The following is a 111,312-nucleotide window of genomic DNA, read 5'->3' as shown; positions in this document are numbered from 1 at the left end:
GAAAAATCGTCAACAGACGTAAACAATAAATTATTAGATCGTTATCTACCTCTACTTGCGTGCAATTACAAGATCCTATCTTTGTACATAAAATTTAACCAATCTATATTAGGTAACAAATTATCCAATTCTGTAATGTGTTATGCCAATTTATCATTTCTAAGTCGTAAACGTTTCAGATTAGCGAGTATGAAATATTTATTTAGTATGTGCTTTATTATCCCCTTAATTGCCTAAATTGTTAATCCAATGTTCATGTAGGTATTCAAGAAAAAATAACTATTAGCGACTTGGCTGATCAATTCCTAGTTGTCGCCAATGAGAATTTAAGAGTTACCCAACATATGGCAAATCTTAAAAAGATTTCATGGGAACGACGAAATCTAGGCGGAGTGGCTTATTCTATTGGATTATTTCTATTTAATAAGAAATATTTTGACGTAGCTGAAACCGTTTTGCGTCTCACATTTACTACATTAATACAATTGCGCAATAATGAAAGTGATAGTCAGGAAACAGATACGAATAGTATGGTAAGTAAGCCAGTCTACTCTTTAGATTATGCATTCTTTTCCTATGCAGTTGTTAAAATACGCTCCTACACCTTACAGGATAGATTGACTAGTTTTCATAGCGTAGTAAAACTATATTGCTATCAACATAAATTGATATTGGTCACTCATGGAACATTGATTTGTCTTATTTAGGCAATTTTGTTAAAAGTAGCAGTTTTACGTATAGACTGCCTGAATTATTACAAAAATTACGACGAGGCATTCAAAATGCTAAAAGATTTTATTAGTAGTTTAATGACAACTTCTAAGCCATTACCCCAGCATATAATGCAAAAGATAGCAGATACTTGGGTTAAAGTTAAAGTAAATGCGATAGAAGAATTAACGGATGACCATGCCATTCAACTTTTGAGAAATAGGTAACTATGACTCACTCTATATGGTACAATAGTTTAAGCAGTTATCAGGTAGATATTCTGTCGCGCAAAAGAGTTCTAATTACATGTTGATGAATTTCTAGATTTTTGGAATCAAATTTGGAAAATATGAATCATGATCAACGTCTATCACTATTAGAAGAGGAATTTAATTCGTATAAAACTAACAAGTTCGTAAATTTTAATGTTTATTAATCTGATATTTATATTGGGTGCTTATTCTTAATATACAAATGAGCTAGCTTTATATCAGATGATTAACGTTTTGTCACTATACTATGTGGATGAACAACAGATCGGACACCATAAATGAACAAATTGCTATTATTAACGAGTTGTCAAAAAGATATGACAGCAGAAATATGTTGCAGCATAAGTGCTGGATATTAATAGAATTAATGCAATTAAATCGATTATCACAGGATATGCAACGGTAAGCCACATGCGTTTGTTCTACCTTTATTGTGATATTTATGGAACAAGTTGTAATAATATATTCATTCTTTGTTATCTAAGTGAATTACCTAGGGATACATGTAAAGAAATTATAAATACGTTAACACTAGTAGAGAAGGATGAAATAAATTTTCCTTGCGCCAAAGATCTTTTAGCTACAGCACATTTATGGCTTGGCATTTGTATTATGGAAGAGCTTATGTCTAATGTAGGCTTATTTTCATTAAATTGATTAACATTATCTCATAATTTGTAAAATCTGATTACTAGTAAAAATGTTATTGTAGCAACAGGATATCAGAAAAGATGCTGAATTACCATTAAGAAATTTTATTTTGGCTATGAACATTTGGAGCTCTATCACAAATGATGGAAAATTAGATTCTAAAAGAATCTGGAGAGTTGACATCACATGCTCTAATCTAGGGTTACTAAGCGATTTTTTCGCATTACATGATGAGGTATGACTTTTATGTATGAGATAGTGAATATACGGTACTATATTATTGTCAATAAAACTAAAACTAATCCGCTTTCTTTCAATGCAGAGTTGTTATCGAATTAAAGCTTTAACGTTGAGGTTAATACTTGGTGAAGCTATAACAGAAGATAGCATAGGCAAGAAATCGTACAATGTAATAAAGCAACAGACCGTTATGAAGTATTGTGAGCTATGTTATATTCTTTGCCAGCTGAAGTTGGTATCGTACGCAACAGCATTAGTAAACAGAGGTAGACAAATTCTTAATCAGCTATCGAAGGAAAATCCATCGCAAATTGATATGATAGATGTTTACCTTCAAGTGACCACTGCCTTAGTTGAAGTTTTAAAGGGAAATGTATGTTAAATGTTATTATTAGATATGTGCGATAGTAATAAATACATTACAGCCAGATTGTGTTGTTTCTTTCGTAGATAAAGGAATCGATGCAAAATATCGGAAATATCCTCCTGACTGTCCATTTTACTAAAACTATACTGTCAGTTAAAGTAAAATCGTATATTCATGCAGTGGTGTCTACAATCTGCTTGGTGTCAGGCGAAGATTGGAGTTCTTATGAACATAATTTACTTGTTGATGCTGCAATGGAGAATCTTCACTTATGTCGTATATTGTTAAAGAATCGTTTTGCAAATATTACGCTACCTGGTAAGGTTAAATGTATGCCTAAATAAATTGCGTTCAGATGGAAATTTAAAAAATGAGTATTTTTTATGAATATTGTAACATATTTCAATAGCAAATGATAAAAATAATGGTGTTATTCGCACAACACCCGAGAACTCGGAGTGGAACATCTTGTACTATTTCCTGGAGGCTTTACAACAAATCAGTGAAATCTTAAGTCTACATGGAACTGTCTCTGAAAGTAAAAGATATTTAATGGAAGGCCATCATGTGGCTAATATGTTACACTTGTCGAAGAGGTAGCAATTTGCTTCTAGTGATGACTATATTTAGAAGTTTTTTCTTTATATTATTTATATTAATAAAAAGGATTTACGGATAGTTGAATTAATTATTTACTGATAATGAGCAATCACTTTATATGATTTGCTTAGGATTGTTTACTTCAACATTCGATTGAGCGAGCTGGAGTTACTCAGAGGAAAGCAAGATTCAAGCGATGATTTCATGATGCAAGCTGGAAACGCGATAAAATTCGAAGTAGAAGCCGTTATTGATCTATGTGATGATACACGAGCTAATTCTATCTCACATAAGATATGTAACGTCAATCATTTATTTAGTAGTAACTCAAAAAATAGAAATATAGCGTTAATGTCCTTGAGTAAATATCTACATGGATGTGATAAAAATAGCTTTCCTATGCATACCATTCGAGACTTACATATGATACTGGATGTGTTCTATGTTAAAGCCAAAACGTATTCTACTATTGGCAACAATGTTGAATGTTTAAATATTCTGGATAACATGTTACGTTTATTCAATGCTATGGAAGATGGTGCAGTAGAATCGATGCGTCAAATACAAACTGACTTAAATCTTGTGTTAAGGAGGAATTCTGGTGAATTAAGCGAACATCTTGATATAGATTTACTGTGGGACAATCGCTATCTTCCTATAATAGAGTTAGTAAATAAGGTCATTTGTCTTCACTCTGAAGTAAACATGCGGGAAGGAGAGCTGAATCAAGCGAATGACGTACTTCAAAGAATTATTTCTCCTGAAAAATGTTCTCCATCTTTGCAATGTTGGCATTTGTATGTTAAAGCTCTGATCAAATTTAATTTATCCGTTATTGACGGAGGCAGTAAAGTACCAGTCATATTGAATGATTCGTGGGATTTACGTCAACAAATTTTTACTAAAACTGAGTCCGGTATGAAAATTCAATAACTGTTAAAGATTATGCTGTAATGAACGCTAATATTGCATTTTGAGTGCCTCTCCCTTATTCGAAAACCAATTTTCTTTTATTTTTAGGAACTACATCTGGAGATAGCAGTAGTGCCTCTCACATCCTCAGAGTTTCACAGAGCTTAAATACGAAAAGAGGACGAAAACCAAAGAATAAGAACGGAAAGCTTGCGGTTGATGATAGTGAGACTTCGAAGAAACGGATAAGCAAACCACGGAATGGCGTAGCATCTTCGGCAAAAGCAAAAGCTATAATTACCAAAAATCAGCAAGTGCAGTGTTTCGATAAAAGTTGGAATACTAGGGATATTGAACTAATCACATCTTTAAATAAGGCTTTAAAGCTATCATTTATCGCCAATGATTCGACAGCCTTAAAAAGACTTTGCCTTATGTTAACTACAATTATTGGGTTCCATTCTACGAGTATGGCAGCTCATTTCTTGCATTTATCATTATCGATATCATTGAGATATCAAGCCTTAGCTAGCTTGGGGAAGAAAATAAGGTACGATGAATTATCAGTAACTCCTAGTAAATATATTAATAACGTGAATCTTACCTGAAGTAAACAAAATAAACAGTACTAAATGCTGATGTCTTGTCTACAATACATATTTATCTTCCTTATATTCCCTTTAGGAATCATTGCCATGAATCTAATGCTATTGCTTCAGTACTTAAGGTAGTCTCTACATTTTTTTTTGAAGGCTTGTCCAAATAATAGCTAATAATAAAAAATATATTCTATTCTATTAATAGTCTTTTCGTGGAGACAATAAACCAATGGAAAGCTTAATTTGCCAGCTATCCTCGTTGGATCTCGATCTAGAACCAAAAGGAAGCGAAGAAGAGAGTGGTCTTAATTCACAAAATGAACAAAGTGAAGCTGCAACAACTCGGCTGCAGTATTTTCTTGAAAAAAGAAAGCTACTGTCATTCAAGGAACAATATTTATTTGGAAATGACTTGGAGAAAAATTTTCAAGAGCATTCAGTTGATACATTACCAGATGGTAATTTAAGCTAGCTAATATACGCGTATATTTGTATATCATATGTTTACAAGTTTTTGATAAATTTGAGTATCTTAAGGGAAAAATACCTATAATTATGTTCATTGTAGGAATAGTTGTATGTACTCTATCATTGGTAAGCACGAGCAACTATTTACTTTACGACGAAATGGATATGAAGTCAAACAATTTCAACTATCTGCTAATATCACGCCTTCAAAATAAGACGAAGCCGATACTTTATAGGATCCCCTTACATATTGATGATATTGTATGATTATTTTACTTAACGCTTCCAATTGTCTTCAAAGTAAATATTTAGAGTATTTTATTTCTACTTTCTATATCGAATCTTTCGATCATTTTAGGGTTCTATAGTTTCGTATCTCACAATTCTAAAGGATTATGATAATATACTGGACGAAAATTCCGCGAGCATGAAAGACTGCAACAAGAAGAGTTGGTGGAATAAACGCTATAAACTAGATGAAAAAATGAAGGTAAACATTTCATCTTCTGGTAAATTTGACTACTAATTTCTTACTATCTTGACATCACTTTACTCTTACTCACAGAAATTTGCTGAAAGTATTGAGAAAAAATTGTTAGGCTGTCTAAAAGGTATGGTACTCGGAATATGCAAAGATGCCACAATGCAGTATCGGCTGCAAACTCTATCTGATCAAGTAAAGTCGAAAGTTGTGACAAAATTAAAACGGGAGTTAGATGAAGGTTTACTTAAGGTAAGTTCACTTAGATCCATTCCGTATGTTGGATCTCACATTTTTTTAAATATATATAGCGAGTAACTGGTGCTATTATTATGGACTTTAGGTGCTACTAAATTCAATTGAATACTTGGATGATGAGGAACTTGTTGAAGCTATTTCGTTAGTGCTAGGTTTATCAAGAGATGACGATGCCATACGCTCGGTATAAATCTGTAATGTTATTGTGTGAATTTGAATATTTAATTTAAAATTATGAATGTATGTTTGTGTTCAAATAAGCTGATCTGGATACAAGAACTACTGAATAAAAATATTTTTAATTTTATTGAGTACTATCTACTAGTAGATGTTTATTATCTTTGGTTTATATTGGCAGGCCGTGAAAGAAATATCTGCTATGGCGAGTAAGATAGGATTCATTTCTCCGGGGTAAATTTTAGAGAAAGTAATTCATATACGATATCAGTTTTGAATTTAATTTGAAAGCGGTATCATTTATTTCGAATTGCACGATGTTATAGGAGTCGTACCAGTGAGCGGTATCCAGTTATATTAATTCTGGATAAGGTAGTGAACTTATACCGATATATTTGTTAACTAATAAGGCTACTTTAATATATTAAACTACTTAAATTTTATAACTTTTAGCATCTGCAACATCTGCCATGGGAAAATATCAGCATTTTGCGACCTCATCCTGTATCAAGGATGCCATCCTTACCCTTCGTTCTTTCACACTTTTCTGATGTGCGAACATTTCTGATTTTATTTTAATAACACACACACACACACAAATTAATTAATTATGTTCGTTTTTCCTATCACTTTTACGTATGTCTCGATACCTAGTTGTCCAGAGTTGATTATCGGGTAAATTTAAAGAACACCTTTTATATACTAAATCCAAGAAATGATTTACCATCTACAGAAAAAGCATTTGGACCATTTTTTAACTCGTAAGTATTTTATAAATTTCTTGGTAGTTGTTTTTCTTAAGACTGTGACTAAAATATACGATGTTTCCTAGGAATAAGTGGAAAGGAATTATTGCCAGAATTCCTAACGAAGAAGAATTTGGAGCTGCGCTAACAGACAATGATTTTTTCATGTAATTATAAAGACTTAAGCTCAGCTTTTAATCGAAATAATGATAGTTAATACTGTACATTTGATGATTTCATTTACAGATACTGCGGTCACGGTTCCGGTGCAGATTATTTGAAGGGCGATTGTATTCAAAAGCTAAATTGCAAGGCAACCACACTACTAATGGGGTGTAGTAGTGGGAAGCTTAAGGTTTGCATGCGTACTGTTTGATAGTGCGAGCTAGTATCTATTATTCTTTAGCGCCGTAAAGTAACGCGAAATATAACATTTATCTTGATTTATTAACTATTCAGGTTTCAGGTTTACTAGAGGCAAATGGCATGGCAATGACTTACTTGTTAGCTGGATGGTAACTTATTAAATTGTTTATTTACATTTCTAATCACATATACATTCAATTTATGTTGCTGTCTATATTTTTATTTAGTCCATGTATTGTTGCTAACATGTGGGATGTTACGGATAAAGATATCGATCGATTTACTATGCACCTTATTCAATCTTGGATGAACGATTCCGGTAATGGATCCTTGCTAGAACATATTCATGCTGCAAGAAATGTTTGTAAATTAAAATACTTGGTCGGCGCTTCCCCAGTAGTATATGGGATACCTATATGCCATGATTAAGAATGACAGTCATATCACAGAGATGTACTATTGCAGATTTTAACCGAAGGCTTAACGGTCGATATATATGTTGCTTTGCTATTAACGAATCTTTTATTAGAATTTATGTACGTTGCCAGTGATGTTCTTTTGACTGCTAAAGTCGTTGCTGTATGATTAATAACTAACACGTATTTCGTTTAGTGACAAAAAATAAACTAATTAGCATTTATTAGCTTTAAATTGATGTTTACTTGATAGATTGTCATTCCCAATCAATAATTATTACTATCTGTAAAAATTTTGAGGAAAAAGTTGTGGCAAATCGCTACATTTAATTAATGTAATATATCGTTGATGTTTTGGGGTATGAAAATCATCAATACCTTTGCTGTCATGTATTATTGATGCACAGAGATTAATCATTGTATTAACTGTATATGAATTATAAACATAATAGGAAAATTTGCATTGCAATTCAATCCGATTTAGCGTGCCCATTTATTTATTGAAAGCGTTGTTGCTTTTATGATGAAATAAAAATAAAATTAAAAATAGTTTTTAACAGTTGGATTTAAATTATAAAGTGTTGTCAATAATCTAATTTTGCTGCGCTTTATTAACGATGATTCCTTAGGTTTGATATCGTATTGTGATCGGAGACATATTTATTAAAATTATCCGTGTTAATATGATAAGCACTGACTACTTCTGTATCAGGAGCATGATAATTTGTGAATTGATTTTCACGGAACCACGGCTAAATTCATGTATTTAATTTACAGCATGGCAATAAACTACAATTCTTTCATAAATTGAAGAGTAATTCACAGGTGGTGACATGATATAATCCATTGTAATTTACTGTAGTGGACACGAAAGTTCCAGTATATAAATTATTTGTTATATTTTCGTAATAACTACAAATTATATAATTAAATATCAGCCAAGTTGCGTCCTCGAAGACCTTATGAAGATGTAAGTTGTAGATATATTGTACGTATGCTAGTAATTATAATTATGCGCAGCCTTAATAAATTATAATTTATGACTGATGCAAAGTTGGTACGCCGATTATTGTACGTATTCATGGTAAGTTATTTAAGCGTCAATAACAAGTGTTACGTCATTTATCTGCAATTCTTAGGGATACGCGTATTATCCATATTTATTCGCGTTATAAACTAATTTTCGTATATTACTATGTATACTTACACATATTTTTGAAGAAATTTAACTTAAAATCTTTCATAGCTTATATTTGATTATTTTATCAATTTAACGTTACCCTTATTATTTAAACTAACAGCATGTCTGAGAATAAGTTGACAATATGTATACAGCTGTTATAGCCATTGACGTAATATAGCGGGTAAAACTTTCGACTTGATAATATTAAGGAGTTCACTATAATATTGAAGTCTGTTAGCTAGTATTCTTAAATTTATACGTCGTCGGTAAACTGAGACTCGATGCCTACAATAGAATTATACCTAGATGTATACAATATTGTGACGCATACTACCGTCGATTTAGCTGTAGTCACTATCAGTGCCACATTTTGATGTACTTCATGGCTAAATGTTCCGTAGGCTCACGGAAGATAAAAACTTCCCTGGAGTACAAGATGTTATATAGTATAGTATAACATGTATAGTATAGTATATACACGTGTACATAGTATAGTAATGTATAGTCATAGTAACTGCTGTATACTAGCAGTAAGTACTATACAGTACAGTACAGTACAACTACGCAGTAGGTACTGTAGATGACAACGCTTTACACTGTAAATTACTACAATCAGACTTGCAAGCGCTACAGTATTAAGCTTGTCTTCATAGAAACAAGTAAAACAACTGTACTGTACGGTGTTAAGGTTACTATGGTGATATGGCAGCGGCAGCTTCCTAACAAATCTGTAAAATATACAGAGACTACCAAGATATCAAAGAGACAGAGAGAGAAATAATACTTGGTAGAATCGAGAAACAACGAAATCTAAAATTAGAGGAGGCACACATCAGTATAGTATATAGCTGCAATGGCCGACGATCCAAATTATTACTTGGAACGTATCCTTCTGTGCGTTTAGTTTTAAGCTCCAGCAAAATTTAAATCGTATAGTTTAGTATCCCATTATAATTCACTAGTTATCATTTAGAATTGGTCAATGATTGACATTCATTGCTTTGACAATCTGCAGCACTAGCTATATGCTTTGTGAAATATTGTTGCTAAAACTTGATCGTGGATTCGTCTGTACTCATAAATTCGTATTGATAAATGTGATAATAATTGATTTTACGAGAAAGCTCTATCATAGCTAGTGAACCTACATAAAGCTTTCTGTAATCTACTATTCCTTTCGGATGAATACACATATACTTTGACTTAACATCAAATTCTAAACAGAATTATCCATCGAAGACGATAGTGAAGACGGTTTCCAGTATGAAGAGGTATAATACTATGATGATTTTATTGCAATGGATAGCGTCGAAAATTTGAAATTGGATAGAGGCAATGATGCATGTATTCTTCACTACCTAAAATATCATTTAATAGGTACCTTATGATGAAGTCGATTCGATATCAGGTCAGTCTAAATGGCATCTATTTTAATGTTGTCTAATCACAGTATGGGTAAAAATTTTATGGCCTTGAGTGGATACTGTACACTAGTTTATTAATGCCTACCAATATCTATACTATCGTAGATGGCGAAGAAAACTTAGATAAAGCTGTTAAAAATTTACAAGAAAAGAAAGAAGACTCTAAAGCAGCGGTAAGCATAGTCATAAAGACTGTTTTTAAAATAGGATGGCTAAGATGTTTATATTTTCATGTTAGTAAATACCCCCACTTTTTTAACTTAATAATTAATTATAGCAAACGGTTGTGCCGGTACCCGTAGCCAAACTTCAAAAGGTAACTCACGACCTAATCCTATGTTATAATCTTCAACAAATTGATATTCGTTAACCTATAATCTAAAGTTTACAGAACTTTTTCAATTGCAATTATTTTTGTTTAAAAGCGTCCAGAATTAATTGATGACTTCGTCCGAAATTTCTTCGTGAAGATGGGATTAACACGTACTCTAGATTGCTTTCAAACCGAATGGTAAACTTTTTACTGAAATGTGTAGCAATAGTCGACAATAACTAAATTTAATCAACCTTACTACCAAAACTCTACACTGTTTAGGTATGAATTGATGCAAAAAGGACAGTTAAACCCAGAAGATGTTAGCGTGGTGCCCGATATTTACACAAAGTACTAGAAATTTGCAATCTTCAATTCCAGTATCTCTATTTAGGAATAGCTTTTTCGTTATAACTTAAACAAAGCGAAGTTCAAGATGAGGAATTTCACACGATTACAACATATTAATTGAATGTATTAAATTTATTTTAGAAATGATCTATTGGATCAAGATATCAAAGTTCTTCATGGCGAGGTGGAGAAATTCAAGACAGCTGCACAGTAAGCAAATTATTTTAATGCAAATTACCTCAGCCCTTCGGATAAATTGTATTTTCAATTAGCGAAAATAGTTTTCTATATGATTGGATTAATCAAGATATGTTTTAATGATTAATATCACTGGAATAAAGGTTCTAAGTACTACTAATGTATATCAGTGATATATATATATATATGATTAGTATAACTGCACCGAGTATTATACATGAAAAGTAGTTAGATTGATGCCATACTAGCAGATATAGCCCAACAATAAGACTTAAAATTCGTTTAACACATTAATGAAAGACTTTACTATTCTTTCTTGAAATTATAACGTGACATTCAAATTAGTTACACTTAGTAACATGCCGCTAAATTCACTTGCTTTCAGAAATGCAAAACAAACTTACATTAGATTACGCAAAGAGAGGGACTATCATCGTATGCATCATCAAAGAGTTGCTCAAGAAAAGAATAAATTAATATCCGATCTTAAAAAGTGAGCTTTTCAAATTGTTTGAAATAAATTCATACGCAATGAACTGTTTAAGCCACGTCTAATTCATTGCTGCGAACTTATTTTAAATTAGATTAAAAAAGCATTATGCACAATATGAACCAACACTGACTCAATTACGACAGAAATACGAGGTAATAAGGCTATTTTTAGAACAGATTCTCAATTTACTCCTGAACGCAAATGAATTGTATCTGTTATTTGAAAGCTTATTTAAAGCACTAAATTTCATGTTATCCATTAATAGACGGCAATGAGAGAAAAAATGTTAACACGGTTGGAACGTGATCGAGTGGTTAATCAGGTAGTTTATTTTATAGTATTTTTCATCAGGCATATTCTTATAACAAAATCTTGTCAGTTAATGAGATAGAGTAGGCCAATCTCAACAACTTAATCGTAAAATTATACTTTGCAGCTGGTTAGGTTGCAAAATACCCTTAAGAATGCTGATCAAGGAGGAGAAATAACATGTAATGAAATTGAATAGATATATCTAGATGTAGATACTCAATAATAGTATATACTTATATATATAGTTGTATAAATAGTCAAATTATAATCGAATGACAGTAAAGTTTCTTTTACAGCTATAATTAATGCTGTTTTAATCGAGCCAAATCTCATTATTTTAGCTCTACAACAACAAATGGCTACTATTCCGCCTTTAACCGCTACTTCTGCTGCTACTGATCTACCTGGTAAGGCTTATCCACTTTCTTCTCAGAAATCGTTGGCTTCCCATGCTACAGGAGAAAATCGTAGTAATGAAGCAGTCGTCCAGCGATCGCCAGTAGAAGACAAATTATCACCAAAACAGCAGGTTCAAGACTGTCCTACTTAGTCAATACTGTTTTTTCTGAGGATGTGATCATCGTCCTACTCACCGTCTGTTTCATATGTAGGATTCAGAATTTCCTCCCGATACTGGCATTAATCCCTACTTGACCATGCAAAAATCGCCATGTATCCATTTAACAAGAGCTGGCGGATTACGATTAAGTAATACTATCGAAGCTCATGATATGGCCGTCAGTGGGATTGCTATCCATCCACGTAAGAAGATTGTGGCAACTGTTAGTGATGATAATAAATGGAAAATGTGGGCAATACCAAGGTAGGCCAGCGATCTTTCGGTCTATTGTGATTGCGAATTTTTTTTAAGATTGTTTGTATATTACCTTAAATTGTTGACAAAAAATTTCAGTTTAAAATCATGGCATGAATGATGATATTCCTTATTTGATAACGCTATGAATATTATTACCCTAGTTCAATTATGGATACTTAACACCTTTAAAGTCAAGACTTAAATACTGATATTTCTTATGAGATAACGCTATGAATACTATACCAGTTCAATAGCGGATGCTTAATACCTTTAAAATCATGATATGAATACTGATATTTCTTATGTGATAACGCTATGAATAGTATGCCAGTTTAATAGGTGGATACTTAACACTTTAAAATCAAGACATAAATATTGATATTTGATAACACCATGAATATTATATCAGTTCAATAGTGGATAATTTACACCTTTGAAATCATGACAAAAGCTACAGATATTTCTTATTTGATAATGCTATAAATATTCTACAAGTACAATATTGAATGCTTATGAATTTTTCATAATTGATAGCGGAGAGGCCGTTATGACTGGTGAAGGTCATACTGATTGGATATCTGATTGTTGCTTCCATCCTGATGGAACTAAATTAGCAACAGCATCAGGAGATACTACGGTTAAAATATGGGATTTTTCTAAAGCTAAATGTACGCAAACATTTAGTGATCATTCTCATGCTGTTTGGGGAGTTTCTTGGCATACTTGTGGCGATTTTATTGCATCGTGTTCTTTAGATCATACAGCTAAAATTTGGGATTTAAATAGGTAATACTTTTGCTATAGCATTTTCTCTGATACGTGTGCCTAAGTTTATAAAGAGTTCTAGAAATAAGCTATGTCTTCATCTGACTATGATCTTATGCCACTATTTTTTTACTCTCGATAGTATCCGTTGCCGCACTACATTGAGAGGTCATACTGACTCAGTCAATAGTGTTTCTTTTTTGCCGTTTTCAAATACATTGGTATCAAGTTCGGCGGATAAGACTGTATCATTATGGGATGCTAGAACTGTAAGTTAAGATCTGTAATTCATCACAATAGTTAATAATTGGTAGATCACTTATGATACTTGAAGTTAGAAGTAATAGATCGGAGCGGTATATATATATATTCTTGTACGTTTTATCATTTATTTATCATGGTCATTTATTCGATCCAAGGGGCTATGTGTACAAACATTCTACGGCCATATGCATTCATGTAATGATGCAGTTTTCAACCTAAAGGTAAGATGTTTAAAAATTACTGAGGGCGTATCGAGTAATTACTGTAAACATCGATGTAAACTAGTAGATATTAAAGGGTAGAAATAGACGGCTGAGATTTAATGTGATAAGGTGCTGTTATTTTTGATATTATAAGGGCGATACCATTGCGTCGTGTGATGCATACGGAATCGTAAAGTTCTGGAATATAGCAACATCATCAATGCAGTTATCTGTTGATGTTGGTCCTCATTCTGCTAACAAGATTGCGTTTGACCCAACAGGTAAGATTATTTCTGTATAGGCATAAGAACGATGGAGTAGATGTACTATTTACGAAAGAGTATTTAATCATCCTTAGTGGCTGTATTAATAGATCATACTCTTATGACAGCAGTATCAAGGTCTTACTTTAATATTAGTTAATAAAACTACGAGAATGAAATTAATGTGGTGTAATTTTGAGTTTATGTTGCTTGTTTCATACAAGTAATTTGTATTTAAGTGTTATATAAATGAGTTTATCTTTTAGTTGTACCTTACTCTCGTTTCATCTTAAAGGCTATATTAGAACATCATATTCTTATGGCGGAAGTATCAAAGTCTAACTGTAATATTTGGTTTATGAAACACTAGAATAGAATTAATATGGCGTAATTTTCAGTTTATGATGCCTATTTTATACAAATTTTTTGCGTGTAAATGTTATATAAATGAGTTTGTCTTATAATGACATTTTACTCTCATTTTATTCTTCTCCTATCGATACATCAGTAACAAATTCGTTTGACATCATTGCCAATACAGCCAATTGATTTTCCATTCCATTTACTGATCATCATTTTATAATGACCAAATATAAACTATAATCCTATGAGAATATGCTTGCCACAATCATCAAATTCCTGTATTTTCTCTTTTAAGGTGTCTTACTCGCAGTAGCCTCCAATGATGGTAGTATTAAGATGGTTGAAGTAAATACTGGAAAGGTATGCAATCATGACATGTACAGTACATCAAGATTAAGCAGTGTTGATAAACTGAGCATTTTGAATGTTTTCTTATGATTCTTTGCATCATTGGTTAGGTTACGACATTAAATGGCCATGAAGATGCTGTGCAAACGGTTGCTTTCGATCAAAGTGGTGAATATTTGTTATCGGGAGGATCCGATGCTACTATCCGTATTTGGTCATAACCATAAATCCATATTACTATAGGATGGATCAGTGTGGATCAAAGGCATAATAATGAATTATTTTTACAATTTTGGATATAATGCTAAGCAGTGTAAATATCGATACTGGAGGTGTATAGAGAGGATAGATTAATACACAGGACGGGACTAGTCTGATTATTTCTCATTGCATGGATCTTTCTAACCTCCAATAGTAGCAAATTTTTTGTAAAAATTGTGCTATTGCTTATTCCTTAATATCAATAATCCATAGTGGTAGATTATGGTAGTGAATCTCACTTAATATAATGACTAATATTCGGATGGATGTCGTTGTAGACATACTGAAAATTGCCTATGTGCATATAGCATGTAAAACATTGATATTCAAATTTGGCTCTAATTTGGATATGAAGACTGCAAAATAATAAACGTCAAGGGTATTACAAGTAGAATTGACTGTAATTTATTTGGACATGAAAACTCACCCTTTAAAGTTGATTTTAAAAGGGGTGTAAGATTGATTAACGTATTCATTTGGTCTATTGACTGATATTGTGTCGCAGCAGTGCACAGGATGCGATTGATTAGTTTAGAGATGTGGTAATAGCTATTAGATAAGGGATAAATTATTCCCTTGCAGATCGAGTTTGGCTAATTAAGTCTGTATCATATTATCTGTTATGGATTTTAAAGTTGGCTCCCTTCCAGCTAGTCATAATCTATTGCCCTGTCTCTTCAAACACATTCGTAATATAGAGAGCAAATCGTATTGCTTATTGTTTGCATTAACTTCTTTACCTTCATCCTAATTTTAATTTTCCGAAAGGGTCAATATCTAGCATTAATTTACATCATTAGTCTAGAATAGAGCACAAACTATCTCATATTCAATGATTGTAAGCTTACAGTCTAAATAAATGTATTTCTTGAATTGGCCATTTCAGTTGTTAGTAAGGCATTGGGAATTGTTTACATTAACTTCTTTAATTTAGTCATTTATTTTAATTTTCGGAAAGGAAGGATATCGAGAGGTAGCTAGCATTAATTTACATTGTTAGTCTAAAACAGAGCATAGACTACCTTATACTCATTGATTGCAAGCTTAAGGCCTAAACAGCAGGCATTTCTTGTATTGAGCATTTTATTTGTTCGCAAGCCTTAAATTTTGCTTGTCTCTATTGCTACCGAACAGGTTTTCAAGTACTGATTGAATGTTAATGTAAATACATTAACTTCTTTACCATCATCCTTATTTCAATTTTCAGAGAGGAAAGATGTCTGGAGGTAGCTAGCATTTATTGACATTGTTAGTCTAGAATATGTAGAGTACAAGTTATCTCACACTCACTGATTGTAAGCTTAAATAAATGTACCTCTTGCATTAGATATTTCTAATCATTCGCAAGTCTTAGGTTGTGATTGTTTATATTGCTACCGAACTCTTTTCTAGTACTAGTTACATTAATTCCTTTACTATTTTTTTAATTTTCAGTGAGAATGCTTCGAGATAGCAAGCATTCCTTTGTAATGTTTATCTAAAATAGAGCACTATTTTTATGTTCATCAATATACTGTACATATTCCTTGCATTGAGCATTTTTAATTATTTGCAACGATTGAATTTTGCTTAGTGCTTGTCTCTGGTTTTACGATCCATCGCCGGGAACCAGCCATCCCCAGGAAGCAGCCATTCCCAGGGAATGACTGGATTGGCCATAACACCGTATGTCTTTAATAGCTATTGAGCATTTTAATTATTCCTTGCATTGAGCATTTTCAATTGTTTGCAGCGATTGAATTTTGCTTAGTGCTTGTCTCTGGTTTTATGGTCCATCACCGGGAACCAGCCATTCCCGGGGAATGACTGGATTGGCCGTAACACCGTATGTCTTTAATAGCTAATTTCAATTAGCTATTAAAGATGCAATTAGCGCTTAACTTTCATTAAGTTTAATAAAGAATGTCAACAATAAACAATTTTGTTGCTTTTGTCTACCATAGCGGCTGCTTCTGATCTCAATAGTTGGCTCTCATAATGGCTATTAATGCGCTTCTCCATTTGTTTAAACAACCTGATAGTCTATTAATCGCCGGTCGAAATGGATAGATTATTGTCAATTACGCTAGTGTATAAATAAATATTCCACATATTTGTCATTTTTAACTTAGAGTAGCAGCGCTGGATCGGCCAACAGAATTAACGCGTACAAACTATTCATTGGATGATCATTCTGCTACTAAAATAAATGGAGTAGCGTTGCCATTTTAGCATAGCTCCAAACACCAATAGTAGAACTAATTAGTATCCTATTTGCGGCTATCGAAAGTAATCCAACAGGAAGTATTAAGCATGAGGTAGGAGTGATGTAAATCATTAATTGATGTTCTGTTTTGCTTTCTTTCTTAATTAAAGATGCAATTTTGAGTAATATTCTCGTGTAAACTACTGACTGAGATTGAATCACAGGATCTCTATGCCTTAATAGAGTGTCAAGAATTGTTATTTACTCGTATTGAGCGGTCATAATTGATGCATAGTACACCCAATCGATATCATGCCCATGGAACTCTTCTCTTAACGGAGAGATCCATAAGTCTTTCTACGTAGAATGGACAGGTTTAATCATTCATGCGAGGCTATGGGTTAAAACAAAGTACATTGCTCATTTTTGATGATCTTGGCTTCCAATCTTCTATTTTAGGATTGAACTTTTTAACGGCTATAGGAGTAAAGTTGTGGTAAAATGAAAGAGTCTGCATAGCATTGAGCCACAATTGGTTTTCCTAGACCGTAGAAATATTACTTGATTACTTTAAGAAATTCTCACTTGTCCCAGTCTCTTTATAACAACTGTAATAGAATATCTGGGATACTTTAAAAGAGATTCTCAGTCGTTACAAGCTTGCCTAAGGCCCACTGAGCGAAGGGGCAATAAACGAATGGTAACGGAATTACTTTAAGAATAGTAATAAGAAAGCTTGCATACGGTAAGAGGTCCTTCATGCTTACAGTCTCGCTTTAAGGACAATCATAAGAGACTTACTTGGCTACATTTCTCTATAGACAGGTTTTTTTATACTTTTAGCAGTGATCACAGACTCCGCTACATGACAGTAGTAATCTACACAGTACAATTTTCAGTAGTCGTAGACTCATTTTATAGATATCATCACAGGCCTTTAACGAGATTAAAGAGCTTAGTTTTTAAGGTATTATCTTGATCTTATCCAACTCTTTATACGGCTTCTAGCTATCGATTAGAGCTAATCTATCCAAGAGTACAGTATAGACCCGTATAAATTAGAATAGCAAAGAGTACTGCCATGTTACTTTATACACTAATGCTATACTTCCGTTCTACCTATGAAACTTGCATAAAACTCTTTCTGTCTCCGCATGCAAGGCTAGAAGTAAACCTTAGCCAGTATCAGTCCCATTTTCATATGGAGGATATCGTGTACAAGAATGGAAGAAAGTCTTCAAATACTGTAGCCGGCAATTATATCATCCACTAATTACCGTAATTAATATGGAATATTAGCCAATAGACTGCTATGAATCATAAAATTGTTTTAATGCACTTGCAGCGCTTCTCGAAAGGGTCTAATGCTTTCTCTACACTTAGAATCATAATCTTAGTCGGAAGCTCTTACTAACTGACCATAAGAGACTAGAAGAAAACCTTTTCGTTGATAAAACCCATTAGACAGCCATGTAGCGTAAAATACTTTATGTATGCTTACACTTTCGCTTACGATCTTAACGTTAATCCCTTTGGAACTGCACACCATAGATGATTAGAAGAAAATCTTGTGCTATGCACCTCATACAGTTATTTTACACTTTGATCCATAATATTGGCGCAAAACCCTTTCCAACTAATACGACTAGGAGAAAATCTTCTAGTCGCTTATGCTACTCCTTATTCTAGTCCTACTTTCATTTACAGCATATAAACGACCAGGAGAAAGATCTTCCTATGGCCTATGATATCAGTCATTGATCGACGACATGACAGTACGACTGGACTGCAATACATCGTGAAATACTTCCAATATTGAATGCTATCGTTATCATCTAATATAGGCTACTATTCTACACTTATACCCATGATACTAGTGTAAAGCTCTTTCTAAGTGACGATGGAAGACTAGAAGAAAACCTTCTAGTCGCTGGTAGTATAGTTTATTAGCGACTATTAGCTCTATTTTGATATACAATCTGTAAAAGACTAGAAAAAATTTTAGATGGCTGATAATATCATTTGCTAATCAGCAGTAATAATATACCAATAGTTACCTATATAGACACAAGTAGCACAAGGTTAATATAGAGAGACGATAAAAGACTAGAAGAAATTATTCTAGTTGTCCACGCAATAATTTATTCAAGAATACTAGTCCTATTTCATATGCTGGTAGAGTCTATAATAGCCTAGGAGAAAATCTTCAAGTGGCCGCTAATATCATTCATTAACCTTAATCAACAAATTAGCACTACTTGGCGACTCTGGTGTGTAAAACACTCCCCGCAGTCAATTCTAATTATTAATCCAAGAGGACTAAACAGAATTACGATATCCCTGTCTAAATGGATTGCATCCACGATGTGGAGGTATAACTAGAGGCAAGAAAAAGAAACTTTTTCTATTAGCAGTCTATAATAGGACTCTAGAACGAGCAGAAACAACTTTACTTGCTTGATAGAGATCATTCATTACCTCACTTTTACCGTAAAACTCTTTCCAACTGATGATGACAACTACGATAATTCAATTAAGCATACTACTTCTATTTTATTATACCGGTACAGTCTATAATTAATATAATTATTTCCTAGAGTAGGAGAACTCTTCGAGTAGCCACCAATATCATTTCTTAATCAATAAACCAGCACTGTTATGTATGAGTACAGATCGAATAGCTCTAAGACTAAATGGATTGCATCCGCTATGTCAAGGTAGAACTAGGGACAAGAAAGTCTTCGATTAACAGTCCATACAGTAATAGGGCTATAGTCATGATCAAATAGGACTATGCAGAATTTCGATGTCTATGACTAAATAGATTGTATTCACTCCATCACGGTATAACTAGAGACAAGAAAAAGAAAGCCTTCTACGAGTAGTCTATAACAGGACTCTAGAATAAGTATAAGCAGCTTTATTTGCTAGATAGAAATCATTCATCACCCTGTTGATGCCGTACTATTATTATCGTATACTAATAGCCATGATGTTAACGTAAAACTCTGTCCAACTATATTCTAGACTAATATCATTCGTTGATCAACAAATCAGTACTACTAGAAGACTATAACGCGTTAAATGCTTCCTACAGCCAAATAGTGATGACTACATTAACGATCAAAGTGGACTAGACACAATTTCGATGTCCAAGACGAAATGGATTGCATCCATTACGTCGATGTATTACTCGAGACAAGGAAAAGAAAATATTTAATTAGCAGCCTATAACTGGACTACAGTAACGATCAAAGAAGACCAGACACAATTTGCATATCCTTAACTCAATAGATTGCATTCTCGACATAGTAGAGGTATAACTAGAGACAAGAAAAAGAAACTTTATCTATTAGTAGTCTATAATAGGACTCTAGGACGAGCATAAACAACTTTACTTGCTTGATCGAGATCATTCATTACCTTGCTTATAACGTATTATTATTATTCTATGCTTGTGAACATAAAAACTCTTTCCAACTGACGATAAAAACTAATTCATTCATGCATACTAGTCCTATTTTCGTATAGCGAGCCAGTCTATCATAGACTAGGAGAAAATCTTCAAGTGGCCGCTAATGCCATTCATTAATCAACAGCTTGATAGTGCTAGGCAATGTCCTTAAACCACTTGCTGCCATCCAATTGATGTGACTACGCTAATGATTAACGAGGACTATAGACAATTTTAATATCCACGTCAAGGTATAACTAGAGACAAGAAAAAGAAAATCTTCTACTACTAGCTTATAACAGGACTCGAGTACGAGAACTTTACTTGCTTGATAGAGAATATTTAGACCTAACAGCTGGAATCTCCTTGGCAACCATGACGACATCATGCGGAAAAAGACAAGACATTGTATAAACAAATGATCCAATCATGACAAGGCAAGCCTTGATCAACAAGCTATCATTTAGTTTCTTCAGCAATACTTTGATCAGTATTACTTGATTGCCAAGGTTTAAGACCCTACTGCTAAGTACCAACGTTAATCAGACTAAACTCTACTCTTCCAACCAATCTCTCTAATATTAGCACCCTTTTCAATTACGTCAAACGCCATTTCTACTGCAATTCGACAATCAATCTTCCATCATTTCACAGACTGAAATGATTACAAGTGGATAATTGTCGTTAGGGGGGTAAAATACTATTCATTAAGGTAATAGCAAGAGAGTCGAATAAGGTAAGTCGATCGATGGTGGATAACGAGTTGATTAATCTTATTATACTTGTTGATGGATAGAGAATCAACAAGAGGAAAAGAATTGATCCAGTAAGACGATGATCATCTTATTTGATTCTTCCAATTTCTTTTAAGTCATGTATTGATGATGGAATACATCATCATCTAGATAATAATACTATTAGAGTGATACTACCTATTGCTTGTTTAATGACTTTTATGGTAATTAAACAAACTTTAATCAAGGTGATTACTAGTGTGACTAAATGATCGAGAAATAGTCAACATCAAGTGTGCTTATAGTGGATAGAAGTTAATGATAATAATAATGATGAAATCAATCATCGCTTCATTCCTACCCAATAGGATAAAGTCATATACATCACACAACTGTAATTCTTTTAGATAGTCCCATATGATAGTCTAATTTTTTATAATTTTTACCATCATAGCCATGAGCGATTCAAAACTTTCTCTAGCATTTAATTCGATATACTATCGATGTTAAGATACTATAAAATAAAAGAAACGATTAATGAATATCAAGTATTTCAATAATATTTTTTAACGTACTCAACTTATAATTATGGTGTAGGATAGATATTCTAATAAGGATATAAAACAGCAATAACATAGGTGGTAATCATGAATTTTTCAATCACTGTTTTAGTTTTAATCATCCAGCCGAAATGAAGCGATTAGACAGAATAGAACCGTCACCAGGCCCATCTCATGGCCGACAAAGGAGTTCTAGCAGTCGACGAAGAACTTCATCGACAAGTACATTAAATTTTATTGATACTATGGCCGGAAAACAAATTGCCAATGTAAGATTAATCATAATCAATTTCAAATTATTGCATCCAAATTCAATTCTGTAGTTGTTAATCACACTGCATGTTTCCATCCAATGTTGCGAGTATACTATTCCATCGATATGAGTATAACACATGAAAGGGTTTCGATTAACCTTACACGCCGCAATATCAATAGTAATGGATTTCCTTTTCTCTTTCAACATAAGTCTTCTTTTTAGAAGATATCCTAGTAGAGATTATCCATTCTTGGACATTAAATAGATCAAAATAACGCCTTTAGATCACCAAAATAGCTTTCAATGTAAACTTTACTTTAGACTCTATGCAGACTAGATTATAACCTTGCACTACAAGAATTCCTTATAGATGTAGTTCAAATCATCTTATATTGACGAGATCCGTAACATGCATTCTACGCCATTACACCAATATACGAGTAGAGGGTGTATTTTGGAGATTTACACCGTCCTAAAATCGATCTTTTAGACAACCATATGGCCATATTTTCTATCCCATCAAGTATTGCATCCTGTATATTTCCCCGACCATAGATGAATCTTCATAGGATAGCATATTAAAAGTAGACTGATGCAAATAGTACAGGGTACATTCTTAGGGCTATGTATAATATTCTTATAGCAGAATAAAGCATGAGTAGTCAAGATTCATTTTAAATAACACGATTCTTTAACACTCAACAACAAATATTTTACATTCTTTCAACACCATCTAGGCGAAAGTAAAGCATTTTATTGTCCGAAATTTTCGAAAGAAAGAATGTAATAAATTTATTAAGGGTAAAAACTGGAAAAATGATCCATCTGAGTAAGTTCGCTCTATTTATCGAGTATTTTGAACAACATTGTTACTCTTACGTACGATAGACACCAACTTATTTTCCATCACTTTTCTAACATAGTATTAAACGCTGCTCCTGTGGAAGAGTTGAATCGTGGCATGGAACAGAACATATGCAGGAAAGTGTTCTATCCGAAGAAAGATGGAATTCAAAATTTCATACAGTGCCAAAACCAACCGATGCTTATGGCGAAATTGATTTCTTTGCCAATAGTCAACAGCGAATGGAACGTGCAAAAGTAATCTACAATAATACTATCCCTCTTTTCGATTCCTTGATTATTTTGATGTATAAATTGGGCTAATGAATACCTCAATGAACTATTTCATAAAAATTTGACTAAGTCTATGCTTGTATGTATACATACAGTTTATTAGAGTTAAAGATGATACCGATCCGACCATGATACTAAGACTATTGCAAGATTACTGGGGTTTACGCAAACCAAATCTTGTCATTTCTGTTACTGGTGGAGCGCAGAAATTTAAATTAGTGCCCAAAATAAGGGAAGTTTTCCGACGGGGTTTAATGAAAGCCGCTCAATCTACTGGCGCTTATATTATTTCTGGTGGTAGCCATTCTGGTGTTATGAAATATGTTGGCCAAGCCGTGCGTGATAGCTCACTTATTCGGTCTGGCGAAGGAGGAGAAAATTTAGTTGCTATAGGCATTGCAACTTGGGGAACTGTATTAGGAAAGCATGAGCTTGTTGATGCAGAGGTTGGTCTTCTTCTATAATAGATTGTTTGCTGTATTTTACTTTTTTCTTGCATTTATGCTGAGTGGAGAAGAGTTGCTTAATTCACCATTGCAGTGCGGCATTTCGTATACAAGCGCTACTGTAGATACATGTTTTGTAGATGGAAGGCGAGATTCTATCATGATCCATTTCATCCAGTTTATATATAGAAATAATGAGATTTTCATGTACGATAGCAAGGAATAGAAAGATCTATGCTAATAATTTTAAGGTAAAAGAATAAGAGAATGAGAAATTTTGACGTAGGTAGCAAAGAATAGAAAGAACAATGTTGATGACCTTAATTTTAATGTAGAAGAAATAGAAAATGATATGCGTATTACTTTATATAGATCGTTAAAATACCACGGTATTGGATTAGTGTTAAAGCCTTTCATTTTAAACGTAGTAGAGAATGATGCCTTCTTGTATAGATATAAAATAGAGAAAGATTAAACTTAATTTTAAAATAAAAGAATTATAGAATAACCTTAGCCTATGCTACACAAGCCGTGGAAAATACTTGAAATCCATGTTAAAAATCTTTTAATTTAGAAGGATAGTAACGAGAGTGAGATTTTCCTACATGCCAGTGGATAGTAAAGTAAAGAAAGATCAATGTTTATCATTCTAATTCTAAAGGAAAAGAAATAGGGAATAACGTTAACTTATATACTGTGAAACTAGTATAAAATATGGATTGAAACATCAATGTTAATACTTTTAACTAGAAAGAAAAAAGGAAATTAAGACGAGATTATCCCTTACTTCTGTAAATATTTAAATATAAATGGGATTCCTGTTGATAAATTTAATTATAAAATGGATGCTAGGGATCATTTCCAGTCCGCTATCGATCTCAATTTCGTAGTGGAGAAATTGGAGCACCGCTGGATCCAAATCATACCCATTTCATCTTAGTCGATGACGGCACCGTAGGTCGATTTGGTGCTGAAATTGGGCTCCGCTCCAAGCTTGAACAAACCATTTCTGAGCAGAAAATGCACACCTATAAATGTAATTATTTGAAATTCATCACTTTTTCTATATAGCCATCTATTGCCATACCTAACAATAAACTAAATTATCCAACTAAATTATTGATAAGATAGATTAATAACTTGACCCATCTCTATTTCAATCTGCTAGTTGTTGGCAATCACGGATTCAGAATACCAGTCGTCTGTGTAGTTTTGGAAGGTGGACCAAATACTATGGCGACAGTCCATGCTGCTATCGAGCAGAATACACCTGGTGTTGTGGTTGCAGGCAGTGGTCGAGCTGCCAACATCTTAGCTTATGCCTATAATCATACCTATGCTGTGGTAGAAAAGAATATTAACAACGAAGAGTAAGTTACTGCCACTTACTGAAGCATAGGCTTTCTTACTAATCGTATATTACCAAAATGAATATCTGTCGGCTACAATCTTAAGTAGATCATTTTTATAGTCGCTTTTGCTATATTTTCAATTCCTTCTCCAATGTTACATGACAAGATATAGTTTTTGAGCATCTCTTCTCGAATCCAATCCTATTGATTAACTTTGATTCTCATCGCTAGGATTATAAATCTTATCTTCTCTGTCTACGTTAATATTCATTTTTTAGGGTTGAAAATCACTATTTAATACCGGAATTTGAAGATGAAGTGGTAGAGAAAATATATCAGGAGTTTAATTGGACTCAAGAAAAAAATGAAGTTGCTTGTATGAATTGTCTACGACAAGTTAAGCAATGCCTACAAAAAAAATCCATGGTATATACATATATACTCGTTCATATACATATACTACAATTATTCATTGACTTAGCCTAACTTCAAAAGTTTATAAAGGGCCAGATAAATCAAATTCATCGTAATCTTACGTATTTTATCATCATTGATAGTTGACTATTTATCACGCGGAAGATGGAGATCTTGATGCAGCAATCTTGGAAGCTCTAATGAAAGGTATAATTAATGCAATACCACTATATCGAATAGTGGCATGTTGTCTGTCTGCAATAAGTATATCTCCAATGTCGTCAAATGTTGGCATTCAAGGCTGTCAAAAAATTTTATACTAATTCAGACATCTAACTTGTTCTCAAACAGCTAATCCATCCTCCCAAAAGACTCAGTTAAATTTAGCTTTAACATGGAATAAAATAGATATTGCTAGAGATAGAATATTCTGTGGTAAAAAATGGAAGGTATGGTTTATTACTAAATGTACAGTAAAATTACAGGATAGCGCTGTTATTTCAATTTCATGCTCTATATCTGATGTACTACGAAATGGTTGACTATATAATCATCGATCAACTTTGATTAATTAATACAGAAGCAATAATTTCTTTCATAGTCTAAAGATTTAGAAACTGCCATGATGACCGCTTTAGTCGATAATCGCGTTGATTTTGTAAAGCTATTCATTGGACATGGCTTGGACTTGAACGAATTCTTGACAAAGAAGCGACTTGAAGAATTGTATCAATCGGTAAGCCATTTTCACATAACACGCATAATTGTCTTCTCAAGCAATTTTAACCATCTTGTGATAGTTTTATATGAAAATTTACTCATATACTGTAATAATTTGATGATCATCTAATAAATAAACTTATCCTTTAGTTTCCGAAATTCTCCTTATTTAATCAGCTTCTCAACGAGTATAGACGCAATCATAAGGTGAGTTACGAGGTTAAGATACATTATGTTTGTATACAATATCACATGTGTTAGTCTCATGAATTTTTTTGCTACTTCTTGCAATAGTTCAGTCATAATAGAATTACTACTTTCTACTTGAATATAACGGAGTATACTGTACCTATTCCAATGGATACAAACGTGAATGCACGTAATAGTTTATTAATCTGTATACTGGATACTGAATGTCTTTAGAATGATCAGCAAATCTGCTTGTATGCTGTGGGTAAAGTAATTGGTAATCTTATTGGTGGAGGATTCACAAATCCTTACGTATTTTATGAAGAAGAATATAATGAGCAAACAGTAACTGGAAAAGATGAAGCAGATTGCGATGTCCAAGTCTATGACTCTGATAGCTCGGACGAAGATGATGACAAAAGGGCAAACAGAGAATTTGAAGATCCATACCAACATATTTTTATATGGGCAGTATTAAGAAATCGACCTGAAATGGCATTCTATCTATGGCAAAAGCTTCATAACCCTATTGCTGCAGCTCTTGTTGCCTATACATTATTCGATAGAATGGCTGCTTCAGCTGAAAATGTTTCATCCAGCGACGTAGCAGCAGATTTATCACAAACTGCAAAGTGAGTATTAATAGTCCATTAAAATATAATTTTTTAATTGTAATCCGACTTGCATTCATATTGACATTTTGTATATATTATATAGCGAGTTTGAAGAATTATCTATTGGTGTTATGAATGAATGTTATAATACCAACGAAGAAAACGCAATGTTATTATTAACAAAGATTTTACCAAGATGGGGCGATACAACTTGTTTAGCTCTAGCCGATAATGCACACAGTGAGATTTTTATTGCTCATCGCTGTTGTCAAGCTCTACTCAATAACTTATGGAATGGTGATATAGAAGGAGATACGGCATCGTGGATAGTAAGAATCGAAATAGATTAGGACCAATTTTTAGCTGTAGTATAGAAACACTTTTATGATTTATAATCCAAACTGAGCAGTTATATCAATGATTTATTATTTCAATTTTTAAGGTGCTATTTTTATTCAAATGTATACCTTTTTTTCTTGCATTCTAGGTAACAATTACTACTTGCTTACCAGTGATTCTTTTATCAACTAATTATGTTCGATTTCGGTCCAATATCGATCATAAACCGAAAAGTATACGACTAGCCGCAAAACCAAACCCGAATGAAGCTCAGAATCCTACCGATGTAGAATTAGTTGCAGCTGAATTAGCAGATCAAGAGATTAGCGACAGCGCAGAACAACAGGCTCAAGCTGTGATTGTTACTCGAGGCTCAAGTTCAAAGGGCCAATTATGCAATTTTAAACGCATTCCGGCATTCTACAAGTCACCAAGAACTAAATTTACAATAAATTCTGTAAGTTATACCATTGTTAGTAATTTTCTAAATGGTATTCGCTTAAACACCCTTATTCAGAATAAGAAATGATACTGTTTATATTGTATATATATACTATGTTCGTTTTATAACCGAAAGAGGATAAGTTAGCAAGTCTAAGCATTCAAAAGCTATAGCAGCATTAACAAATGCCTTGACTAGATTAATATTGAGCTATTTGGTGATATAGAAGATGTGCATGAAAGACTTCATATCTCAATTGTACAGTTTATATCTGATTATTAACAAAAACAGAATTAACACTTTAATTCTTGGTCAATTCTTTGCATAGATTTCCTTCTTTTCCTTCATCATTCTCTATGCATACATGATTTTATCCGACTTTCGTTCACCTTATCCTGGTGCTGCTGAATATATTTTAATTGTATGGACTTTTAGTCTATTTGTGGAAGAACTAAGACAGGTTAGCAAATTATTTCAATTATTTACATTCAATTAATATGCTTTTCCATCGTATGTTAATGAAGAAGAAGTTTCTTGCAGTATTGAATAGAATTATTAAAAGCAGAATTTATATTTTATCATTTTCTCCGTAAATAATGGAAAATTTAGTCATCGATTTTAAACTTTATTATTTCACGTAGCTCATCCGATCAGAAGCTGAAACATTTTCTAAAAAGTTAGCAAGTTACTTATCGGATTTATGGAATATTGCCGATGTGGTAGCTTTGGCTTTCGTTATTACGGCTATAGTTTTGCGCTTCTTCGAGCAAACTCGAGAAACTGGGCGAATAATTTACTGTCTTGGCTTTATAATTTACTGTTTACGTGTGCTACAAATCTATTCCGTTAGTATCCATTTTGGGCCTTTATTAGTGATGATTAAGAAAATGGTAAGATTTTCTATTTATTAAAATGCGTTATCTCATTGGTAAATGTTACCGCGTTTAAAAGAAAAATTGATTAGCTATAGTATTAACACTTGTAATAATAGGCAATGACTTAAATGGTATTAATGCAGCTAATTTTATCCCATTTGATCAATTTCAACTAGTTAAGCGATTTGGTCTTCTTCGTGGTTATTTTGGGCGTCTTTTTGGTAGCATATGGTGTATCAAGTCACGCTATACTTCATCCTAATTATCCTTTTAATGCTACTATAATTCAGAAAATATTCTATATACCCTATTTTAATATCTATGGTGAACTATTCTTGGCTGAAATTCAAGGTAAGGCAAGAGAAAATCTCTCACTATGAATTATAAAACTATTCTATAGATTGATTGTGTATAGCTGAGTTCATTAATCCATGTCGCCTTATGCAGCATCTAGTATATGCATCGCCAGCATATTTGCTTACAAAGCGCAGTAAATGATGTACTTGGGTGAAAAAATTAGATATACTGTATTTAGTCTGAGATTAATTAAGTGTAGAAATGTCCAATTTTTGTAGGAATTTTTACTCTAATATATCATAAAGCAAAAAAATTTCCAGTTGGCGTGAGAATCTAAGTTAAACGGTAGGAACTACAACGCCTTAGAGGCATTTCAATATCTAGGACATTCAGCAAAGAATTTAATGCTATCTATTTTAGCATCTGCAGCCTAACAGCCGCATAGTTACGACGTAGGATTGTGCTAGCTCGAGAGTCTAGTTTGTACAGCCCAATTAATTCTGCATTACGGTTAAATTTATACTGCAACTTGCTTTTCGGTATCAAATATGAATTGAAGATTTGTAATTAATCGAGCGAAAAGTATGAACTAATGCTAAATTTCATCAGGCTATACAATATACAGTACAATATATAATATATACCGTATAAATATGTGTAATATAAAAATTAGGATTTTGTGTATAGAGTTTGTAGCTGTCTAGAGGATACAAAGCTTACAATTACGCAGCAGTTAAGGCGTAGGATTATGTCAGCTTAATTAACATTGCGGCAAATATATCTGCAACGCACTATTCGATAGCAAAAATGATATTTTTAATCAGTCAAGCGTAAAGTGAGAACTACTTCTATATTTTATCAGGCTATGCAATATACGTGTACAATATATAATTATTAGTGTAAAAATATTATATAGGAAAATTAATTTACTTTTAAGTCAAGAGTTTGCTGCCATCTAGCAGATACAAATCTCACAACTATGCCCTAGTTACAACGTAAGATCATGCTAGCGTGAAATTCTAGTTTCTATAGCCTAGTGAATGTTATGCCAAATATGAATTTTATATTTTTATAACTTACTAATAATTATATAATTAATTAAACGTAAAATGAGAACTATTACTGTATTAGTATCTCAAACTTGATGTAGCGTTCTATGACAAATAGAAAAGTGGTGATATTATAATTTAAAGCCATCTTGAATTCTGCTAATGGTATAAAAATAGTCCAATATTAGTCGTGGGGGAAAAGCTACTTTCCTGAATCATATAATGGCCATAAATCTTCTATGAGATATATTTCTTTCATGATAGTGAACTGTATTACTATGAAATAACTCATTACTAATAGATGTCGGTCTTCCCTGTTGTAACTTTGTATTTATTCTATTTCTAGGTCAAAACTGCCCACCAGGACAAAATTATACTACTGATCCAACGAACTGTGTGGCAAATAACTGGCTTGTACCTGTCTTGTTCTCTTTATATCTCTTAATTACCAACATTTTGCTGATTAATTTACTTATTGCTATGTTCAAGTAAGTTGAGGAAGTTGAAATACATAACGTTAAATTAAATTTCAATTCGATGCTATTAGTAAGGCTATCAAAATCTTATAGTCTAAACGGATTAACTACTGGGTACTGAGGATGTTTGTTAATCTCTTCATTTTTATTTTAAATATGGTGATAAAAACGTAATAACTAGTAACTGAATAATTGATATGAAATGAAGTTGATGTTGGCGAATTAGTTACATCCTAATGTAATCGAGATACTATGAAGGAAAAATTCTTTCTAACTTATGTACCTGTCACAAAACAGCTCTGCAACAAGATAACGCAATATACGATCAATAAGTCAATTCCTTGAACTACGTATCAAGGAACGATATCTGCACTATCACAAACACTTTTGCTCTACTAGCAGACTACACAAAGACTTAAACGCCTCGTATTTTACGTTAAACACTAAGTTGGAGAATTCTCTTTATTTCACGATATACTGCATTTATATACTATTCCTCAATAGTTCATGAGTCATAGTTAATACAATTAACATTGGAATCATTTACTGAATTAGATATTAATTTTAGCTACTGCTTCCTTAATGCAGACAACAGTATTTACGAATATAGACATGTAATGACTAATACAGAATAGTCAGATTACGATATGTCCTATCACGGAACATTTCCATGATAATTTACGATCTACCATAAGTAAATTACAATCACAATGATTCGAACTGTAAGTAGATGATTTGCATTCCCTATTATAACTATTAATTTCAGTATGTGTATAAGTGTCACTGTCATAAAAAGTCAGTGCTATATTAAAACACAGTATATCCAAATTAGAAGTTAACTAAATAAGGATAGTCTAACAGAATTATCCTAACATAGATATTTCTACTGTAATACAGTATTTAACACTGTAACAGTACCAAATAGAGACTACAATTACAGCATATGCAGTAGAATACCATGAATAGGATGACAAGCAATTTAAAATCTCACTTCAGACCAATTATATCAGTCCAGGCTTATTTTATTCCTATATGAATTTAATAACGGGACGACAAGCAATTTTGAATTCTGACTTGAGCCCAATCCAATTGCTATATATTCTTTTATTCCTCTATTTATTTAGCAATACATTTTCATTGGTACAAGAACGCTCAGATTTAGTGTGGAAATTTCAGCGATACGATTTAATCCGTGAATATCTAGAACGCCCAGCTTTACCACCTCCATTCATTTTAATCAGTCATCTAAATCTAGTTATTAAATCATTACGAAAGAATTGTAAAAGCCATCGATATCCTGTGGAGAAAAACTCTCTAAGTAAGCTAATTCTTCATCTATTGGAATCGTTTTCACTTTTCTTTAGTTGGATAGTTGAGCTATCCTTGTCACTACTGGATACTTGCCTTGAATTTACGATTGTAACTATTTTCGTCGACAAATGAAGAATGTAACGCCATAACAGTTCTCCATCTATTTTACTTTATGTCGCTTTCCATTATAGAAGTCAAAATGACTAGTCGTAGATTAGATCAGCAACTAGAATTATGGGAATTTGAGGCTGCAGATGCGTATTGGTTGCAAGCTGAAAGTAAAAAGTCCGATAGTATAGAATCTCGTGTTCGTAATTCAGGAGAAAGGTAAAGAGAGTAAAACTAGAGATATTGACCACGGCTACGATTGTTTGCTAGATCAATATCGTTTCTATTTCATGCAAGTCAGGCTTGGAAGTCTTCAACTATTTTGAACCAATGTTGTTTTAATTATTTATTGTAGATTGGAACACATGGCAGCCATTATAGCTGCAAAAGGTGTTGGTAGTAAAGATAGTCGATTACGTCCTGTAACAGCAATGCCCGATGAAAATTCCTCTATGGAACGAATTGAGCGTCGCTTAGCTGATCTAGATGAAAGGACAATGGAGATGTTTGATGCCATTTTGGAGCATTTAGATGCTAAAGAAGGCCTATCTAGGTTAATTTTGGTTTGCATTTTTATCTATTTTATACTTTTCTTGCTATTCATACACGATTGTATTCTTCAATATATTATAGTGAATGACAGTATCGTTAAACCCAATTTTCTCGTTTGTTCTACTTGATATGTTAAATAATTATACACTTTTCAGTATAGTAAGAAAAAGGGCCACTAAATCCATTTTAGGTTTACTTTACTCTACTGTTCATAGATTATTTGCTTTCAGTATAGTAAAATAGAAGAAAGCGCTGTTAAATCCATTTACATTTGTTTTAATTTTGACATTTCCATCAATTATTTTACTATTTCATGTATGAGAGCGAGAGAAAGTGTTGCTTCAAGCCTATTTTATAATTGTTCAACTACTACGTTGATCGATTATTTTACTTTTTAATATATTAGAGTGAAGGAAAGCTCACCAAAGGCTACTTTACAGTTATCCTACTACAGTATTGATAGATTGTTTCACTTTCCTATATAGTAGAATAAAAGAAAGCGTCGTCAAACCTGTTTTATAGTTGTTCTACCACGGTATTTGCAGATTATTTTTTTCTATAGTGGAGTGTGAGTAAGTGTCATTAAACCTATTTTACAGTTACTCAACTATTACGTTGATCCATTATTTACATTTTAATATATTAGAGTGAAAGAAAGCCTCATCAAATCTATTTTAAATATTAATATATTAGAGTATTTAAGCGCTAAACCCATTTTATATTTGTTCTACTCTGATATTTATACAGTACCGGTGCTCTATTTCACTTTTCAATATTCGCACATTATGCCAGTAGTGAAAAGTTATAGCTAAACTCATTTTTATAGTTGCTCTATTCTGACGCTTGTACGTTATTTTTATTTTTAAATTTATTGTAGCGACAGAAAGCGTCGTTTAAGCCAATTTCGATCACTGCCTATCCCACCACCAAGTGTAACAACGTTGAAATTGACTGATTCTGTCCCCATTGAAAATGAAGTTGGACGCTATGGCCATTCGGTACATAAAAAAGCGAGGAAATCGCCCTATCCAGGGACAGCTATTCAACGATTTCCTGTTCCTGATAATGCCGTTAATTGGGAGGTAAGAGCAATATTATACCAATGATTCTACGTACAACAAAATTGAGATCAAATGATTTCTTATTTCACTTTATTCAGCAACAAATTGAAATTATTTTTTCTTATTCACAGATTCCATTTCCCGACTATGAACCTGTGGTTCATACGGATGATGTTGTATTAGCTGGCCCAATATGGGCTGATCCAGATATTTTAACATTGTAAGATGAGCAATCAACGATAGCATGTTTCATCAGCCAGTTATAATATTATAATTACTGCATAATTTTGTATTAGCCTTATTCTGATCAATTCGTTATGTCATTTTATAGGGGACCACATCATCCCGACAGCATTAAAATTTTGTATAATTGCCTTGATCCGGCTTATAATGTCAATCGGGTTAGCTACGAAGGAGATTATATGGTTGTCGATGGATTTCCATTGTAAGTTTTACTACTAGAATAGGATCAATAAGACACCCTGATTTAGGCATATCATATTGTTATTTTCCAAATAAGTTTGAAAAGTAAAATTTGGACTGTATTATGATAGGACAAGTCGTTGATTTTATTTTAGCGACATAGTATTCTCGTGTATCTCTTGCTGTCGCTTATTATACAGCTGCAGTCTATTATCTGTCATATCATATCATTGTAGTCTATTTACTGAACTACTCATTAATCAGATATAGAGTAGTGGACTCTATACTGTTATCATAGGAAAATGTTGATATGGATTTATTTACTGAAACTACTCTTCAGCCATGCATAGAGTAAAGGATTTTTTATACGGTACTTTTAGCCAAGCAAAACGTTGAAATTGATCGATTAGGGAAACTGCTATTCAATCATGTATAGAGTAGTGAATTTTATACTAATAGTCAAGAAAAATGTTGAAATCGATTTATTTACTCAAACTACCTTTCAGTTATGTATCGTATAGTAGATTTTATACTATTAGCCAAGGAAAATGTTGAAATCGATCTATTTATTAAAATGACCTTTCAGTCATACCAAGAGTAGAGGATATATACTATTAGTCAAAGAAATTGTGGAATCTATGTTTGACTAGTATACATTTCGTTGATGCGTGGCAATAATGAGTTTAACGGGTTAAACGTTTAAATTGCAATGATAGAAATCCTGAAGGCCGTACTGGTGTAAAGGGAAGAGGTCTTCTCGGTCGATGGGGACCTAATCATGCTGCAGATCCTATTGTAACACGATGGAAGCGTAATGTTCGAGGAATTGTGATAGAAAATGATAAGAAAGTTTTGGAATTTGTAGCTATCCAACGGCGTGATAACCACCAATGGGCTATACCAGGGGTAAGAGAGTATCGATAATTATTGCCTCTGCGTTGTAAGCAAGTTTTGATTTTGTAGCTATCGCCATGACTGATGGATTACATCATTTTTAGGGAATGGTTGAACCTGGTGAGACTATAAGTCAAACATTGAAAGCTGAATTTAGTGAAGAAGCCTTAGGAAAGTTGGAAAAAACTCCTGAAGAGAGTGAACAAATTAAAAAGCATATGGATCAAATATTTCAAGATGGACATGTGGTGAGTAACAATCTAGACATAAATGGGTTATAGCACTATAATTTGTTTGTGACAAAGAAGAAGTGGATAACATTTTTCCAATTTAAAATTTTATTAGGTCTATAAAGGTTACGTTGATGATCCTCGTAATACAGATCATGCTTGGATGGAAACGATTGCTGTAAACTTTCATGATAACGATGGTAGCGTATTTAATAATTTTGAACTGCAGGTTAGTGAGTGATTCACTTAGTATGAATGGATTGATTGTATTTTTGCTCATTTCAGCTCTTGATAACGATTAACCTCTCTAACGATGAATTAATTTTATATGTGTTACTTAGGCGGGTGATGATGCTTGTGCAGTAAGATGGCAACGGGTTAGTTCCAAAGTCCCGCTATTTGCTAGTCATTCGAACATATTAAAACAAGTTGCCAAGCTTCACGAAGCAGATTTTTAAAAGATTTTAAAATCTTCTGGATGATTTCAATTAATTTTTATATAAGCCATTTTTCATCTTGCAATGTTCGAAACATGTGGAAATGCTATTTCAATATTAAATCATTGTATTAGATAAGGTATGACTAACGACAGTGGCATTATTCGTAGGCGATCAATTTATTAATGAATATTTGTTGCTGTTATCATGATGGTAATCTTCACTTCTTGGATAATAATTGAATTCGTTGTAAAGCTAATATTAGTCCAAGTCAAAAGGGTTGGCATTAAAAGAAAGTGTCTTTATCATACAGTATTCTATATAATGGATAATGTGTGGCACTATGTACAGTATAGTTAGTAACAGATATTCGACTTTCACGACAGCATCATATGATGTGGATCCATTCTGATATTGAGAATTTGCTAAGTTTGACTATTTATGAGCTTGTCATGGTGCTTTTATTTAATATATTTTGTAATTTAACTCTGTTGTAAGTTAGTAACGATATTGCTGCGATAAACATCTACTACTTCTTGCTCTCTCAAATTATTGTACTCTTCTATTACGCTAAAGGCCTTGATACGTTGCTATACTGTTCTATTCAGTTAGTACGTTTGAGCTGCATAATCTTACATATCAACGATTTCATTTTTTTCACTATTATTCAAAAATTCAATAAATAGATCCTCAATTGGTTATTAGATTGTCAAGCTGATTATTTCATTTTCAGAGACTCAATTTAATTCAATTCTTACAAGATCGTAGAGCTGTACATTGAAAGATAACTCAATTTTTGTTTTTATGACAGTACGATAAATGATACGAACAAAGAATAAGTGAAAATATTTATATAATAATAGGATAACATCAAGCAGAAAAAAAATTACAGTAAATTGTCCTGCTCCAAAATGCAGTAACAATATCTTACAAAGATTGTAAAATAATTCAATTTCTAAGTGCAGAACTTTGAAATAGTAAAATGTTGCATGGTCAATAACTATCAACGATATCGTATGATAACATTGCAAGAATAGGTATCACATTCATGCGGGTATTCATTTTTTCTCCTTTTGTGAGGCAATCAATCCGTATAGCTTGGTGTTCTCTTGCCGTAGCGATGCTATTTCCTTTTGCATTTGTTCAACATCATCATTTCCGATCTTTGTTTCGTTGGAGTGGTGATGATGGTTACTATCTCTGTTGGTAGCATCTTGATCAGCTTCTTCAAGTTGCTGTATTTTCTTATCTAATTGATAACAATATCTGACCAGCTCACCCTTACTCATTCGATCATATTTGTCGAATCGAATTTCTTCCAAATGGGCGGTAAATTCGTCTTCACCACTATAGTTACCATTTTCTGATTTATCTTCCATTCGTTGTATTTCATCTAATAAATCGTCACTATTGTCATTGACACTTCGAGCTCGTGCTTTTTCGTAGTCATCCATAATAAATTGGGTTGTGTTGAAGGGTGTTACTGGCAAGCCCGATTGAATGCGTTGATTATATAATTGTGTAGCTTCTTCAGCGGCCATTTCTTCTAATTCAGCCTTTTCTTGACAAGATAAGTTTTGATAGTTTGAAAATTTCTTTTTATTATTTTTGCCACGTTTCTTTTTTCCACGTCGTGTTTTTTTCCAACCACCAATTTCATCTTTTGAGTTATTATTCTGTTGATTGGTAACACCATCAATAGGTATTTTCTTAATGACGCAAGATGCATACTTTAGTTTCTTTCCTTCACGATTTTTTCTGCGATTTTTTCTGTGGGATGGTTTGGTCATAGGACGTTTGACACCATGTTGGGGGGCCTTGTCACTTTGGTTATTTTCCTCCATTTTTGACTGTCAATATAGCGTCTTTGCCTTTCTTCAATCCAGTGTTACGGTGATAATAATATCAATGCTTCAATTCAGTGTGGATAGGAATAACTCTAGTAGGACTAATAAAATGGATAATTGCGATGGTTACTAAAAGCGCTCAGTTGTATTATCATAAACATTGACGAAAATACATCCCAACCTATAGTACAGTACTGTATAGAGTAAAATTGAAAAGATCGATATGACGGCTACATTATTTTTTCATAGTAACTGTCGCTGCTTGTTGTTGTGGACTGTCTAACCAGTGTAGAGAAGTATTGAGATGCCGAGTAGGCTTAACACGTGATAATCACCATCAAGACTTGTTGAGTGGATCAGATATTATATGACTGATAGTAAGAATAGTCCTCAACTTAGATAGTGAAACTGCTCTTCTATCACTGTGATTGATTTAGCTAAGTGCATCACTCCATCATTGTACCTACGCTTAGTAGAGATATCATGTAAATTGTTGTTCTAATGTTCAATCGTACTATCGTATCCTATTTGTGAAGTAAGCAAAGCATCAAAATAATGTAACGCTATACGCAATGACAACAACTGCATGTTTACAGTATACTGTACAATGGTAGCAAAAATTACTCATGGCAAGGTATCGATTGTTGTGGTCTAGGAGTAGAATTTAAAACGGCAAGATACTGATATTGAAACCTTAGCTAATTTAGTAACAGTAGGATAGTTGTAAACACTGAAAGGCTAAACAATCAGTTTCCATTGGCCTATCGATTGTACATTGTGTCATCGGATTGTTAACATCACCAATATAGTACGAATGTTATTTCATCGCTATCCTAAGCAAGTGGATAAACAAGTGCAACAGTATCATTCATTACGGTAGAACTACGTCAAAGTTAAGTCAATTTTAATATCTCTAGATAATGAATGACTGATGTTGCTACCCTATTCGGAGGAACAGCTTGAGAAACAATACTGCCTGAGGGAGGGAGGGAGGGGAGGGGGAAAAAAAACACGCGTCAATTATAATTCAACGAGAATACGAGCTGCTAAACCACTAGCAATGACAAGGAGATCAAAATTAAGTAGTGTACAAAGGATAACTTGCTGGTTTCGATAGACTGTAAACTAAAAGCAATTGATCCTTTTGACAGTCATTGGCTCCGACAGTGATGGCTTTCTATCCTTAAATCAACAACAAGCCTGACGTCCTCCTATAATGTCCTTTCTTAGCATATTATTGTTGTATCGTCTATGCGCAAAATATAAACTAATGCAAACTAGAGTTCAATCAAACAAATAACCACTAAGATAGGCTTTGGATCATTTGTAACCATCCGTAGCAGTCATTTGAGTGATTAAAGACCATATTACGGCATGATTTCAAGCCACGTTGGTCTGCCATAGTAAGCATTCAAAAAAAAGGCAATTGCAAAGAAACATCATCTAACCGATGACATCGCAAGGCGTACTACGGCATTGGTGGGCCAGTTGTATGGCTGGCCAAACCTGTATAAAGACAACTCAAGGGTAGTACAGGCTTATGATATCAAGACTAAGCCACTGACTAACAACAACACCAACAAGATGATGGTAAGAAAAAGAATAACATGATTAAGAGATTGGACTCACTTGAGGTTTGTTTTAGCCAGTGCGGCAGACATTTGCAACATTTCAACCATTCCGTTGACAGCATCGACTCGACTAAGCTTGTTTTGTGTTGCGACGGGGTTTATATAGTGCTGGATTGCGCAGGCGTATATGGCAAGGGGGTCTACAGTGCATCATGTACAATTGTACTGTACGCTATAGTACAGTACAGTACTGTACAGTACAGGACGTGGAGTCTGTCTTAAAAAACTCTACAGTGTACAGTACTGTACTGTAGCCTTTGCACTGACCTGCCGGTAAACTGGACGGATAGTGGGACGCCTTGGCTATCAAACCAGTCTCCGCCACGGTGTATCTTGGCTGGTAGTAGGGGGGCATGCCGATTTACATACAGTAGCATACAGTACAGTACAAAGACCGTGTGGTCGAGACGGGCCTAAAACAACTTCTACGCTGGACTGGATCAGTCAAGGAGTTAATGTCGGAAAGAAAATATTGAAAATGTTTGATGATTGCTTTCCCTTTTAGTTGGGCCATCTGATTGAAAGTACTACTTCCAATGGTAGGACTTGTATCTTCAAGGTCTGCACTTGGGGATGGACCGGAATATAGATAAAACTACATTGGAGATTAATTTTATTTCACCCAATGAAATTGATCTTTCATTTCTACCAAACTGCAAAGGAAATTTTTTTCCCTTGCGTTTACTGATCCGATACATTGGATATACCAATTTTTGCATGCATTTGTACAATATTGATGACAAATGCATGGTTTGAATGTGTATCGGAAGGTTGATAACGATTGATCTTTTGGAAGCGTTTTACTTTTGGTTTTGACTGTTCCAACCTATCGAAGAAAACAGATCACACTGTACAACATTCTACAAAGAATACAGTATAGAGTGGACATGGCCTACTGAGCTCAGGCTCAAGAGGCTTGTCAATCATAACAAGGCATGTTCTTCGTAGTTGTTGCTTTCTATTGGAGGTATATATCGTCAGTTTGAAGTTAGAATCGACGCAGTTCAAAGTACAGTAGAAGCATTTTTAAAAGCTGGCTACCATCTCTGACATACTGTATGTATTCATAGTGAGTGCCGTCGATATGGAACTGTAATCCGTACATGGTATACCATGGATGACGAGTCGATGCTCGCTTGTTGGCATCAAAAGGACTACAAAAGTAAGAGAGCGAACAAGAAATGGTCGTTCAGTCCGCGAATACAGTGAACGACTATTTTGCTGGTCGTTTCAACTACATGGTATGTCTGCAATGTTCCACTATACTATCGACGACGGAAGAGGCCTCAGCATGGTTTATTTGTAAGAGAACATTCTTGCAAGTAGCCAAGTCTGTGATGGATTACTGAGCAATCATGGAACAACCATTTCTCCTTCTTAGTCCAACGACTAGCAAAATGAAGGAGAGGGAATAAGAAAATGCCTTTCAGCCTAGCAAAATGTTGGCTTGATTATTTTTGCTGGTCATTTCAATTGAAGCATCGATCTGAAACGATACAGTATACTGTCGACGAGTAGCGGGTTGCTGAATTTTCACTAGAGGGTAGTCAACGGTTTGAGTGGTAGCGTCTAGTAGAATGACCCGTCGCTGGCGTCATTTTCTATTGTTGTCCTCTTATCGACTCAACACAGTTTACGTCAGTGGCAAGTTGGTCAGCCTACTGAAGATCACCGATTCTGCGTACTATGCCTCCTGCGTACAGTGTACTGTAAGTACTGTACTGTAAGTGTACAGTATTCATTCTCACCAATCTTACTGTACTGTATTGATCGATCTTCCATTGGTCAAATGCTGCAGCACTGTGCTGTAGTACTGGACTATTGGAGATCGACAATGGTCATCGTGGACAGTGGAGCAAACTGTCGCAGACATAGGGTCCAGTGAACCTTAAAATGACTATGGAAATATGGGTGGTCGGAACGAAACTGAACGACGTCTCTTTCTTTTTCAGCAGTGCATGTTCTGCCTGGACTCGAGTACAGTACAACGTACTGTACTCAGTACGGTACTTGATGTGTAGAATACTACATTGTACACTGTACACTCTGCACTGTGAGCAGTTGGAACAATAATGCAACTCTATTTTACTGTCTACTACTCAATGATATATTGGATAGTGAACATCAACTCGGCAGCTCAACTCTATAATAAATTGACCATTGTGGACAGTGTAGTAAACTGTTGCAGACATAGGGTTCAGTTAACCTTAAAATGACTATGGAAATACGGGTGGTCGGAACGAAACTGAACGACGTCTCTTTCTTTTTCAGCAGTGCATGTTCTGCCCAGACTCGAGCACAGTACAACGTACTGTACTTGATGTGCAGAATACTGTACACTGTACACTGTACTCTGCACTGTGAGCAGTTGGAACAACAATGCAACTCTATTTTACTGTCTACTACTGAATGATAGATATGTTGGATAGTGAACATCAACTCGGCAGCTCAACTCTATAATAAATTGACCATCGTGGACAGTATAGTAAACTGTTGCAGAGATAGGGTCCAATTCCAATGACTATCGAAATACGGGTGGACGGAACGAAAGGGAACGACGTTTCTTTCTTTCTTTCTTTTTCAACTGTGCATGTCCTGCCCAGACTAGAGTACAGTACAATGTACTGTACTTGATGTGCAGAATACTGTACACTGTACACTGTACTCTGCACTGTGAGCAGTTGGAACAACAATGCAACTCTATTTTACTGTCTACTACTGAATGATAGATATGTTGGATAGTGAACATCAACTCGGCAGTTCAACTCTATAATAAATTGAACATCGCGGACAGTATAGTAAACTGTTGCAGAGATAGGGTCCAGTTAATATGACTATCGAAATTCGAATGGTCAGAACGAAAGGGAACGACGTCTCTTTCTTTCTTTTTCAAGAGTTTATGTCCTGCGCAGACTACAGTACGTTGTACTTTGGGTGTACTGTCCAGTAGAATACTGTACACTGTAGAATGTACACTCTGCACTGTAAACAGTTGGAACAATGCGACTGCATTTTACTCTTCTACTCTATACTACACTACTGAATAATGCTTTGGATAGTAAACATCAACCCGGCAGCTCCATTCTACAACAAATTGACCATCATGGATAGTGCAGCAAACTGTTACAGACATAGGATCGGGTTAAAATGACGAGCAAACTATTGAGGTTCGGCCTAGCTAAACTGAACAACGTCTCTGTCTTTCTTTTCCACCAGTCGATGACCATGGGTGCCGTCCAAGCTACAGTACATTGGACTTGGCGTGTACTGTACACTGTACACTGTGCGCGGGTGGAGTACCATAGAAGAAGTGAGGCATGCTCCATCAAAGACTTCTTTGACTCTATTTCATACTACTGAATGCGACATTAGATAATGACGCCATCGCCTATCAGGGGCTCCACCAGGTACGGTGACTGGCTTACCCCAGCCACGTCGTTACACTTTATCCTACTCGAAAGGGATTTCACTCGAGTCGATACTACTGAATGAGGCATTGGATAGCCGAACGAAAGACCGAAACGCGCAGCGCCCTGCACCTGCGCACAACAGACTCATTTCCAGTCTGCTCTTGTCGGCTGAATGAGACACTCGATCGCCATAGTAATCCAGTTGATTTGCGCAGTCATTGCAATCGCTTGCCCTCCTAGGCCAAACTGCATTAGCAAGTTCAAGCCTGCTGCTGGTCTTCTTCCTCTCTAATTGATGTCTCCTGGTGTCTATTTTACTTCAATGTGCTAATTCTTTCCACTCAATCACTTGATTGGTAAGTTCATATCGTTCACTGGCTGTTTCTGTTGTTTTCTTTTCCATAAGCATAGGTTATATTACCGTCTGTCGGCTTGGATGAGCACTGGTCAATTCAATGGCATCGTCCATGGCCATCAGTTGTGTTTGCTCGACAAATCTTGGTGTTGTTTATTGGCTATCTTTAAGGGTTGTTGCTTGCTTCTATGCCATGTAGTAGCACTTTCAAGGCTACTGTCTTGATTGACTTTTCTGTTATGGATTGATGAGAAAGATTCAAGCTGTTTTTTAGTCATGGTCTTACTGTATTCGTTTTGCCCACCACGCGATTGGTGGGCAATAGTTTAGAGAGAGAGAGACAGACTCGTCAAGCGCTTGGATAACCAACGTATTGCAGTCCTCTTTTGCATCGGATAAATCATCGCTTAACTTCCAATGAAAAGGAAAAGCATCTTGTAGTCACATGGAGAAGTCTAGGTTGGAAAATACAAGTCAAAGTCCAACTTGTACAGGCTACACTTGTAAACTGACCTATTTCCATAACCCCTCAAGGGATTCATCCAAGCAACCTCGCTAAGGCGAAAAACAATTTGGCCTACTAGTCCATCATGATCCATTACTTTTCCATCCATCCCGTTCAAATGGATAGCCTAGTCGATCGCTAGCATCCGAGTCAGCTAAATGACTTGACAAACGCTTTTCAAGCGTCATGTTAGTGTAATAGTAGCCAAGAAGATTCAGGCATATCCTTTTTTACTGCCAGGCTACTCCACAAGACGTCCAATGCATTCAAACCACTAGTATAGTAGATAGTGTTGTCGCTCACTTGATCATCAACAGGACTCACTTCGACAAATAATAATACCATCAAGCTTACAATACAGTCCATTCTGTAGGATAATCACAAATTAGTCAATGACCGACAAAACATGATGGAAATGTATTCAATGGATTGGCCAATGAGTCTGTCTTGGTCTCTGTGTCTGTTTTTTTGTTCTGATTGCATCGATATCATTTCAATACTTATTATGATAAATCTGTATCATACCTCTTACACAATTAATCTTTCCTTCTACTAAGAATAACAGTCAATTATTTTCATTTTCCATTTCTATAAGCAATTACAAAAGATCTGGCAATTACCAAACTGGCCGATATTATTTTATAGGATACTCAAAAGCCAAAAATTATTCCCAATTCAACTTCTACTATCATGGATTCGCCTGATTATGAAGATAACTCACCAGAAGAAGAAAATGGTAATCACCGTCATAATTCGATCTCATTTTTCCACAACACATTTGCTGTTGAGTTGATTCTAAAGAAAATAACTTTTGTTACAGCATAACTTCATTACTTATGGAAAACTAGTTTACCATACATTGAAAAAGTCCATCAAAGATGGATTAATGATACAAGGGTGCTCTGTTTATCAATTCAGTAAACTTACGTTGCTATGTAATCATTTGGAGACATCTCTTAGCAAAATAAAATATCCATCCAAGCTAAATCGTTGGCCATTGTCAGTACTTTGAGTCATAAATCGAACTGTTATACTGTATATCCTTGAAAGTAAGCAGATGAAACTCCAAACCAAGTGATGCACTCTTCTCCATAGTCTATTCTTATTTTCTACCACGCCAAATACCGTTGACGTACCTAATGGTTGGCTACTTTAGGCTACCAAAGTAGATTATTCTTTTTTTAAAGGCAAAGAAGCAATATCAAATCTCATATTGATATTTCACTCTAAAATACCATGCCATATCTAGTACACGATACCAAATCAAGATCTACTCCGTAATAAAATAAAATATTGACCGTACAGCAATAGGCTTGTTCATACCATTATTAATAGGTTTCTAACCTCTTCTCACGATATAGGTTGTATACTTGTACGTTAATTACATCAAAAACATCGCAACGACACAAACATTTCTATCCTATACGTAGTATGATAAATTTGTATCAATTTGACATGAAGACACAATTCTACGCTTAAAATAGCGCCAAGAATGGATAGACGTATACTTGGACGCGTATTCCAAAGATGAGCCCTATTATATATAATGACGACAATTATGACTGCATAATGTGTTTTAATTCACATACCCAATATTCAACAACTCACAGCATCGTAATAGTGTAGTAGCGCAAAATATCACAAGCGGGATATTTCGACTAGTCTCAGTCTTGTAATCAGTACACAAAAACGACATACCTTTTACTAGTAATAACATTTTCATATTCTACAGCTAAAAGTGACATAAAATGATAGTATTGATAACATATCTGGCTATTTATTCTTCACCAAATAGAGGAACTTATGGCTATCGATAATCCAAAAGTACACGAGGATGACGATGACGACAGTGCCATGTATGAAGGCAAGAATATACACACATCACCGACAGATGGTAAATTATTATGTAGTTATTCGCAAAAGTTATGCAAGCAACGAAGATTGAATGGTTTCGCTTTCTGTATTCGTCATGTTTTGGAAGATAAAAGTTGCCCCTTTAAGCAATGTTCTTATATGGCTAAGTATAATGGTCAACAATGTACCAATCCTATACCCGAGAATGAAGATAGAATGTAAGTTTGGATTGACAAGTTAATAGAAATGAAATTACTTGATACACCAGTTCTAGAATATAATCAAGAATGAAAAAATGTCGACCTTTCTCCAATCATAGAGTAATGAACTATAAAATTATGATTTTATTAGCAGTGAGCAATATTGTTATACAATAAAACGACTTACAATATTATATACGATCATCTAGTTATTTATTTGCAAGCTAATATTCATGCTTTATTAAGGCTGATTATACTGCCTTAAGTTACAAGGGTTATGATTGTACGAACGCTTCTTGTAATCCTTTCGAAAAAGATTGCTTTTGTTTATACAATTTGTCGTTACTTGACAACGACTGCATGCATTTCTTTTAAAGTAGACTTCGCTAAGTGATAATATTCTGAGTTCTTTCCAACTTGATAGACTAGCATTTTTCTAATGCTAACCTCTTTCATCTTTACGTGTACAGATATTGCAATAGCCATTTACAAGTATTAGGAGTAAAGCCCAAGAAATCTAGGAAAAGAAAAGGTGATGAAGTATTATCAGAGTCAGAATCGGAATCGCTATCATCAGTGGAAATAAAGCCACAGTATAAAAACGTCAAGACGAAATTGAAAAAATCAGATGCGAAAGCAGAAAAGCATCGCAAACATCGTCGTCATCGGTCGCCGCAGCATCATCATCGTAAAAATGAAAAAGGAATAAAGCATGAAAAAGCAATAAAGCATGGGAAAGGATTAAAAGCAGAAAAGAAGAAAAAGCTGAAAGGGTTACCGAAATCTACAATTAAGGAATCAAAAAAGAAATTAAAGACGGTTAGTTAATACATGATTGTTGCTTCTATAATAAATACATCTACTACCTGTTAATTGGAATATTTTATTCCTTATTGGCCTTATAGAAATCCGAGAAAAATGTTTTGGTACGACGTCCTGTTGTACAAAATGTAAAAAAGAAGAAAGTAAAGGCGAAGAAACGAATTGCCATTAATGTCAAGTACCCTAGTGTCAAAGCAATGCGAGAAATGAGGCGAAATCAAAAGAAATTTATGCGTAATATCCTGTTATCAGGTTTGCATAATACCTACACAGTATTATAGTTTTACTCTAGGCACGGCTGTATCTGTACAGCGCTTAATAATGTTACTGGTGAAAATGTAAAGTACTGATCGACCATCAATCATTGCTTATAATTAAATGTCACTTATATGCATAAATATATATGTATACGTATTTTCAAAAATTATTAGTCGACAATGAATACTTGTCTTCCTCTGGCACTGACGAACCTGATGCTGGAGATATTGAATACAATCGTTATTGGCAAAAGTCTTGCTTAGATCCTTATTGGGATACGGATGACGCAAGGTAAAAAATAATTATTAAAATGTCTTCATATTATTTTATTTCCATAGACATTTTGTCATGAAGGTATGATTCTAGTTGCTTTAGGGTAATTGATATTTAAAATATCCTATCTTAATACTCACGTTGTAGTGCAAATGATAGCCAATTAGATTATGAAAGTATCCGTACTAGAAGAAAAACTTGTTTACGTGATAAGCTAAGGCGAGAAGTCTACCAGATCGCTCGATTCACTAGCCAAAATACTAGGCAGTCTAAAGCCTTGGATCGCTACCTAAAGTTCTTGTTGAAAACAACTAAACAAAGTCCATATTTAGCTGCCAGAATATTATGCGAAAAGGACCATGCAAAAAGGTTGGATGGTTATACTATAAAATAGGGAAATAATACCATCAACTTAGTGTACATTCATTTTTTTTATTAGGCTTACTAAGCGTCAATCAGTTATCATCACCTGTTGTTACATTGATGATGAAGAAACTAGATGTTCAAAGAATGCATTACCATATTCAAAATATTGTGATCTGCGTATCTTTTCAGCAATTGTAATAAGCGGTAGCAGTAACAATAAAATTGATTTATTAACCATTTTATCTACTATGCAATTGCAAATCGGTCTACACATAGGTTTGTTGTGTGTTGTTTGGTATTTCTCTTTAACGTTTATGTTACTACAGATATTTCATACGATAAAGAGCAGGTCCTTTTTGCCTCGTGTACTGCAAAATTCCCTGGTGGTATTTCTTGCGCCAAGACTACTCTCGATTTTTTAAATGATAAACCGTTATGTGAAGAACATTCAAAAAAGAAGGTATGACTGTAGTCTATCACAGTAATTGTAAAGTAAAATAGTAAGGTTACGGTACTTTGCATAATTAATTATAAATTATTAAGAGCTGAATAGGAAAAGTATGGAGAACTAAGTAAATGTAATTGAATCTACAACAATTTTTACGCAGATATTGAATAATGGTCCAAGATCAGCAATGAACCAAGATGCCAGAGGTATCAAACGAAAATTGAAAGTAAAAGAGCAATCGAAGAAGTCATCGAAAATGTCTAATAAACTTGCTAAAAAATCGGCTAAATTATCCTCGGAAAGAGAATCCCCCCCTTACATGCTGTCCCGACTGTCTGATAGTGGAAGTGATTTGATTTCACAGAGAACTCCTACACCTCATTCTTTTAATCGTTTATCGCCTGTTTTACCCGAATTTTTATCCAACATGAACATACCTGGAGAGTTTCATTCTCTGGATACAGATATGCTTTTCGATATAGCTAGCGATATCGCTAGTGGGAAAAATGGTGAAATAGATGATGTAACTGCTGAAGAGGTGGCTGCTGTATTAGCTGAAGTTGCTATGGAAGGTAATAATAATAATAATAGTGGAGCTCGTATCTTACCTCCTGATGTTGAAACGCCAACTGATCGTGAAGATAGTGGCAGTGAAGATGATATGACTTCTGTCGGTACATCACCTCAAATTGCAGATCCATCGCCATTGCATAATACTCAATATAATATAACGCATCCACCAAGAAATTTGTCTCCAGAAATCACGTCCAGTTCTGTAATGAAATTAGGGGCGATAGACCCGTTGATGTCTGAGACAATTCGACCTCACCATGGAATATGGTCAAATACGATCGCTAGTGCTCGTGGTAAGGATGTATCGCCCAACTTTATTCGTGGATCATCTGTATCGCCTGGAAATGTAGTCCATAGTGGATTAAATCAGACTTTTTCGTTTGAAAGCTCTGTTATACAACAGTCACCGAATTTAAATGACAATGATAATACATCAGTTTGCGATATAACACCATCTGCATTTGCTCCTCCTCATCAAATGTTTAAATCGACCAATTTTACTTCCGATAATTATTCAAAGAATACCTTAAACCCAAAGCATCGACAACATTCATATACGTCACCCAACACTAAAAATAATAGATCATAGGATATACAATTTCGTACTACACTATGCCAATCGATTAAAGGACATTGATGTAAGATAAATTGCAGATGTTACGGATATAAATTAGCACATAATGTAATATAGCATTAGTTTAATTTGGTGTAAATAAAAGGTTATAATTTGAACATCGTAATTCTGTATGCTTTCATTCGATTGCCTCCTGAAATTTTTCAAATAATAATTTAGTTACTATTATTACCACAGATTTACTTCATTAGGCGTGGCTACTACTGTTACTCAACTGTAACAATCCGAGTACTAGCTGCATTTCGATAGCGGTGTTTGATAAGTTTCATAAATTTACTATTGAATAAGTTATGATCCTGATTGGAGTTGTATAGGATACGAAGCTATTTATCCAATAACAATACTACTGTATACACACTATCAAGGTTGCATCTTGAACTATTGCACATTTACTTTAAAGATATTTTACTGTTATTATTACTAATATGTAAAACTCTGAACAAGAACTATTTTCTATAGGTGTGCAACATTGTTTTTCTCACATACATATATAATTTTTAAATGTCTTTGTAATTATGATACAATTCATGAGAGTAAACGAATATGTTAAATATCGCCAATCGTATACACCAGCTACTATAGGATATACTATATATCTTCTGACTTGTAACTTTAGGGTGTTAATTGTAAGTACCGGTAATGAAAGCGGATATCTTGATTTTAGCTTGTGAGAGCAATGATGAACATCAATTGTATTCTTGTTTCATGGAATCAAAGTACTCGAGTAATAAACCTGTTTGCTTCCTGAACTCGTTGCAGTTCTTGACTAAAAGGGCTTTCTCTTTATCGATCAGAAACAACCAAGAAAAGTAATGTTTAAAATTTATACAATTTATCTGGGAAATATTTCCAAATAGTGGCTATAGATAGTCTGTAAGATTGTAACCGTTTCGTCATATTCTTTAAATCTAACGGGCGATTTCATGCTCTAGCGAATATACAGTACATAGCTGGAAATTGGGTAAAGTCATAAAATCAATTGTTAAATTCATTCTTGTATTTATTAATGACGTAATAAGTTAATACAGAGGTTAGAAATATAAGGTATTATTGATATACAATATGGGTAAAAAAGGTGCATAATTTTTTCTAAGGATCTGGTGAAATATATTAACTCCAAGTTGTTCTTAAATACAAGAGATCAAAGTACCCAATCAAATAAATCCGATAAAAATTTCAATTTACTTCCACTAGGAGAACAATTATATCGTTATGGTACGTTCATTATAGGACTTAGCTAAATTCTATCGAGGGTTTAACAATTATCATACGAATATGTTACAGAAGCAGTAGCATTTCAATAATAGCGGCAAGAAAGTGATAATTTTAGAAATAATAAAATTTACTTTTTTTTCTGGTAAAGAACTGTACAATCAGAAAGGTTACTAGTCTTTTACTTGAGCTGGCACTAATATAAGGATATATTCGTATTAGCTGTTAAATAATGAAAAGCACAGTTTTTTATAGATAGCATTTAACCCTTTCTAGTAGGCTATTATGATTCGTTGGAACTTTCATCTTCGTTTCGAATTGTACTTTCTTCCGTTACAGCAGCTAAGGACGTAGATTCACTTGCTTTCGGCCCGACATCAGGTGGTTTTGTTTCTTTTACCTTGGGCGTACTCGTATGGATTACCTTCCTTTTCGAGGAAGGCGTTGAAAGAGTATTTTTGGTATCGCTAGCCAAGGTTGACGTAGGTACTAAGTGTTGAGAAAATATCAGTCAGAAGTAGCCGTGCTATTCGTGCATGTAACATAGTTTTATTATCGATAATGATTGCATTTGATAGCATACTATTGTACCTGATTCTGATAGTGACACATTTAAAGGAGGTGCTGACTGCCTTCTTTTTCGTGATGGGTTTAAGTATCGGCAGTAAGCACATCTAAATGCTATTACATGTCGGGATGAATTTATCAGCAAAATGGTGGTTATATTATAGACATCAAACAGATCAAACAGACATAAGTATGTATTATGTTAATTATATTATCATTACAATAAATCCCGTGTAATACTATCTACAGGTTCTACATTCATACTTGTGTATTCGAATTCTTCCTTTAGAGCCATCCCATTGTGGCCAGCACAATTGCTACAAATTAGAGCGTATCGATTGGTAGGGCCATCACCAACAAAATACTCCATAATCTAAATATATGCATTGTTGGAAATGTAAAAACACCCTTTTTTAGTCATCCATATACAGTAGATAAAAACGTATTAAACAAGAAATTACCTTATCAGTCATGCTACGATCTTTTGGTAAGATTGGATATGAGACAGGTTCTTTGTTTCCATCGGTAGCAGTTCCTATTGAAAAAGATAAGACACCGGTAAACAATACTGAAGTTAGGCAGTAATTAACGTTTAAACATACTACAATCGGCTACTTGTCAAATTATTCAGTTTATCTACCTAATATTACATACACCTTAATTACGGTGGGCTATTTATGAGATTTAATGAATTAATTCTTACCCACGTACCTGGTAATAAAAGTAAGTAATCATCGTCATCACCTTCGGCTTGTTTGACTGTCTCTTCACCCGAGTGATTTGTTTAGTTTTATTGGTTTCAGTGACTTCATTAGCTGCGTTTATGCTGCTTTCAATATTCTCAGACGTAGATGTAGTATTTTTAGAATCATTAGATTTTTTAGATTGTAAAAGTTTCGATCCTTGAGATATTTGGTCGTTTTGCTTTTGAAGTTTCAAATGTTGCTCCTTGATAATTTTTTCCTGGTACAACAGCTGCTGTTGCTGCCTAAGCGCAACATCGGCTAATACTACTGAATTATTAGCACCATCATCAGGCTTTTTCTTAGCTTTGGTTGCGGCATTCCCTCGTCGTCTAATATCTGGTGCATAAGAAATTATTGCAACAAAGTTTATCTATTGCTGACGATATAAGAGCATGAAAGTCAAAGTTAAATAAAACAATTGAATGTCTATTTAGTAGCCAGTGTAGTACCTGTATTATTAGCTTCTTGATTAAACATCTAGGAAGTAAACACAAAATTTTATTTAATTTTGAAACCGTAAGGCAATTTTTAAGCATTGCAACTTTGACTAAATATACTATGGGCATACCTGTAATTTTTTAGAGGCGGGATCGAATCGTTCTAATATTTCTTTAGCAGTTTTGTAGGTCTCCTTTTCCATTACTTCTTCTAACTACAGTGATGAATAGAGATATTGTAAGCAGTCACTCATTATGTTGTACTGTAAAAATTTAATAGGATATAGAGCATTTCGGTGAGAAATCTAACTGTAGCTTTAGTACAATAATCGAGATATGATTTGGCAAGGATTAGCTCGATAAGATTTTTAGCAAATTGCAGCATTACCACTTTCTTTTTGCTATCTTGCAATTCTCTTAGTGTAAGGTCTAGAATAGATAAATAAAGGTGTAAAATTATGCTGATGTCAACAGTAAAGTATTATTGCCTGCTACTAGAAGGTACATATAGAATAGATAAGCTTTTTAAATTATTTCATGAAAGAACTACACATTATATCGAAATGGAGAGAGTTCTATTAACTGTGACTGAGACGTATTTAGTTTAGGCGACAATTTCACTTACTTGATTTACCAATAGCTTTTTTATACCAGTATTCAAGGAATTTTTTAATGCCATAAGCCCTATACATAATGTGGATTCAAAAAAGAACACTTGCGTATAGTAGATCTTTATAACTATGATTCATAAGCACTATAGTGATCTTAATCAAGCAATTCAATTGCAAGTAACTTGCAGTAAGCCGTATCTGCAATATAATTATCTAGCTATTTTTTCGTAGGTAAGTACAACTGAATAACAGTAACTTTAAAATGGTAATCATAAGAAAAGTTAGCATGAACTAGCTACAGTATAATCAGTCTCTACATAAACGTAAAGTTTGCGGAACATTGCTTCGTTATCCAATGCTTGCCCTACTGTAGTAATGTATAAGTTGTTGTTTTGCTTACCCGAATGGAACAACGGCGAAAGGTAGAGAATAAATGATTTTATCTGGAGTTTGTTCCGGTAGATAAAGGTAGTAATATCCAATCAAGCTTGTAATATATAAAGGAAGGACTACTGCCACTAAATCGAAAGTGACATTTTTCAAGCGATGATCGTAAAGGCGTTTCGTAGATTCATTATTTTTAATTTTCTAAATAATATATGGAACAATGATAACGATAGGATTAGATTATTACAATTTGTTCATTAATTATCGATGCAATGTTGGTTATAATTAAATATTTTGGATGGGTGATAATTGTGAGTGTAGCGATTGGTGATTGATTAGGAAAATTCTGAGTAATGAACTGCATGATTGTTACCTTGCTGTTGTTACAGTTAAAGTTCAATTATAGAAAAATTGTGTATCACTATTTCAATATTTACAGATTTCGTTGATGATTCTCGTCATGTAGCGAAAGCAAGTACTATTTTCATCAAGACTCAAGTTTTGAACGATTCGTTATCATCCAATAGTAAAAAGAGAGACTTTGAGATTGCATATCCTCCAATAAGACATTGGATGATATCTCGACTTTGGTTAATAACGTAGCGTAGATCAATAGCGTAGTTTTGCGGTAGGGTAGGAAACTATAACGGACTTTGATACTACTATTGACTAGGGCATAACATTAATGTTATGAAACTGTTATTGAAAGGATATTACGATATCATGCTACGTTAACCTTGACTATATCCATAATTATCGAATGGTTAAGATCGACGGTAGTAATACGACTTACCTCCTCAATATCTTCCAGAATCTCTTTGGACGATTTGTTTTTCTGAGAGAAGCGTATCGATGAAATTACAAAGATAGAAAATAAAGACAACATTAATTATTAGATGATCCTCACATAATGAGACATGTACATAGTAGATCAGATGATACAATATTCGAGAATACTCCTATGCGTACGATAGGTCAAGACGTAAAAGTATATTATGGTTATGGTTGTGTTGTATGTTGAATTTACGAATTTTTTAACCAATTCACTGATCATTATGGTAGCTGTATTTCAATATGATCCAAGATACTAGTGGAAAAGTATTCGTCGTCTATTAAGATATGTCCATCAAGTTCATTAAAAATGAATTTGCTAGCAAATTGTATTACTGCGATTATGTTGAACAAGGGATGAAAGATTTAGCCTTTTCATTTTCAAATTGGGCCTATTTCATTCGTGGTTTCGATCCATAGGTTGTATTATTTTAGATCATGTACTCATGCAAAAGTCTTATAACTCATTTTATCGACTCAAAAATAGATTGAAGATGATTGAATTCGTTGAAGGCGAGGGAAAGATATCCATCCCGTAAAAGGTTCAATATACAGTACAACGATTCAAGCAATCATCGATGAAAGCGATACAGTTGCCATTTTATTGAACCAGAGATGGTAAAATTAAATTGAATGATGATTGAAATTGGAATTATTTCAATGACGTTTTCAATTTGTGGTTTGCACTCTTATTCCAAAACGGTTTACCTTAGCCTAGTAGAGGCATTCAATCTATTCCGAAATGGATTTAAAAGGATTGATATTATGGAATGCTCAGAATAACGATCAACGCTAAACTAACACAGTTATTGAAGCAACCATTGGTGTGGAAGGGATACGGCTGCAACGATAGCAGGTGAAATAGGATGATGACTAAAATGGTGGTCATTTTTAAAGCCTTGGTTATCATGCTCTATCAATCCATTGGAGACAGTCCATGTCGTAGGCCATTTTCTCCACTGCAGTAGGCTAGATAGAGTCGAAGACGAATGCAAGGCATTCTTCATGAATGAAGGGTCAAGCTTAGAATATCTATAGCATCCATCCAAAAGTAATCTACCCATTCAAGCGAGGTACAATCGCCATCGTGAAAACAAGTCCCAATACCAATCCAAGGTACTAAGGGTTAATTGGATATCCTTGCATCAATAGCTAGTAAGTCGTTTACCGATTTCCAGCAAGGTGCAATCGCAATGGTCTAATGAGTCAAGTGTTGACTAAAAGGGAGTCAAAGAGAATCTCGACCACAATTCTCGTCTCTTTCCATTATCATCGCAGACAAGCATATGGGTCAATTGTACTTTCTAAAGCACTCACAAGACATCTTGCTATACATACATCATCAAGGTATCAAGATTAAATGGAAAGTGGATGGAATAATAATGCTGATGGATTAATTCATTATCCAGCATGGATCATGACTGGACGCAACCGTTAATCTCAGCACGGACTTACCTTGAGTATTCCGATAAAGGAACCCATGTTGAATCGATCGAGTCCGATGGTCTTACCAGTAAAAATAGCAATCTAACACGACTACTAGTAGAAATAACAAGTCAACAACATAATCATCAAGGAAAAAGGAGGAAAATGCTGTCGAATCAGCCAGGAAAAGGCAATAATATCCACTCTTGAACAAATCGATGGCGTTAAAATGGAGGCTCAAGATTTGAATTTGCTGTCGACGTCTACGTCATACCGCGATGGTAACGTCATCTACCGTCTACAGTATTGGTCAGCACTGTAAGTACAGTGATAAGTACTGTGAATCATGACGTCATATGGTCCAGTTCAGGACCAGCAAGTCACTTAAAGGACCACACTACCGTTAAGTAGAAAAACCCAATATAGTCCAGTAGGGGGGAGTCCAAGGTCGGATAATGCTGTCCTCTACAGTATGTTAACATATAGTAAGCGTCGAGGTCTGAAACTTTTCACAATTTGTTCTTTATTACAAGTCCCTGAGATAGAGGTAGTTGTCTGACCAGGGACTTTTAATAAGTACGACTAGATCCCTCGCTCGTTATACTTCGCGTGCGATAGTATACAGTAAGCAATATACTGTTCTAATATGGCTAGACGAAATAAGAGGAAATTGTAACAAGTCCATAGTGCCTCAATCAATGATCATATTATAGACGTTGGACTAGAATCATTAAAACCAAGGTTAATTATATATATACTCGTCGTATATAATATAGTATCCATAATATATACGCGCATATAGATATATAAGTGATATACTCATATATAGATATATATTATATATTAAAAAGATTATTCACTATAGAGAAATAAAACCAACTTGCTTTAGTCCCTTTGCAGTCATACAGTATAATGAAACACTTTGGTATATATATCCTGATAAATTACTGTATATGTTAGTAAGTGCATGTAACACTTTTCAATATATATATATAGATACGAGTATATACCAAAGTATTTCATCATACTGTATAACTCTGCAAATGCAATGGGTCAATGATCATGCCCTAAATTAAACTATTTTGTCCCTAAATTTTCTGCTACATCTGCCTTTGGTGTCATTCTAAATATAAAATGGACGATTTGACGGGATTACTATGAAATGGACTACCTTATGTAATCGTTGATAAAAATAATACATTGACTTATGCATTCTTAAACAGATCTATCTGCATGAGTTACAGTAAAAGCCATTAAGCAAACTTCAGGATACTTTTAAATAATAAGCACAACCTGGCAGTGACTTGGATACAGTATATACTTTGAATTACAGTAATAGCCATTAAGCATGGCTCATGATTATTTCTAGTCATTCTAGATACAAAAGTCGACAGTTTTTATTCATCTCGGTGTCTATCCATGACCTCACCAATTGTAAAAATTCAACATTTGCGCTGGATTGAAGCCGTCCGCTATATAATGAGCATAAATTCTAGTCAACATACGTACAGTAGGAGTAGAATGACCATTACTTTAGTTATATTGGAAAAAAAGATGGAAATACAGCATTGCGTCATAAGAATTCTGTATACTAAATTACTCTAGCGAGTCTAATTCATTAAATGAGTTTTGATCTAGGCTCAGTATTAATTAATTCGGTACGTCAATGTTATAAAACTTAAAAGTTATTCTTCTCTTCACCAGAATTATCCACTTAGTAATAAAATCAGAAATAACAATCTGTTCTTCTCTTCACCAGAATTGTCTTATTGATTATGGTAATATTCATATACTGTAGACGTATGGGTGTAACGCCAAATGATTTTAACTATCCACTTCCGATAAATTAGTAATAGCGAGTTAATAGCACTAACCAAGAAAGAAAATCGAATAGATCCAGTAGTCAATAGCGTTGCCATAACAAATTACGGTAAAATCTGCATTTTGACAATCAATTAGATTTGATGATATTGTCATCCACTGAAATAGTGTACAAATTTAGTACTGTTGTCCTATTACTTAGTTCTTATGAATCCACGATAGGTCAGTTATTAAAATGCGACAAGTAGTAAACTGTTATACATCAGTGTAACATAAAAGCAGCCTCTCCCTACGTGAAAGTGTGCCGCTATTAGCGAAAGTTCTTATAAAAATTGAGCCTCTACTCTTAGCAAACGGTAATAATAACAATCATCCCCTGGTAATACGATGCCAATGCTCTTCTCTTCTCGCAATTAAACTGTATTAAAACCATCACCATGAACAAATATCCATCCGGTGCTTGATCAATTTAGCAGATAAATAATTGTTTATCAATAATTATGAAATAGAATAAAACCTCACCGGATTGGACGATATTTATAGTATATCATCTTCTAAAATACAGGATTATTTTGTTAACACAATTTTTTTAATTCTAATGATATTACTCTATCACATTTTCTTAACCGATGATCACTACACTACAATATAAGCAGAATATCGATGGAACAAATCAGTGTGCCTCTGCTTTATAAAGAACGTAATTCATAAATGAATTAAAGTGTCTACTAACGATAGTAATTTCTTTAGCATAAGGTGGCAGTATTCATCTCCGAATAAAATAATAGAAATACGTTGATTAACTTGAAGTGCAATCTATACCACGCATAATACGTCAAAATCTCCACGATAAACAAAACATCCATTCCGCTGTATGATACATCCAATAAATAAACAATCTTGATCAATAAAATTACAAGATAAATATCTAAACTGTACTAAGGCTACTCGTATTTATCTTATCTCCTAAAAGATAGAATCGAATTTTACTGATTATTCATGATGCCATCATTTTTATCGATAGCTGTAATCGCATTGCATCTTATTTTACACAAAATATTACCTGGAAATGATTAAAATAGTCCATGATTATAGATTATTTATCAGTAGAGAAATTTTAACAGTTTCATCACAAAGATGTATTAATATAAAAGAAAACAATTTATTCGATTTGATAACATGCCACCTTAAGAGAGACAATGCATCGTATTAGATAATATTATTGTATTGTCTAGATATAAAGTCTGCTAGTGTATCAACTTAATTATTGTTGCCTACTATTATCTAGTCTAGTAATCAATCTTTTGTTCAGCTAAACATTTAAAATAGTCTTATGACCGGATTTAATATTTGAACTAATTCACGTGATTATAACTAGATAAACTTGCAAAGAAAAGGAATCATCGTAATGAGAAGAAACGATCGTCATTAAATTGTTGATTCTCATGCAGGTGTGTTAAATTTATTACCATGGCTGATGAGTAAACTTAATCTTGGATTGGCTATTAACCGTTAGAATATGTATCAATTCAAGGATAAAATTGGAAGGTATCGTTTACTACGAAGATAGTTGAAAGTTATCGGATGATAAATCGACTCAACTTCAAATCGTAATAGTCAAAACATTCGTTTATCATTAATAGCAAAATCAGACACAATACATCATCCATTGCAAAACATGTTTGTAAAATTATATTGACTTTCCTCGATAGTTAATCTACTTCTTTACTTGCAATGAATAATGAAAACAAAACTATCTATCGGCTATTTTATAGTATTAACTACCAATTAACATCTCTTTTTTCTTAGAGTAGGCTAGTCTCTATCCTTCATTGATATAGTATAAACAAAATTATCTATGCTCGATAAACTCCTTGCAAATGAATGCCTTTTAGAATTTTTATTTTGTACTATTAACCCGTAATTGAAAATGATACTGTAACAACGTTACATATCTTCAATATTATTCAGTATATTTACTTTCAGTTTTATATTCTTAAAGTGTATCCAAATTTTTATACATTATCATTTCCAAACTGATTATCTATCGTTGCAGTCTTGTTTTACGATAGCATTCGCTTCTGCAGAAAGGCCTGATAACTCACGGATTATTATGGCATTTAGATCGCAAATAATGATCGGTTCTAAATCATCGTCCAAGCCTACCTTAATCAATTAGACAGTGTTATACTTTTCAACAACAGTATAATTAAAAATGGTGTAAATCCAATCACGATTGATATTAAAGTAATGGTGGAGTAATTTTATACTAGCTAAACTATAGAGGTATTAAGATTGAATATTAAGAGTTCATTTCTTCTGTATATTACCATAACCCCATGGACAAGTAGATAGAAAATGATCATTCCTACTTCAATAGACGCATATATCATTTTATCAGCTGATTTTAATTCAATAAACATACGTGTAGGGGTGCATTTAGTGAAGTTTATCAATGCCAACATCCTCAAGACAATACAAACTATGCTGCTAAAATAATCAACGCGAAATTTGCATCTCAACAAGGTTAGAAGCTATAAAAGTCTTTCTTTATTATTGTAATGATGGATTTGTTAGAATCACCACGAGAAACTTTAACAGTTTACTACGCTAATTATAAATTATGAGTTTTCCCAATGCATTAAATCAATTTTGGTGTAACTTTAAATGAAGATGCTTGTTTAATTATAGTAGTCTAGGAAGGAGTTGACGATAGGTAAGGCATTAAAATCAATTGCTAGCCGGTATAGACGTGAGCGCTTGTCTGCTATAATTTTCCCGAAAGATTTAGCAGTAGTCTATTACTTATTTCTAGATGATGTAGATCTTTAATTTACCCTGTGAAAGATTTACAGTGCATTGCTAAAACTTACTATTTGTAGAAATATTTCAATACTTTCCAAATTACTCTCGTTGCTGTTGCAGCTTTAAGAAACTAGAGATGTCGTATTTTTAATCTATTTTCTAATCTACCCCGCAAAGGAATCACTGCGTAATATTGACATTTATTATTTGTAGAAATAAATTCATACTTCAATACTTTCCAAACTACTCTTATTGTTTTTGTAGCTTAAAGAAACCGAAGATGTTGTATTCCTAATCTATTTTTTTATCTACCCTGCAAGGGAATCATAACGTAATATTGACATTTACTATTTGTAGAAATAAGCCCTATTTCAATACTTTCTAAAACACTCTTGCTGCAGTTTGCAACTTTAAGAGATACTGTGTTTCTAACCTATTTTAAATCTACTTTACGAAGAAGTTATGCTGTAGACTGATTAATTATTATAGCCAGTAATTAATTATAATTACCTTAGCATATTCATGCGCGAAAGTACAATCTGCTATCTAAGCGTATAGTATAAAATGAGTTTTTGCCTGATCATTTTAATACTCTTATTGAAGTTCGTTGCTTAAAGAAATGGTACTGATTACAATTTTGATCTGTCAATCTATCATACTTCAACGATTTAATTTCTACTTTCATACCATTAAGAGATTTATACTATCAGGTTTATTCAGATGATAATTTTATTTTTTGGATAGATATACAAAATATCCATCGGGAAGTAAGGATATGTCGAAAGTTGAATCATGCCAATATTGGTAAATTGTGCGGCTAATCATACTATATTAGAAACTGCCAGTAATATCAGAACATATGGCTCTTCTCTGCTATAGAGTTTTAAGTATTAGTGAAACTTGTATTATACTCATCTAGAGTAATATAGGTATCTTCCCCTCTATTTAATCAAGTTTTTCTGTAATTAGCAACCACAACACAGCGTCACTTTCCTTTCTAATATCTTCAGAATCGTATTAATTTTCGCTATATGAGCTACTCATTTAATATGATCAATGTAATATCTATTCTTTTTCTATATTAGTTCGCTTCTACGAACTAACCCAAGGCGATAACAGCTATTGCATGATATTTGAACTGTAAGCAAGGAATATAAATAAATTTTAAATTATTAATCGCCAAATCTATTATTTTACATTACCAGCCATGCACTGTAAATGAATATTGTTATGACTTCATTTTTAAGATAGCTAAATCCTATTACTAAACTAAACACTTCTATGTACGATCTAGAGTTACAAATGGTGAACTGTTCCAACATATTTCTAAGCGAAAAATATATACCGAGAGTGATGCTAGGTAAAACATACGATTACTTTGTGTACGATTTAAAGAATCTCTTCAAGGCTTAATTTGCTAGTTAACGATTTATCATCAATATATAATATCCAATAGCAGAATTAGGATCGATTTAGCTACGGTATTAGACACGGCTAAGTATACTAAAAGTCTAACACATATATTAAATCGAAAATTATTTACAATCCTTACAATTTGAACAAAAATTCTATAATCAATGTTGATATAATTCTGCAATAGTAGCCTAATATCATAAGATATATATAGTAACTGAATTATTTATTCCTTTCGAGCTATTTCGACGATTATATATTCAAATGGTAGCTCTATATTATCAGCATTTACTTTAGACAAATTCTGAAAGCCGTCAATCATTGCCATCAAAATAACATTATCCACCGGGATATTAAAGTAAGTTCATCATTTACAGTGCATCTTTTCGTTAAAATGGGTGTAATCTGAATTTTTAAATTAATTTAATTCTATATGTAGAATTTAAAAATAGTTCGGTTATAATTAAAAATTAAATGAGGTCCATCTGTTTATATGATTCTCCTTTTAGTGAAAGTATTGATCTTTCTACTTCTATGTTTTAAAACTTATGAAACTAATTAATAATATTTGCTTTATGTAGCCAAAGAATTTGATGATTTCCTGTAGTAATGGTGAAGAAACTGTGAAATTAATTGATTTTGGGCTTGCTATTGAAGTTCATCCAGAAATACAAGAATGGCATGGTAAATAATTAATTAATATCAGCATAAAAGATGATCGGAATTAAATACTTAAACTGCTATCGTAATCAGCGACAGTAACAATGAAAGAAGATTACTCTCTAATATGCGTAGATTTAAATATCTTTCAAGGCTGAAATGTTAATATAGAAGAGCAACTAAGTAAACTAACATTTCAGTTGTAAAGCTGTAGAATCGTTTTTCTCCACAATTTATAATTTACAAAAATAATATTTAATAAGTCCTATACTAGTAAAAGAAACTATAAGTACTTTTTCAAATAAGCCAAGGCAGGGAACTAGGTGAGTGTAATAATTATAAACTTTCGATAAAATGACCAATCTATCTTTCAATTGAAGGTTTTGCTGGTACGCTTAAATATCTATCACCAGAGATGATCCAAAATCAACCTTATGGAAAACCAATCGATTTATGGGGATGCGGTTGATACTAATTGAACTATTAACTGATAAATTATTTCTAGCATAGCGAGACTAATACTGACTGGCATTCTTATAATTATGAATAGGAGCTGTCCTGTATGCCTTATTGGTGGGTTATCCACCTTACTGGGATGATGATATAGAAGTATTATTTGAGGATATTATAAGGGGTTCAATCAGTGTAAGGCTATCAAAGATATTACAAAGTTTTAAAATAATTTATGTAAATTTTGTTTGAATCTGTATTGTTCTTAAGGTTAAAATTACCTATTTATCTTTCTTTTAACATATAAATCAGTATCGATATCACGGATGGGCTTCAATTTCCATTGAAGCAAAGGTAACCAAGTGTAATAATTAAATTAATCCTTTCATCAATATTAGTGCTATGTAATTATAGTATGGATTGGTTTAAGTTCATGGTCTCTGTACTAAAGACGTTGAAATATAATCTAGGAACTTGTCAAAAAGCTGTTAACCGTCAATATGAGAACTAGGCTGACAGCAATGCAAGCGCTACAGCATCCATTTATTTCCGTAAGTTTATGATGAATAATGCTATGAATACAAAAACAATTATCAGAACTTGTTGAATTTTTATTCTTATTTTAGTGTATATATATATATATATATATATAAGTATGATTTGTCAGCATATCTAGATTAGAAATGTAGATTAATCCTAATCAGGTGATGGATTATTTGTTATGATTATAGAATCGTATCATTTTCGAAATAGCTTGTCTGAATATTGATCAGAGTTTAAATTTTTATGGTCATTATTGCTAGGATTGGCAAAAGGTTTGCTCAAAAGATCATCAGCAATATACCGTTAATGGCTTAGCTAATTTTGAATCAAGATCACGTTTACAGGTTAGCAACTTGACTATTCTGCGTCTTAGAACAACTTTAATACTTTATTAGTCGATATATTGCTACTCAATTTGTCTGTTTCCTTACGTATGATAGGTTATGCTAGGATAACCACATGACGAATGCTTGAGGGAATATTTGGATTCACTAATGAGATACTTAAAAATGAAGGCCTAATTCTTATCCTTTAGTATCGGACAGAAATAAATAAATTCATCCCAGCATTCACTTTTACTACGAACGAAAAATAGACCAGCACCTGGCTAATCAATATGGCGAAGATTTAAAAGAATTGCTATTTTAATTAGCACCATAATCAATATTTTATTATTATCTCGATTTATAGCTCGTATATCTGATATACAGTCGCAAATTCTTTCCATTTTGTCGTAGTTCTATTAATAATATCAATATTTCATATCTCAGCCCTATTTATTTCAGTATTAATGCATACCTAAATATGTTACTTACTTCAAGTATTCATGCATACGCATATATGTATATTTATGTTATTTTAAAAATTCATAAAGGGCAGCACATATATAAACCTATATGTCATAAGTATATTGCAATTATTATTATTTATTGACTTATTTTAGTTCACTTAATGGATGTTCCAACAACTATGTGTACGTACTATCGACCAATAGATACTTGGTAATTTTTATACGTTCCGGAATGTCTTCTTTCCCTTTATTCAAGTATACTTTACTGACTAAAGTTAGAACTAAATATATGTCTAATAAGACATGTTATTGAACGCTTTCTAATGTAATTTATCTGCCTATTTAAATTGAACTGCTGTATGAAATAGTGCTGTACTATGGACAGAACACTATGCTGTATTGTGAATTACAGATATATATTTATGGTTAACTAATTCTTAACTTATTAACTATTATTCGTAAAATTTTCCATCACGAATATACTCATACAGAAAAAGTTGAATACTTTCGAATAAGTAATAATCAAATAATATAAAATAATGATTACTAGCAATATTTGAATGTTAATAAACTCATGAGTGTGTCAAAAGTTGGTAAAATAGACTCTAAGTAGATATAGGAGTACTAAAATATACTCTAGACATTAGGATTGTTTTTGAAGACTTTTTGTATTTAATGGGTTAGTCTGATTGATTATAAGCTCATATCAGATGATATTTTATTAACTTAATATTGTATGTGCTAAGAATGATAAAACTGGTTACCGTTCAAAATACAGGAATGTTCTGAATATTCAACGCATATAATATAGGATTACTTTATTATCTAAATAAAAACTTTTAACCTATCGCAAATACCACATCTTTAGAATAATAAGTTTGATTCTTAGTCCTTCATATCGAAAATGCTGTAAACGTAGATGCTCTTTTTTGTTTGCCACAAGGGAGTTATAGAATGCTATAATACAGTACTTACTTTAAAGTCAAATTTGCGAATTAAAAAACGTTATGAATTCTTATTTTAATACCATCTGGATAAACTATGGTGTTCCATCATATTCTTTTACTATAGTATTATGACAAATATAGTAGCTGAAGTTGCCAAATATAATTTTGATCTCTTCTTACTTTATAATTGCCGTAAGCCAACTAATATATAGACACTATAAGACGTTTAATAATGCTATATATTAAATATCTACAGATTACTTTTGGATCTTAAATACTTTTTGATCTTGTAATTACTAAGATTATCAAAATGGAGTAGTCGATAGTTTATCGATAATATACCCCTAAAATTTATTAACTATGACAATTATGATACACCACAGTATTGTGACTTTATCGCATTTTTATTCTTGATGAGGGCTCAAAATATGGCAATAACGATTCTGGTTAAACAGTTGATAACATTTGTACTTAATAGTTAGTAATAATTAATACTTAGTAATCTCACTTTATAATTTTAATATCATCTTTATACTGATTTATATGTGTGAGTATACTAGTATATCCATTTTAATTACTTAATATTCATATCTTAACTACCATTCCTTATTGTAGATAATAACATAGGCACAATATTTATCTTTTTTCCGAAACAATTATTGTCATTTCTACAGAATTATCTGCGCATCCATCTCGAAATATTTACCTTAACATTCTAACTATATATTTTCCTAGATATGGGATGGTATAAATGCAAAACTAATGATTTTATGACGACCATGATCACCTACCTCTATTAAATTGCGTGTATATCTACCTTAGAATATTTTTATACATTTTGACTCATTTATTATTATGATACGTAAACACAATAGACGTCGATCACTATAGATGCGAAATTAATACGTTCTAGATCGAGTTGCTTTAACTCGACGAAAGTAGCTTTTAGGTGGGTCATTTGTCCCCTTTTTTTTCCTTATATCTGTTAGAGTACCACGCTCTGATAGATGGATCAGTAGTTGTAGCAAGATGAATAGCATAAAAATGATTGTATAGAATGCACCAGCTACAAAAAATAAATTTCTTGCACCATGATAGGTTATAACAATACCACCGACAACCGAGCCAATGGAGCAACCGATACCACAGTAAACGGCTTGAAATATACCTTGTGCTGAGCTTATACTGTGTTTTTGAGCTGCTTGGCTAAAATAGGATGTAGCACTAGCGAAAAAGAGTGCTGTTATCATACCGATCAAAATACCAAGTGGTACAGCCAACCAAAGAATTTGCAGAAATGCCAGCGACATGCAAACAACAGCGGTTAAAAATATGCAAAGACCCATAACTCCAACATGAGTTAAATAATAAATTGCATTTTGAGCCAAGAAAAATGATATGGCTTCAACGATATGGATAGTAACCCCGATACAGCCAAATAATAATGTGCTTCCACCTAAACTTTGCAAATGCCAGTACATAAATGATGTTAATATACCCATTGCAGTACCTAAACACAAGCTAATGCACAACGTAGAACCATAACGAAGTGAAGTAAAGAGCTGCCATATATTTGAATATTGATTTGGAGAAGTAGATCGTTTATCCTTCAACTTTGCTAGCATTCCCATTTCATCATTGGAATCGGTGCTATAACTAAATACTGCATCATCAGAATCATCATCTAATTCACTCTCACTAAAATCTTTATTAATATTTTGTAAGCGATTTTTATATTGATGGTAATAATGTCTGATTAACTTTTTAGTTTCGATTCCGTTGCTGTCTTCATGATATATTTCATCGTCATGATCAGTATTGTCTGTAGTATTTCTATCATCACCGTGCCGATTAATTTGGCTTGAAGAAGGGTTATCTGATTCTGAAAATTGAAATCTTAGCGCAATGACAGCTGCAATGCTCATCAGTATTAAATATAAGGAAAATGCAATGTTATAATTATGGCCCATGACGTATATTTTGCCGCAAATTTCAATTGTCATGATGGAATGGACTAAAATTAAGCCCGACATTAATTCGCCAGCTCCAATACCTATAGCAGCCCAGCAACGCTGTCGACCATATTCTACTTTCTTATCCTCTAATTGATATAACGTATAGGTATCGACTAAAGTTAACGACGGAGCTGCAATCATTTCACAAATGATAATTATGACTAATATGCAAATAAAACTTTCTTGCAGATCATAATGATCATATGTAAAATATGGATTATCAACGATGATACTGCCATATCGACGAAAATAATAACCTTCATTATAGCTGCCGTTGGTGAGAGTGTATGGATTTTCAACTGTATACATTGGAGACGCTTGGAAAGCCTCCGATGTAAAGGTAGTATTGATGATGATATCTGAAGTTATATTATCAGGTGGGCAATAAAAGCTAGGAATGGGAATAAAATTAAATGCAAAGGTTAATAGTCCTCCCATACATAAAGCTGTGATTAAAATTGTTTTATGACATTGCAATCGATCAGCTATCATTGAAAATATCATGATACTAAATGCTTCCGCCAGAGGTCGACAACCCATTAAGATTCCTAAATGCTTGGCATTGATTCCCAGCTGTTTAAAGTAAATCGGTAAGAAGGGCTTTAAACCTCCAACAGCAAAGCTATAGATGAAATAGACTGCTTTGGAAAGTAATAAATATCGGTTGATTTTCCATGATGGATAAAAAGAAGACTTTAGAGTTTGTGCTTTCTTCGAGCTTTTATCGCCATCAATGCCATCTTGATATAGAGTATTGGTAATTTTCTGCCAGGTAGTCATAACTAACGATAATGGTTAATCACCTATAGCTTCCTGAATTCGAAAAAAACATAGAAAATGATATTAATTGCTTAATGTACATGATGTAGAATTTCTGCAGTCCATATCTATGCAATCGAGAACGTTCAGTGAAGGGTTTCACGTAATGAATACATCCAATGCTGGTTTACTCATGAATTGTTTTAGCTCTCAACCTTGAATACATTTATTTTCGTAATCTTTAGGGTATACTATAAGATGCAAAAAATTACTAGCAGATTTGCAGGAGATTCCTGGGAATAAACAAAAGTTAGCGATATAACTTACCGGCAACGCAGTAATTGGGCTATACTAAAAGGTATCTGCTGCAAAATGATTTTATGGCATTGACTGGATAGCACAATACTGATGATATCGCACCACTAGTATTAAAACTACAAAAGATAGGTTTGCTATCGTATATTTAATTCTATAGCGTTATGGATAGCGATGATATCAAAATGAGATTTTGGAAGGAAATAAGCTAGCAGCTGTAAGACAGTGTAATATTGTATTCTAAGTTGATGATATATTTAGTAATGTCTACCGTAGGTATTATGTTCAACATATGATAGATATTCTCGTTAGAGGCTTAAGTATTAAATATAGCTAGCTTAGTAACTGTAATCCTTTTGAAGAGGAGCGCTACAGTGCTCACACTAGAGCTTCACATGAAAGGTGTAAACTATCCTGTATTTGAGATGCTAATACTGAAGTGTGTAGTAAGTAAAGTGCTAAGACTTCAAACGGGGAAAAGTATATAAGCGAGTAGTTTAGTATAGTAAGATAGTTCTTTCTCGTTAGAGGTCCTCAGCTAATTGATGACGTTGTATCTTCGTAAAACGAGGTTTTGCTCAATAAATCTTAATTTATTCTAAATTTTTTAAGATTCTTGATCTATCAACCTCACAGCAGCATGGAGAAATTAATTAATCTGTTTGCTGTGTTTTCGACTTATTTTTAAAGCAAAGCTTTAAAATTAACTTTGACCAAGATCCTATGAATTAGCTTAAAGTAATGAAATAAGCCACGATTGTATGATTATTAACTGTGAGGAATTAAATATGCTATGACCTTACAGCAAACGAAACAAGGTTTCTAAGTCGAGAAAGTTTACGAGAGGCAATCCTTAATTTTTATAAATCGCCAAATCAGAAAAGATAATAATGGGTTTGATCCAATAACAAAGAGTCTGTGTTATCGTTGAGTAAAGAACTAGCTAAATCTTAAAAGTATAAACTCTTTCTGTTTATAAACAGTATAATTGTATAATTGTTTTATTTTTAAATAGTTTAATGGTTTAGGCTGAAAAATCAGACAGGTTATAATGAATGGCGGACAGGTATAGGAGTTAATGAACAGAAAATAAGTTGATAGCAATTATGTAATTAAGATATGAAATGTTATTCTAACAGTTAAGGAAATGAATCTAATATCATCAACGATTTTTAAGACCATCTACTGCCATGTTTAACTCAAGATCTTGCTTACAGTGATAATTTAAAAAAAGAATCAATATTATTGATACTCCTACTTAATGGAATTATACGTAGTTGCTTTCGTTAGCTAGATAGAATGTTAAGGACAATTTTGTTACTAAAAAGCAGTGAGACAGATAAATTATTTATCTAAACACCTTACAAAATCCTATATAGTTATTTTTCCCAATGGAATGGAATGTCAGCAGAAATTTTAGCTCGTAATGATACAAACAAGCTATTCTACAAAGAGTCACAAATTTGCCGGTACACCATATCTCTCGGACGTTGGAAATTTAAATAAATTTTAAATTCTAATTCATTGCGGCAACTAATTTATGCTATGAACGTTAAGGCTGTTAATTTATTGCACATACGCGTGTGTAGTAAAAACTGGTTCTTGTAGGGTTTATACATATTGCTGAGTCTTTCATTTAGCTACTAGCGAGTTCTTTAGTAAACTACGTACTTCTTCAAGAAACGTGAAATTTAAGGAAATTTCAATTAATTGCGGTAACTAAGGTATGTTGTGAGTGTGGCGGCGATTAATTTAGTGCTCATTTACATGTATAGTAAAAGCCGGCTTTTATAGGGTTTATACGTGCTGTTTAGTCTTTCATTCTAGCTAATAGCGAGTTAAGTAGCAAAGTACTTATGGCAGTTACGTTACTGAATCCAATGTAGCGATATGAAAATTACGATCTGCACCAATATGCACCGGTGCTGTAATTATACGGAAGAGATGTAGATTACAATCCATCAATCTACTATTTTTCCTCAAGTATTACTATATCATCAATCAGAACAGATTAATGAAAATACTAGACATAATATTGTCCGGCATTTAAAGTGCAGTAAAGTTAAGGAAAGGCGTTAATAACTTACTCGCAATGGCTCTGCTTCTCGACGAAAAATTCGGAATTTTTAAATATCGAAGCCAGGTACCTTCAACTGATAATTTTTAAATCAGAATTGAGTAATTCTTATTAGTTTAATTTTCCTTATCTAACATACTTGGCGTTCTTTGAGTCTATTATTTTCTGTAACTTCATTTCAACATCGCCTGTAGGCCTGATGGTGTTACCGTTATCCTAATAGGATAGTGTGATTGCAGTTAAAATATGATCTACTATAATAAAAATCTCATTAATCAAGTTTGATAATTTTACTTCTACATTATTTTATATCTAAGAAGAGATATTGTATTTAATTTGATCATAGATTATTCTTAGATAAGAGAAATTCTCATTTACTTAGCGTAGAGAGCTCGATGGACCTTTTTCATTTTCATGAATAAAGTGGGTACCAAGGAAAAGTAACGATTTTACGAATGCAATTTTAAAATGAGTTGTAATTAAATGTTATTTTGTGCTCATTAATTCATTCTACGTAATTTTTATTTACATTGTGATTGATGCTGATAAAGATTCTATTGATAACTAGTATGAACAAGGCCTCTGTTAGTTAACTCCGTAGATAAGACTGTTATGAAATTGTTATAGTAGATAAGAAATGGAATATTTTTAGATAAAGAAGCCATATAGTTTAACGTTAGAGAAGAATTTAAAAGCGTATATTGTCATGGTAGCTATGCTATTTGATCTATTTATTATTTCTATTGTCCATAAGAGAAATCAATTCATTTCATACGACAAAGAAATAGAAAAGAAATTCATAATACAAGAAGAAGATTTTCAATTCCTTAATTACGTCGTCAGCCAAGACTATTATGACTTAACAGAGAAGAAAATTGTCTATCAATAATGAGGCAGTAATGCCGGATAAAGATTAAGAATGTTAAAGTAAGGTGATTACTGGATGACTGATACTAAGGATGAGCAAATTACAAATAGGCTTTATTTTTTATTCTAATTAAGGGTTAGGAAATTAAAAGCGATGTCTAAAAACTAAAAAATATAGCTTTCGCTGAAATTTTAAAACAAGATCCTTGTCTGTTTGAGACATTAGAGTCATCTCTGTTCATGTTTAGATCCATAACAATCTATTAAAAAATAAAACTTGCACATATACTTTCGAGCCTTCATCCGATCGGGCATTGCTTCTGAAGATTTGACTATGAACTATGCACGTATTATGTATCACTACTATTTTAATGTAGCCGCTTCTTTTCTTTACTTGAATCATATCGAAGAGAGATGACAAAAGTTTCTTCTGTTCGTGTGTAAATTTATCATTAATACGGAATTATTACGTGATAATATATTATGTTATGACTAAAAATTTATCTGTCTGTTTAGACGCAATGCAAGGAATATCGTAATACAGGTAGGCATTAGCGATATCCGAAAATGAAATTAGAATCGAATATGTTTATAAAATGAATTTTGAATTATTATATTTGGATTAATTATTGTAGCCATGTAACTACAGAAACTCTTTGCAAACTTGTAGCAACTTCATTTTGTAGTCATATAGAACTAATTCTTTACAACTGAAGACCATGATTGTTTAATAAACTCAAATTAATTCTTTTAACCATTCTATAATTAGCCATTATTAGCTATTATTTCGATATGCCGTAAAAGTAAACTTTTAATTTATACTATTACGTTACTGTACATCAAAACAGAATGGTATCAGGAATGAAATACATCTCTGTCCTTGAGGTACCGATATGATAAATAAAAAACAAATAATTTTAGCCGAGAGAATGCTAACTGATTCTTATTTGTCGATGACGCAATTAGACGTATGATCTTTACTCTTGAATACTTAACAGAACCACTTTTAGGACTTTCGTTCGAAGTTACTGTGTGTATTTAAATATAGTGCAGTCCAATAGACACCTTACTAAATTTAAATACAAATATAAAACAAATAATACATTGTAGATTATCACCTGATACCGATTTTAAGTTAAGGCTAAAGAAATAGTACAAAATGTTTAAAAATAGTAAAATTAAAGTTAGGCTTGTAAGTGTGATACTGTTGGAACTCTCGAAGCATTGGTACTTGTGCATCATTCTGCTTCTTAATATCCATTCTAATAAGTTTTGTTATTATTGACATAATATAAATTGGTTCTGATAAAGTAAATTGCCTTAGCGTAGTAGTATAATATCAATTCAGGATACTTTATTCTCTTAAATATTTTAAAATATTCGTGATGGATCATGGTCATTTTTACGATGAAAGATCCGTTTATTGACAGCTGTTACCATAATTTTTATATTTATATTTATGCTTGCTTTTAGAATTAACCATTTATTGTAATGTGATATAAAACTGTACTATAATAATGAAATATTTGCTTGTGCCGTAACATAAGGTGCGTTGTAATTTATAGGTTTAAGTTAGATTTTAGCTTCAAAGTTGGGTAGGAAATAATGGATTAGTGAAGTAGCAATATTTTAGACCCAGTTTGTATGGAGGCGAATGGATGCTGTGAATTGATAGCATATATCAATGGCGAGTAGTCCTTAACATACGCTATCAGAATAGTAGAGAGCATATTGTAAAGGATTGGTTTAACTTTCTATAAATAAATTAGATAAATGAGCGATAGATACTATTAAAATTTTTAAGTTTGATTTCATTTTAGTAGAGTACGATGTAAGCGAAGAGAAATTTATAGTTTCATCTATAAGAAAACTCTTAGCCCGTTCTATCGTAATTCTATAAATCCACAATTATCATAGTTCACGTTTAAATTGATAGCTAATTAGTTTAGCACTATTTTAGCGCTAGCTTAAGCAGATGGAATGATGCTATCAGATCGTGCATCAATATTATAAAATTAACTATGTGCTTGTTCATGATCACGCGTAGAATATGGAATGCATTGATTTAATAGTTTAAAAATAGTCATATTTAAGTATGATTAATTTTGCTTCAATTGGAATTATAAAATCGTATTGATTTTTAAAGGTTGCATAAAATGTTATATGAAAGCAAATTATTAGAGACAGATTCAAATACAAATTTAATCGATCTTACTAAACAGACGGAAATTTTCTTGTATAAGGTATATGCACACCGCAAATGTTTTCAGTGAGAATCAAAGACCAATCTGTATATAAATATAAAGCAATATACCATACTTGCCAATGATTACAGTGATCATTATGTTGTACGAAGATATTATTAAGAAATTACTCTAAAGTTGGTAATATGGCACCAATAGATTCGAAATTGACATTACAAATTGACTAGATACGAGTTTATGTGTAAATCTTGTGGTAATTTAGCACTTTATCATAGGAAATTCATATATTGTAATTGATATTAATTCTTACTAAAATTAGATTAGCTTCAAGTATCGTACTAATTGAAAAAGTATGGAATGCTCTTTCAACCCTACTTAGTTAAGACGGAATTAAAATTTGGTATGAAATTAATTATCAACATCTTAAGCTATGCATGAATATATTATGCGTAAGATGAAATTGATTTTAAAACAAATATAATAACATCGAAGTATTGCTATGTTACAAGATTTTGTTTTCATGTAGAACTAAATTCGCCTGGTATTTATAATATCAAGAGTTTAACCTTCTATCGTATGGATTAGAGACCTGCCCTGTTAAATTTTATAATGAGAAAATTTTAATTATCTCCTCATGTACTTTGCAGGCGAAGTACATATCGAATACTGATCTATATGATACACCTGGTATTTGTAATATCTAGAGTTTAACCCTCTAACGAATGGATTAAGATTTAAGATTTATTCTGTTAGCTTTAGTAGTTTTTAGTTATTGAGAAAATTACTATTACAGTTATCTCCTGTATGCACTTTGTGTGCGAAATGCATCTCGAATGCTGATTCTTGTAATACATCTGGTATTTGTAATATCTAGAGTTTAATCGTCTATCGTATGGATTCGAGATCTATCCTGTTAATTTTTATTATTAAAAAATTACCATAACAATTATTTCCTGTATGTACCTCGTGCGTGAAATGCATATTGAATACTACTCCTTGTAATATAATTCATTTTTTAAAGTATGTCGCTCATTACCGTAAACTACGTGCCTTCTAAATTGCACCATCATTTAGGCTACGTTGAGAGTAGCTAATATTCTCAAGTTTTGCAATCTGTAGTGCAAGGATTGATTAGTGAGACTAGAGTATTGAGGTATACTTCTATTCATTACTAACTGTCTATATTATTTTCGAATATTGAAAGAAAATTATTTTAAATTCTTTCAGGAGTAATTTCACGTTTCGATAGCAGATTAATTTCGATTAAATCAATCCATACTTTTAAGATTAATACGCAATACGAATAGAACAGATTAAATAGAATTTATTAATGGAGATTTCATGCATTCACTTCATTTCGTAGTAGTTACTTAATTGAAGCGAAAATGTAGATACAAAGCAATGGAATCTCATAATAATCTGGCAGAACATGATTTGTTCAGTCGCAAAATAAAATATTGTGCAAGCTATCAGTAACAATTTCATTTTCAGTGTAAATTTATTTTAATACGGAATTAAAATTTCTTCAGCAATAACGTTAATGAAATACATTCAAAAATTTTATATACGCAATTTTAAAATGCAAAGCAAAATAGATAAATAGTCGCCTTTTAACCGTTAAATGGAAGTTACTTATTAAGGAAAAACTTTCATAAGTAAAAGGGATTATCGATCTGAACGATTCGATACATCTCTAATAAGTCTTTTAAAGACCAAAAACATACAGTTTGGCATCGTTATGCTAATATCTAAGTATAATTTTCTACATAGAAATTCAGTCGTTGACTTATAGGTACCAGAGCAAAATATTGGGTATAAACCCAATCACGTTTAGATAGTCTTACTCTAAACACGTAAAATTGTTTATTTCTGTTGCGTTTAGCATAGTTCTTGATTATATAATTCGGTCGATTATACTCAAGTCTCTAGTCAAATTTAAAATGAGATAAATTTTTCTCAATCCTGCATCTTTAAAATCTGAAATAAATGTTTGATAGTATACATGGCTGCCGATATCTTTAGGCTAACTTCTTGTTGATTTTAATGATTATATTTGTATCTTTATGTTTTTATAAGCAGTAAGGCTGCTCATAAATTACATATCATTGATATTTTTGCATGGATATTTAGCAAGAAATGATTTGCAACCATCTACAAGCGTTTTCCAAAAGTCAATTGGTAGGGCGTCTTTATTAAATAAGGCACCATATCAGATATGTTTTGCTTTAACATAAATAAGGATCGGAAATAAAATAATTGAGAAATGTTATATAAGTAAGCAGAGCATTAACTACTTTTGAACTAAGCAGGATATATTAATAATATACTTGTAATCTTGATAACATAATTTTGACTTTCTTGTTACTTAGGTAATTTTGGCAATCTCTTAATCTTAAATGTTGCTGTCGGGCCCAGTATAATAAACTACATAATATTTTTAATCTCTTATTTTTACTGTTCAATCTTTGGTATTTTAACCTTTTAACTGCGCTAAGGCATTATATTCCGGGAATTTTTTCGCTGGGATAGTTGCTGCTATCCATGACAGCTAATTCTCGAAAAGTTATTGGTTCATCATCTTCCAACAATTCCTCAAACTCTTCTTCTAATGATGGCAATCGTAATCTGTCATACGATACTGAATTAGCTTGTTCTTCTCTACGTATTTTCTCATCGTGCCTGCGTATAAGATATTGAATAGCCCAAAAAATAATAAATAAAATAATCGAAATTATCCCATAGACACGAAATACTAGAGCTGTATCATAGTAATGGATTAGCAGACCAGCTAGAAATGCACCACTTGCCATACCGAAGCCATGATATATGCTTTGCAATATGCCAATTGCTTTTGGAAATTGGTGCTGAGGGATTAAGTTATAGACATATGATATGCTAGCAGACCAAACGAGGGCATGTGTTAAACCTTGCAATATTTCAACTGGCAGTATTAACCATGCTTGCTTTACAAATGAGATGTAAATAAAGCGAGCAGCATTAGCTATTAATGCAATATAGATTAGACGAATTGGGCCCATAGTACAAATTAGTCGATCAGATAGAAAATAACCTATTAATTCAGAATTTTGGTTTACTAATGTTGCAATGCCGAATAATAACGGTGTACCACCATAGTCTTCTAAATACCAATATAGGAAGGTAAATAGCACCCCATAGCAACAACCAAGGAACCATAAGATGATGAAAAACGATATTATCCTCACAGTGGTTAAGAACTGGAATAATCCTGAAGGTCTAGCTTGATGCTCATATAGAAATGCCATATTTTCATCGACTAAATGTAAAGCATAGGTATCTACTGATGCATTGTTTAATTTAAATTTAAATTGGCTAGCAGTAATAGCGGCTAAAATCATCATAATCAAGAATGAGTAAAAGCAAAGTTGATAATTTCGCCCTAATGTAGATGGATTACACCACGGTAATAAGTAAAAGTTGTCTTCTAATAAAACACTAATTAATAATGTGGATAAACTCCAACCTAGATTTCCCCATAACCGCTGCAATCCAAATTTGTCGACTGACTGACCAAGGTAAGCTAATGTTGCGATATCAGATAGTGTTTGTGCTGGAGAAGCAAGAATTTGACCTATACAACATATTAACATTAAAGAGAGAAATAGTTTTGGTTGTGGCCAATAGCCAAACGATATTAAGCTAATTTGGGGTTTATCTTTTTCTTCCCTTCTATGAACATTGCTGGAATGTTGATCTGGATTAGCATGATTACTCGATGATGATGTTGATTCAATAATGGGATAATGGTCATTATTGCCGCTGACTAATTTATCATCCAGTGTAGGAATAGACTGATCATTGGTTTGATTTAGGAGAATTGTAGAATTACGATAATTTTCCATGACATTTGTTCCAACTGAAGAAAAAGTAATTGTGTTAACGCTTACAGTTGTAAGGTTGGATTTGGGTTGCAATTCGTCTGTTGTAGTACAAGAATTGCTCATTGGAAGAATAAACGATATTGAAAATGTGACAGCAGCCCATGCTAAGATAGAGACCACCAGAGCAATCTGATTAATTGGTTTTTTATGTGCAAGACGTGACCAAATTAGCGCACCAAAAGTGTCGATAAAAGGTCTAATTCCTATTAATAAGCCGCATTGCAGTGGCGATAGCCCAAGTTGTTTATAGTAGATGCCTAAAAATGGCAATACACAACCAATAGCTCCCCAGAAGAAAAAGTAATAAATTTTACTTACTAATAAATCAATGTTAATAACGTAGGCAAACCGGCAGCATCGGCCACGATGGTAAGTACCGGTAGGAATAGAGTCACGATTATTTTCATATTGATATCTTTCATCTTCTTGATGGAATGCGTTATCCATTGACTGCAAAGGAGAATAATAATAACATGTATAAATTGAAGACTTTGTTATTATTTTCAACCGATTGAATTCTATCGGTTAACCAATCACATAGCCAACCATAGAACAACAGCTACGACCAGAAAAATGAGTATAAGCGAGACTTTGGTAGTTTTGATGGTTGTCGAGAACAATTTTTAACTACTGCCAATGGATAATCGATAAAATTAAGATGGTAAGCTAAAAGTAGAATAAAACTGGCTATTTATTATCCATGATAAAAGGTGATGACAAATCTTGTATAATATCGTAATTATCTTGAAATAGAGATTAGAAAGCGAACTTTGAATGCAATGTCAAGGTGTTTGCAAGTAATGAAGAGTGGCTTCCACCAACGACGCTAATTAAAAATTTTAAATTTATTTGTAATCGTTTTATATGAACAGTGGTCTTTATGAGTGGCTATACCAATTTCTATTAGCGCAGCATAATGAGATAACTGCTGTAAGGTTGGAGCATATGGTAAATTGTAAATTTGTTAATGATTTGTCGATATTCTACCAAGGTAAATAATAACGTATTGGAAGGTGCTACCTCACTTTATGTCTTGATGATTAAGGACGATATAGTTTTAATTTGATATTAAGAAAGTCCTTACTGACAGTTACCCAGCCTAATTCTTGCTATTGGTTATTAAAATGGATTGAGTTAGGAAATGTCCATATTGATTGCCACTGGCGATCATGCTATTCCGCTTGTAACGCTGGAAAATTATCTTTTACTACTTCTCTCTTACACTGATTTTGAATTAAATTTGCGAAGCCAATCGTGAACGTAATTAACGACTCAACAGCGTTGCAATAGCTATATACACGTACAATTTACTACTTAAAATAACAAGTTAAATGAATCAAACCAATGGCATCGCTATTTTACCATCGATGTCAATACGAATCAGGTGCACTGGGTAATGCATAACAGATATTGAACTTATACGATGAAAAGTATTAGTGTTAGGAATGACAAAGAAAAATGATCGTATCGACAAGATCAGGCATAATTATAGAACTATAGACTTTATTGTTGATTCTAATACGAATTGAACATGTGAATGGGTAGTAGGTAGAACGTCTAAAACTTCTCGACGTCATAATCTATATTAAAATTTTATTTATCCAAGTCTAGAAAACTTGGTTCACAAACAGACAATACTAAGTTACAAAAACTATAATCATTTTCTTGAAGAAAGTGGGTTAGTTTCCATAGTAACTGTCATTTAATTCGTTAAGGAAATTTTGATGCGATAACGTCTATTAGAATAGAATCAAAGGCTGGTTATCCCAGGAGGGAATTTAAATTGATGTGGAAGTCTATAAATAGAATTGGCTTTATTATTATTATGATAATATGGAATGCAAAGAAATAGTCGCGGTATCAGCTCAAGAAGTTGGGGGGTAATTGCGGGTTTGATTAACTACCGTATATTAAGATTGACCGATAATTAGAATTAATCTGAGGTGTTTGACCTACTTTATGTAGAGGATTATAAAGTTTTTTAATATTATCCAAGGAATAATAATACACTGATATTGATGTGCTATGTGCCTACATTATAAATGATTTTTTTTTTTAATCTAGTCAGGGTTTCGTAGCTTAGCCTTGAACTACTAGTCTAGAAGTTATGGCTCGATCTTAGATGAAGTAGAGCGTTCGTCGACAACTTGATTGATCGTTGAGCTGCACTTTGAACATAAACAAATGTTCTTAGGAAAGACAAAACATAAACAAATGTTCTTAGGAAAGACAAATTCAACAATCCACTGTTTCTCCTACCGTAGAGACTCCGGGAGAACCTATCGCACTCACACTCAAGTAGCCCCAATCTAACTGATTTTTGGGTTAATTAAGTTACTTATCACGAACCGATAATTATAATGATTGAACTATGTTTTACATAGCGTATGGATAATTGTGTACTCATACAATACATTTACGGCAGGTTATTATCTAACTAGAAGACCAATCAGCTAAGTAGTTAGAAATTTAATCAAGCTTGCATTATAATAATTACTAGATAACAACCCGTCCAATTGAACCGAATGTGTGATTTGCTTATGTTTCCAGTTAGCTGTATTTGAACTTATAAGCTGGTTCTAATACGCTTTACTACGTAGTTTTGATATATTAGACAATAAGATTACGAACGATAATATCATGGAGTCGATAGAGGTACTTTTTATTACCTCGATGATGGAGTCTAATAAAATCCAATCTAAAAACTAGACTAAAATCTGCGACAAAATTATATCGTTGTTGAGCTACAGAACTAGAATAAGTCAATTTCTTTACTATAAATGATGACGTAGACCAGTGAATGAGCTCCCTGCTACTCATAGTAGACAACTCAATTCTATGAATTCATTATAGGCGAACCCATTCATGGTCCACGCATAATTTCTATTTATGCAAAACGTTTTAAAATTGATGTTAGCATACACGCCAAGTCATAAACATCGTCTTACATTCTAATTACTCTTCACTCTGCAACATATATAAGTAAATAAATATTCAAAATGATTGGCGGTCGTTACCAGTATCAAAGTACTACTAGGGTTAGTGTCAACTAGAGTCTACAATGGTTATTACAAGGTAATAGTAAACTCAAGTTGTTCCAGAATAAAATAGTTCAATGAATACCAAATCTATCGTGATAAATCGTAATTCGAAATATTGGATACAGGATATGTAATGCTAGTAAAAATGAAAAGCTGCAAGTTCTCAACTAAATCGTAGCAGAAGAATATTTTATTTTTTCTGATTTTAACTCATGATTAAGTATCATAAGGTAGGATATACGTAGCTAGTATTTACGAGTAGTTAGATAAAATTCTACGATGCAGCACGTAACATACGAATAATTTCATTAATACTGGTCCACATGCGGAGCGACAGCAAATATAGTCATCTAAAATTTCTCAATACGGAATTGTACTATATTTAATCGACATTATAAATAGAGTATTATTTACAGTAACCCCAAATTTTCAAACTTAATTGCCGATATATTGAGCTAACACTAATTTTTAAAACTCGCTATCATATGAGTTATCATGCATTATATACGTTATTTCATATTTAGGCTTGCAATTTATACTTCTTTTCTAGTGTGCCAGATATCATGAAAATAAAACTTTTATATTACCAACTTGTTAATATCGAAATAGCTATGTCGGGCTGCAATTGACCTATATTTAATTTGAATATCAACTAGTATAAAGGTAAAAATAGTACTTAATTAAAAATGATAAAACTTAAGATAATCAAAGCGTAGTATCCTTGGCCACTGCGGAAGCTGGAAAGCTGCCTTTCACGTGATCATTACGTCGAATACCAATCAACCATTCTTCATCCTAAAAATTGGTAAATTAAAAGTAATTCAGTAAGCCATTTTTGCCAGTGTGTTGATCAGAATGAATGATTTTATATAAGTAGCCGTATTACCTCATTATCTGTACGTTCTTTATCAAACCCAATGACGTTGATATAATCTCCTTTGACTAAGCTTAATACATCGGGATCGGTACCTATGTAATTAGATTTTGCACGAACCTGCATAACGAAGCACATATTTTTATTGCAAGGGAGGTTCGTTTTAGCGTTATAATCGATCAGAGCAAGTAAGTTTGCGTATTTATATAAACCTGATAGAGCACTTTGTCGGGCTTGTTGCTAGCTTTCTTAACTCTAGCTGATCTTGCACTAGTTGCCTTCGATTCTGGTGCAGATTTTTCTACGCTATCCTTATCATCTTCATCAGCGCCTCCAAAAGGGTTTCCAGCGCTTTTATCTTCGTTTTCGTTTTCATCGTCGCCATTGCCAAAGGGATTACCAGCACCTTCATCGCTTTCTTTTTCTTCTTCCTCTTCCTCTTCGTCGCCAAAAGGATTTCCTGGCGCTTCATCTTCGCTGTTATCATGGTCTTCATTACCAAATGGATTTCCCTTTCCTTTATCCTCATCCTCTTCTTCTTCGCCAAACGGATTACCTTTTCCTTTATCTTTATCTTCATCATCATCATCTGGATCACCAAAAGGATTAACCGGTTTTTCCTCTTTTTTTGGCTAAGATGAATGTTATATTTATTAGACGGTTGGTTACATTTTATTTCTGCAATAAAATCAATCTGTTTTGGTTCGTACTTTCGGAGCTTCTCGCTTTTTGCGTTCTCTCACTGGTGATTTTTCTGTGAAACGATAGGAAGTACAGTCTGAGTTTAGCAACCTTGAGTAGTTTTATTTATAGCTCAAACATTTGATTACAACGTAAGTAGGCTTACCAGCTGTAGAAGTATCGATTGTTAGCCTTCTGCAATTTATGATGACGAGTATTAACAAATTTAGTATTATTCATTATGTAAATTAATAGGTTGTTATCAATTGCTATAAAAAATGTCACCTTACCCTGAACTCAAGTTAGGGCTCGATCTAGATGACGCTGAGCGTCCGTCAACAACTCTATTAATTAGATCATTGAGTTGCTCTTGAACCTAACAAGTGCCATTGGAACAGGCCAGGTATTAAAATAACTCGCATTAATCAATGTATATTCCTACAGTTCAGATTTTTAAGGTTACTGAAGTCTACAATAATGCAAACATGAAGCTAGTTATGAACTAAAATCTCTACAAATAGGGCATTTTGAACTCAAAATAAGTGTTTACTTAGAAGAAAAGCAAAAGCAATTGTACAGGTTTATTAATAGTAGTTCCGTTTTGATTACACTTAATTTCAACACTGCATCTTACCTTGGTTATGTTTTTATTGAATTCTATTTGTGTTGCAAAGTAAGATTGTAATGTGGATACATAGAAGGCAACACGACTATTATCGTAAGATAAATTAAAAGTAACATTAGTGATTAAAATACAAAATTTGTAATTATAACATTCACTTTATCTCGTAAATAATAGATTTGTGAGCAATGGCAGTAATTACGAGCGTATGTTTACTTAAAATAGTGATTGTTTTATCATTGGAATCTAGTTAGGGACTTGTAAGACAAGTTTTCGTCAAAGTCTCTGATCTAGTCAATCTACGCAAAGTTAGAGTAATTTTCTTGCGTTACTTATGGATAAAGTTTGTACCTATCGTAGATAGCAGGCAATTCATTGGATAATTGAGTATTTAATTCATCGTAAATTTTCTTTGAAACCATTTCTTCTTCTTCAAGTTGTGATATTTTACGATCATCTGCTTTACCTTTCTGCTTAGCAGACTGTGGAGTAAAAAAAGTTACTGATTACATGCATTCAGCATGAGCTAAGTTCATGGTTAATAAATTGAAAGAAATTACTGATAAATTACGTAATTGGTTGATCAGCTCATGGACGTTTGGTACTTACGTCTAAATTGTGCCGACAGGCATCGTAATCAATCAATTTGCGCCCTCTTTTTGCTATTCGCGACTACATTTGTAAAATTGCATTGGATTAATTTAATTACGTTTATCATCGTGATAATGAGACAATTAGAATAAGAAAGATTATTTTGTGATAACCTTAAATTCCGGAAATTGACTCTGGTATATTGCAAACGGTGACACTACTTCTTCTGATAAACGTAGAGCTAGATTGTTCCAAAGCGTTTTAGAATCCTCAAGAGAAAATCAAATTACACAGGATTACGAATAAAGTTTACAACACTTATACCTTCAATTGAATTACATTGACCCTGTAGGTTACAATAGTGAGACATATGTAGAGGCACTTTCTACCAGTGTCATGCTGTGAACTTCCGTCGTAATTAACTAGAAGACTGTAATAGTAGTTGCTCTAAAAATGTCTGTAATAGTTGTTGCTCTAAAAATGTTTTATGTATCTTCGATCAAGGCTAATACTGCTAAGAAAGTTTTAGCAAGCGCTTTCTAGAACGTAATACTGTACTGCTATGGCTAATTGATTTGGCAAGATTGAAGAAAAGATCTACCTCAAAAACGGAAACTAGTTCACTGTAACCTCCCCATTCACCATCATAAACTTCCGAGATAGCCTCATTAAGGTTGGAGGCAGCGGTTTTCATGTCTAGATATCATATTCAAGTTGGTTATCAATAAAACGTATTGGAAGCGGAAAAAGTGCAGAGAATGAGTCAAGTATTGTGACAACAAAAAAAGTTGAGCAAGCATATTGATCATGATTGAGAATGACAACAAGAATGATTTGATTTATCGATGGTATTCAGTTCAATGAAAGTATCATTTGTTGAACCAATATCACCTTTTAAGCAGGATAGATACTGTTTAAATTCTTTATGTAGTTTATGAACTTCAGCCTAGATAAGAAAAAGTAAGATAGATGAAGGATTTAGTCATTACAGTCGTGGTAGAATGAACTATTTTATTGCTGTCTTGTCATTGCGCTAAGTCGATAACATTAGCGTAATTCTCAACATGTAGATAGCATAATGTACAGATTAGAGACCCTAGGGTCTCTCGTTTCAATCAATTGGGCAGAAAAATGGCGAAATACATCAGTAGCACAGTCACTGCATCTCTCTCTCTCTCTCTCTCTCTCTACATATACAAGGTAATGTAGCATAGAACGTCGTCTAGTAGTACAACCACAGCGATATAATATAGTACATAGTATCAATCAGAACGATTCATTTTGAGTTCAAGCTAGAGCTTACATTTGATTTGTATGCTAAAGACAGTTTGAACGCTAGATTACTATTTAAGACTTGTTGGTAGGTTAGCTACGATAGAATCTACCCAAGGGAAAAAGTGTTCTACCAATATAAGTACCTGCTGCTTGTTAAAATTATTGACATGCTCGTCAAACGATTCATCTCTGGTTTCATCGGCCTTTCCAAGCTTTTGTAAAACCTAAAATGAAAGCATTCCATTATCATTAGTAAATTGAGGCAATCCCTTGCATAGAGGACATACAGCTACTCCATTTTGTCTGCAATAATACAGCACTAAGCAGGATGGATGTTGATCATGGACATTCTGAATTAAGTTGTATTTTAATCATTGATTATCCTATCATGGTCTACGTCATTCGTCGTGTATTCATGCATGGAATCGCTTTTATCATCGCATTTTAGTTTAAAAATCCAGTTCCATACCTTTTCTTGTGCTCTTCTCGCTTTCTTGGAGAAAAAATCAGGCATTTTGTAGCAAAAGTAAAGTGGAAAGTACAACCAGAGTAGAAGAGGATAAGCTGGCAAAAGAGAGCAATTGGATTCCTGCTTCTGTGCCACCACTTACCAGGGTTGACTTGAACTCGATCCTGGTACAGCAGGCCGAGGTGGACATTTCTTCTTGCTTTTACTACTCTACTATAGACTTGTAGCATTGGACGATACACTACTCTACCGTACAATACTGGCTGCCTACTCCAAAATGAAAATGGACCGGGCCCGAAACCCTATGCGCAGACAGCCTGAACTCGCATTCGGATGGACGGACCATTTCTCCAAGCATGGTTTGAAAATTATCCGATTTGAGTACTCGGGTTATTGAAGGACTGAAAAAGTGAAAATACTTGTATCTGCAGTAGAGTAATGATGAGTGAAATTTGGGGATTTGTAGCCCGGATTTGGTTTTCATACCCGAATACTCGGGCTATTGAAGGACTGAAAAAGTGAAAATACTTGTATCTGCAGTATAGTAATGATGAGTGAAATTTGGGGATTTGTAGCCCGGATTTGGTTTTCATACCCGAATACTCGGGTTATTGAAGTACTGAAAAAGTGAAAATACTTGTATCTGCAGTAGAGTAATGATGAGTGAAATTTGGGGATTTGTAGCCCGGATTTGGTTTTCATACCCGAATACTCGGGCTATTGAAGGACTGAAAAAGTGAAAATACTTGTATCTGCAGTATAGTAATGATGAGTGAAATTTGGGGATTTGTAGCCCGGATTTGGTTTTCATACCCGAATACTCGGGTTATTGAAGGACTGAAAAAGTGAAAATACTTCTATCTGCAGTAGAGTAATGATGAGTGAAATTTGGGGATTTGTAGCCCGGGTTTGGTTTTCATACCCGAATACTCGGGTTATTGAAGGACTGAAAAAGTGAAAATACTTGTATCTGCAATTCTGCAGTATAGAGAAATTTGAGGATTTGTAGACCGGGTTTGGTTTTCATACCCGAGTACTCGGGTTATTGAAGGACTGAAAAAGTGAAAATACTTGTATCTGCAGTATAGTAATGATGAGTGAAATTTTCGGATTTGCAGCCCGGATTTGGTTTTCATACCCGAATACTCGGGTTATTGAAGTACTGAAAAAGTGAAAATACTTCTATCTGCAGTAGAGTAATGATGAGTGAAATTTGGGGATTTGTAGCCCCGGGTTTGGTTTTCATACCCGAATACTCGGGTTATTGAAGGACTGAAAAAGTGAAAATACTTGTATCTGCAATTCTGCAGTATAGAGAAATTTGAGGATTTGTAGCCCGGGTTTGGTTTTCATACCCGAGTACTCGGGTTATTGAAGGACTGAAAAAGTGAAAATACTTCTATCAGCAGTAGAGTAATGAAGAGTGAAATTTGGGGATTTGTAGCCCGGGTTTGGTTTTCATACCCGAATACTCGGGTTATTGAAGGACTGAAAAAGTGAAAATACTTGTATCTGCAATTCTGCAGTATAGAGAAATTTGAGGATTTGTAGCCCGGGTTTGGTTTTCATACCCGAGTACTCGGGTTATTGAAGGACTGAAAAAGTGAAAATACTTGTATCAGCACTCATGAAGGACTGAAAAAGTGAAAATACTTGTATCTGCAATTCTGCAGTATAGTATTGAAGAGAGAAATTTGGGGATTTGTAGGCCGGGTTTGGTTGTCATAGCAGAGTACTCGGATCATTGAAGTACTGAAAAAGTGAAAATACTCATTATGTCAACCGAAATGAGCCAAAAAACCATCAGCTTCTCCATTATTTAGTACTGTATCGTGGACGATTGCTTTACGTTCCTCTTTTCTCTTCTTTCTTTTTTGTGGACGTGACATGGACGACTCAAAAGGAGACGGATCTTCTTCTATTAGTCGTCCATGTCGCTGATCCTGACCGTGGTCGTCCATAAGCTGTATCACGTGATGCAGATTCAGATTGGCTATTGCCATTTTTGCATCAATTTGTACAAAATAGATGGCAAAGGCATAATTTGAATGGATATGGACAGATAGCTGTTGACTTGGTGATTCTCTATCCGTAATTCAATTTTACATTGAAGCAGTCAATTGAGCGCTAGAACCATGCAAAACGAATATTTTCCAAGTACTATACTGTCGTATTTTGTATCGTACTGACAACTCACTCCCGACGCTGATGGAAGTGCTGTATGGTTGGAGCGAAGGACGCTACCAACATCACTCTGATTGATATTTTCTATTTTGGCTCCGAAACACGATTGGACTTTAAAGGGTAAGATACGAAACGCAGAACCCAGCCCGATGGTTGAGGTGATTATCCGATATTAATCCGGAAAATAGCCCTGTCTGTATGTTTATTGAAATGCGTTTTGTATCGTCAATAAAATCAGAATTCCACGCAGAACCCAGTCCAATCGTTGAGGTGATTATCCGATATTAATCCGGAAAATAGCCCTGTCTGTATGTTTATTGAAATGCGTATTGTATCTTCAATAAAATCAGAATTCCACGCAGAACCCAGTCCGATCGTTGAGGTGATCATCCGATATTAATCCGGAAAATAGCCCTGTCTGTATGTTTATTGAAATGCGTATTGTATCTTCAATAAAATCAGAATTCCACGCAGAACCCAGTCCGATCGTTGAGGTGATTATCCGATATTAATCCGGAAAATAGCCCTGTCTGTATGTTTATTGAAATGCGTTTTGTATCGTCAATAAAATCAGAATTCCACGCAGAACCCAGTCCAATCGTTGAGGTGATTATCCGATATTAATCCGGAAAATAGCCCTGTCTGTATGTTTATTGAAATACGTTTTGTATCTTCAATAAAATCAAAATTCCATGCAACGCAGAACCTAGTCCAATCGTTGAAGTGATTATCCGATATTAATCCGAAATATTCCATTGCACATTGCGCGACCGCACGAGTGTCAGTCCATGACTCATTTACCAGTGTACAGGACAGCAGAATCCTTTTCCAATCCGATGAATCAGCACCTATTCTAATTCTAGGCGGGCATTTTTTGACCCAATCCGGCCTATTTTTTATATGTGGAAACAGTAAGCTCTTGTCGATGGATGCATGTATATCATGTTACATTGGTTAATACTAAAATCTTTCACTTCATATGAAAGAATTGGAAAGGAAAAAGATCACACTGTGCTGCACAAGTACAGTACAGCGGCATCTTTGTACAATCAAATCATACGCCAGCAAGGGATAGTCGAATGGGTGGAATGGCCACGAGTTGGACTTGTACAATACAGTATAGTATAATTACAACATCAGCGACTTAATGGAAAGCTTGAGGTATGGATCAGTGTTCAACACTGGCACAGATATTTTGTGAGTGGAGAAAGCTTGTAAGAGTAAAATACGATATACGACAGCATTTGCAAACTAAATGCTACAAATAAACCACATCATACCGCATGACATACTTGCAGACAAATTCAATTGGTGCGTTTTTGGATTGTATTTATTTATAGTATACAACTATGAGCGCCAATTTTCGATCCATAAAGATAATGATATTACAAGACGATAAAACGATTTTACTTTCATAGTAAGACTTTCTGCCCAGAGATAGCACGATTTGCCTGATGAGTAAATACAATTTTAAAAGTATATTCAATATCCACTTTGTTCTGTACTTTTAAAGTTGAATGGTTGCTATGAAGCGAATTAGAGAAATTTCCATCACGCTATGTATATATTAACTTAACTTGGAGCAATTCTAGCTTCAAAAATGTATCTCTTTCCATTTCGTTATGAATAGTGAAATGCATAATGGCAATGCTACTTTCCGTCTCTTTGTATAGTACTTAACTTTACATCCACGCATCTTTCTTAGCAGATTTTATTTTGGATTATATGTATAGAGCTAGATATACTCTATTAAGCGTAAATATCATATAGGCTTTATGATATAAATTGATGTGCAAAAAATATGTACCTATATCGTAATAAATTGGTCCGGTATAGACATGTACAACTAAACTGCAATAAAAGAAATATGTACCTATCATATCCCATCATACAATTATTGCTTTTAGTAAAATTGGTCCGTTATGGATAGGTATAACTAAACTGCTCGAAAAAAATATGGACTTATCAGACACCAATCCAAGGTACGACTGGGCCATTTCTAAGACTGATTTTGTTCTTTACATTAGTTACGGTCAATGCTAAGACTGTAATCATTCCTAAGAATGGTTGGACAATCTTAGCAATGATTACACTTTTAGCATTGACCGTGACTAAATGTTCACGACAAAGTCAGCCTTAGGAATGGCCGTAACATATAGACCCATATTGGTCGTTTTAAGGTATATACTGGCCTAGGCTGAGTACTCAGAACATCCAATAACCCCAAATATGGAACGATAAATATTCAGGTTATTGATTAACTTTTTTTAGTCTGTTACAAACATTCCCCAAATTACCATCACAAGTATTAAGGTAGTCCAACTAGTTTGAAGGTGTACAGCAATATGAAATTTTAGTAATTGCCGCATGCAGCATCTTTTATCACATATAAAATATCTGATTGATAGGACTGTGTTATCAAATCGATATTTATGGCATATATTTACATGCGCCTATTATGTAATGATTCTCAAGGGAATTTTACTTCATGCGTAAGTACATTCTGATTAATTACGGGATATTGATGATTCATTCTTAAATAATTATTTTACTATTTTACTTGATTACTCATCGATTATCATGGCCAGATGTTAAAAACATTTGTATAAGAATTTGTCACTCTATCATTGAATTTTTAAGTTTATGGTATTTCTTATACGAATATATTCAATGATATAATTCAGTGGTATGTCATTTATGAGGGCAGAAAATGTTTTAATTAAGTAAAGATGCATGCTACTGCTTGGATATTAGCTTCTTGGGGGAATGACTTTCAGTTATTATGATTCAAATGATTAGCGGTACTACTTTACAATGGTAATATGTGTTTTATTGTTTACCAATTTGATAGAATAGCTGAAAACAGAAAATAGAATCGAATGGAAATGTTAAATTAATTAATGTAGAGAGTGTAATTGATATACGATACATAAACAGTGCTACAGCTGTGTCTTAAAATTTGGTCTACAATAATTAAGTTCTTATTATCATGTTATGATATTAAACTAGTCTGATAATATCATATAGTTTAGTTAGTGATAGTCAAGCAAATTTTTTTAATTGCTTCGATTGATCAATAAATTTATAGAGTATAATCAAACTACTTTAAAGAGATTTCTATCGTGAATAGATAATATCATAACGCATGCAATCAACTACAGCTATAAATATAATTATTGAATTTTAATTATCTTTATAAAATGCAGACCGAAAATAATGCAAAAGATTATTCATTCACTGTAATTTTGTTATTGAACTTTGAGAACAGCAAATTTATTTTTAATATAGATAATAATTACGAGATGTCTGGTAATATAAGTTTTAAAAATTTTGAAGTTTAGATTTATAACATCTTGAATCATATACAAGTATATAAACGCTAATTATCGTATTAGGATTGAAAAACCAAAGTACGTATAGATATACTTATATAATAAAGATTTTTTATATATGTTGATTTCATATCCAAGATACTGTACTTTGATCATCTTATGATCGACAATAATCAATGAAAGTATATATTTTATCTGATAAATAGAATAGGATGGTAATAGCGATTTTTAACTTAAGTAAAATAATAAAGGTACTGCCAGTAATAGGTTAGGCAGAATCTACAATCAAATTTTCCGGACAGTTTACTGTAGGATAAGTTAAGGCATACATATAAATACAGCTTTTGATGCTACTGTCAATTTAACAGGATATACCAGTATTTCTAGCTATACAGAATCAATTTAAGTTATTGCTGAACCATTGTTATCGTTATTTTCGTTCACGCTCCTGTAATACAGTTAATTAAATTAGTACATTCAATAACGTTAAAAGTGCTTGAGATAGGAAGATGAATAGGCAATTGTTGACAGGAATTGATTGAAATTTAAAATTTACCTAGATCATGCATTGAATTAACTAAAAATTACATTTTGAAATCCTATTCAACAATATGACGTAAAACAAATGCCATCCATTTGTCCTTGACGGGCTTAACTTTTCATTTCTACTTATTATTGAAAGGTTCTATTTAGCTAATTATCGATTAATGGCTAATAGCAGTTAATATTTTTAAAAAATAATTCCGTAATTTTACATAGCAACAACACTTCCCTAATTATAGCAGCATAAGTAAGTGCTATCCTACCGATTGAGTAAAGAAATAATATTACTTTTAAAGTTAGGAATGGTCTTACTTATCTTGATTATATTAAATGAGATGTAATTACAAGTGACAGACTGATTAAATTTCCAGTTAATGCACTCATGTAGCAATAGCAATCTTGCTAATGACAGTGGTTCGCACCGGGTCCAAATGGCTTGATCTTGTTACTTTATCATCAGTGTCTGGATTTGATTTTGTATGACCTCCAAATATTCGACTTAGGCATGTAAAGTTGGATTTGAGTACTTTTTTAACCTCTTCCTTAATAGAAGCGGTAAAAAGTACTAAGAGTATCGGATGGCTAAAAAGATAGGCAACAGCGATCAAATAACTTACGTAAGTGGCAGTAATAAACTGTTGACCACGACTTTCAACGTAAATGATATAGAAAGCAAAAAAGGGGAAAAAAGATAGCGCATAAGTTCCAAGCATCATAAGCATTTGAATTAGCGCTTTCTTATGATTAATAATTAATTGGAAGGCTACGTTGCGTGGTTCTGGATTTGAATTTTCAGTAGTAGCTGGCCAAGTTTTACGCGTTATAGCATATATCTTATAGATTATGGATGTATAAGCGAATAAAGTTACAATGGGAGGTAGGAATAAGGTAAAGGGGAAAAGTACGTAATAAAATGCTACTTTAACGCTATAAATATCAGTCCAGTTAGAGCAGCCTTGATTAATTTGAATTGCCGAAATTGTTACTGGTAGATAAATAATGATAAAGGGAATAGTCCATAGTAGAATAGTGGCAATAGCTGTATTTTTTCTGTCGGATAGTTTTTGATATTTAAATGGAAAAATAACCGAATAATATCTTTCTAGGCTAATAGCAGTAACATGGAAGTTAAAGACAGCACACAAAGTTAACTCTGTAGATTTGTTTAATATGCACAGTAATCCTGTAAATTTAGTAATATCCGAAATAAGAATGGATGCGATAGCACTTGCTATTAATTCGATCGCTAAAACGAGGCAAACCACACAGCTACTTAACAAGATTGCGTTGGATGGAGTTTTCAAACGATCTTTGCATACTATTAACATTACCACGCCGATGTTGGTAACGAGGACTGGGGCTGTTATAATAGCAGCCATGGCATAGCGATTAAATGGCTTGGTGGTATTATATGTAATAAGCGCATTTAGACTCATTCTGATCGAGATTTTAATATCACGAATCGAACGATATTTGTAGCGTTATTTATATTTTAGAAACCTGATTACAGTTGACGCCTTGTAAAACTTCTCTTTTCAGATAAAGTGAATGATTATATTTGAGTAAGGCTTGATTTTGATGCTATTTAGACAGAAAATGTCGGTTCCTTATCACTTAATCTTCGAATTGGAGAAAAGTTATGAATGGCGTAGATATACCGTTGAAAGAGATATTTAAAAGTTTTCTAAAATTTTGACTTCTTCCACCATCCTATTCGTAGTTACTGAACGCCGATTTGACAGTTAACATCACTAGAGCAATCAATTATACTTGCTTTTTTCATTGAATAGTCACTTACAAAAACAGAGAATCTTTTATTTTAATTAAGACATCTATTAGCATTCTGTCAATAAAATAATTTTTCATCAAGATTACAACAATTCTCACATAAAACGCCTGTGATTTCGATAAATTTTATTTCTATTAATATTTAGAATTAATTGAATGCATTGAATTTTGATATCGAGATGATAATGGAATTACACAATTATATAGTTTGTAATAGGTTATTTAAATAGAAATGAAAGAGAATGTAATACTATTGTAATTTGCTAAGCAGTTAAAATTGATCAAATTTGATTTACGTGTAATATAAATTTATGTGAATAATGCTGTTCGTTTACATTAAATTACTTGGAATAGCTCTTTTGAATAAAACAATTCACTTTAATTGTTCATTAGTAAAAGTAGAATCAAGTTGGAAGCAGTTGCATCCGTTTGATAAGTATGATATCGCTTTTAGAGTTAGAACGCACCAAAGTCAGGATTACAAAATTATTTTATCTTTAATTTAATTAAAGTTGGATCTTTATAATGTGATAATGTCAATGCTATTTTTAAATCTTATATTATTTTATGATGGCCGTAAAACTAAACACTAAATTATTACTCTAAAAAAAATCTTTTTGAATTTTTGGAGACAAATCAGAATTTTAAGGCCATTATTAGATGGAAGAACTTTATTTTGTATTATTAAGTTACTGATTAATAATTACTCTTCCATCATTATTATTGTTTTATTACTTCCATAAGTCAAATTTGAAAATTAACTACTAAGATCAATCATATACTGAGATTTATCTAGATAGCATCTTAATCAAAACAGAATGAAATGAATTGTATCATTGACAAAGGAGTACTTGAAACAAAACAAATTCAAGATTGTTGACAGCAATAAGAGCTATTATTATCCTAATTTATTAGCTACATTGGGAAATCAATACGATATTCTAGGTAATGAAAAGAAAGTACGATTCCTAGATTGAAAGGGACATATGATAAGAGAAGTTTCTTTATTCTTCACTTTTTCCGATTGATTATTTGCTACAGAAAAAAAAGTAGGGACTTAAATGATATTCTTCTATCATAAAATTTATTATCTTTTTATAGAATGATGAATCAGTTATTCCATCACATTTGATGTATTAAAAGGCTATTTAATTGATAAATAAACCTGTCTAGCCTAATAATGAAATAGATATTACGTGCAATTGAAAAAAAATGGGCTGTGAAGCGATGGTTCCCTTGATTAGTTTATTTTGATAAGGTATTCAAACTAAAGTAACAATAGTTCTCCAAAGTGGTACCGCTAATTAATTTAATCTGTCCATACATTGTAAGGAATTCCTCAAATTTAGAAAGCTACCACAAATATGCCATTTGATGTACTTTTCAGTTAATTGTTGAAGAGAGCGGTTGAGCGCTTTTATTACTCTAATATACTTGAAAGATGGAATAACTATATCGATTTCATGTTAGGCCCATTAATCATTAGAATAATCGATATTAGGTTTGCAAATCTAACTTATTGATATAATTTCACGTCAAATATAATATAATTTTAACGATCACAAAAAATTTAAATTAAAAAAATCGATACAAGTCGTCATTCGTTATCTAACTTTATCATGTCAATGAAGTATTATTTCCTATATAAGTACTGGGTATGTTGTTGCTCGTTTATACATGTTCAATAAAGAGAATCGAAATGGAAGAAACTTGAAAACAATAATAACATTTAAAATACAATTTGCGATTACCTAGTTATAATAGATTATAAAAGGCGTTTTAACGGGTATTTAACGGATATTTCTCCTACGTGTAAATTTCGGTGCACTAGATCAACCTTAAATTTCAAGATCAATAAATATACAACTTATCATAATTGTTATATAATGGTACATTTAATCACATGCCGATTATTGACGGCAAGCGAATATTAAATGCTTCATAAAATTTGATAAAAAGTATAATTTATTTAAAACTCACTCAGATCGTGTTAAACAGCTCTGTCTGCTAAGCTACTTTCATCATAGAAATGTCATAAGAGATTTCATTTACATTTGAATGAAAATGGCTCCGCGATGACGTTAACTTCCGTCTATTAGTGGAAATAACGTTATGATTTTAACAAAGAATTTTAAACAATTATCGCAATGTAAACATGGGGGATACGCTAGGATGGTGTCTCTATCATTTTATCGTGCCTATGAATTGTAATGCACCTGTTCAATAACTCATTTAATATGGTAGGGTGATAGACATATTTGTAGATAAATATTCGATTGTTGCAGCTTAATGTTCTCTATTAAGCCGTAAGAAACGTGATTTTTAATTCTTCAACAATTTTAACACTAATTGATTAATCCATTTTAAGTTGGAGAATATAAAATGATATATTTTATTTCATTACTAAATGATACATTAATATTCTGTCTAGCCTGACTTTTTATTTTAACCGTCTTCATCATTCTCACTATCTCATTTCTTAATATGTTGGGTTAAATTTACTGAAAAATATTATTTTATATCATGTTATTGTAGGTTACCTTTAAGAAAAGGTGGCTTATAATGGATTATCGATCTAAAAAACTAGCTTCATTTTGCGTCATCTTTTATCATCTGGTTTCGTTGAGAAATGTTGCACACCCTGGCGTAAATTAATCGGTTGCTATAGTTGCTAGATAAATGTAAAACTAATAGGCTGATGTATTTACTGTTAGGTTAATGATATGCCATTAATAAAATTGCATCGAAACCAGTATTTAATCGTGCTTTCGTTAGTAACTTACGTAAAAATATTTCAGTAAGGTTCCCTGTCTAGACAGAAACTACCGTCTATTATTTTCGCAACTTACAATTATGTGTTGAAAAGTAACGGATAGGAACCGATAAATTCAATCAGCTACTGCTTTTGCTTAGCTACAGACAGTACCGCACCCACTGAGTAGGGTAATCTATAGCTTCTTTGTTTTCCCATTAATCTTTTGCTAAGAATTGCAGTTCGGAATGGACTGGTCTTGGTGATGATTAGATGGACTATCCTTCAGCTCTGATAAGGTTCTAAATTAAATTTTTTATTTGATATAGGACAAAAAAAAGTTTAATGAGATGCTGGAACTAATAATAGTATGCCTAATAACAGATTTGCAAAATAGACGTATTTCACAAAGTAAGTTAGTAAGAGCGGAGAAAAAAGTAAAAGACATTGTGTTGAGTGTATATATCGGAGAATTTCAGATACGACCTATAATACGGAATACTGCTTTGTTTCTCATGCCTTAGATTTGTTTCCGCTATGCCGCTACTTTTGCACAGTACTTGACCTTGTGAAAAATATTATATACAAATAAGTATATTGGATATGAGTTCTTTGAAGGATAAGCTGAGATGCCGAAAGGTAGACTGTCAATATTCTCAGAAAACTTTTATTAGTATATATTTCTCCGGTCTTCTAATTGGAAGTGGGACCACGTAAGGAATTTTGTTTGTAAGTTTAAGTTACCGTAATTATGACAAGTTTAAAATGCATGTATGAATAATAAAGTTAATTAACGTACTTGAAATAGGCTGAGTATAAAGGTTTATGCTTATGTATCCGCTATTTAGGTTCGGCTAAAGCAAGCTTTGTCTTGATCTTAAATTTGGTGGGCTATTTCTTTTTCAGAATTCAATCTTATAAAGGGACTTAACTTGTTTGCATCATTACGAATACAAATTGCCTGTAAACTGTCCAACGGTCATTTTGTTGCTCAGTATTCAATTTAAATGATGGTGTTGATGATGGGTATTTTAGTACCGTATATGCTAACTATTAGAAATGCTATTCGTTGTAAGTTAGACGTAATGTATAGCATATGGTTAACTAGAAATTGTAAAATATAAATCTTATGTCAGTTATTCGAATATGAATTTTGTGAGTTTAATAGTTATAAAATTCAAAACTGTATTGGGCAAATGTTTTATTCACAAATTTTGTGGCGATATCCGGAAGCGTAGACAAATTTCTTTATTTGTATTTAATTTAATGAAGATAAGACAATTTTACAATATTCGTTTTCAGATCTATATCTAAGCAACAATAAGGGATGTCTTACGACAATTTTAGCCCGATCGCATATTGTAGTTAAATTTGGGCTGATTAACTTAGTACCATAATCATTTAATTAATAAATTAGCCGGAATAAATTATCGGAAGCATAGAATTGAATAATGTAGATAGTATTCTTATATCTGTGTAGAAGTAAAGAGGATATGTTGCGGCTACTAGTAGCAATCATTAATGAAAGGATAGCTATTGGTCATTAGATTATCAATGATGGCTTGTAAGTGAAATAGGTAGGGTAAGTAATTTGTAACAAAAATTTACCTTCATTTGTCTAAATATGGCCTGATTTCAAATCGAACTTTGCGATGGGGGGATTAAAACTACTACAAGAAATTAACGCTATAAGTCTACCGTCACGTTTATTTCCGGTATTTACCTACCGTAAAACTCTAAATATTGAGGATCTCCCATCGTCAGAAGATTACGGGTAAACTAGATTTCTTTCATAGACAAATCTTATTTCTACTTAAAAATCGGTTGGGTTATAGCAAGATAAGAATAAAATTAGTCTCCAGTAAATATGTAATAATGTGGAAGTAATCATTTGTCTATAAAATTAAGTATAACGCCATAAGTGACGGCATTATTGAGAAATATTAAAGTGCGTATGTTATCAGCCGAAAATGATCAGCATTAGTTTGCAATAGTCGCATCATGCTCGGCAGTCTTTAGTGCTAGGTAGTTACCATTTCCTATGGATTACATTGAAGCCGCAAAATTTGTGCGCTTATCCATAAGATTAAAGTGATGAAGACCTTAATAGTCGCGGGGAATATAAGATAAGTACTTGTTGTACATACTTTCGTACATTTGATGCTGAAATATGAGTAGACCTGAAAAAGTTTCGGAGTGCTAATTTTTTCGAGTAACATGAACTTAAACCATTCGTGATAGTAGCAAATTTCATCATGATAGAACAAGTACCGAAAATTTATAGAATGGGATGCTATAATTAAGAAATTTTTATTTATCTGTGCTTGTTTCTTTGCATTATGCGTTATGCGATGCTGACTGTCGCTTGCTATCCCTTACTGTTTAGACAAGTGAACTGATAGCAGTTACATAAATGGTGTGGTTATTCAAGGATTTTATTCAATTTTATTTTTGTATTAGCAATTGTCCACGGAGGAATGATTGTTTCTAACTAAGGGCTGCAGCTATTTTCCTAAAGGATAGAGGGTAATAATATGCAGTTATACAAATAGGCTAGTGCAAAAGATATTGCTCAACACCGCATATGACTTTAAAAAAATTGAATTCATTAGAGAAATTGCACTATTGGTTCAATAACGTAGTTACAATTTTTGATGACGTACCATAACTTGATAGGTATATGGATTAAGTGTTGATTTTCGATCTAAAAATTTCAAAAATGAGTTTATGCATATTACAAAGTGCAAAAATTTCACGCGAGGTGTATTGGATGTGAGTTCGTAGCTTAAATGAATAGTATTAGATAATTTAATAAAATTATTGTCATTTTTCTGCATTAAATCGAGATTCGAACATAATTGGTTATGTAATGCTCGCATTACTTATATGTGCAGCTAAGTCCCAGCTTTTGATATGATATGTACTTCAATTTAAGTTTTACGTATCTATCTAAATTATCTTGATATACAGGGTGATAAATTGCGTCCACAAAAGTACATGGTTGCTAAAGCCACTTTTGTAACACTGAAACTGTTCCGGCAAGACTTAGACAAAGATACTAGTCTAAGTCCCTGTCACGATACGAACTACCGTGAAGAAATAGCTATCTAAATTTGGTTAATATAATATAGTGATAATATATTACAACTAGTTACTTACAATAGGAATTACTCTAATTATAAATGTGTTACAGTAAATTTAATGTTGTGCTGTAATGTGCACTGAAATGATTCTGTGAATGGACATGTTGTAATCCGACTGTGAAAAATTAGTTAGTAGATGTTCTCACCTAAGTATTTTTATAAGATGACTCATGAATGTTAGCTGCTGTAGAAGGGTATATAAGCCCATCAGATAGTTGAATGAAGTAGTTCTTAATTGTCTGGTTGAGTTTAACGTAGAATCAAAGGCGTCTAAATTCTTGTGAGTTAGTTAAGGGATACTGAATCCAGGAGACTATAGTAATTTAGAGATTTGTTTTACGTTATCCTTGTCACGAAGCTGGTTTGTGACAGTCTCCCATTATTGTCAAAAGTAACTCGCTTTTATACTTTCTATCCAATCGTAAGTTGCTACAGCATATACAGACTTAAAAATGGATACTAGTAAACAATATTAGCTATCGTTATTCTTAGATTTAAAACAGAATAAATTTATAAAATACTTTATAGTACGTTACAGCACGCATATAACACAAGATTAATCATAATCATAACACGATATGACCTTTGAGCTCTCTAATAAACTAAGTATTTAACTAATTTATGTGCCCTTACCAATAGTAAATTAGTAATATAATTTTAGATATACTTAAAACCACATATATAACATCGTTACCCGTCACGGTTCTCACACTGTAACAGTGGTCCGAGATCAATTGTATCCTTCTATTAAAATAATACCTATAAGCTCTTCTTTCTTATCGAGTCATCGTTATAGTAGAGACGAAAAACAGATTTTAAATAATTTACAAACTGACGAATAGAACAATAATCTGAAAGATACGATTTCGAGGTATTTAAGAAGCTTAACTATCCATATCAAAGAGGAAGTTAATTAGCATGAGTGTAAAATGCGCAAAGTTGATATTAACAATTTTACTGAATTGCTATAAAATATGCACATTTATATTTTATGGCCCCTTTATGATGGATCAGTATTTCTATAGATAGATAGGGTGCCTATTCACCTATTCATCAGAACTTCTAGTAGAACAGAAAATGTTCTAAACAATTTATACCGGATTTCCATTTTGATCAAGTCATATAAATAAGTCATTATGGTAAAGTAAATTGGCCAGAATATGTCGATGATAATATGCTCTTAACCATTGTTTTAAACTTAATTGAATACGATTATGTTTGATCTTGAATTTATTACTATTCTAAAAATTACCCTACACTACGCTTCATTTCATTCCTATTGCTAAATTAGATAGTATTTTATAAGTTCTATAGATAGTATATTGGTATAAAATGGTATTACGGTCAGGTTACCTTATATTATGTACTGGTATCCTTCTCATGTTGATTCTGATAATCGAAAAACGCAATTTCTGTATCAATAGCTGCTAGCAACGCCCTTATGTGCTGTCTTATAAAGATAAAATGTTTCGGAGTATGACTCGGTCGATAAATGTCTATGTTGTATCGTAATTTTAGTAAGGGCTACTTAGCTTATGTTTTAACCCTAATGGATTATCGATACGTTGACATGGTACCTGTGATTTTTATCTAAACAGAATTTAGTCAATAAGTAAGGGCATACAAATCTAACGAAGTGTAGAAAAATTCAATCACCGGTAAGGGGAATTTTGTGTAGTGTGTTAAAAAAGTTTCCATATAAATAAAATTAAAAAAGATGTGACTTAAACCGACATAATAAATAGCAATAATCATACATTTACTCTGTGTAAAACACAAAGAGGCTTGGCAAATACGCTGTACTGTACAGTTAGATTAAAAGGACTTAGAAAGTGATGGTGTTACAAATCTTCTTCTTTGTAACAAGAAACCGGGTCTTAAACACTATCTTCACTAGTACTTGTGTTCCCAACTAACTTAGGGACCTATCGTAGTTGAACTAACTCTCAGCTACACACAAAAAACTACTATTGAGTAATAGGTTTAAATACTTTACTTTATTTTCGTTAACCTTAGTCGTAAAATGTACTAAAGAAAAACGTAAGAATATTCTAAGCAATAATAGTCATAAGATCCTGCAAATGACTAACTGGAACTGAGAAGCTAAGCTAGTGCTCCGCTTTTTATAGTTTCGCCGATGGTACACTTGTGAATATTCTTGAAATAGCGGCTTACACTGTACAGTATACATATCCTAGTATAGCAACTAGAGCCTCAAGGCTCTGCAAAGTAATTGATCTTACATTTAAGGTGTTATTAATTAGCGTTTACAGACTAAATATATGTTCAGAATTGGAATAAAGACCTTAGCGGATGATAAACAATAGTTCTGGTTAGCAACTTTAACTGATACAAAGACATTGGAAAATGACGCTAGTAAGAATATCGCCGTTAGTAAAATATTACTCATTATATCAAATATAACCCCTTACTTTCTCTGAAAAGATATCCCTGATATTCCATAAAAATTTAGGCTCTATGAAATTCTGTACCTGATTTTTTCAAATGGTTAGAATTTTAATTAAATTTCGAAAGGATTGCTAAAAATTTCCTACAGAGATATGATATATTCGTATCTTATTAGCTATGAAATAAAGTATACTTTTATGCTTAATGTTGTATACTATTAGATCACGCAAATTGGTTAAATTGCATCTGTCACAACGTCGTTTGCAACAATCGGATTCCCGTTCCACACTTATCCTACTCTCCTCTGTCCTACCGTAAGATTGCCACCAGGCGTCACTACTCGCTCCACTTCAGCGAAGGACCTCAGTCAACAGTAAAGGCGGACTAGAAGCGTCTGGATAAATTTACTAAACTAACTTTATTAGGTCTCCGTATTTTCCTCCTCCCTAGCGAGGTAAATTACAACCTCTTATATACTTGTATCAAATCTACACCTTTTCCACCTGTTAATTATTCTTATGCATAACTTAGTCTTTTCTATAGCTTTGTAATCCTATTAATTACTATCGAACAAATATGTGATAATTGATATTATTATGCGCTAATAATATTATAGCGCCAATTAACAATTTAAGATCTAACAGATTCCCTACAAGTGTGACAACCGCCATTTTGGTTATTACACGTCATTGGCATATTAAGTACCTTACTTCTACACATTCGTTAATGGAAGTCCATTAACGATTGAATCTCACAATATTAACAGATCATAATATTTATGATTATTTAATCGTAACCGTCTATTTCTTCTTCAATAACATTATCACATAATATCTTAAACCGTAACAGCATCATAAAAATCAAATTTTTCTAGCTAAACTTCAATAGGTATTCTGCTAGTATTGATTTCATTTAGCCATCACGTCTTTGAGCATATCTAACTATACGTATAATAAAATAAACTACCGGTTTGGTTCAAATATGATAGTATAATCGATTACAAAACTCGATTGCGGTACATAAAAGGGCATAATTAGCAATACACTCATATTGTGAGAAGAAATAATGGTATAGTATGGAATCATCTATCAGTTAGTTTTTATGTGTCAGTTTCAGGCCATGAAAATTTTGAATATTATAATACTTGTATTCCTCAAAACATAAATTTTATTTTTGATCGTCAAAGTTCCATTATCAGGCTAAGGTAGTCATGAGAGACGCTAGCTACAGTCTATGTGGACCATCTGCTCTAGTTGTATTTACAAATAATAAGATATATTTTGTTAATATGTTTGGACTTGTACAGTACTTTTATTCTTAGTTTGTTCATGAGATGCTGAAAAGATTAATTATTGTTGTTTTACATATATGACTCTTTTTACTTTTGGTCACTGGAGGGATTGCGATAGATTTCTACGTATTAGTCGTGAAATAACTTCGGTACAGATTAATGTTTTGCTGACTTGAGTTGAAACTAAATATTATACAGGATTAACGTAAGTCTAAGTCTTACAAACATTAAATGGACATTTTATAGAAATGTAGGGTCGACTGCTGTTGTCCCATAAGTTCTGATCACTTTTGAGAATTCTGCAAAAGTTTTGACAAGTCGAAATTCAAAAATTAAAGATTAAAGTCGCCGATCATAATTTGATTAAATTACAATGTATGCGGTACTAAAATGACTAATACGTTTTTACGTTGCTCTATGCAACCGAATTCGGTATAAGCTTCTGTCACAATCCTCACTTGTAGCAAAGGAAAGTAAAGAACTCTAGTGTAGTTACTTAAAACTTGGGCTATTTCTCCTAGTACTTTCAGTTTCTATGAGAGAAGTATTTGAGAACTCGATTTCTCGGCTGATCTCCACAGACAACTGACTAACTATTACACTATTCTTCACGATATGAGTCTTGCTGTTTCTTGAGCAATTACTAACTTTATTCTACAAACACACGCGCTTAAATAGGTTTCTACAGTGAATTCCAATATTAACGAGTGAGAATTCATACTTTACAAGTTATATTAATTAGTATAATACCATTACTAAATATACATGTCGATATTCTCAGACTTAGATAGCTACAAGCTATCAGATGTTAAGACGCTTAACCTTCGTCCATATACGGCTCAATTTTTAGAGAGTAACACACCTTACAAAACAGTAAATTAACTGTTAACAACTTCTATTTTTATCTCATTTCTACCATCCTATTATCAGCTACATGCGCATTAAACATAGCACATAACCTTATCTTATCTATTCATAAGCATTCATTAATCAACAGATACTTAATTAGTAACGGCGTACCGCGACAGCTTCATTTTTTTTGGCAATAAAGCATAAAAATTATAATATTGATGCAGCAAGTTTCCGTACTGACTTTTTTTTGAATGGAAGCTAGTTTTGAATTACTCGTAATTCCATAGGCATCTATAAATTAAGTAATTGTCTAATAAATTTATGATTGAACAGATTTTAATTTACTGTAGATTTTCGTCACTGATAGAGTTATTTACGGCAACTAGGACAAGTAATTGTTTTTAACATGCTTGCACAAATTACTGGTGATAATAGTTAGATAAAGTGGGTAGAAAATTTGGACTACCATTTATAAAAGTAAATGCGATTATGTATTAAAAGTATTATTAATTCTATACTGTCATCGAAGATTTCAGATGGCTCTTTTAACCGACTCTTTCCAAAATTAGCAAGTTAATACCAATTTAAATTCAGCTCATGGATTTGATTTTACGATTAATCTTCTTTAGAGGTAAGTAAAATTAGTTCTTATGCTAGCCTGAAACATAAAATGTGGAATGTTCAATATATTTTAACCAATGATCATTATCATATCATATATTTGAAGACAGAGCTATCTGTACACGTAAAGGGAAAAATTTTATCTTTGACAATAGTGCTGAAAATTACCATGCTAAATATCAACATAGCAAAGCAACAGTTCATGGCAACATCGAATTGAGTTATATTCACTATAAACCAGAGCAGGTAGTTTTGTCCTTGAAATTAACTTCATGCACAGATCATATGTTGATAATTGTGATCAAAACATAGCGCATCATGTTGGCTTAAGCTCAGAAGTCATTTTCACTCGATATGTATCAAATTTCGCTTATAATAAATATGAAACCTGAAATTTATTTTGCATTAGCTAGTAATTGATAATAAAGGATGATACCATAATTGTGAGTACATGCAGTAGATCCTTCTCTAGTAAAGTAATTAGTCAATAAGTGCGATACCATATGGTAGAATTGTAAACCTTGAGCGAGTTCGATTGTCCATTATAATAAAGGCAATGCGGTTTATAAGCATACTAGGCGTCAAAACCATGATGGCTACTTTAAATTTTATATCATTGTTATAAACTAAACTAAAGAAGAATTCTTAGCAATTTCTGGAAATAAAAAGTTATACTTTTTGAGTCAGACGATGTTTAATAAGTCAATGTATATATACGGATTGTCGAAGGAATTTGAACGTTTAGTTGTATTAAAAGTCCGAAATATGAGATCGTTCATAATTCTAGAGTTATGCGGCTTATGATTTTCTACATATATGAAATATACCAGTAGCTCTTTACCGTAATCTTATCAAGTAGTTCCCAAAACTCTACCTGCAAAAATAGGTTATTTTACTGTAATAATACTTTATTACATATACTATAGCGATGTATGGAGTAACATATTTTGGTTAGTATCTTCAAAATAAACAAGATAAATTGAAGTTGGTACCGCTACTTATTCAATCAAGGTGAGATAATTATGTTTTATTGATAATTTCACCGTGATGGTATTAATCAAAGCCAAATTGGAGCATACAAGCATTCACCAGCATTGGCATTCAACAGAAATGATTGCCATTGTTTACGTGAGCATATGTCTAGATATTCAGATTAAAGAGCCCTATAAAATTGTTCCGTATAATTTTTGTAAAAGATTTGGTATTGCAGATTGCTGAACAAATTAATAAAGAATTTTTAAATCAGTTGTTATAGTGTATATCTACTTCAGGCTTTATTGCTTAGAGATCATCAAATTTGACTTTCTGATTTATCAAATTTTCATTATAGTTGTCGTGAGCTTTCGATATCGTTAGCATTACTTCTTCGTATTTGCTTACTTGCAAGAAAACAACAACTTTATCACAGGATATTTAATCAGGAGCCCCTCGATTAATACTATTTATGTAACTCAGGCATTAAATGTATATAATTTAATTTATTTATTTAGGTTACAAAATTTGTATTAGTACCTTGGTCGGCATCATCTATTAAAATATTCTAAGATCAGTTTGTTTTTTTAGTGAGAGCAATATAAATGGGACTACAAGTATATTACCGTTATATGTTAGCTATAATAGTAAATTTTAAAACTTCCAGCTAGTTACTGCCACAAACTATGCTATTTCACGGAAAAAAACAATGCAGCGTACTAACTATGCTTATAGAACGCATAAAAATTATGGATAAATTATAACAAAAGTATAAGAATACCTTTACCGTTGTTACAAGAGTTACGAATATATTCAAAATGAATGGACTATATTTTGCTCTGATGTATAAAACCGTTAAGATCTTATTCCATAGTTGATATTTACGGTGTTAATATCCCTACTGTGAACCATTTTTTATTCATGATACCTCACCTTAATAAGTAATTTTGTGTTATTGCGAAATGCTGCAGATAGTCTATTCTATCAATAATCTAGTAAATGTCCACAACTTTATACTCATGTTTCATTCTAAGCCTGATAAGAGATACTTGACAAGGTGATAAATGCCCGACGATGGGCTTTTCTGGTTGAAATATAGTCTTGAGATTTGTATCTTTCATAGTAATTTCAGAACTTATACAATAAAAGATAATAGGTTATACTTAATTTATATCAGTTGTATTATATCCTGAAAAAATAAATTATATTTGCTTTGGAAATAGCAATATCAGATGGTATCCATAGCGCGTATAGTAAACTATGATCAAATTATGAACTTTGCGTAGAATGTAGATCGAAGTTTAATAACTACAAACAAAAGATCTAGATATCACTTTGATCAGAATGAGAAATAATGGGGTAGATCCCATAAATCATCCTTTATTAATGATTTTATCCGTTTGATATAAATTATTCTAGGTATTAATTATAAAAGTAATGCTTTTATAAATTTCAAAAATATTACTGTGTACTCGTACATGAATCCTTCAGACGGATATATGTACTGGTAGATCATTTTTTTAATACTCGTTAATCAAATTGAATGCAATCATAACGATTGTCAGAAAATAGACATGCTACAGTACACGATTAGGCAGGGTTATGGATATTATTACATTACTAATATCCTTACGTAGTGAATTTTGCCATGCTCTCATTGAAATAGTTGAGCAGTATTAACATAAAATAATTCAAGATTTATTAGCCAGGGTTTGCTTCTTTTAGAGCTGTCAATGACTATAACCTTGAATATTATTACAAGTGACTAAGAGAAAATAATGAATGTAGAACTCGATTTTAAAATCATGCTTAAATCATTATCTTAACTGGTTAATAGTTAGCTAGAAGATTAGCTGTACTGGAGATTAATGGCTTATGATGTCATTTAAGAACTTGAAATTGAAATAAAGACTTATATTTGCATAGTTCAATGAATTTTGCTAGAAACATTATTGCCTTATTATGATTTTAAAAAATTTTATTTTTACGCTTTAGTTTTATGGTAGAAGCATATTAGAAGGTAAAAAATGACTATTGAGATAATTTACAGGTTAAAATGAATGATAATTTGGATGACTATCGCAAATTACGAATAAATTAGTGAAAGTATTTTAGTATTTATAAACTTGATTACCTTATTTATTTTACAAAACTAAACTAAAATACCATATTTTTCTAACTCATGTATTAATTATTGCCCTATTAGCTTATTTATAAATTCACTTTACGGAATAATAATTCTTACAAAGTGATAAATAAAGATGGAAAGAATTGGCGTTTATTAATAATCATAATTATTGAAACAAATTATTTTTTTCATAGTTTCAACTATTTCTTTATAATTGTGCTATCTAATATTCAGGATAGAATGATCGAATACAAAATCGGCTTCCATGCAATAGTACCCGAATGAAATTTCTAATTAAAACAGTTAAAATAACCGTTATCGGCGATCATTAATTCATTTTAAGGATTAGTGTATGAATGCGATGCCGAATTTATTAATAACTCGTTTCGATATGCTTAAAGAAATTAAGCTGTACCACTGATATTAATTATGTAAATGATATTAATCATTTGTTCTTTGTTTCCTTGTTGATTATTGCCATCTAGTATAGATCGGTGGCATTTGATAGTGATTATTTTGGTATTTAGTATGCATGCATAACATGAAGAAAGTATTACAAGCTGAAATTCCTCGCAGATTATGAATTGATTAATAGGGTTATAATCTCCAATATGGGCTTCTCAAATTAATGCTATTCTTAATTATTATTTCTTTATTAACTGAAATGGATAGATTCATTGTATCTGGACTTTAATATGCTGTACTGGTCATAAATGTAGAAACATGAATTTTGTTCTTAGTTGAGTGGGATGAACAGGGGAAAAGTAGGCGATGACATTGCTTGCCAAATTCTTCTTTTAGATTTGCAGTAAAGGACATGATTAAAATGGGATGAAAGCTTAAATAAGCAATTGCTACTAAATAGCTGACATAAGCGGCTGTTGCAAGTATTTGACGATTGGATTCGATGTAAATAACATAGAAGGCGTAAAAAGGAAAATAGGATAAAGAATAAACCGTCAGAAGTATAAGCATTTGAAATAATGCTTTCCTATGGCCAACCATCAATTGATAACGTGAACTATTTCGTTGATAATTGGTATAAGTTTGTTGTGACCAGGTTTGACTTGTAATGATATAAATTTTATACATTATACCCGAATATGCCAGTAAAGTAATAATTGAAGGGATAAATAAAACTAAAGGGAAGAGTACGTAAAGAAAAACAACTCGTACGCTTGGAATCTCAGACCATTCATCGCAATTACCACCAATACTTAGCGATGTTACCGTCACAGGTATGAAGATAACACAAATTGGAATAATCCAAAGAGATAATAATAAGATTGCAATATTCCTATTTGTGGTAAGGCGTTCATATTTAAATGGATAAACTACTGAAAAGAAACGTTCTAAAGCTAAAATGGTGATATGAAATGTGACAACACCAGATAAAGCTAGTTCGGTAGATTCATTAAAGAAGCAAAATAAAGCAATATTTTCTATTTGACTTATTTGATTGAGAGAAATAGCAGCACTAACAATATGAATAATTCCTAATACGAGACAAGCTATACAGCTATTGCAAACGATAGCATTCGATGGTGTTCTTAACTTTCTTTGTGTAGAAATTAAAAGTATTAAGATTATATTAGTCATTAAGACTGGAGCCGTAATAACTGCTGCCATTTGATGACGATTAAATGGTGGTTGTGAAATGTTACTTGCTGCTTGTTCGTTATCAGGCATCTTACCAGATATCTTTCAGTATTCACAAAAAGTCTACAAAAGCTAATTTTTAAATCCTTCGGTGATGTTATAGGTTAAGCGACCAAATTTTTTTCGATTAAAATTGCTAGATTCCTTTTGAAATACTCATGATAAGAAATAGATAAGCAAGATCAGTCTACGGTTAGAGAATGTTGAGCTTCAGTCCCGGTTAAATCTTCTTCGTAAATTTAATGTTGTTAGATATTTTAGCAGTAAATACTGAGTTTCGATTGATCACTTAAAGATGTTAATATTTCGAGTGGGTTTTATGATTGTGTTGAAGCTACTGTTATTTTAAAATTGAAATTTAAGAATTAGAATTGTAATTTTTATTCTTAACAATTATAATTCTAATAGAAATACGGTAGATCCGTGCTATAGCTGATAATTATTAAATTATAAATTTTAGCCGTATATGCCAAATTATAACGGTTTCTTTGCTTCCACTTTATAAATTTCGTCTCGATACTTGATTAACAATAGCCATGGACTACAATTGTGATATTTATAATCTAGGATGAAGGAAAGAAAAGTTTTCACACTTTAAATAATTAATTATCTTCTCTTTCTAGTAAGGCTTTCAATTAAATACTAATTTAAAGAATATTTGACAAATAAGCTAGGTCTTTGTTTTACAAACGATACTGTTATCCAATAAATATTTAATATGTCCTGTATTCGCCAAGGGCAGACGAAAAGCTAGCAATTAGCGCTTGTGTTGCTAGGAAGTGACATCAAACAGATTTTCTATATTTTGAATGTTTTCGTGATCTTGATAGAGATAGTAGCGTATTATAGATAAGAATAATGCATCTTTTCTTGGTATTTCTCAATTAAATTAAAACTATTTTATCTTATATAAAAATAGAAGATAGTATTTCCAGTTAAAAATCACTTAATATGTCCACTAAGAGATTGGATATCGATAATTTACTGTCGAGAAAGGATTAGCTTCATGATATATAGTCTATATATACTGTACGATTAGCGATTGCACGATATCTGTAAAATTCAATGTAACAACCTTTTTGCCCTGTCGAAAAGTATGTTTGCAACACCTAACTAAATGCAGGTAGCGGAAGAAAGTACTGCAGGATTCGGATAATAACATTATCGATTGATATTTTCTTTGGCGCATCATTAGAGTATGGAGATAAACTGAACCAGTTTTTCTGCCGACGACTATTTTTTTTCTGATTATGTCACTTTTTTGATGAGGATTCATGCACGGTATATAGAATTTTAGTATTTGGTAAGCTTAGATATGGCTCAATAATTTATGTCTATAAATTTTCTGTTCTTATGGATGATACTTCAGTGACTAACTGGTACTAATTCTTAGTAATACCAAATATCTTTAAAGACAAATATAGTAACTGGATCCGCTAGATTAGTAATAATGCCGAAAAATTGAAATTTAAATTTCTCTCAAATTTGTATTGTAGGATAATTTTAAAGATTAATCTCAGTATATTATTTAAATTCATGAGTCAGAGCTAGCCAGAACTATTGTTGGCCTCATTATTCCATGGTGAACTTAGTTTTATCCTCAGAGAACTTCAGAATGACTATCTTCACTACAGCCTGATGCTCTATGGTGTATGAATCTTTGAATTAACGTTTTGGGTTTAAGATCATAAATTTAGACGCAGTAACTGATGCTTTTCTATATTTAAAAGGATGGTAGGTATTAGTGATTATGATATGTAAGGGAAAGCGTTAAGAATGACATCTACATCGATTTAGTTATTAAAGTACATCGTTTTAAGTATTCAATACTATACAGATGAACATGTTTCCCGTTTCTCCATTTCTCACCTTTATTAAAATATCTACTTCGATAGCTGTTTCTTGGAAGTTGACATGGATAGTTAGAATTCCAAAAGATCAAACCGTTATCAGCATTACCTGAATTTGGAGTTTAAATAATTACGTATAATTAACTAACATGACTTTTCTAGCTTTGAGCAGCCTTAATTACAATTGATCTTAAAGGCAACGTTTTAAGGTAATAGAGATAATGAATGCGTCTTTACGGGTATTTAATTGTCTTTAGCTTTTTAAAAGGACAATTTATCGAGCGGTAGATTTGTTATCCTTAATGTATATTGCATTTTGCAATGTGCGTCTTGATAGATGAATGAATAGTAACAATGCATGATTTCATCCGATTTACCCTTTTAAGTAGCTTATTAGTCTTTATAAATTTATCCGTAGCATCTCGTATATTGATATAGGCTAAGCATTATACGGTATTGAGCTGAGCTCGCTCTATACTAATAATATCAGCGCTGGCAATATGTAGTTTTCTATTCAGTAATGCTAATTGTTATCAGTTTTTCCATATGCTGTAGTAATGCGAATATCGTGGCAATCTGCTTATTGATCTAAGTTAAAGTATTAAACAGACAATGGTTGATACCGATGACGATATCAAAAATGAAAAGAATGAAAAAATAACTAATGAATTGTGCTCGTAATATTTTAGCAATTTTAGACAGCGTTAAAGGTTTACAAAGTTGAATTTACTAGTGAGAAATCTCTTAACTTAAACGACTTTTACTTTAGTTTAATTTAATTCCTTCATAGATACCTATAAAATCTGATTGTGGCAATATGGCTTTAATAAGACTATCTCTGACTAAAATAGAGTAATAAATATATCTAAATATATATTATCGTATATATCGTCAAATTTTAACGATCTTCGTTTTTACAATATCGGTAGCGAAGAGAACATCGTCACCGTGCATTTTATTAATATAACAATATTCCTGACAATACTTATACATGTTATGTTATTGTTATAATATATATAATCATCAATTGTGCCAAACTGTTTTTTAAGACTACGATAATCTTGTACCATCTAGTAAGATAATTCGACTAATTTATACAATAAATGTATTAAAAGACTGTGGAAGGAAAGATATAGTCGAAATATAAATCCATGAAATTATATTCTACCGAAATGTACTTAAAAACTTAGACTTACCTTCCCTCAACTAAAATCTTGATATACTTTATCAAAATTCTACCGCAATTTAGTTGTGATTTGACTTTATAGGGAATGCTCTCAATCAGTTCAAAACTTGAAATAAGAAGCTTGTAAAATTGGTAACTATAAATATCTCCTTTTATTGACTGTAAGAGCTGCGTAGTATTATTACGGAAAAAGATCAGTAGAGGTGCGATCTTTCTGAAGATAATAACTGTTTTCGTCGAATGGACGCCTTGTTAATTAATGAAACTGTCTGCTTTAGTTTCACTAGATAATACAATTTACTCGATAATATTTTGAAAGTCAATAATGCGATTGTAATTCATGTGCTAAGTTAAGTCACAAAAGTGGCATGAAACTTTGTAAAGGCGGATTTATATCGTACTTTATGCTTGATTATAAATAATTCAATTTCATAATCGAACGTTTAATAATTTGCTTCAACCTTAGGTAGATACTGTGCTGTCATATATTAACTTAGGGATTAGATAATTTTGATATATGAGTAGTATTCAAATTTCGCAAAGTTACCGAATTATTTTGATATTTCAATGTTATTGCAGTAAAAGTGATTTATTCTTTAACCTTTATTTGGGCATAATCGCATCTATTTTGAAATTCATTCTAGTATGGCAAAGAAATAGTAAATTTTTTGTATTATGATCGTACAATATAGCA

The 111,312-nt window shown here is 32.8% G+C and overlaps 11 protein-coding genes across 11 annotated transcripts; 4 read left to right on the top strand and 7 right to left on the bottom strand.

The window, feature by feature from the left end:
- Nucleotides 1–10,299: 10,299 nt before the first annotated feature.
- On the top strand, nucleotides 10,300–14,782 carry TRIADDRAFT_31080 (uncharacterized protein; the record flags this gene model as incomplete). Its single annotated transcript, XM_002116586.1, has 14 exons — nucleotides 10,300–10,382; nucleotides 10,467–10,535; nucleotides 10,677–10,745; nucleotides 11,119–11,226; nucleotides 11,318–11,378; nucleotides 11,492–11,551; nucleotides 11,861–12,037; nucleotides 12,150–12,361; nucleotides 12,890–13,141; nucleotides 13,263–13,389; nucleotides 13,540–13,605; nucleotides 13,742–13,868; nucleotides 14,509–14,573; nucleotides 14,672–14,782. Coding segments are annotated over 14 exons (1,587 nt in total), but the record flags the coding sequence as incomplete, so codon positions are not given.
- A 7,104-nt stretch (nucleotides 14,783–21,886) lies between these two features.
- Nucleotides 21,887–35,398, top strand: TRIADDRAFT_60588 (uncharacterized protein; the record flags this gene model as incomplete). The annotated part of the gene is made up of 28 exons (XM_002116585.1): nucleotides 21,887–22,024; nucleotides 22,749–22,840; nucleotides 22,935–23,112; nucleotides 23,244–23,594; nucleotides 24,447–24,630; nucleotides 24,763–24,964; nucleotides 25,225–25,372; nucleotides 25,504–25,567; nucleotides 25,712–25,809; nucleotides 25,962–26,096; nucleotides 26,231–26,287; nucleotides 26,504–26,901; nucleotides 26,987–27,212; nucleotides 27,371–27,679; nucleotides 27,993–28,124; nucleotides 28,306–28,554; nucleotides 28,716–28,890; nucleotides 30,232–30,373; nucleotides 31,486–31,679; nucleotides 31,864–31,999; nucleotides 32,136–32,333; nucleotides 33,210–33,414; nucleotides 33,525–33,613; nucleotides 33,725–33,838; nucleotides 34,533–34,722; nucleotides 34,815–34,958; nucleotides 35,056–35,169; nucleotides 35,282–35,398. The coding sequence occupies 28 exons, from the start codon at nucleotides 21,887–21,889 to the stop codon at nucleotides 35,396–35,398; spliced, it is 4,779 nt and encodes a 1,592-aa protein (XP_002116621.1).
- Nucleotides 35,399–36,435: 1,037 nt separating this feature from the next.
- On the bottom strand, nucleotides 36,436–37,221 carry TRIADDRAFT_60587 (uncharacterized protein; the record flags this gene model as incomplete). The annotated part of the gene is made up of 1 exon (XM_002116518.1): nucleotides 36,436–37,221. The coding sequence occupies one exon, from the start codon at nucleotides 37,219–37,221 to the stop codon at nucleotides 36,436–36,438; it is 786 nt and encodes a 261-aa protein (XP_002116554.1).
- Nucleotides 37,222–44,928: 7,707 nt separating this feature from the next.
- Nucleotides 44,929–48,508, top strand: TRIADDRAFT_60586 (uncharacterized protein; the record flags this gene model as incomplete). Its single annotated transcript, XM_002116584.1, has 8 exons — nucleotides 44,929–45,197; nucleotides 45,650–45,998; nucleotides 46,085–46,253; nucleotides 46,433–46,550; nucleotides 46,680–46,901; nucleotides 46,972–47,174; nucleotides 47,225–47,358; nucleotides 47,507–48,508. The coding sequence occupies 8 exons, from the start codon at nucleotides 44,929–44,931 to the stop codon at nucleotides 48,506–48,508; spliced, it is 2,466 nt and encodes an 821-aa protein (XP_002116620.1).
- Nucleotides 48,509–50,048: 1,540 nt separating this feature from the next.
- Nucleotides 50,049–54,826, bottom strand: TRIADDRAFT_60585 (uncharacterized protein; the record flags this gene model as incomplete). The annotated part of the gene is made up of 13 exons (XM_002116517.1): nucleotides 50,049–50,254; nucleotides 50,357–50,446; nucleotides 50,597–50,705; nucleotides 50,794–50,867; nucleotides 51,044–51,095; nucleotides 51,140–51,414; nucleotides 51,528–51,555; nucleotides 51,647–51,730; nucleotides 51,904–51,944; nucleotides 52,141–52,199; nucleotides 52,527–52,714; nucleotides 53,307–53,348; nucleotides 54,800–54,826. The coding sequence occupies 13 exons, from the start codon at nucleotides 54,824–54,826 to the stop codon at nucleotides 50,049–50,051; spliced, it is 1,275 nt and encodes a 424-aa protein (XP_002116553.1).
- Nucleotides 54,827–59,019: 4,193 nt separating this feature from the next.
- On the top strand, nucleotides 59,020–62,856 carry TRIADDRAFT_31065 (uncharacterized protein; the record flags this gene model as incomplete). The annotated part of the gene is made up of 11 exons (XM_002116583.1): nucleotides 59,020–59,116; nucleotides 60,140–60,199; nucleotides 60,481–60,535; nucleotides 60,690–60,755; nucleotides 61,094–61,166; nucleotides 61,390–61,492; nucleotides 61,849–61,932; nucleotides 62,019–62,113; nucleotides 62,231–62,272; nucleotides 62,389–62,469; nucleotides 62,722–62,856. Coding segments are annotated over 11 exons (891 nt in total), but the record flags the coding sequence as incomplete, so codon positions are not given.
- Nucleotides 62,857–65,097: 2,241 nt separating this feature from the next.
- Nucleotides 65,098–66,993, bottom strand: TRIADDRAFT_60583 (uncharacterized protein; the record flags this gene model as incomplete). Its single annotated transcript, XM_002116516.1, has 1 exon — nucleotides 65,098–66,993. One exon carries the CDS (start codon nucleotides 66,991–66,993, stop codon nucleotides 65,098–65,100), a length of 1,896 nt encoding a protein of 631 aa, XP_002116552.1.
- Nucleotides 66,994–75,158: 8,165 nt separating this feature from the next.
- TRIADDRAFT_1695 (uncharacterized protein) lies at nucleotides 75,159–76,703 on the bottom strand (the record flags this gene model as incomplete). The annotated part of the gene is made up of 1 exon (XM_002116515.1): nucleotides 75,159–76,703. A coding segment is annotated over one exon (1,545 nt), but the record flags the coding sequence as incomplete, so codon positions are not given.
- A 4,798-nt stretch (nucleotides 76,704–81,501) lies between these two features.
- Nucleotides 81,502–83,663, bottom strand: TRIADDRAFT_31132 (uncharacterized protein; the record flags this gene model as incomplete). The annotated part of the gene is made up of 7 exons (XM_002116514.1): nucleotides 81,502–81,661; nucleotides 81,925–82,039; nucleotides 82,170–82,245; nucleotides 82,338–82,433; nucleotides 82,766–82,860; nucleotides 83,056–83,110; nucleotides 83,583–83,663. Coding segments are annotated over 7 exons (678 nt in total), but the record flags the coding sequence as incomplete, so codon positions are not given.
- Nucleotides 83,664–90,347: 6,684 nt separating this feature from the next.
- On the bottom strand, nucleotides 90,348–91,346 carry TRIADDRAFT_60580 (uncharacterized protein; the record flags this gene model as incomplete). The annotated part of the gene is made up of 1 exon (XM_002116513.1): nucleotides 90,348–91,346. One exon carries the CDS (start codon nucleotides 91,344–91,346, stop codon nucleotides 90,348–90,350), a length of 999 nt encoding a protein of 332 aa, XP_002116549.1.
- Nucleotides 91,347–106,613: 15,267 nt separating this feature from the next.
- TRIADDRAFT_60579 (uncharacterized protein) lies at nucleotides 106,614–107,612 on the bottom strand (the record flags this gene model as incomplete). The annotated part of the gene is made up of 1 exon (XM_002116512.1): nucleotides 106,614–107,612. The coding sequence occupies one exon, from the start codon at nucleotides 107,610–107,612 to the stop codon at nucleotides 106,614–106,616; it is 999 nt and encodes a 332-aa protein (XP_002116548.1).
- Between the last annotated feature and the right edge of the window lie 3,700 nt (nucleotides 107,613–111,312).

Source organism: Trichoplax adhaerens, genomic scaffold (assembly GCF_000150275.1).
Source record: "Trichoplax adhaerens TRIADscaffold_16 genomic scaffold, whole genome shotgun sequence".
Taxonomy (NCBI): Eukaryota; Metazoa; Placozoa; class Uniplacotomia; order Trichoplacea; family Trichoplacidae; genus Trichoplax; species Trichoplax adhaerens.
This window is presented reverse-complemented; position numbering and strand designations above follow the sequence as displayed.